At 32.6% G+C, this 130,833-nt stretch overlaps 2 protein-coding genes across 5 annotated transcripts; one reads left to right on the top strand and one right to left on the bottom strand.

Moving 5' to 3' along the window:
* Window positions 1-11,998: 11,998 nt before the first annotated feature.
* Window positions 11,999-12,430, bottom strand: LOC146995961 (protein GVQW3-like). Its single transcript, XM_085823029.1, has one exon. The coding sequence runs from the start codon at window positions 12,428-12,430 to the stop codon at window positions 11,999-12,001; it is 432 nt and encodes a 143-aa protein (XP_085679155.1).
* A 16,143-nt stretch (window positions 12,431-28,573) lies between these two features.
* Window positions 28,574-108,310, top strand: LOC118198534 (FGFR1 oncogene partner 2 homolog). Of its 4 annotated transcripts, XM_035370228.2 has the most exons (5): window positions 28,574-28,826; window positions 57,163-57,227; window positions 80,976-81,117; window positions 82,357-82,605; window positions 98,078-108,310. In XM_035370228.2, the coding sequence occupies exons 3-5, from the start codon at window positions 80,983-80,985 to the stop codon at window positions 98,303-98,305; spliced, it is 612 nt and encodes a 203-aa protein (XP_035226119.1). In that variant the 5' UTR covers window positions 28,574-28,826; window positions 57,163-57,227; window positions 80,976-80,982; the 3' UTR covers window positions 98,306-108,310. The 4 variants fall into 4 exon arrangements, with proteins under 4 accessions (XP_035226119.1, XP_085678525.1, XP_035226121.1 ...); XM_085822399.1 differs by lacking the exon at window positions 57,163-57,227 and having other exon boundaries at window positions 80,996-81,117; XM_035370230.2 differs by lacking the exon at window positions 57,163-57,227.
* Window positions 108,311-130,833: the final 22,523 nt, after the last annotated feature.

Genomic DNA, 130,833 nt, shown 5'->3' with positions numbered 1-130,833 from the left:
TCAGCTCCAGTGCACAGCACAGACTGATTTAAAGCTGAAACGCGAGTGGTTTAAATAGATGAGAACCCTCTATAGAAATAATTTGAATATATCTGGTTTTGTGAATCAAGCCGACTGGGAAAAAAAATTCTCAGAGCTCAAAAAAAAATTCTGAGATGTAAAAAAAAAAAAAAAAAAAAAAAAAATCTTTTTGTTAATTTTTATCATGTCTTCTAGACATTTTATCATGTCTTCTAGACATGATAAAAATTAACTCCCTTCTCTTTTTGTCTGGGAATGTTGTCTCACTCTTTCTAAAAATAGACTATGACTCATTCTTGTGGAATTCTGTTGGGATTTTACTTTCGATTGGCTTTTGACTTTGTTTCAATTCCCCAGTTATCTATAAAAGCATTCCGCGTTTCACTTCAGATCCGTGTGGGCTGTGGAAGAGGCAACACGTCTCTCTGTTTACCCAATCTCATGATATTCTTTAAGAATTTCTTAGCCATTTGTCAAAGAAGGGGACTATAATTGAAGAATTTATGAATTTGGGAACATGTCCCCCATGGCAAATCTAAAATCTTGGAAGTGGATACTGGAAAGCCCCGCTCTGATTATAATTCTGAGTTCTAGCATGGGACATTTTTTAAATCAATAAGCTAAACTATTCCGCGTTTCACTTCAGATCCGTGTGGGCTGTGGAAGAGGCTACACGTCTCTCTGTTTACCCAATCTCATGATATTCTTTAAGAATTTCTTAGCCATTTGTCAAAGAAGGGGACTATAATTGAAGAATTTATGAATTTGGGAACATGTCACCCATGGCAAATCTAAAATCTTGGCACTGGATACTGGGAAGCCCCGCTCTGATTATAATTCTGAGTTCTAGCATGGGACATTTTTTAAATCAATAAGCTAAACTATTTTTCTAGTCTCATATTCTCTCGTGACTAGGGTTTCAGATTTGGGTAGAGAGAGACATGTTGACTCATCAACAGCCCGCACTGTTCTGAACAGAAACGTGGAATGCTTTTATAGAAAAGTGAAGAGTTGAAAGTGAAAGTCGAAAAACGAAATGGGATCGGCTAGGAAAAATTTCTCAGAGCTCAGAAAAAAATTCTGAGATGAAAAAAAAAAAAAAAAAATCTTTTTGTTAATTTTTGTCATGTTTTCTAGACATGATAAAATTAACTCCCTTCTCTTTTTGTCTGGGAATGTTGTCTCACTCTTTCTAAAAATAGACAATGACTCATTCTTTCTAAAGAATAGAATTCCAAGAAAAGATTGGATGAGTCATGGTCTATTTTTAGAAAGTGGGAGACAACATTCCCATACAAAAGGGGGTGAGTTAATTTTTATCATGTCTAGAAGACATGATAAAAATTAACAAAAAGATTTTTTTTTTTTTTTTACATCTCAGAATTTTTTCTGAGCTCTGAAAATATTTTCCCAGCCGATCTCATTTCGTTTTTCGACTTTCACTTTCAACTCTTCTCTTTTCTATAAAAGTATTTCGAGTTTCTGTTCAGAACACTGTGTGGGCTGTTGAAAAGGCAACACGTCTCCCTCTACATTAATTGGGAATCCAAGATGTTCTAAAGAAGAATTCTTTGAAAATCTCTTAACCTTTCTGAACTTTAGACGAACTAGCTGGATATTTCTTCATTTCTTTTTCAAGTATGGGTTCAAAGGATTCTTTTAAATAGTTCCAAGTAAGACGTTGCATTATTTTCTGTTGATCATGAATCTATTAAAAAATTTCAATGCTTAATTTTAGGGCTACCTATACCCGGCATGATTCATATGTTTTACTCTACGTTTTAGATAAGACCCTCTCTTAAAAACATGATTTTCCTATTCAAAGTTGAAATGAGTTTCCAAAAGCATGATCCTTTTAAAAAAAACATGCGTGTTTGTGTAGGTGTGGTGGGACGGTTAGCTTTCTTTCTTACGAGATAGTCATCTCCACGAGATGTGTTTTGGATATCTTCTCCAGTCTCTCTCTTTACTCAATCTCATGATATTCTTTAAGAATTTCTTAGCCATTTGTCAAAGAAGGAGACTATAATTGAAGAATTTATGAATTTGGGATCATGTCACCATGGCAAATCTAAAATCTTGGAAGTGGATACTGGAAAGCCCCGCTCTGATTATAATTCTGAGTTCTAGCATGGGACATTTTTTAAATCAATAAGCTAAACTATTTTTCTAGTCTCATATTCTCTCGTGACTAGGGTTCCAGATTTGGGTAGAGAGAGACATGTTGCCTCATCAACAGCCCGCACTGTTCTGAACAGTTGAGAGAACAGTTCTGAAAAGTTGGAGAGAGGTCAAGTCGATTCGGAGGACGGTAAAGCATTTGAGGGCTATTTGCCTTAAGAAATACCTTCGTGGAGGACTTTGGAAGGGAAACTGGCTCGTATTCACGTTACACATGGGGAAAAACCACGAAAAAAAAAACACCCATGCAGCCAGGTTGAAAGTCAGTCGTTCACGTTTAACAAAATATGAAATGGATTTTATAAAAACATATTGGGATCGTATTCAAAATTGGATCATTCTGTTGTTTTATCAGAATATACCAGTATACGATTGAACAATTCTATTGAATCACATGATCTTGCCTTCTTGAAAGTCATTTGTTAATGTTTCACAAAATATATATCAGTATAAGATGGAACCATCGTGATCCGTTATCCTGACTGATGGAGTCAGCTGTGGATCACAAGACCTTGCCTTTTTTGAAAAGGATTTGTTAAAGTTTCACAAAATATACAAAATATATATCAGTATACGATTGAAAAAAATCATGATCCATTATCCTGACTGATGGAGTCAGCTGTGGATCACAGGATCTTGCCTTGTTGAAAACAATTTGTTAAAGTTCCACAAAATATATTAGTATACAATGGAACTATAGTGATCCGTTAATTCTGACGGGTCTAGTCAGCTGTGGATCACGAGATCTTGCCTTCTTGAAAGTCATTTGTTAAAGAAGTTTCACAAAATATATCAGTATACAATGGAACAATCGTGATCCGTTAATCCTGACTGATTGAGTCAGTTTTGGATCACGAGATCTTGCCTTCTTGAAAGTCATTTGTTAAAAATTTCACAAAATATATCAGTATACGAGGGAACAGTCGTGATCCGATTATACTGACTGCTCTAGCCAGCTGTGGATCACGAGATCTTGGCTTCGTGAAAGAAATTTGTTAAAGTTTCACAAAATATATCAGTATATGATGGCACAATCGTGATCCGATTACACTGACGGGTCTAGCCAGCTGTGGATCACGAGATCTTGGCTTCTTGAAAGGAATTTGTTAAAGTTTCACAAAATATATCAGTATATGATGGAACAATCGTGATCCGATTACACTGACGTATCTAGCCAGCTGTGGATCACGAGATCTTGGCTTCTTGAAAGGAATTTGTTAAAGTTTCACAAAATATATCAGTATATGATGGAACAATCGTGATCCGATTACACTGACGTATCTAGCCAGCTGTGGTCACGAGATCTTGGCTTCTTGAAAGGTATTTGTTAAAGTTTCACAAAATATATCAGTATATGATGGAACAATCGTGATCCGATTACACTGACGTATCTAGCCAGCTGTGGATCACGAGATCTTGGCTTCTTGAAAGGAATTTGTTAAAGTTTCACAAAATATATCAGTATATGAAATAATAGCATGTTTTCTATAAAAACAGATATTGAGTAAAACATTTCTAGCCTTGAAAAACAAAAACAGTAGCAGGGGGAAAAATATTACCCTACCTCAAAGTATTGAAAGGAAATAAGAATACATTTCAATAAAATGGGTGACTCAATAAATATTTGTAGTCTATGAAATACAAAAGAGTAAGAAAAAAATGTTCACATACCTTCACAGAAGCTCTTCCCAGGAGAGTGAGAAGCGTGTATCCACGTTGAGTGCACAGAACAGACTGATCTGAAACTGAAACGCGAGTGGTTTAAATACATTAACGAGTTGCTCCTAGAAACCGACTGGGAAAAATTCTCAGAGCTCTGGAAATATTTTAACACATTAAAAAAAAAAAAAAAAAAAAAAAAAAAAAAAAAAAAAAACTTCCTTTTTTCTTTCTTAATTTGATGTCTTCACTTTTTTTATTTCTACAAGGTCAAAAGAATAAAGACATCAAATTAAGAAAGAAAAAAAAAAATTTTTTTTTTAAATCTTTTTTCAGCTTTGAAAATTTTCTTCCCAGTCGTTAACATTTCGTTTTTGGACTTTGACTTTCAATTCTTGGACCCATGATGTTCTTTTCTTGATGTTCTTGTAGTATATTTCTATACAAATTCACTCCTTTTCCCCAAAAAAGATATCTTTTTTTTATTTTTTTTTACCTTCCAATTTGTATAGCTATATACTGAAAACAGGCATTAAAGTCAGTTTGTAGTATATTCCTATACAAATTCACTTAATTTCGCGAAAAAAAAAAGATGTCTTTTTTCTTATTTTTTTTTACCTTCCAATTTGTATAGCTATATGCTGAAAACAGGCTTTAAAGTCCGTTTGTAGTATATTCCTATACAAATTCACTGCCTTCCCCCCCGAAAAAAAAAGATGTCTTTTTTTTTATTTATTTTTACCTTCCAATTTGTATAGCTGTATGCTGAAAACAGGCTTTAAAGTCCGTTTGTAGTATATTCCTATACAAATTCACTGCCTTCCCCCCCGAAAAAAAAGATGTCTTTTTTTATTTTTTTTACCTTCCAATTTGTATAGCTATATGCTGAAAACAGGCTTTAAAGTCCGTTTGTAGATATTCCTATACAAATTCACTGCCTTCCCCCCGAAAAAAAAAGATGTCTTTTTTTATTTTTTTTTTACCTTCCAATTTGTATAGCTATATACTGAAAACAGGGCTTAAATTCCGTTTGTAGTATATTCCTATACAAATTTACTCCCTTTTCCCCAAAAAGATGTCTTTTTTTTAATTTTACCTTCAAATTTGTATAGCTACATACTGAGAACAGGCGTTCAAGTCCGTTTGTAGTATATTGGTATACATGGTCTATTTTTAGAAACAGTGAGACAACATTCCCACACAAAAGGGGGGTAGGGTTAATTTTTATCATGTCTAGAGGACATGATAAAAATTAACAAATTTTTTTTTTATTATTTTTATTTTACATCTCAAATTTTTTTTCTGAGCTTTGAAAAATTTTTCCCAGTCGGCAACCAAGTGAAAATTCTACAGCCAAGACGATTGGCCTTTTACTTTCACTTTCAACACTTTTCTATAAAAGTATTCTACGTTTTCTGTTCAGAACTGTGCGGACTGTCTAAGGTGCAGCATGCTTTTTCTCTCTCTACCTCATCTGGACCCAGGACCACTCTTCTAGAAAGAGCTTCTGTGAACACAAGCTTTTTTCTTATTTTTGACTTCTCAGAGAATAGAAATCATTCCTCCTTTTAGGGGAAAATGTTTCCCATTTGAAAAGCTAGGACCCCTCGTTTGGATTTCATCAGCAACCGTTTATCAGGGTCTAGCGAAATTGGATGATCCATCCATGGATCATCCAATTTCCCATCCGTGGTTTTTATGCATCAAGATTTCAACATAGTTTAAGAAAAATCTCTCAATCCTATTTGAAAGGAGATGACATTTTCCCGTGACGGACATTGAAAGACATTGAAAGACATTTTCCCATGACGAAATCTCTCTATCCCACACCTTCTTCTAAAGTGAAGTTAAAGAGATTTTTCATACCGGGTTTTCAATTTTCACCTCAAATCATACCGTTGACGACGTGTGACACACAAACCGTGACATAAATTTCAGTTTTCATGACAGCTAACAGTCTTGAGGTTTAAACAAATGTATGAAAGAATTTATTTTTGATCCGTTTCAGCGATTGAGTGGGCTGGGAAAAAAAGGCTCTTTCCATGACAGCTAACACGCTTGAGCTTTAAACATGTATGAAAGAATTTATTTTTAATCCATTTCAGCGACTGAGTGGCTGGGGAAAAAAAAGTTTTTTACATGACAGCTAACACGCTTGAGCTTTAAAAATGTATGAAACAATTTATTTTAAATCCATTTCATCCATGACAGCTAACACGGTTGAGCTTTAAACATGTATGAAAGAATTTATTTTTAATCCATTTCAGCGATTGAGTGGGCTGGGAAAAAAAAGGCCCTTTCCATGACAGCTAACACGCTTGAGCTTTAAAAATGTATGAAACAATTTATTTTAAATCCATTTCATCCATGACAGCTAACACGCTTGAGCTTTAAAAATGTATGAAACAATTTATTTTAAATCTATTTCAGCGATTGAGTGGGCTGTGGAAAGAAAAAGCTCTTTCCATGATACCTAACACTCTTGAGCTTAAAAATGTATGAAAGAATTTATTTTTAACCCATATCAGCGATTGAGGGGGCTGGGAAACATTTTCTTAGAGCTCAGGGAAAAACAAGGCTCTTTCCATGACACCTAACACTCTTGAGCTTTAAAAATGTATGAAACAATTTATTTTAAATCCATTTCAGCGATTGAGTGGGCTCGGAAAATTTTCTTAGAGCTCAGGGAATGCGTGTCCAGGTTGAATGCACAGCACACACGGATGGGTAGTCAAAACTCGAGTAGCTTAAATAAATATACGAAATTTGGGTCATCGAGTGGACTAGGAAAAATTCTCAGAGTTCTGGAAATAATTCTGAGTTCAATCATGGGACATGAGAACAGAAATGTATTACAATCATCATGTCATCATTGTTTTCGAAAGCCAAAAGAATTCCTCATGAAAGAAGATCTTTTTTTCCTGGTTGTGGGATGGAGTAGAGTTGCTGCATCTTGAACAACCCACACTGATCTGAACAGAAATATGAAATGTTTTTATAGATATAAGAAATGAACTGAAAGTGAAAGTAAAAATGAAATTGTATTGGCTGGAAATATTTCTTGGCTGTTGAATGGAAAAATATTTCCAGAGCTAAAAAAAAAAAAAAAAAAAAAAAAAACTCCTTTTTTTTTTCTATTAATTTGATGTCTTCACTTTGTTTACTTTGGAATGGAGAAACCCAAAGACTATGACTCATCTTTTCTAAAACATATAATTCCTAGAATGAGTCATGGTCTATTTTTAGAAACAGTGAGACAACATTCCCACACAAAAGGGGGGTAGGGTTAATTTTTATCATGTCTAGAAGACATGATAAAAATTAACAAAAAGTTTTTTTTTTATTTTTATTTTTTTTTATTTGTTTTTTTTTTTTTTTACATCTCAAATTTTTTTTTTCTGAGCTTTCAAAAATTTTTCCCAGTCGGCAACCAAGTGAAAATTCTACAGCCAAGACGATTTGGCTTTTACTATCACTTTCATCGCTTTTCTATAAAAGTATTCCACGTTTTCTATTCAGAACCGTGCGGGCTATCCAAGGTGCAGCATGCTTTTTCTCTTTCTCTATCTCATCTGGACCTAGGACCACTCTTCTAGAAAGAGCTTCTGTGAACACAAGTTTCTTTCCACTTTTTAATGTCTCACAGAATAGAAATCATTAATACGTTTAGGGGAAAATGTTTCCTGTTTGAAAAGCTAGGGTTTTCGTTTGGATTTCATCAGCAACCGTTTATCAGGTTCTAGCAAAAGTGGATGATCCATCCATGGATCAGAATTTCCCATCTGAAATTTGGATGGATCAAGATTTCAACATAGTTTAAGAAAAATCCTCTAATCCTATTTGAAAGGAGATGTCATGATATTGAAAGACATTTTTCCATGACGGACATTGAAAGACATTTTCCCATGACGGACATTGAAAGACATTTTTCCATAACGAAATCTCTCTATCGCACAGCTTCTTCTAAAGTGAACTTAAAGAGATTTTTCATACCGGGTTTTCAATTTTCACCTCAAACCATACCGTTGACTACGTGTGAGACACAAACCATGACATAAATTTCAGTTTCCATGACAGCTAACACTCTTGAGCTTTAAAAATGTATGAAAGAAGTTATTTTTAATCCATTTCAGCGACTGAGTGGGCTGGGGAAATAAAGGCCCTTTCCATGACAGCTAACACGCTTGAGCTTTAAAAATGTATGAAAGAATTTGTTTTTAATCCATTTCAGCGATTGAGTCTGCTGGGAAACATTTTCTTAGAGCTCAGGGAAAAAAAGGCTCTTTCCATGACAGCTAACACTCTTGAGGTTTAAAAATGTATGAAAGAATTTGTTTTTAATTCATTTCAGCTATTGAGTGGGCTGCGGAAAAAAAAGGCCCTTTTCATGAGAGCTAACATGCTTGAGCTTTGAAAATATAGGAACGGATTTATTTTTAATCCATTTCAGCGATTGAGTGGGCTGGAAAACATTTTCTTAGAGCTCAGGGAAAAAAAGGCTCTTTCCATGACAGCTAACACGCTTGAGCTTTAAAAATGTATGAAAGAATTTTTTTTAATCCATTTCAGCGATTGAGTGGGCTGGGAAACATTTTCTTAGAGCTCAGGGAATGTGTGTCTCCAGGTTGAATGCACAGCACACACGGATGGGAAGTCGAAACTCGAGTGGCTTAAAAAATAAATATACGAAATTTGGTTCATCGAGCTGACTAGGAAAAATTCTCAGAGTTCTTGAAATAATTCTGAGTTCAATCATGGGACATGAGAACAGAAATGTATTATAATCATCATGTCATCATTGTTTTCGAAAGCCAAAAGAATTCCTCATGAAAGAACATCTTTTTTTTTTCCTGGTTGTGGAATGGAGTAGAGATGCTGCATCTTGAACAACCCACACTGATCTGAACAGAAACATGAAATGTTCTTATAGATATAAGAAATGAATTGAAAGTGAAAGTAAAAGTGAAATTGTATTGGCTGGAAATATTTCTTGGCTGTTGAATGGGGAAAATATTTCCAAAGCTGGAAAAAAAAAAAAAAAAAAAACTCTTCCTTTTTTTTCTATTAATTTGATGTCTTCACTTTGTTTACTTTGGAATGGAGAAACCCAAAGACCATGACTCATCCTTTCTAAAACATGTAATTCCTAGAATGAGTCATGGTCTATTTTTAGAAACAGTGAGACAACATTCCCACACAAAAGGGGGTAGGGTTAATTTTTATCATGTCTAGAAGACATGATAAAAATTAACAAAAAGTTTTTTTTTTTTTTTTTTTTTTTTTTTAATCTCAGAATTTTTTTTCTGAGCTCTGAAAATTTTTTCCCAGTCGGCAACCAATTGAAAAATTTCCAATCGGCTTTTACTTTCACTTTCAACTCTTTTCTATAAAAGCATTCCACGTTTTCTGTTCAGAACCGTGCGGGCTCTCCATGGTGCAGCATGCTTTTTCTCTCTCTACCTCATCTGCAGCTAGGATGTTTTTCCTTCTTCAAGAAGTGGAATTCTTTGGGAATACCTTACAATTTCACGAGCTAGCTGTTTCTTATATTTCGAGGAGATTTCAATAAAATTGTTTATAGATGTCACCTATTGCAGATGGGGAAAAAGTCTATACTGGATCGCTGGAGACATCTCATCCAGATAGGTCACGTTATATGTTTTCCCACACCTAAATAAATTGGACATGAGCCATCCTTTTGTTTTCTCATCCAACAAAGATAGACACTGCAGACCGTTTTGGGTTTTCACTCTTCGCGAACCGAGACGAGCCGCAGCCACACTTTGCGTTTTCTCTGAGCGCAATAATGGATCACGTGAACAACCATTTTGTTTCCCATCTCACCCAGATAGGTCATGTTGTATTTTGTTTCATGCACCTAGCCAATTTTGGACATGAGCCATCCTTTTGTTTTTTTTTCTATCGAACCAAGATGGATTCTGGAGACAATTTTGTTTCTCAACGGAAAAGTAAATTTTCTGAATGGGTACCGGTGTTCGAATACTTTTGTGACCGACTGTACATAACTATGAATATGATATGAAAGCACACATTGCAAGAAAGAAAGTACAGGAAAATGTTTATAAATTACTTGCAATCAATGCACATAAAATAAATACTAAAAAGCTATAGAATAAGCCATGTTTGAATATCGATGAGTACAGGAAGCATAACAAAGCAAATGAAAACAGAAAATACAGCATTAAATAAATGAAAACAGAAAATAAAGCATTAAATTAATATTTACAGGTGCAAGACACTTATTTTTACATATATTATTATTTTTTTTTTATTTTATTCAATTATGTGCTATTTCTAATTTAATACTCTTTGCTTCATAAGCAGAGAGCAAATACAATATTTTTCGAATACATATCCCGATACAAGCGTCTAGCCCCTCAGATGCTAGTTTCCTCCTGATTCCTCCCTGATCATTTGCGCAGATTCACGCGCAGCGTGTTTATGTCAGGGAGCTCGGCATGCAGAAAGGAATCAGCTGGCACCGCCGCCGTGCTGTCATGTTACGAAAGTGCTGCGCATTACTCAGTGCAAATTAATTTCTTTTATTAGTTTTTCTACAGTATTTTTCTTTTTAAGTCGGATACATATTTACATGTTGATATTGATTTTTGGTTGTTTCTCATTTTCTATCAAATAATATATTATTTTGATTTGTGTATAAAAGAATTCCTGATATTTATTCATTCATTCATCTGTACATCATCGCCCAAAGCTATTACAGATGCAGATATCAAAAGCTAGGAGCTCATTTCTTGTCTACTGAAGGCGTCATTTAAGAAGAGATTTTTAAAAATTCGGCACCCAATGGGGGGAGGGCAAAAAATGTTTTTACGTTTTTTCATATAAGGAAGAAACAGATGTACCCAAGAGTCTTGCTTTAAAATGTATGGAACATGAATACTTAAAAACCAGTTTCAGAAGTTCGACCCCCCCAACGACCCCTACCCTTGAGAATTCGGCCCCCAAGGGGGTAGGGGCTGTGGTAATAAAATTTTTATTAAGGTAGTACAATAATTGAGACAGATCGTAATAATCATAACCATAGAATAGAATAAATATTATTTTGTTTTTCATTGTTATGGGTTACCAGACTGGCAGCATGTAATAGGCAAGTCGCCACAGGGGCAAAACATGTTTTCACATATTTCTTCACACTTTAGATATCCGTAAGATTCAGTAGTGGATAAAGCTGGTGCGGTTATGGGCTGATCAAGAAATTCGAACAATCGAATTGACACAGATGACTCGGCGAGACAGCCCTGCGAGGGAGGGTATGTGCGTAGAATTAATACTTTCTCTGAAAAGTATATCTTCCAATGGTATACAAAATGCACAGATACGACAAATGGCAAAATCTATTCTGGATAAAATATCAACTTTTAGAATAATTTTGTCTGCTCGTGTATATTTGAAAATATTTCAATATACTGAGCCAGTAATGAAATATTTCAAGACTAAAGGATTATATTACATGCTAGCATATAATATAGTTAGGGAGGCTGCAAGCTCTTTAAAAGCCATCTCTAGAAACTTCAATTTAACATTTAATGCATCAAAATTGTTTGCAACGGATTACAATAATAAACTAGAAAGGCTGGGTTGTGATATAAAAGAAGAGCTACCTGTTAGAACATACCAAAAGTTAAACAATTAGACGATGAAGAATCGGCCGACTATAATTTAAATTGCTCTATCAAACAAGTTATTGTCTTTACTTTTATATTGGATAACGCCATTTAATCGATGAATAGTAGGTTTAAAGGGCATAGGAAGTTGTATCAAGACATATCACTTCTCGATCCCCAAAACGTTTCGAAGCCATTTATCTTTTTCAAATGGCGCTTCACAATTTCCACAGTGTTTCACAGTAATGGTCAGCGTTTACTGTTTCACCACGTGGAAGGAACTCAATGTGCAGAATGCCCTTCTTGTCCCAGAACACTGTGCACGTCACTTTGTGTGCCGATAGCGTCTGTTTGAATTTTGTCCCGATTGGAGATCCACTATGCTGCCAATGCATTGACTGCTGCTTGGTTTCAGCGGCGAAGTGCAGAATCCAAGTCTGATTGCCTGTGACGATCCCATTGAGGAATTTGTCGCCGTCATCGTGATACCGTTACAGAAATGTCAGTGCTGCTCCTAAGCGTTCAATTTTGTGTTCAGATGTCGGGTTTTTCGGCACCCACCTGGCACACAATTTTTTGAACAGCAGGTGCTTAGTGACAATCTCTTGCAACAAGGATTTTGATATCTGCAGAAAATGGCTGCTCAGCTTCGTAATCGTGAAGCGACGGTTCTCCATCACGAGCTGCCGCACAAGCTCAACAAGATCATCATTGATGAGGGACTGTCTGCCACTGCACTCTTCATTATGAGCACTTTGATGACCTTCTGAAAACTGCCTACACCAACGATGCATATCTGCTTTACTCATGATGTTTGTCCCATAGACCTGACAATTAATTTCAATTGGCGCAGTACTTGCATTCAAGAACTTTATCACTGACCCAACCTCGCAGGCAGCAGGAGAAGGAATAAGAGCTTCCATCTCGGACCACTGCAACCACGCTACTGGCACGAGGCACAAGCGTCTAGCCCCTCAGATGCTAGTTTCCTCCTGATTCCTCCCTGATCATTTGTGCAGATTCACGCGCAGCGTGTTTACTCAAAAAAGCTTGGAGTGGTCAAAGCCGTTTTTTTAAACCGACACTCGTTTAAAACGTTGCAAACTTGGTGCGCATTACTGAGTGTAAATTAATCTCTTTTATTAGTTTATCTGAAATAGTTTTCTTTTTAATTGGTATACATATTTATTTGTTCAGATGTTTCATTATAAATCTATACATAAAGGAAGAATTCCTGATTTATTCACCTACAGATCATCGCCCAAAGCTATTAGAGATATCAAAACTTAGGAGCTTATTCCTTTTGTACCGAAGATGTTATTTAAGAAGCAATTTTTAAGATTCGGCGAGCAAAACGTGTTTCTATGTTTTTTCATATAAGGAAGAAACAGATGTACATAAAATTCTTGCTTTAACTCTTTCGCATCGAGAGAGGGCAAAATCTCAATTCCCCAAACATCAAAAACGCCCGTATCTAAGAATTTCTCCTGGAATGCTTTTCCTCCCCCCATGACAAGTTGAATACTACAGTGCTAACAATAGCCTTACTTAAGTAAAGCGAGAACTTCTTTCTTCGACGCTTAGACACTGCGTGAAGTTCCCCCTTGGGACGGGATTGCAACTTCGGGCATCAAAAGGTAAACACTGACAGTAAACAAAGGAAAGGAAGGAACAAAGGAAACAAGGAAGCTACTTTTAGTAGCTTCAAAAGAATGATTGACATGTGATTTAACAACACCTGAAAGCAATGAGTAATGCAGTAACGTGATGGGGGAAAGCACTGGGTAGGAAATTATTCAGGTGTTTCGGGCATCCAGCCGATGTCTGAATGCTCGGGCGCTTGGGGCGACTTCGACGCGAAAGAGTTAAAATGTATGGAATATGAATACCTAAAAACCAATTTCAAACGTTTTCAAAATTCGGCCCCGAAGGGGGGACGCGTTCTTTACATATTCCTTCATATCTCAGATATCCATAAGACAAACTTATGAATTATTGCTACAAAATGTAAGGAATACGAATAAAAGCTGACATCAACATGTGTGGGGAGGGGGACTGATTGGCACAAAATACAAGTTTACATAATGTACAAGTAAGCCTTATTCAAGGTACAGGAATACCAGGTATGTAAAGCTAGTTAGCATTAAAAAAATTAAGGTTTCTACTAGTTAATGTTATTAATAATTAAAACCCCAAAATAAAAATGTAGCAGCATGTGGCAATTCACAAAACTGTGATGAGATTTTTACAATGTTCAGTTAGTTTTAAACAATTCTACACATAATAAAATGGCCAGTGCACAACATGTGAATGTACATGGAGTTGAATAATTAGAAAATAAAAAAACTTGACAAATATTAAATAGTAGAAAATATTGCTTATTGTTCAAATTTGGGATTGACTTAGTTTCACCAAAATATATTTATCAACATTAAAACGTTTGGTAATAATCTATTGACTGAACAGTATAAAAGTCAATGAATGATTGATTGTATGGACAATATTTGGTACTGTTGGACTTGGGGGGGGGAGGAAGGAGGATGAACAAAAATAGACTTACGCATTAATCACAGAATACATCAGCCTATCACGAGGACCTAAGATAAAGGTTTAAAACCCTGTTCTGAACTTCTACATCTGTTCCTGATCATTTTAAGGATCAGAGTGGGAATTATCTTATTATTAAAGAGAAGTTCTGAAGAATGAGAGAGATATTATATAAATAAGAAAAAAATATCATCTAACATATAAAACACTTACAGGCAGTTGAAAGAAGATGTTTTAGATAATAAAAATGGACAAAAGGAATTGTGAATAGGTATTAATGACTATTGTTAAAATATATACAGTCAAAAGTCTTTAATCCGGACTCGTCGGGACTTCGGCGATTCCAGATTATCGATTTTTCCGGATTATAGATCATCAGTTTAAATCTGGTAAGATGGCATGCAGAAATTGCAAAATTAAAAATATGAAACCGTAATTTATGAAATAAAGAACAATTATGATCTAAAGGGTATCAAAATTTACAAAAAGAAAAAGCTTAATATTGATTTGTTTACTTTATTAAACATTTCTTTCAATTTAAGTTGCTTCATTTCATGTGACAATACTTTCTCTTTAATTCTATTAAACAGACATAATTTCTTGTTTAGTAACAAAGTTCCGCTGTTCATGTCCTATAATTGCTGTGTCGAGAATACCGACTAATTTGTCAATCGAAATGTTTTAGTTTTCAATAACCTCTCTGTCACTTTCTTCACTTTTGGAAGTGAATTATAATGCCGAGGAACTTGATTTAAATCATATCAAAGACAGAGTACATCGAGATGAAATACTACATTTAGTAAGGAATTATAAGCCAAATAAAATAAAAATATCTGCCCTGAAGATAAGGATAGTGCTGACAGATACAACTTCCAATTCATTGCGCGCCGCGGCATTTCTCTCCCCCCCCTGCCGCAGAGCAGCGTGAAATTGATAAACAGATTTCTGATTTCAAAACATACTTTAGCTTTGTAGATCCTTTACATATTAGTAAACATACATCGGAAATTCTATTTGACATAATCGAAAGTTCAAGCTTACTTTTATAAAATTGCTCTAACAGTCTGCAAAAAATAATAAGCCGGATCCAATTCGAAGATTAAGGAACAACGCAATTTGCAACATTAACTGAATTAGATAATTTTAGCTTAGCTTATACCGTCCGTTATACATTCAATGCGCATGCGTAAACGTATTATGCGCGTGCATATTCATGGCCGTAAAGGTCTTACTCGCACGCGTAAACGCCTATGCGCATGCGTCAAAACTACGCATGCGCAGAAAGTTTGTAGCTTTGAGGTCCGGATTATAGATCATTTCGGATTATGGGTGTCCGAATTAACAACTTTTGACTGTATTTTTCACTAGATATGTTAATTTTTTCTGTGCTATTATGTGTGAAATTTTTGCGATCCAAAATAATTTTTAGAATTGTATTATTATCTTCATTCTGTGATGTTACTATTTTGTCAGTTCCCTTTTCGTTTTGTATTTGAGAATCTTTTGGGTATTATATTTTTATTAGGTGGAATATCTTTATTAGCACTTGGGAAATGTATTTCTTGTGCATTGAACATATCAGCCGCTTCTAGTTGTAGTGGTGCTGATTTTAGAATCTTGTTTAACACATCACATTGTTTGTCAGATTTTAATGAATCTACTAATTCTAAACATGTTTGTTTTAGTTCATTCTTTCTGTGTTCCCAGGGGCATAGCTAGAGGGGGCCAAGGGGGGCATCTGTTCCCGGGCGCAGAATCCAAGGGGCGCCAAACTGATGTTACGACATTTTAGAATTAAATCTTTTCCATCCTTGGCGAGCAGTAGGAGGCGTGAAATCTTCAGTTGTCCCTGGCAGTGCCTCCTAGATTATAAAGCCAATAGACAGGTTGTAGAAACAAGTGTGACGTCAAAGTTAGTAGGCCTACGTGATGTTCTCGAGGTTTGGATTCTCAATTGGGAAGCCATTGCTTTGCGGTGTACATCATGGAGGTAGGAAGTAAGATGGAGTCGCCCTAAACAAGTTTCTCCGTACCCTGCTCTGAAGCACCGGCGATCCCTACGTGGTGACCAAAACAGTGGGTCATTTACCATTGAGTTCTATGGGATTTGACGCGTTCGGGTGTAAATATTTTGTAATTACGTCGCAAATATACATATAAATGTATATATTTTCTTTTTCTACAACACTTCAGAGTCCTAAGTATGTGAAAACAACATATTTTTAAACAACATTTCATTCTGAACGGAATTAAATGCTATACTTTTCACAGGACAGTTTTCTCTGAATGGTTTAATTTGAATGAAATATTTTCACAAGTTTTCGTTAATTACATTAGAAAAAAAAAAATTAAGGTAATTCGATTTTATTCGGTAAAGGTACAAAAATTAAGATAAAAGTTTATTGTATTATTAATATTAAAATTATGCATTATTTCTTTTCTATTTATAGAGCTTCTTCCTAAAATACTTTCTTAAATATGACATGATTTTTTTTTCTTCTTTTAAATCGAAAAATGTAAGTCAATTTATAATTAATGCTCTATTCGGTTCATTTTAAATTAGAGAATTATTAGGAATTAGCGAAATACTTATTTAAAGTATTTCGCTAATTCCTAATAATTAAATAGGTATTAAATAGTATTTGACTTTCTCTGAACATTTCTGAAAGGGAATAAAATAAGTTTTTTTTTTTTTTTTTTTTTTTTTTTTTTTTTTTTTTAAGTGTTATTTAAAACTTGTAACTGAGTTATTATAAAATGTAAAGGGAATAATTCTTTTAATTATACTTGTCAGAATTTTTTTTTTTTTTTTTTTTTTTTTTTTACCCTTCATTTCAACAATACATATTCCAAATCTCTTTATTACGTTCTTAAGTGCGCATCTCATAGCATTTGCTTTACAATACCTTTTAACAGATTGCTTTCCAATACGAACAATTCTTGCTTAAATAGTTTTATAACGTATTTGTCAACAGGATTTCAATTTATGTTTACAAATCAATATTAAGGTTATTATATATTTAGATAACATTTATAATTATTATAAATTAGATAAATTTAATCATTAGATTTCTTCACAGTACTTTCACAGTTGTTTATAAGTGAATAAATTCTTCATTTCAAATACATTTATAAATAATTTAATGAATATTTAAGTATTTTGTCAAAGGCAGATACATGCTTTTCGCAAGCACATGCATAAATACCCATACATATTTCCTATTTATCATTTCCGGCATGTGCAAATCTTTAATTTCTGTGCATTCACTATATTTTTTGTGTAAAGTAATTTACACTAATTTAGCATACACCCGAAAGTTTTACATAAAAAATATATATGAATATAATTTGAATGAAAATTATAAGTATTATTTTTAATACCTACTCAAAGGTCAGTTTTTCTTCAAAATTCCTCCACGATGGCATCTCTCTCTTTAGGCAGATAGCCCTTGCATGCGTTACTCTATTTAATAAAAACTTAATCTGACCTATGTGCCCAATTACAAATATTTTAACATACATAATTTTATATTTACATTTAGCCATCAAGTTTCAAACTTTTCAAATCTTCTAGAAAATAAATTTTGGCAGATCTCTTTTAGCAATTTTCTTAAAATCTATATTTTTGTAGTGCAACAGCTTAGAATTTTATAAAACAAATTCATAATCAAAATCGCTGTTGTTAGTTATCGAAAAATAACCAAGATGTGATTTTTGCGTAAATGTCAGTAAACTATACAAATTGCTATTATCCATCACACTATGAATGTTTCTTTCATGCGAGAGTGTCCCTTTTTCGATTTCTATGGAACTGTCGTGTGTCGAAATACTATCAGAATCTTGTCAAGCGAGCTTCTGAATGTAAACAAAGAACACCCCGTCTGGTGACCCAAGCTTCAAAGCAGTGCTTCACTTCTAGCGCGGAATGGCCCCTCCTCCCTTTCCTACCTCCATGGTGTACATAGACTGTAGTGCTGTAGAAGTAACGAAAAATTGTGTACCCGTATGTATTCGTTACTCGGTGAACCAGTACTCGTTACTATCGTATCGTTACTCGTTACTTTCGGTAAAATCGATCGGTATCCGTATCCTGAGCCTATTTTATCGGTCTACGGCCCTAAAAAGGGCCTTGAAACGTCGCATTGCATTGAATCACGTGATCTATTCTACCCCACGGGAACTGGGTAGTGCTGCGATAGGGAGTTTTGCGTCGCATTTTTGGGTAGAAATAATTCACTTTATTTTGGCTATTATTTTTTGGTGCACTGGATTCATTATTAATTTTTCTATTGCTGTCAGGGCTTAGTTTCTAAAGTCAGATGGGCCTACGGAAGGCCGTCAGGAAAACAGGAAAAAATAAAATAAAAAATAAAGAAAGAAAGGAAATAAATATTACAATAATAACATTAATTAGTAATTAAAATAACAAAAAAAATTACTTATTAAAAAACTTAATAATTAAAATAATAAAAAATAGTGATTAAAATAATGAATAATTAAAGTAACATAATAATTAGCAACTGAAATATAAAATACTTATAAGTAAAATTTAATAAAAATGTAAAAACAAATAAAAATTAAAATAATTTTTAAATTTATGATGACTAATTAAATAATAAAGTAAAATACCAGATCTTGTATTGGCTTAGTATCGTTTCGTCCTTTATCATTTCATCCCCAGCTCGAAAAAGTGTTATTTCGTTCGCTGCCTTCCCCCACCAATTCCCTCTTTCCCGTTTCATCCGCTGTTTGAAAAATAGGTGTTTACGATAAGGCGAACGTCTGTTTACTTCAATTAAAATGGTTTAGAACAGATAACTGCTTCTACTTCGACTTAGCTTTTGATTTTTTAATATTAGTATTTAATATTTTATGCGGACAAATTATGTTGAGCAGACTAATGAATTTCAGACGTGTTCAAAAGGTGTGTATCTGAATATAATAACATTTTTGTTGTATAGTATCCATTTTTTTAATTTCATACACTTCTAAAGCAACAGAAGTACGTTATCACTATTTTGGCACACACATAAAAAACATGTATAATTAAGATTAATGTTACATTCCTTATTAAAAGTAATGGGTCCTCATTAAATGCAACCATTCATGCTTTTAGAGGATTTTACATGTGGGGGTCTTAAAAAGATGATGTTCACTACCAATGTTTGTTTATGTTCCCAAAAATAGAGATCTCTTAAAAGGTGACCTCTTAGAGATGTTGTAAATAGATGATTTGCTATAATTATTTTCCGATAGATAATGGAATTAATGTAATTTAATGTCAATAACTCGAGGAAGTAAGTTTAAATACGGTGCAACAAAAATACAGAAGTATTTTAAATGACGAAAATATTCATATTTTGTCAATGTCAAATTTTAAAAAAGAATTAATTTTGGACAAATTATGAAATCTAACTTTTAATGTCGTCTTCTGGTTTCTATATTTATATCTGGCAAAGTTTTATACTTGTTATGAAAAAAATAAAAATACAAGAAGTTTGAGTCTCGTAGGACAAAGATTGACCAGGAAATTTAATTTCAAAATTTGCAATGTTTGATGCCATTTGTAACTTGCCTTCGGGTATCGCTTAATTGAGTTAGAATAATTCGAGGAAATAAGTTTAAATAAAGTGCAGAAAAAATAAGCATAATTTAAATAGTCGTAGAAGGAAGTCATGCGGAATCCATATCAAATTTTCATTTTTGCATAATGACCATAAAACTTTCCCAAATACAAATACAGAAACTGGGAGACCGCATTAAAGATTAGCTTTCGTTATTTGTCCGTTATTCGTTATTTCGTTTGCTGCTTCCCCCATTCCCTTCATCAAAACCGCTAATGACGAAAGGGTGAAATTTCCCCGATTCATCCCCTCTCCAAAAACTCCTTGTGGAGACTGTGTTGAGACAAGGAATGCTATATTATAAATGTCAACTTGCTTTTTACACTTAACAATAAAATTGATAAAAACATTCGCAAATGTATAGGTTGAGTAAGAATAAGAACTTAAAAGAAATTTAGAAATCTATAAAAGGTAAGGAAAGTTTTATGTTACTTTATTAGAGATAATAGTGAAGCACTAAATATTTCAATCAGTGTTATTTCATAATGCTATGAGTATACCTTTATTCATTTAAGAAATGGCCTACCAGGGGTCGAGCGGTAAAATCGCTGAACACTGGTAGTTCCGACCTGAGTTCGATCTCAGGCAAACGGGTTGGCTTCATAAGCGTTTCGTGGTTTTTTTCCCGTACCAGCTTACAAGCCAGCTTACCACGTACCATACGAGCCAGCTTTCCTAAGAAAGTGCTCTACGAAGGCATTTTTCCTTTTAGTCACATAGCCCCAGTGTGTTTTGTCATAATCAACTAAACCAAATCATTTAAGAAATATATCAGTTGATCACTGCTCAGTGTACGTCTGCTGTTTGCTTATAAAAACACTTTGTAAAGACATTTCCACTATTTTGCTAATAATTCTGGAAGGCTCATAGAATCTGAAATTATGTTACACTAGCAGAGAACTTAAGTCTGCTTGACTTGTTTTCGTGTCTTTGGGAAACGTAAATATATGCAGAAATAAATATTAAAATCTATCACGTATATTTGTAAGGATATAAAGCATACTGTTTCGGTTCACGATAATGATAAATATGCATCATGTTACGACAGTTTTAAAAGATCACAAATAACTATACATATGCTAGACTTCTAACAAAATTTCTGTTACAATATGAATATGCATTTATTATTATATGAGTCGCAAAACGGCCCACCAGCGGCCGAGCGGTAAAGTCGCTGAATACTGGTAGTTCGGTCCGAGGTTCGAATCCCGCGAACGGTCGGGCTACATGGGTGTTTTCATGGTTTTCCCCATGTGTAATGTGTATACGAACCAGCTTCCCTTAGAAAGTCCTCCACGAAGGCATCCCCCCTTAGGCAGATAGCCATAGTGTGCCTTGCCATAATTAAATACACGCATGAGTCGTAAAATTCAGTATTCATCATTTTTAGATTCTAGGTATATGACAATTTTTTTTTTTAATTTTCGTTTTGTTTTTAAAGATTAATTCTCTTTATAGCTTTTCTTCAATTTATTATAAAGGAATAGGAGTTTAAATTTTGATTTATATATAATATGATACAAATTCATCATTCATTAATAATATTTTATGTATAACAAAAAAATTATCATTACTGTTCCAAATTTTAATTTTTTTAATGATTTGTCTTCATTTGTTGTATATTTGTTGAATGCATAGCTAAATATTTCAATTATACACAATAAAGGTTATGTAGAAAACAATTCAGCTGGCATGATAGCTAATTGCGAAAGAAAAATTAGAGTCTTATTGCTCTTAACTCTTAGTACAAGCAGCCATTTTTAAATTGACGTTAAAATAAATTTATTCTATGGTCTATTAGAAAATAATTATACTGAATCATTTATTGACGACTTCTAAGAGGTCGCTTTCTGAAAGAAACCTGTATTTTTGAGAACATAAACATACGTTGATATTGAACATCACTTTTTAAGATGCCAGAGCAAATGTACAGAGCTCCAAAAATCTTCTAAAAGCATAGACGGTCACGTTTTAAAAGGCTGACTACTTTTAATAAAGCTTGTATATTAATGTTCATTATATTTTTCTCACATTTTTACTTTCTTTCAAAACAGCGATGCTGTGGTTCAATTGCTTTAGAACTATGTGAAACTAATAAAATGGGCCCTATGTTATAAAAACCTAATTATATTCAGATACACACCTTTTGAACATGTTTGAAATCTATTATTCTAATCAGAATACTTTGTCTACAGAAAACATTGAATCAATATTAGAAATCAAAAGCTAAGTGAGATTAAAGTAGGAAGAGTCACATCGTCTAACCCATTTTAATTGAAGTAAACAGGTGCTTAATTTATCGTAAAGTGGACACCCGTTTTTCAAACAGCGAATGAAAAGAGAAAAAGAGCCCACCAGAGCTCGAGCGGTAAAGTCGCTAAGCACTAATAGTTTGGTCCGGGGTTCAATTCCCGGCTAACGGCTAGCTGCACGGGCGTTTTCATTGTTATTCCCGTGTGTAACTTGCATATGAGTCCGTTCTCTTTAAAAAAATCCTACACGAAAGCCTCCATCCCGTAGGCAATAGCCCTAGTGTGCTTTGCTATAACCAAATAAACCGAAACCGAAAAAAAAAAAAAAAAAAAAAAAAAAAAAAAAAAAAAAAAAACCAATTGGTGGTGGAAGGCAGCTACGAAAAGTCGTTTTAAAAGAATGGGCTACATAACCAAATTTCTATCTATATTCTGGTAAACAGTACATTATTTGCTCATCAAAAGCCTAAATTTAGCTAATGCTCGGCTTAGTTCTTAAATTGCTACAGCCCCCAAACAAGACGATGTTTGGTATTTTATTTCATTACTTAGTTATTCATCTTTAATTTAAGAATTAATTAAATTTTCATTTGTCTTTAAATTTTTATTGAATTATAATAATAATCATTTAATATTCTAGTTGCTAATTATTTTATTATTGTAATAGTTACTTTATTTATTTTTATTTATTTATTTATTTATTCATCTTTCCTGATGGCTTTGCATAGAGCTCCAGCACTTCCAATTTTAAAAATTAAGTCCTGACTACAACCAATGATTGCGAAAATAAAAGTCAAGTAACTTATTTAGTGATAATTAAATAAAATAAAAGCCAAAGCTTTTATTTTCGCCTTACTTGGCTTTTATTATATATATATATATATATATGTGTGTGTGTGTGTGTGTGTACTTTACATTTAATTATAAGGACATATATATATGTACTTTACATTTAATTATAATTTATTTGATATATATATACATATTTACGTTCGGTAGTATTACCGATTGCAATAAAAAGGGAGGTGCACATCTAGATGTTATAACGGACCCATATACAAAATTTCAACGTTCTATAACTAACCGTTTTTGAGTTATGCAAAATGCATACATACGTAATTACACATCACGAAAAAAATCCCTTTCAAGTATCAACTATCATAATCATTAGTCATAAGTATCAGCTTAGAGTAAATGGGATTACATTTAACAATAATTTTTTTTTGAAAAAAAAAAAAAAAAGAGAGAGAGTCCTTCATTGTGTTCGTACGTACAGGCGTCAGCCCAAAAAATAATTCACATGGATTCCGTAATCGTCAAAAACGGATATTTCCGTTAAAATATGATACCCAAAAGTTTTCTCGATTACAATAATTACTACCATTTTATTTGATACAAGGAAGTAAAAAACCTATATTAACCTGCATATTCTTATATAAACAATACCTAAGTGCAGTATATAAATATTTAAAATCAATAAAATCTGACTATGGCACGCTCAAGGGAAAAAAAAAAGATGAATCATCTAAATTTTCAAATTACAAACATAAATAGCAATAGTAAAAAGCAAATACAAAATAACGCTTCACGCTATCAAAATTGCTCATTTTCTTAAATATCAACAACTAAATAGTATTTCAACTAAAACACATAATGTAAACAAGAGTTTGCCCGATGCCCAAAAAAATTCAAAATTATCTATGAAAAATATGAGCGCATTGTGACGCAACCGTATCATTCGTATTCGAACAGCAACCGCATCATTCGTATTCGCATAGAAACCGCATCATTCGTATTCGTATAGCAATCGCATCATTTGTACTCGAACAAACCGCATCGTACGACAGATGCGAGTAACGAACAGATGCGAGTAACGAAATGAATTTGTGAGTACCAAATCGGTACTTCGAGTCAACCGATGTACCCGTTACTCAGTAACGAATACATGCGGTTTGCTCCAGCTCTAGTCAGCGAAACAATCGCATTGATAGATGTTTGGGGATGTGTTAGCATCCCCCAAAAAATTAGATAGAACTGTATAAGATACGGAAATTATAGACAAATACAGACAAGGTTATCTGATGCTAGGTATTCCAGAAATATCGTTCAAATTAAAACTAAAGTTAAGACAAGTGCATATCGGTTTCAACTCGACAAGGGACTCGGTACCTTTTGAATGATTTAAAAAAAAAAAAAAAAAAAAAAAAAAAAGCATTTTTATGTACTTTTTGTGAATATTATTAAATGATTTTGTGAAACAAAATAATTTTAAGCTGAAAAAATGTTTTTGCTAGTAATTTTTTTTATTTAAATTTTTTAAGAAAAATTTTACAATTAAAATGTGTTTCTTCTCCTACAATTTTCAATGTCTCTCCTCAGTTTTTTATTGTATTTATTAGAGTGTTCTTAATAACTTCAAGGAATGATTTTGCAATTAAAGAATATGTTTCTGAAAAAAAAATAAAAATACACTTTTATCTAAAATCTTTAAAACAAATATGATGTCAGTCACATTTTCATTTCAAATAATTTTTCCTTTCAGTATTTTGCAAAACCCATCCTTGTTTCTATAAAGTATATAATTAAATAAGCAGTAAAAATAATAAATAATTTAGTCCATACCTGTATATGTTTTAGGACTTTAAGTAAAAGGATTTATTGAAAAAAATGCAAGAGGTTTCTCAGTTTGCATTTGCAGTTTAAAGAATACAAACTGTCTAAATAGACATTTAATCATTTCAAATCTTTAAAATTTTATTACTGAATTTCAATACACACGCATATATTTATGTTTGCATGTTTATGTTAACACCACTGTGAAGTCTATAACAGTATGCCCAGCTAGATGTATTTTATAAATAATATGTTTCAAAGTAATTTACAAATTCAATAGTGTCAGGATCTTCTTTAAGTAATTTTATTGCTGCTTCTGTCAGTGTATGAAAAGTATGAATGTCTTGTTCTTCTAAGAGAGATCTAATAATTTTATATGTTTTTGCCTGTTTTTCAACACCATTGATTTTCTTTTTTTTTTTAAATTGTTTGTCCAGGCTCTACCAATATGCCATGCACAAAAAAGACGTTTCTGTAGTAAACCCATTTCAGACATAAATATTTGTGGTTATATTTGCCCAACAGTTTCTTTAATACATGAAAAAAAAAAAATGATAGCACTGGCTGATCACATGGATTAGAAATTAAAAATGCACACGGGAATCCTTGGCACAAATCATCTATTGTAAGTAAAGTTACGAGTTCAAATCTGTATGCATTCACCCCATGTGTACCATCAATACATATACAAGTTAGAACTAAATTTTTTCAGTATCTCTGTGCTTCTGTCATCATTATCAAAACAAAATCATTTCCTTTTAGAAATGAATATTGTGTACAATATTCACTCATGCTATGTTGATTCCTGGGTTTTATAAAATGAAATGCATGGATGTTCAGAATTTTGCATTTCAGGTACCCACATATCTACACAAACCAAATCATTTTCATGTTTAACAGAATTAGAAGACAAATTGAAAGATTTTTTGATGTTATGTAAATCTTGTTTTGTAAGTAAATGAACCTTCTCAAGCCCAGCATCTCATAGAGAATTTCTAATTTCATCTAAAATATTATCCAGAGAAATTTTTGCTGCTATCTTTGATGCAATATTTTTTATTTCGTCTGTTGTTAAAAATAAGTGACCTAAATCATTCCGATGCCCAATATGTATTTTCTGATATGTGTGTGTGTGTGAGATTATGGCAAAGCCTTGAGGGCTATCTGCCTAAGGGGAGGGATGCTTCGTGGAGCACTTTCGGTTTAATCCCAGTATCCGGTGCACACGGGATTTGGCTACTTTTGGTGACTTTATGATAAGCAGTAAAAACGGGACATATACGATGAGTAGTTAACGGGTCATTCAAAGAAAATATACAGTTAAACATAGTATATACTATTTATATAGTATATATAGTATGTGTGTATAGTATATATATAGACGTTCTTTGGATCATTTTTGGTGTTGGCGATAATTTTCAAAGTCGCGCCAAAGCTGCACCGTATACTAGGATTTTACCGCACTTTCCAAGGGAAACTGGTTCGTATACACGTTACACATGGGGAAAACCATGAAAACGCCCATGCAGCCAGTCCGTTCGCGGGATTCGAACCTCGGACCGAACTACCAGTGTTCAGCGACTTTACCGGTCGGCCGCTGGCGGGCCCTATTTTTCTGATATGACACTACACATTTGCCATCTGTATGTTCTGTTACTTTTAATTCAGCTGGGCAATATGCATTTATTTTATTGCTATCAATGATTTTTAAGTGACGCAAACCTTTACTTTCTGATATAAAATTTCCTGAACAGTGGCATTACACCATGTATATTAAATATGCTTACTCCATAAGAAATTTTGACTTCGTATTATTTTCAATTTCTGCCTTCTATGCCAAAAAATCATCAAATGAATTAATTTCCAGCTCAGTATGATTCAAATCAACATCATGAACATTATTGAAATGAAATATTATTTCTCGCTTTTCAAAATTAGCATAACATACAGGACACACAAAATTACCTGTTAGAAGTATGAATTTTATTTTGATGATATTTCCAATTTTTTAGGTCACTAAATTTCAGATAGCAGTCCTCACATTTGTAGCTTGGGATAGACCACTTTTTAAAGAATAAATAATGTAGTATTATTAGAGTGTAATGTGTTGGTATGGCGTTTCAAACTGCATTTATTTTGGTACGTTTTTAAGCAATCAGAGCATAAAAAATTATTCTCAGCCACACTAAAATTATTTGCACAATCAACCATACTATTAGAACTTAGTTTTCAGAGACTCAATTAATGTAATATTATTGTAATGAAATTTATATGCATGGCGTTTCAAATTGTATCTATAGTTGAAAATTTTAAGCAATCACAGCAAACAAAATTACTCTCAGCTATACTAAAATCATTTGCACAATGAACCATATCACTCGCAACACAATCAGAATTATCAGACATACCACAATTGATATTATCGCACACGGTTATTCCTTCCTGATTTTGATTCGATTTAGAATCAAAAACACCTACTGAGGAAACAGAAGTATTTGGCCCTGAAATGGGCAGTTTTTCTTGATTTTGTGCAGAAGATATAATAATCGAAGCAAAATAAAAAAAAAGAGAACTGTATCAGCGATTACACGCTACCACAGCAGTCAAAGAGCAGAGTAAATAATAGTAAATACGAGGCGCCTTCAGGAAAATGACGACTTGCGCAGTAACCTGCGCAGATGTTCAGGGAGGAACCAGGAGGAAACTAGCGTCTGAGGGGCTAGACGCTTGTATATCCCGATCTGCTGCTACGGATAATCCCTTAGTAGGGAAAGAGTAACACGCTGTCTTCCTAGAAGAAGTACGTCATCGGATGACAACCATAACATGGTGTACCATAATAAGCAGTTTCTCCCCGTTTTGGCGTTAAGGCTGTCCTCCGAACCTTATCCCAAAATAATTCCTCAGTATCTTGCCTTAATTTTTATTTTGTTTACTAAGTTCCAAATATTTCTTTATAGAGATAGTTTCATAGATAGTTTATTCAGTTCAAGTGAGCAAAATAATTTAAATTCTTTAGTTTATTGAGCTTTATTTTAGCCATTGCGGACATATCAGGGTATTTACTTATTATCCCGTCGACCAGCAAAGTAGTGTCACCAATTATGGATGACCGTAGAATCCTACAGGGATATCGGAGAACAAACAGCCTTGGTTGCGCCAACTTGGCTCCTTAAAGGTAGAGCTACTAGAGACTTAAAGGTAGAGCCTTTATAGTAGCCTTTCTTAAAGGATAAGGCTCGTCTAGATATATAGGAGCCTTATTAAAGGATATTCTAGTAGCTCTACCTACTTTAAGGCCTTACTTAAAGGATATGGGCGACATTTCATTATGCCAACTGAAGTAAATATCATGTGAGGAAGAAAAGTTGGATGAGTTTGTATTTGTTTGGCAACTGATTGCTGTTATGTTGCCAAATTAGCATTAAAAGTCAAGTAATGTGCATTTATGACACAAACGCAGGGCAATTACTTTTGTATCCGATTTCTTATATGTATTGATATATCACATTCCTGCTCATATGATCTACATATATATCAGATAACTAGCTACATTAGCTAATCAACGAAAGGCTTTGCCGAAATTGCTGCCAAGGTCAACAGGATCCTATATAAGTTATGATATTATAAGAAGTATGCGATCCAAAACTTCTTTAACCATTTTCTGATAAAAACTAGTATTTTACATCATTATATTTGCTTCTGTTAAAAGTGCACTTTTATTAACAACATTTAAATTCGTTTCTAGATAACTAGATTAAACAGTTTTGTTAGTTATTTCTTTCAAATAAGTTTATAAATACAAGAGCCTTTTTTTTTTTTTTTTTTTTAACAATCTGCACACGGTCCATACTTTTTAACACAATCTCAACGTGTATTCAGAATAAATTTAAAATGTTTAATCTTCTCGTTGTTTAAAAAGGTAATTTTAGGTAAAAAGATTTCTCAGAATAAAGTATTACCTATACATAAAAATTTTTCCGTACTGTAAGTTTAGCAGAAGCTTAGCTTTGATAAACCTTGGCGGGAGCTGTGCTTGTCACTTATTCAGATAAAAAATGTTTATGCTGTATATTATTTGACCTTTATTTTATTTTATATTTCAAACAAATAAAAAAAAAAGATATATCTCAAACACTTGTGCCCTTATTAATATCGTCATCATTCATTGTACTTTAATTTTTCCCACGATACGGAAGCTCTGTTTGTTTCTAGGTCAATAAGTTTCTTCCTGGCCTCGTCACCAGCAGGGATGTACTATAATTTGACATATCTTGGGTTCTGTATGTTGTTTTACTGCTATTCTTAAAGAATTAAGTGATATATGAGATTGTTAATTTGTAAGAATTATGGTGATAAATTATATATAATTTGATTTTTTATGTTAATTTTTATTCTTAATCCGTAAGAATTCTGTTGCATTATTATATATAATTGATTGCATATTTTATATTTATTTCCTTTTCACTGCAATGCATGAATTTTATTATATCTCCTCTCTTATTCAAAATATTAATATAAGTCTGTAAACTGCCAGTAATTCATTATACTGCAGCCAAATTTTATTAATGAAAATGCTAATAGTTAAACCTGGACATTAAATGAAGTAGTCTTTAAGTGTTTGTTATCATTAGTAAAAGTTTATGGAAAGATAATGAATGCACTTTTGTTTTTTTAATAATACTGCATGAATTGCTTTAGATATAAAAATAAAGCATGTGTTTTAATAAAAATCTGAAGTTAGACATCACTGTCCTTTCTTTTCACGCTTTTAAAATTCACTGAATAATGCGCTCTTTGTTTTGTTATCTTCTTCCTTTATGCTGAAATAGCTTTGTGATGATGTTTCCTGTTAAAATTTCGTAAATTTAAAGGACTACTATTTACGAATCTTCATTGTAGAATGAGGGTGATGTCCTTGAGGCTGACAGCAGCTGTGCCTTAGATAACTTATAGTTTGTAACTTATTATATAGACTATGCATTTTATATTAAGATAAGGCATTTTGCTATTACAGACTTGTTTACAAATTTAAATTTTAAAAAAAAAGTATGGGGAGTTCTTGCATATTGAATAGAGGAAAGGTTTTTCTCTATAACCCCCCTTGGCCGAGTTCTTTCAGGCTAAGTATTTGAAATTCTGATTGTAAAAGCGTTTATATATGGTAATCTGTGCTTTTTAAAAACCTCATTTTGTAAACAAATTAAGAAAGAAATTCTATTTATTTGATATCTCAAATATAGGAATATGCTGAACTTTTGTGTTTAACTTCACCATCAAATGGGTCTCTGAACAAAATAGTGCTGTTTCAGACTATCTCATTTGTACTGATTCTCATTCATCCTTGGAGATCTTAAAATGTATTTCCTCTTCGAATAATATCATTATCAAGATTAAAAAAGAACTGAAAAACCTAAAAGATAAAAATATTTCGGTTGCATTTTCATTTGTTCGAGGTCATACAGGTATTGTTGGCAAAGAAGGAGCCGATTTCCTTGCTAAGGCAGCGACTAAGTGGGAAATTTACACTTTTGTCAATATCCCTAATTCCTTTTATAAGAAGGTCATGTATGAAAGTATCGTAGAGTCGTGAAACCACGAATTCATTAATTCAAATAAAGGAAGCTTAAAATAAGAGATTTTTCCCTTCTATCAAGATGAGATTGTCATATCATCACTTCTTCTCAAACTGTAAATTAACCCAGTTTCGTACTGGCCATGGACATTTCAAGTTATTTGAATAGATTTAAGTTGAACTCCGAGTCTGTCTGTGATTGTAGCCTCAGTGGAGAGGAGAATGTTGAACATGTGCTTCTTCTATGTCCTAAATAAAAGAATGAAAGAAAAGTCTTAAAACTGGAACTGAAAAATTTTAATATTAACTGGCCTCCAGAATTTTACCAATTTATTTCCGAGAGAAGTGCTTTTAACACTTTTTGTCAGTTCATTGTGAAACTTTGTAATCATCCTTAATTTTAATTCAGTTTTTTCCTCTGTTTATTTTGTATTGTGTTTCATACTTACTGCTGTAAGCCCCATGTGATACTATGGGGAACTTATTGTGTTTCTTTAATAAAAAAAATATACAGTCAAAAGTCGTTAATCCGGACTTGTCGGGACTTCGGCGATTCCGGATTATTGATTTTTCCGGTTTATAGATCATCAGTTTAAATCTGGTAAGATGGCAGGCAGAAATTACAAAATTAAAAATATGAAACCGTAATTTATGAAATAAAGAACAATTATGATCTAAAGGGTATCAAAATTTACAAAAAAAAAAAAAAAAAAAAAAAAGTTTAATATTTATTTGTTTACTTTCTTCGCTATCGGAAGCGAATTATAATGATGAGGAATTTGATTTAAATCATATCAAAGACGAGTACATCGAGATGAAATACATTTAGTAAGGAATTATAAGCCAAATAAGATAAAAACATCTGCCCTGAAGATTAGGATAGTGCTGACAGGTCAACTTCCAATTCATTGCGCGCCGCAGCGTCCTCCCCCCGCAGAGCAGCGTAAAATTGATAAACAGATTTCAGAATGGTTAGATAAACAAAGGATATGTCTTTATCCATTTTTTGCAGCAATTCCACTTTTTGTTTGATGGACTTTGAAACATACTTTTGCTTTGTAGACCCTTTACATATTAGTAAATATATATCAGAAATTCTATTTGACATAATCGAAAGTTCAAACTTACTTTTATGAAATTGCTCTAACAGTCTGCAAAATATAATAAGCCAGATCCAATTCGAAGATTAAGGAACAACGCAATCTGCAACATTAACTGAATTAGATAATTTTAGCTTAGCTTATACTGTCTGTTACACATTAAACGCACACGCGTAAACATATTTTGGGCATGCGCACACGCATATTCGCAGCCGTAAAGGTCTTACGCGCATGCGCAGAAAGTTTGTATCTTTGAGGTCCGGATTATAGGTCATTCCGGATTATGGGTGTCCGAATCAACGACTTTTGACTGTATATATATATGAATATTGGAGGTACGAAACTAAAATTCAATTAACCCGCGAGCACACGCAACGGGTATGTCATACCCATGTGCATTTTTCGGTTGATCTTTACAATATGGTAACTGGTAGTTTGGCGACATTTTGGAGGCAATAAAGGTTACTACCTGGGACTTTGGTAATAATGTGAGCAGTACTCAGTTCTGATTACGCATTATTTTGTGTGAGGGAAATGAGAGATCATGGGATATGTCATGTGATATTAATGAACGAATTACGGTTCATTAATCGGAAAAGGGGGGAAGTCGGGAAAAAATCTGGAAATTTTTTATTTGTCTTTATTCTGTGTTGTGTGAAACAGTGTTCGTGAATTTTTGGATCCCATGGCCGTAACTAAAGTGAATTCGAAATGGGTATTTAGTGGTATTGAAAAGGGTAGTAATAAATGTTTCTTTAAGGTTGTGCGAGATAGAAATAAAGATGTTTTATTAAGTTATTTATTTTACCTGGTACCTTGCTGTGAAATATAAGTATGATTTTAAAGATCCTGAAACAGAAATAAGAAAAGTTTATCGGACACGTAATCAAGATTCTGAAGAAGATTAGGTAAGTTAGTATTTTTAATTATTTGAGGATATTATTTTTATGCATTGTTCTAAATGTAAGGTGGAAGTAAAGGAATTTGGTATTATTGGGAAAATTGTTATTAGCAATGATTTAGTTTAAAGTAATTAGGATTGTAAGGTAATTTTTATTAATTTAATGTATGTGCTCATTTATATTTTAAGTAGTGTTTTTGAATTTGATAGTTATTTTGTGAATTTTATGTTTGTAGGAATTTGGTATATGTTTAAGTTGAAGTAAACGTGCATGGAAATAATTTAAATATTTGATACTAAGTATTTGTAATGCTTGCGGTATGAATTCGTTGGTGACATGTATAATGTAATAGATGATTTAGAGGTAAAAGTTTTTGGATATTTTATTTATTTTATATGTGGAAATGTTCATATTTGGAAAGGGTAAATACTTTTTTGCGATCAGGTAATTTCATATATGTTCTTTTTACCGCGTTTAAAGATTGAGAAAATTGTCATGTATTTTCGTGAAATTTTTCTAATTTATGAGAAAAAAGCAGTGTACATGGATATAGTGAAGAGTGTGCGCAATGCCATTTTTGTGCAATTCTGGGATGTTTTTTTAAGTAAAAATAAGTCGGCGTGTACATGGTTTATGTGTATGTGTTATTTTGAAAAACGCGTAAGGAGTATGGTATTGTGCACTTTTCCCCAATTTTACAGTGAATATTTGTCATGATTAAGCAGTTTTGTTAGATAAAATTTCTAGCATAAGTGTAATTCGGCTAGTAGATTGTTGGTAGAAGTGTTCAGTAGATAAAAAGAAAAGAAACATGTCTTTACTTCGTGAAGACAAAATGGCGGCGGGGAAAAAAAATAGAGGGCTGCTGTAGGAGAGTTGGTCACCAAATTTTCGCTAAAAAATTGCCAAGTTACCATAATGTAAAGATCAACCCATTTTTCTTTTTGTATATTTCTCACCCATTCTTTCACAAAATGACGAAACTTGGTGTAGCTGAGTTCAAGGTCACATACTTAAATGGGAGAAATTCCTGAGGTGACAGGTGCAACGGTTTTTTAGGAACAGCATTGTTCGGGCATGTCATATCCGAGCCTGTAGTCGCGTTTCTCAGCGAGTCACTTCGCACTTCTTGATTTCAAGCTTTTAGTACAGGTTTTTCTTGCGTTGTAAGCATGGCGTTGTATATTCCTTACAATGAAGAGGTGAAAAGATTGAGAAATCTTCTTGAAACAGTTTCTTCTGATGAGGATTCATTTAGTGAAGACGATGAAGATGTTGATGACGAAGAATATTAATAGTAATCATGATTCATCCATAGAGAGTAGTGATTCAGATACAGAAACAGAAAATGAAACTTTGGAATGTAGCAATGGGTTTTATGTTGGAAAAAATAGAGTAAAATGGAACAAAAATAAATTCTGGACTAATGTTAGAATTGGCGTCAGAAATATTATAACTAAACTCCATGGAAATACGAAGTATTCTAAAGACGTCTCAACACCTTTAGATTCCTGGTCACTGCTTATGAATATATGTTAAAACATGTAGTCGACAATACAAATATTTATATTGATTCAGTACGTGGAAATTTCACTCGTGAACGGGATGCGAATAAGTTGGAAATCAAAGCTTTAATTGGATTGCTGTATTTATGTGGAGTTTATAAATCATCCCATGTGAACGTAAGAGATTTGTGAGCAACAGACGGAACGGGAATGGACATATTTCGGGAAACAATGTCAGTGAACCGATTCCTCTTTCTTTTACGATGCCTCCATTTTGATGACATTAGAGATCGTCCCTGTAGAAGAGACGTTGATAAATCAGCTCCGATCAGAGAATTTTTTGGAAGTTTTGTCACAAATTGCCAAAAGGCTTATACTGTAGGAGAGTATGTGACCATTGATGAGAAGTTGGAATCATTCAGAGGTCGTTGTTCCTTCAAACAATATATGCCCAACAAGCCAGCAAAGTATGGCATAAAAATGTTTGCTCTTGTAGACGCAAGGGTATTTTATACCTGGAGTATGGAAATTTATGCTGGTAAACAACCAGATGTGCAATTTCAAGTTGAAAATTGTGCAAGCGAAGTTGTCAAACGTTTAATAAGGCCCTTATACAACTCTGGTCGAAATTTAACAGTTGATAATTGGTATATGGGATATGAATTATTTCAAGATCTCTTAAAGGAGAAAATTACGATAGTAGGTACAATGCGTAAAAATAAGAGGGAAATCCCATCTGAGTTTCTGACAAAGAAAAGAGAAGTATATTCTTGAATTTTTGGTTTTCAGAAAGAAGCAACACTTGTATCTTATGTGCCGAAAAAAATAAGAGTGTGATCCTGTTATCCACAATGCATTCCAGCGATCAAATCGATGAATCTACTGGGGAATCTAAAAAGCCTGAAATCATTAAATTCCATAACATGACAAAAGGAGCAGTTGATGTTGTAGATGAGATGCCAGCTGCATATTCTACAGCAAGAGTAGCACGTCGATGGCCTATGGTGACTTTCTTTTCAGTGTTACACGTGGCTGCCATTAATGCAAGAATAATTCTACTATCAAAGAAGGAACCACCAATGGAATAACGTACCAGGCGTACTTTTCTCAAAGCCTTAAGGATGCAGCTAATAGAAAGTGTTCAAAATGAACGACGACGAGCATCTGTAGTTCCTGATTCTAGATAAACACTGACCACCGATGAACATGTTAACAATGAACCACCACCCAAAAAACCTAAAATTACTTATAAGAGGTGTACAGAGTGCCCCAAGAAAAAAAGATAGAAAGACTAGATTCATTTGTGAAAATTGTAGCAAAAGTATATGTAGGGAACATATGACCTCATTTTGTAAACAATGTTAAAAAAATTGTACCTCTTCTTATTCTTTCATATTTTGTTTAAAATGAAGTATTAACTTGGTTTTACCTTTTAATTTCTTTTAAAAACCGATTAATTTTATTCGGCAAATTTTTAATTACAAACCTTTTATTTAGGTATGACATACCCGGCCACGTGTTCTCGTGTTCGTCGGATCGGTGCGTGTGCTCGCGGGTTAAGAATTAAAGAATATATTTATTAAAGGAATAATTAAAAAGAAGTAAAGATATATATTTAATAAAGGGACCTTGGTAATGTTTGCATAAAAAATAAAGGAAATATTTAAGGGGAAAATTTTAACACCAGTAGTTTTTAAGTGCCAAATCCAAGTAACTGTAAGAGACTGTTAGATGACTTTTTGTCCCGTTTGTGCCTTTAAGTAAAAGTATCACAACTGAAATAAAAGTTGAAAGAATACCTGTGTATTACCCCATCAACTGTGAAACTGTCACGAAACAGCGAGGTTTAGCACCAATTATGTATTTCATATAATGCTGATTTATCCTCTTTAAGCCACCTTTTCTTTTTGTGGATAAGGATATACAGTCAAAAGTAGTTAATTCGGACATCCATAATCCGGAATGATCTATAATCTGGACCTCAAAGCTACAAACTTTCTTCGCATGCGTCGCGTTCACGCATGCGCACAGGCGTTTAAGAGTGCGCGTAAGACCTTTACAGCTGCGAATATGTTTGTGTGCATGCGCGTTTAATGTGTAACGGAGGTATAAGCTAAGCTAAAATTATGTAATTCAGTTAATGTTGCAGATTGTGTTGTTCCTTAATCTTCGAATTGGATCCAGCTTATTATTTTTTGCAGACTGTTAGAGCAATTTCATAAAAGTAAGTTTGAACTTTCGATTATGTCAAATAGAATTTCCGATATATATTTACTAATATGTAATTTGTATCTACAAAGCGAAAGTATGTTTTGAAATCCGAAATCTGTTTATCAATTTCACGCTGCGGAAAAAGTTGATCTGTTAGCACTATCCTTATCTTCAGGGCAGATGTTGTTATTTTATTTGGCTTATAATTCCTTACTAAGTGTAGTATTTCATCTTGATGTACTCCGTCTTTGATATGATTTAAATCAAGTTCCTTGTCATTATAATTCGCTTCTGATAGTTGAAGAAAGTGACCCAGAGGTTATTGAAAACGAAAACATTTCGATTGACAAATTAGTCAGTATTCTCAACACAGCAATTATAGGACTTGAACAGCGGAACTTTGTAACTAAACAAGAAATTATGTCTGTTTAATAGAATTAAAGAGAAAGTATTATCACATGAAACGAAGCAACTTAAACAATTTACATTGAAAGAAATGTTTAATAAATATTAAGCTTTTTCTTTTTGTAAATTTTGATACCCTTTAAATCATAATTGTTCTTTATTTCATAAATTACGGTTTCATATTTTTAATTTTCTAATTTCTGCATGCCATCTTAGCAGATTTAAACTTATGATCTATAATCCGAAAAAATCGATAATCCGGAATCGCCGAATTCCCAACAAATCCGGATTAACGACTTATACTCAAAATTTCTAAAGAATCTTGTATTAGTGAAAATGTTTCATTCAGAATGAATTCTTTGATACTCTACTTTGGCTATAATCCCATCATTTCACGGAACTACAATTTTGGCTTAACTTAATTTGCCAGTTTTGCGTCATGATTCTTACTTGAATAAAAGTTGAAACACCTTCGCATTTATTATTTATTAATTATTGTTCATTGAACGGGAGTTGATTTGTTCCCCTTGAAAAGTCAACTTATTTCCGATCACTAGTGATAATTACTTGTTTTTTACTTTCTTTTCCAAAGTTTGAAATTTTGTTATTCAGGATTTAAATTCAAGTCCCCTTAATTTTTTTTAATGATTTAAATTCAAATTCCTTTAAAACATAATTTTCGGAATTAAACTTCCTACATGTGTGTTCCGTCTTTTTGATACATTCTACTAAATTTATATTAGGAGATAATATAATCAATTTCATTAGTAAATAAATTATATATATTATTAATAATTGGGCTATGCCTTATACAGTAGTAAGTAGTAGATTATTCTTAAAATTTTTGAATCCTACCATCAGTGGCACAGTAGAGTCAGCTGAACATGGCCAACAGAATAGTAATAAATTGGAACAGTTACTTGCAGAAATTAAGAGGGGGTCAGTTCCTTCAGAATTCTGCATGAATGATTGGTGTACTTTTGATAAGATCTTAGATTAGTTCAATGGTAGCCAGCTTCCACAGTTAGTGGGATAATATGCATTATTTAAAGCAAGACTATATATTAACACATCAACCTGGCTGTTCCACAAACTGAAAATTAACCACAATAAAACATTAATGCGTGTTGGGTACCAAAACACATTCAAAGTGAAACACATCTAACCTAACTAAATACGCCCCTAAGTAGTGTATTCGGAAACTAAGTACCGTTTCATTCTTGCGCTGTGGTAGGTGTCCCGGGTATGCGCACTAGTCTTCCTTGTTCACTGACTTTCAATTGTCGCCATTTTGGTTGCTCTATGTTGTGTTTTCAGTTTGCTGTGCACATTCAAAATGTTTAAGACAATTAGTTCTCCCACTGACTGTGAGATTCGTGCCGTGATTAAATTTTTGAACGCGAGGAATGTTAAAGCGGCCGAAATTTATCGTCAAGTGACAGAAGTTTACAGTGAATACGCGATAAGTGATGGAATGATGAGAAAGTGGGTAAGAATGTTTAATGCAGTTCGAACAAACGTCCACGCCGAGGCTCGGAGTGGTCGGCCTTCTGTTGTCACCAATGATTTGGTAAGGAAAGTTGATGAAGCAATTCATGAGAACAATGACAACTCTTTCAGAAGTATTTCCACAAATGTCACGTACTGTTTTGTTCGAAATTGTGTCTGACTACTTGAATTATCGCAAACTGTGTTCGCGATGGGTTCCAAAAATGCTCACTGATGTTCACAAAACAAAGCGACTTGGTAGTGCCCTGACATTTCTCACACGGTGCAGTGATTAGGGAGAAAACGTTTTAAACCAAATTGTGACAGGTGCTGAAACTTGGGTGTGTCATTTCACACCAGTATCGAAACAACAACCGATGGAGTGGAGACACACTCATTCTCTGAAAAAACAAAAGTTCAAAGTGACAATGTCATCACAAAAAATCATGTGCACTGTCTTCTGGGATAGGAAAGGCGTTTTTCTTACTGAATTTCTTCCCAGAGGTGAAGCCATTAATGCGGCATGATATTGTGAGACTTTAACAAAACTAAGGCGTGCCATTCAAAGCAAACGAAGAGGAATGCTCAGTAAAGGAATTGTGTTGCTCCATGACAATGCTCGGCCCCATACTGCTGGTGTCACTGAATTGTTAATTCGACAGTTTAATTGGAGCAGTTCGATCACCCGCCGTACAGCCCGGACTTGGTGCCAAAAACTGACTACCACTTGTTCCTGCACATCTACAGAGTGATGGCCAATCAGTGCAAATAACTTCTTTCTGAAAATTTACAAAATAGAAGCTTACATGTATTTTAACTAGCATTTTGGGATGAGTTAATGAAACTAGAAGTCTGAATAATAAGGTAACAGGGTTTATTGATAAATTCAGATTAACCTCTTTATGACAGCATGGTGCTGAGCTAAAAAACCCTGTGGGGGGGGGAAATGTATTTCAGGATACCCCTTGGCAAAAATTGGGGATTTTTTTGGCACCATTTTTGTTTATGGGCAACACCCTCTCAAGTAAAATAGCGTCCAAAGCATAATGCAATAAAACATAAAAAAAAATATAATCTCAATAACTGCACTTTAAATCAAAATAAAACAAAGAAATACATGCTATCTAATCTGCACAGTACAAAAAGAAAATATTGACTTACCTTATTTAGAAATTTTTGTGTCTTCGGTGTATTCCTTAACAACATCGAAAAACTGTTTAAAATTATCTGAACTAGAATCTGTATACTGCCGTCGCCATATAAATTCACAGAAGCAAAAACCAAAAGGTAAAAATATATTTACAGGTGCCCCTTGGTGGTACGTGGACACCGAGCTTGTGCAATTCTTTGACTTAATACACAAATCCAAAATAACAAGTCAAAGAATTGCACATACTCAGTATCCATGTACACATCGACCTATTTTCACTTAAAAACATCAGAGAGTTGCACAAACTAAGTATTGCACACTCCCTTAACTTTGTCCATATACACATTGATCTATATTCACTGAAAAAGTCAAAGGAGCAGCCAACAAAAAATATATAATTTCAATAAACTGCATTTTAAATCAAACAATGAAATAACATAAAAAAGGAAATTCATCTTAGTAGTACACAAAAGAAATACCCACTTACCTTATTTAAATATTTCCACTTCTTCATTCAAACAAAATTTCTTAGTAGCATTGAAGAATTTCCTAAAATTATCTGAACTAGAATATGTATTCTGGAGTCGCCACATCAATTCACAAAGATAAGAGTAAAAAATATCCTCTGTAGTGGCAGTATCGTCCGACGTTCAACCACATGCATTTCCTCCCTACAAACAGGACACTTATAATGGCTACTAAGTAAACTTTCATTTACACACCAATCAATTAATCAATGAACCCAATACGCCATAATAGGTTTTCCATAGCTTTTAATTACTCAGGTTACCATAAATGAAACAACAACTTAGCGATAATCCAAGGGGCACCTATCAATCTTATCTAACTAATCAAAAATATCCTCAAGACTTGTGAGATCATACTACTGTAACAACCCACCATCTCCAAGGTAAGTTGCGCTAAGCAGCATGCCATCATGTAAGAGGATTAAGTGCTGATGCATATATGATACACCCGTCGTGAAGGGATTAGTAGAGAAAAGCCATATAGAGTGAATAGTTGCCTACTTTGTCACCATAATTCAAATTAATCACTTTTGCAACCATATGACATTGATAAGTTTTTAATAATGTCTTTGAGCTACAGTTTTAGGAACAGAGTTTAGATTTCAGTTATGGATGTATGGGTCCTACCAAAACATGTGTGGGGGCAAGGTGATGTTACTATTTCTTACAAGGACATATTATATTGCTGAGTAATCATCATTGTCCAGACATCCATATTCCAGAGTTCATATGCAAAATATAGAGAGGTTATTGGGTTTTTCAAAATGGCAGAATGAAAAACATAGGGATATAATAAGACACCATTTGAAGTTGTGCGTAGTAGTAGAGTAGTGGAGCTCGTATGGTGGCAGAAAGTTGTAGTGCAGGATTTAAAAAGAAAAAAAAAAAAAAAAAAAACTTCAAAGCTACTCTAAAAGTGATTACCAAACATTTTCGCCTAGAATTAAAAAAAAAAAAAAAAAAAAAAGTATTGCACCAAATTACCACCAAAGTTAGCCAGTCCTTCTCCATTAACACATAACCTCTAAACCTTAATGTACTTGGCCTCATTCCTTACTCCCCCCCCCACTAGAAATAATGTAATTTGAAAATAAAGGTTTTAATGACCTGTGTAGAGAATTTTGAATTCTACTTAGTCCAGATCCAGGCCTTTTACATGAACATAATAGGTATCTCAATTTTAAGAAAAATAATTTTTACTTCCAGATTTTCTTGAAAGGAAAAATGTTTTAGAACAGGGTATAAGAATTGTTTTGTATGCAATGCATATTTTCATTCAACAGTTTCATGAAAATTTACAGAGATATTTACCCATTAGAAAGCCATTTTACTGAGATATTTTAAACTCTACAGCTTAATCTACACTCGTGAGCAAAATTAAGAGAATTTGCACATTATGTCAAATTTCTGAAAAATTAATAAAACAGACTTTAATCAAATTTGATTTGAATATATATATATAAAATAGAGAAGGAGATGTACCGTCCAAAAGTCATTTTATGTATGTGTTATTATTAGTAAAGCTAATAGTGCAGGGATGTGCAAAATTCACATTGCGATATCAAACTGAAAATGAGTTTAATATAGAGTATCATCCCCTCTCACAGCCAGAAAAGTCACATAACATCACGGTGCATTGGACAAGGGTCAGTTGAAGAGTCTCTGTGATAGTTGATATCACTTCTAAAAAAGGTAGGTTTCATCTTCGGGATGGTTTTCGAAGAGGGATGACGAGATGAAATTGCCTTCCCAAGAGTGTCCCAGACATGCTGTATAGAGTTAACCCGGCATTATTCGCACCGGGCTACCGAGGCCTGATCAGTTTGTTAAAGCTATGTAAACTCTACCCCTTAATACTGAAAATGACCACACCTAGTCTAGCTGAGTGTAAGGTGACCTTTGACACAAAGGAGGCGTTTCCGGAATTTTATTTTATTCTGTTCGGACAAAAAGCCATTTTTTGGGTCGCTTAGGCCCAGCGCGAGTAAATGTGTTTCTAATTTCGAGTTTGAAGTGCACTGAGTTCGTAGCATAATATGGCTCGCAGATTAACATATGATGAAGAAATGGAATAATGTAATTTGGTAGATGAAGTATTGACTGATAACGAATCTATCAAAGGTGATGATTTATTGTCTGATTGCGGTGGAAGGTGTAGTGAGCATAATACTTTGTCTGAAGAAGAAACCGAGTCTGATGAAGAGGACGCTACTGATTCTAATTCAGTTAGTTGTTTTATTGGAAAAGATAAAAAGACAATTTGGAAGAAAACAAAATTTCGTCACAATGTTCGAACTTTATCACGAAATATTATTTCAAAGTTGCCTGAAAATTTTGGAGTGGCAAAAAACGTAACTTCTCCTCTTGAGTCTTGGAGTTTATTACTGGATGAAAATGTCTTGAATACGGTCGTCACCTGTACAAATATATATATTGACACTATCAGTGACAACTTTCAGAGAGAACGTGATGGTAAAAAAAACAAAACTCTCCGAAATTAAAGCTTTTATTAGATTACTATATTTATGTGGTATACATAAATCATCCCATGTGCATGTGAGGAGATTTATGGCGCACTGATGAAATGGGAATAGAAATATTTCATAGGACCATGTCTCATAATCGTTTTTTGTTTCTTATGAGATGCATAAGATTTGACAATGTTAGAAACAGACAAATGAGAAAAGAAATGGACAAACTTGCTCCAATAAGGTATGTATTTGGATCATTTGTGCATAATTGTCAGGAGTTTTATACAGCTGGATCATATATTACAATTCAAACCATTTAGAGGACGCTGTTCATTTCGACAGTACATGCCAAAAAGCCAGCTAAGTATGGAATAAAGATTTTCGCTCTTGTTGATGCAAGAACTTTCTTTACGTGTAATTTAGAAGTTTATGCAGGTACTCAGCCCCAAAGCCCGTATCATGTAAATAATTCATCAGTTGAAGTCGTCAAAAGGTTAACAGAAAAGTTAAATTCAGGAAGAAATGTAACAGTCGACAACTGGTATACTAGTTATGAACTTGCAAAGTATCTCCTTCACAAAAACATTACTCTAGTGGGCACCATAAGAAAGAACAAGAGGGAACTACTGAAAGAGTTTGTGAACAGTAAAAATCATAAGGTGCATTCATCTTTGTTTGCATTCCAGAAAGACATGACTTTAGTCTCGTATGTTTCTAAAAAAATGACGAAAGGAGCAGTTGATGTGGTGGACCAAATGTCAGCAGCGTATTGAACTGCAAGAATCAACAAAAGATGGCCTATGGTTTTGTTCTTTACACTGCTAAATACTGCTGCAATCAATGCTCGAGTATTACTCCAATGCTCAAGACATCCATCCTTACAGCACAGGAAGCGAAGTCAGTTTTTGAGAGATCTTGCAACAGATTTGCTGAAAGACTACACAGCGGAGAGGTGCACTGTACCATGTCTCCCTCGACATTTGCAAGAAAAACTATCTTCCAAGAGCAAAGAACCTACTGCTAAAAAACAGAAAGTAATTGAGAGAAAAAGGTGCTATATTTGCCCAAGCTCAAAGGACCGAAAATCTAAGATAATATGTACAAAATGTGAAAGAAATGTCTGTGGAGATCATTCTCTTTTAACATGTACCAATTGTACATAATGGGTTGTTTAATGACCTGCATAAAATACAAATCCATAAACAGGCCTCACAGGCCCGGCGCGAGCACTTGCGTATGTACGATTAGCGTGAGTAATGCCGAGTTAAGGTCAGGACATCGGATTGGCTAGTTCATGTGATGAATATCCACTTTTTCCGGACAATCCTTGACCAGCTGATCCCTATATAGATGAGTTTTGTCGTCCATTAAAACGGGAATCGAGAACCAACCTTATAAAATTTACTCAGTTTTGGTGAGAAATAATTGTCAGGAGGGGAAATGTCCTGGAATAGTACAAATGCACAAATTTCTAAAAAGCCCTAGTGCACAGCTGTGCAGGCACACATGTGCATGCTTATGTATTCAATTCTGAATATTTGCATAATCAGTAATTTTGTACAAATAGATATAATTTGCAATTTTTTTTTTAAATTTTGCACATGAGTGTACATGTAAAACAGGTGTATATTACTGTTATGTAATATGCACTTCTACCTCCTATTACAACTCACAGCTGGTGAGTACACTTTGATACACTAGACTTCAAAGACATCATATTTCAAAATTTAAAGCCTAATGTCTTTTCAGTTTTAATTCATGTCATGACAAAGTGTCCATGCATTTTCAGTATAATCCTCATTTTACAATTCTTTCTGTGCATTTATAATGAAGTGTACAGTTTTCACATACAAAGTGAGTGTTGCTAGTAAGGAAAGTTAGTAATATTTGCAATTTTCATAACTTTAAGACATCTTATTATTTGCAGTCTTATTGGCACTATAGAAAACTCAGTTTTATGGCTGCAACCTTTGTGATAATATACAAATGAAACTTAACCTTTTATAAATAAACTCTACATTTAAATGACTAGATATTATTTAAAAATCTTTATTTGAGATGAAGTGTAGAGACCAATTACTTGTAGTTTTCAAATTGTAGAATTAAGCAGAAATTGGTCAAGTTTCACTTGAACAGAAGTAAATAAATTTCCACCCAACTTTAGTTTGTAGCTGCACATGTATCTTTTGTTGTAATGATACATCTTGCTTGGCCAAAAATTTGCCCTACCTTAGCTGCTGCAATTGGTTTAATTTTAACTTTTCATCTTGACTAATTCATTTGCTTGTTTTCATTATATTCTTCCAAGGCCTTTTCCATCTTGTTTCCACAGTCTCTTGTAGTGTTGTTGGCTTTCATGAGCCTTCAGTGTTCTTCGGAATTCTCTGAAATGCTGGTTGGAATTGTTGCCTTTTATATGCAGTAAACCTGTATTGTGAACTGGGCTGTTCCATCTCCAAACTAATGTAAGCACTGGACACTGAACTTTCTTCATATAAACAGCTGCATTACCTTCATTTTTTGCAGCTATGCATTCCCCATCCTTCACTGTGGCAACTGACTAGTCCTTAGTACTTGTTACCATTCGAAATGCTTTGTATTCTTCTTAATAATTGGCTATAATCTTTTCCTTTCTAAATAATTGGCTGTAATCTTTTCATTAGCACTAGATATTTGGTTTTACCTCTTTGTACGTTATCTTATACCAGACAGTCTTGACTGACTGTCTACATACCCTGTACGTAGAAATTTCTGTATAAAAAGGCATATTTGCCTGTTCACAGAAATGTTTATTTGATCGACATTTGCCACACATTTAACAACATCCTCCCCTTTATATTTGAATTTCTTGTTGCTTTACATTCTAATTTTTAGATATTTTTCATCTTAAATTTTTCTATCCTTTTTCTTAAAAAGAATAGTCTACTTAGACTATTCAACAGGGGTGTTATCAACTTCATCCCTAAAAATAATTCTACTGGTATTTTTTTCATTATCTCATGTTTGGCCAAACTTAGTGCAAAGGTTGACGCAGCAGTTCCATTGTTTGAAATAGGTTTTTACAAAAGATTATACAGTACAAAGTCCGTAATCGGACATCCATTATCCGGAATGATATATAATCCAGACCTTAAAGCCACAAACTTTTTTTTTGTTTATGCATGCACGCTGGGAGGATGTCTCCAGGTGCGTTAAAAAATGTTTGGCATAATTTAGGGCCAGCTACCATATTTCATGGTGAGGACGATGAAGATGATAGCCACGAATTTGAAGGTTTTCGGACATCGCAAACTAAAGGTGAAATTTTCCAGTTATTGGATTTTGTAAAGAAATGTAGAGAAGCGGTAATAAATAAAGATGATATAATAGCAGTTTTTCATTGCGACAACAATGCCCCAATCATCAATCAATTAACAGACGGCCAAATCTGTAGTATGTTCTAGATCCAGAAAATAACGCTTCCGATAGGTGGAACTTTGTAACTGAAAAAGAAACTATGTCTGTTTATATAATTAAAGAGAATGTATTATCACAAAGAACAAAGTAATTTAAACAACTTACATGGAAAGAAATGTTTAATAAAGTAAACAAATATTAAGTTTTTTTTTTTTTTTTTTTTTTGTAAATTTTGATACCCTTTAGATCATAATTGCTCTTTATTTCATAAATTACTGTTTCATATTTTTAATTGTATAATTTCTGCATGCCGTCTTACCAGATTTAAATTGATGATCTATAATCTGGAAAAACCACTAATCCAGAATCGCCGAAGTCACAACGAGTCCGGATTACGAACTTTGTACTGTATGATTTTGATTATATTACTGTTGACATGTTTTGCAGTATTAGAATATGGTTAAAAAAGACCATCTTTAAATGTTTAATGTTGAGACCCATGCACATATAGTAGAAAATTTGACTAAATGAATTATGGAGTCTTATCCAAAATTATTTTTAGTAAGGCCCTACATTTTAAGATAAACTTAATTAGATGGACTCTGAAACTGTTTTTGTGGAGGCTGAGTGTAGTGAGAATATTTCCAGCCACTTTGAAAAGTTACGGTAACTAATAAAAATCTGTATATATTGTATTTTAAGATATGGACTTAATAAATCAATTCTGACCTTTTTCATTAGGAAAATTTGTTTGGTACTTACTTATTATCCTGTCAGACCTTTGACAGAAATTTATGCAATGGTCGCCAATCACATGTCGTCATTACAGAATGCTAAATGAAGTGGTCATCTGTAATTAATGCCAAATTGCACTACTTGGGCGGTTGATGAGATAATACTTGAGTACCATTTGTTTTTATACTTTTTTAGGTACTCAACTAGACTATAATTAGTATCATTAATTATTTAGCATATTTCACAGAACTTGACCATTGGCCTTGGCAATTGAGGGAAATAAACTTTCACTTCTTCACTGTTTTTCTCATGCCTAATGGCCTGTCAATGTGTCATCATGTAATTCATTTAAGAATCATAATAATGCTGGGATTACTGGTCTAAATTGTGTTTTTCTTTGTGTCTTTGTCAAATTTAGTTAGTAAATTATTTAAGTGAAACAGTAATAAAATTTTATATTAGTTGAGAACATTCGTCTAAGTTGTGAATAATTTGGTAATTTGCAACAGATGGCAGCACTAGTTAAGCTAATTTTATTTTATAATTTATATTTATTTATTTTGTTATTTCATAGTCATTTGCCCTGTTTCTTGTCCGTGTAATATTAGTGTGTTTGAATTTTCTGAGATCCTCTAATGAAGCATAAATATCTTTTAATTCAAAAGTCTACTCTTAATTTGATTATCATCTGCTGTGACTATAAAATGAACTTTCCAAAGTACAGTGTTCTCCCCCCACCCCCCCAAAAAAGTATGTGAAAATTCACAGTGTTCAAACTATACTTCTTAAACAGTCAAATTTTATAAAAATGCAACATGAAAAATTGCAAGCAAGGCTGTAAAATGTGCTCGGAAACTGGTTGGAACCCTGTATCTTATTTACAACAGCTGTTTGTTTTATTGGACAGAGAATTATACGTCAATAAAATTCTCTGAAGAAATATGGAGTTCTTTCCAAATATAACTATCAACTGGTATAATTACGTCCAAGGAGTGTGTGTGCTTTCTATGGAACAAGAAGAATGTAAACAATAGGCAATGCTGGATGTACTGTTGAAAGAGATGTAAGGGAAAGAAGCGTTGTCTCTGAAAAGTAAGCAATGGGTTCAGTACTTTTTGATGTTGTTGCCAATAATCAAAAAATACCTAAATGAAAAAAATGCAATAAAACTCCACTCTTTAAGCCTAAGCTAAAATTAAAGGCATTGAACTGAGGTGTGCTGAATTACTGTTAATCACTGTGCTTCTCAGTTTAGCATAAATTGTACAGAACGCACTAAAACAGAGTTTTCTATTCGAGATATCTTTTACAGTTCTTAAAAAAATAAATAAAAGTAAATAACATTAATGTGGCTTTGATGTCTTAAGTATACGTTTGTCTAAGAAAACCGAAGGGCTAAATTTGCGTTACCTCCATCTTTGAAAATGCTGACATATCCAGCTGGGAGCATGCTAATGAGTGTATAGTTCATTACGCTGTACAAAGGAGTTCACCAGCCTTCTGTACTAAGTTTTCCAAGCAGAGTCATTGAACTTTAATTCATATTTCTTCATTCAGCTGAAGGGCAGTTAAAATCTGGATCTTGAATGTGAAACAAGGGGAGATATTATGCATTATTTTTTGTAACATGGAATTGAGCCAGTAGAAAAGCAGTGTGAAAATAACTGTAACAATTTTTTTGCATCTGAAATCTGAGTTGGGGAGCAATGAAGAAATGATATTCCCCCCCCCCCCACACACACAAAAAAAAAAAAAAAAAAAAAAAAAAAAAAGAAAAAGAAAAGGGGGAAAAAAAACTTGCTATTGGAATTACATTTATCATCAGTTTTTTGCTTTTGAAATTATTTATAACTATATAGTATTTGTACATGGCTGCTTTAAAAAATTTTTAAAAACATATTTAAGTAATATTTTTTATCATTCTTGTTTAAAAAGATAGTGAACAGTTTGTTTTATAGTATTTAAAAATTTCAAATCTTAGTAATGGATGCATTTTTTGTGATAGAATTTTAAAGCCCCTTAAAAGAATATAATATTACATACCACAATAATATTTTTAAAAAAATCAATGTCTTAGCTGAAAAACCGAAAAAAATGTATATAAACTTATGAAATAGAAAAAATTAAAAACAGTCGAGTAGATTTCATGGCACATAATTTTAAATCCTAATTAATCCTTAAACTGTATTGTTTTGAGATAATAAATTCAAAGATACCGAAGATACTGTACAGAAGTGCTAAGAATCTTGTGACGTAAGGACATCACAACCTTGTCAGTGATATATATACAAACAGTGCGATGGCCGGAAGAACCAATTTCCAATTTTTGCTTTAGACTGCAGTATAATTTTTTAATATATGTAGAAGATTGCCTAATTATTATTCCTTTATAATTCTGATTGTAAAAGATGGCAAAGAGTTTGATTTATAATCTGTGAAAATTTTAAAGCCATAAATGTCAAATAGTTTAAGAAATTGAGGAATTTTTGAAAATTCACCAAAACTTCAGAAATTAAGTTACGATTTTCATAAAAATTTTGTTAAAAAGATTTTTTGTGTCCTATTCGATGATACAAACAGTAAAATATTAATATCTTTAATTTGTTTATTAAACAAAGATATGTGTGAAAAATCATCTAAACATTGATTTAAAAAAAATCTAAATCAAATTTTGAAAAATGTCTCCACATGGCATTGTATTGATATACAGTGTGTGTACAAAATTTAAACTCGATAACTGATCAGGAAGCAGGTTAAAAATCAATGGCAAAATTCGATTGTAGTGAAACAGCTGAGTGAATTAAATAAAAGTGTGTGGAAAGTTACGCTCATAGTATATTCATCCTCTAAACCCCATGGAATTTAATATCTTTTTCTCCCCCCTTCCGAGTATTACCAGTTTGTTTTTTTTTTTAGCCCAGAAGGGCTATTGGTTTCATTTTGGCATTCTGCATCAAAAATTTTAAATGTCCGTTTCCCCCCCTTTTTTTTTGACTGCGTAATGGTCTTTCTTGCCGAATGTCTTCAATATGTTCAATTTTTATGTTGGGGGCCCTTTTATATTTGCACCAGTACAGTAATTTTGCACTAATAAAACTTTTCAATCTTAGCTCTGCAGTTGGGAAGAGTATGTTTACCATCTAAAATTGGCTAACTCTTTCATGGGCCGTGAGAAGATTACTTCCCACCTACATGATCCTGGGAAATACACCTGTGGGAAGCGCAAAACCCACTATAATATATTGGCTTTGGTATTATAACGTTGGGAACTCTAATTCCCACTTCAGTATTGTGCTGCCATCTGTGTTCAATCGATTGAAAACAGAATTACCACATTTGTTTTGAAAATTTGAACGCGTTGTGCGAGATCTGTTTCACTGAGACACCTGTTTTGATTTGACATTTGCATTGCTATATGATTCTGCTACAAATGTAAGTAAAACTCTGTTTTTATTATAATAACGTTCTCTTATTTTGTATATTTCTGCAAGAACTATCTAATATTGAATAATAAATAATGGGTGAAAATGCTATTGCATCGTGTATGAAAGCCACGTGCAATAGGTATGTTGGAAAAATTAGAATATTTTTTAAAAAAACATTTGAAAATAACATTCAATTCTACTGAGAAAGAAAAGGATTATTTTGGCATGAGTTTTACCGAGGAAATTTTACAAAATATTGTTGACGAAACTCATATACAAAGCAGCCTAAGAAAAAGAAGAGATTGGGTCATACCACAAAAGACATTATCCTGAACTGGAAAGAAATCACATCAGAAGAATTGAAAGCATGGGTAGGTATGCATATACTCATGGGTATACATCAATTGCCTGAACTGAAAACCTACTGGAGCACAGACCCTATTCTCAATGTTCAATCAGTAACAAGAATAATAATCGCAAAGAGGTTCAAAAAAGTAACTGAGATTTTACATGTAAACGATAACAGCACAAATCCATGTGGGCAACTTGGGCATGATAAACTCGATAAAGTCAGACCAATCCTCTCACAGCTCAATGATTCCCTACCTAAAGTCTACGAACCTTCGTCAACGTTATGAATAGATGAATGTATGATAGCTTTCAAAGGGAGAACTTCATTGAAGCAATATATGCGAATGAAGCCTATAAAAAGAGGTTACAAGGTGTGGTGTTTAGCAGACTCTAAGAGTGGATATACTCAAAAATTTGAAATTTTTTGTGGAAAAGAAACTTCTGATAATAAGGGTAAAATATTGAGCTTAGGAGAAACAAACTAAACTAACGGAAGATGTGAAACAGACAGGACATCTTATAGACTATGATAACTATTTGACATCTTTTAGGCTTGCAAAAAGCCTACTTATAAATGGTCTGTTTTCTGTGGGGACTGTGAGGCCGCAAAGGAAGGATCTTCCACCAACGCTGAAGGCTAATAACAAACTACAAAGAGGGGAATCAATGTTCCTAACTAAGGAAGGTGTTGCTGCAATAAAGTGGATGGACAAAAATGCTGTTACATTGTTGACTATTGCACACAATTCAGCGATTATTACATTTGTAAATCGTACTCAAAAGGATGGTACTAAAACAGAAGTACCTTGCCCTAAAGCTGTTGCCGTATATAACGATATCATGAGAGGGGTTGATTGCTTAGATCAAATAAAAGAAAGATACCAAATAGGAAGAAGATCTGTAGAATGGTGGCATCGTATTTTTGATTTTCTTATTGATCTTGGCATCGTAAATAGTTTTATACTGTGGCAAGTAAACAAGAGAAACAGAAGTTTAGACCACCTAACATTCCGTATAGCATTAGCTCGTCAACTAATAGACAAATATTCCTCGAAAAAGGAAAGGCCGTCCTGCTATCTTCCAAGCAAAAAGGCGTGCAGTTCCGGATGATATACGCTTAGCCAATGTGGGAAATCATATGCCAAAGATGGTTTCCAACTATAGACGATGTAGCAAATGTAGCACAAAGGCCCAAAAAAAGAGGACCCGCTAAATGTGTGCAGTATGTGATGTACCCTTGTGCATTGCAATATGTTTCTCATCTTTTCATGGCAAATAATCGCCTTTAAACTGAATTTTCTCTATGACCATAAAAGGTCCCGTGAGAAGTATACTTCCCTCCCCTAGAATTTAAATGTAAACAAAAAATTTGGCAAAATAAAATATATTTCCTTAAATGCTATTGTTTAGTTGATAATAAAACATAAAAAAACATGAGAAATTCAAAAGAGAAATAAATGGTCCACGAAAGGGTTAAGCTTCGTGTTTGGAGTAAATGTTTTAATTTTTGAAAATATGTATTTGGATGAGTTTTAATTGCAAGAAGTATTTTAGATCAGTGATTTTTAACTGTATTTTTCAAGAAGCATTAAAATTTAATTTTTTTTAAAATATTAGATAGGTAAAACTTTTGAAATGTTTTCACTAGTGGCCACATGGCAGTCATGGGATACATGTAGTTAATTTGAGTTTGGTGTTAAATGAGTAGAATTGCTATATGATGTTGAATATAAATATGATTTTGTTTTCCCATACTAAGCTTACTTTTCTCTAAGTTAGTAGCCCTGTATCTCTGTGTCATAATTGTTGTAAAACTGATTACACAAACTTCATAAGTCAAACTGATAGTTCAAACATATAATTCAAAATTAATATTAATTTTTCTTGATTCAGTCAGATTTATTAATTTGTGAATTTTTTCCTGGTGGCTTATTAAAATTACACTGTAGTCATCCATTCCAAGTATTGTTTTTGAGAATTAGTTTAAAGAAAAATGGTATTCCGTCATTATCTGCCCAACCTTGAGAAGAATCACCATTAATTTGCTGTGTCACCAAAATAGGCAACCAATGATTGGTTGCATGTACATTATGCAAGTACAGAATTTGGCTTTTGAAATTTGACAGTCATCTTTGTAACTGATACGTGTGATTTCTTTCTCCTTGTAATTAATCGTAATGCCACTCTGGAGTTTGCCTGCTAATGAAAAAGAAAGTATTTCATACATAAAAGAAACATTCAGTATGAAAAACTGGAAATTACAGTCAAAAGTGGTTAATCCGGACTCATCGGGACTTCGGCGATTCCGGATTATCGATTTTTCTGGATTATAGATCATCAGTTTAAATCTGGTAAGATGGCATGCAGAAATTATTAAATTAAAAATATGAAACCGTAATTTATGAAATAAGGAACAATTATGATCTAAAGGTATCAAAATTTACAAAAAAAAAAAGGGGGGGGGCTTAATATTTATTTGTTTTCTTTATTGAACATTTCTTTCAATGTAAGTTATTTAAGTTGCTTCATTTTATGTGATAATACTTTCTTTTTAATTCTATAAACAGACATAATTTCTTGTTCAGTTACAAAGTTCCGCTGTTCAAGTCCTATAATTGCTGTGTCGAGAATACCGACTAATTTGTCAATCGAAATTTTTTCGTTTTCAATAACCTCTGTGTCACTTTCTTCACTATCGGAAGCGAATTATAATGACGAGGAATTTGATTTAAATCATATCAAAGACGGAGTACATCGAGATGAAATACTGCATTTAGTAAGGAATTATAAGCTAAATAAAATAAAAACATCTACACTGAAGATAAGGATAGTGCTGACAGATCAACTTCCAATTCATTGCGTGCCGCGGCGTTCTCCCCCCCCTGGCCGCAGAGCAGCGTGAAATTGATAAACAGATTTCAGAATGGTTAGAGAAGCAAAGCATATGCCTTTATCCATTTTTTGCAGCAATTCCACTTTTTGTTTGATGGACATTGAAACATACTTTCGCTTTGTAGATCCTTTGGGAGCTCCAGGATCGGATATTCTATTTGACATAATTGAAAGTTCAAGCTTACTTTTCTAAAATTGCTCTAACACTCTACAAAAAATAATAAGCCGGTTCCAACTCGAAGATTAAGGAACAACGCAATCTGCAACATTAACTGAAATAGATAATTAGATAATTTTAGCTTATACCGTCCATTATACATTAAACACGCATGCGTAAACGTATTATGCCCATGCGCACACGCGTATGCGCAGCCGTAAAGGTCTTACGAGCATGCACAGAAAGTTTGTAGCTTTGAGGTCCGGATTATGGGTGTCCGAATTAAAGACTTTTGACTGTACATCAGCAATAAATTAAAAATAGCTGAACAGTATCAGCTGGCTGCAAAATTGTAAATATTGTCAGGATTTATTTTCATTATTATTGTTAAGGAAATAAAATACATATAAAATGATGCATTTGGCTAGCTTTTATTTACCTCCAATGGTACATTATTATAGAAATCTTCCACGTCAAAAGTAGTTCATCAGCTGTTCTTAAGTGATTGTGATTATAGCCCTTTCTGAATTTGTACAATTCGCTGATATTTTTTTAAGTTAAAACAGGTCAATGTATACATGCAATAAGAGCAGGAATAAAGTGTTTTATTTTGGATGTTTTTTTTCCCATTTTTAATTAATTTGTTTCTGTTTTATGTAATTCATAAGGATTGATATTTGTCATAAGGATGTTTCATTTGTGTAGCTTTTAGTATTTTGTTATGGAAGTTTTTTCTTTAATTTAATGTCATTTTCAGTGTTTCATAATGGATGTTTTATGCACTTTTAATTTTTTGCTTTTGTATGTATTGCTGTGTGTCTGAATTGGTATAAAATTAATCATCCACAAATGGCAACTTCATTGGATGGTTGTGCAGATAACACCGGGGAATAGCAGCTTCACTGTTTTAGATCTGTCACTTGATTTTGACTAACTTTTGGCCTCTGAATTCAAAAATAATCTCAGTTTTTTTGTCTATTTTGTTAAGACAAAAAAAAGAAACAGCTTTTAAGCTACAGGATACTCTATCATTGTCTCAAAAGTCATGCAAAATATGCATGCATATAAAAAAATAAAGGGAAAATTTATCAAATACACTGTTTACAAAGAATAGTTTTATTCATAAAAAGGCTGTATATAGTTACTGCAAGTTAAATTTTGTTCATAAAAATAGTCAAGTGTTTTTACCAAATGGTGAATATATATATGTATTAAGGTAAAAAATTTCTCTTATCTTTTTCTGGGGTGTTTAATTTGTGGGAAGTTTCGCTTGATGCTCCAGCAATAGTCAGCCATCATATATACATTCCATCTACCTTAGTAACTATACCTTCATGACCTTCAATCTTGATGGAATCACACACCCTGCTGATCACTGACTGCACCAAGATTTTTCGGGAAGTTATCAAGATGGCTGTATAAAAAATAATAGTTTGATGCTCATGTTGCAACCAAGCATGTTGAAGCTCTCTAAAATTTTCTGGACAATTTCGCTGTAATTCTCTGCTCCTGTATTTACAAGAATGTCTTTGACAGTGTTTTTGAATGCCAACCAAGCATTCTTTTGAAGCTCTGTCATTGTTCCAATGAATTGTTTAAGGAGCTTACAAATCTGTGGACCGTAAAACACACTGGCCTTTATATTTTCAAAGGAAATGTTGAAATTCAATACTTGAAACAGTATCTTTCAGTTGGCAAGACTTTAACAAATTGCTATGCTATATGCAGGGGTGGAAATAGAATGTTCTTTCTATCGATAAGTGGCTGATGTAGAATGTTTGGATCACCAGGTTTTAGGTCAGATCATGGAAGTCAGTTCAGCACCAAAGTGCACCCAAAGTTTCTCGTGAGCTCTGCTGTCCCTCATACACAAAAAACAGGGATACTTGGTATATCTACATTGCTGGCCAAGGAGAAAGCAGACCATTTTAAGGTCAACACAGATAATCCATTAGTGCCTGTGATATTGGAACAAATCCATGACTTTCTTTATGTTTTCATATTCTTCACACAAACTGACTGAATAGCCTGTTGGGGCTGTTATATCCTAACATTTTTACTATAAAAAAGTAAAAATCATTTGGGTGATCTTTGAGCTTTCACCAAATCAAAGGTGTACTAAATTGAAATTCAGAACGTGCGCCCTTCATCCACATAAACTCTTGACACACTGCTTGCACACTTTGTGAGGGGCCCATGATTTATCTTGATCAGCAATTTGCGCTTGCCTGACATACGTACTTATGTTTACCCCTTGACTGGGAATGATAAAAATATCACTTATATAACAAAACAAATGGGGCTGCTTAAACACTTACAATGCAGACTAAAAGAGGCAGTTATAAGGAAAGGTTTTAAGCTATAGACTGCTAACCTCGTATACAAGCAAGAACGCAAACTTCAACTCAGAATGCGCTTCATGATATCAGAACAACACACAACGTCTCATTACACTACCTCAGGCATAACTGAATAGTCAGATATGCAGCTGTCACTGATCTCCTACATCATCATTCACCCTCACACCAGAGGGCTTATGTCACCCAGTAGGAAAGCTTCCTATGATCCACACTTGATGCGGTGGAGAGTGGTCATATTCGCAAAAGGTGTAGAGAAAGAACTTGATGTGGTAGAAGAAAGCTAGCTAGAGTTTTGAAATTAGCTTACTTGTTTAACTCTAAAACAGCTAAAAAATTGAGCTCAACAGAAATTTTTTTACAAGTCGTGTCCTAGCGTAATCAAGGAGGACCAAAAAAAAAAAATATTGTTTCTGTGAAGATTAAACAGATTAGATAATAATTACCTTTCTTTTTTAGACTTCTCACTGGAACCAAATTATATTGACAGGTAGTTAATATGTTTACGCTCTCTTAATTTTACTAAGAGACTACTATTGTTTCATCCCATTTCCTGGTAGGTCATCAAATCTCCTGATTTTAATGTTTAACTTTAGGAAGATGTTTCCTGGTTTTGAATCAAATTTAAATTTCACTCCTCCAGACCTAATGATTTTCAGCATAATTTTGTTTATTAAATTTGATTTGATTTCAATAATGTGAATTGCTAAAGACCTTTGTTGAACTTTATATGAAAATGTAACCTGTGTTTTAATCATCTAATACTTGTATTTGATTTTATTTAGTAATGTACTGTCTGTTGATATAATTCTGTTTTACATCAACAGAGGGTACATTACTAAGTTTATCTACACAATAGTATGTATATTAATTATCAATTTTACGTAAGTACTTTGATTTATAAAAGCTTTCCTTCCGTACTCAGGATTTCAGTTTAAAGGTATGAGAAAATTACAATATGAAAATAGCCAGAGAATGTAAAATTAAAAGTATACAATTAAATATTAATATATTTTATGCCAGAATCATGTTATGAATAGTTCAGTAATTTGAATCATGTATTATAAAATTAATTGGAGTCAGTTTGAATTTCTTTTAAAATAGCTTACTACACAATGTGAAAAACCTTTTGGAAAAACTCTTTGCTTTTTGTATTGCAATGTTGGCAGCTATGATATCATAAGTAAAACTCCAAAGTCTTCTGCTGCATAATTGCAAAACAAAGGCGTTCATTTATTAGCACATGATCACCATTTTTGGTACGTAACAGAATTGTTGGTTTGGCACAAGATGCAATTCTCGCTGGTAGTTATATTCGTAAATTATGCAGTTAGAAATTTTTATTGAGCAGTTAAATATTTTTTTTTTTGGGGGGGGGTATTTTCTGATTATTCACATCCCTGCTAAAAATTAAACTTTTTGGCCAAGTTAAAAGTTAGCAACCATTTTCAAAATAATGTTGGACTAAGAATTGCATATAAAAGGAATCAATCAATAAAATTGAAAAGGCTGAAAACATCAGTAATAAAACACTTTTTTTCTAGAAATCCTTTTTTGCATATTTTCCTTATGTACACAATCTTTTTTCATGTAAAGAAACATCTGAGAATTGCACAAACTTGCCATGCTACAACTTCAGTATTGCATATTGAGCAGACAGACATACTATGCTTATATCTGGGTTTTCATGTGAATACTTTCTGTTGACATTGTGGGTTGTCACATAATTATTTTGGCAACATACTATTTTGTCTCATGAACTTTTCTTGTGACTTTTTGAGATAATCAGGATGCACCCTTTTTTTTTGTTTTATGTACAAAAACCTGTAAAATTAAAACTGCAACTAAAATTTTTAAAAAATTGAATGTATTTAAAAAAAGCAAGGTATATTTTAGTAAACGTAAAGATCTTTTGAACTTTGCTTTAATACACTATTAAGCATTAATCTTTCAAAATATCTTTTCTTTATAGGTCAATATATGCTACATCTTCATCATAATCTCAAAGGTTTAACTTCAGAATTATATAATTTTTAAGTACGTATATAGTTGAATATGTTTCATATAGCTAGTTTAAGAATGACTTCCTGTTGAATTTTGTTTCATATAACTGTTTAAGATTGACTTCCTGTTGATTTTTGTTTTCAATGTGGTATTATTATTATTAGAATCTTGAGCGGGGAAGCATGTGAATTTTGATTTATGAAACATTTTATTGTGATCATGTTTAACCGTTTGAGTCCGGCGCAGCGCGATAGTGCTTCTCTTGTTTTGTATCGAGAATGTGAAGACGCTGCTGTTGGTTAGTATACTTAAAAAAAAAAAAAAATAATAATAATTGAAAATTGAAAAAAAAAAAAAAAAAAAAAAAATTATTGAAATATTCAATGGTTTCGCATCAGGAGGAGGTACAGGTACTTCAGAAAAAGTATTCGATTCATTCGAAAAAATTGTATCCACGAGTAAAAACTCATCAATAATATCGTCATCGGAGGTACTTCATCATCATCACTGCTATCATTAATAACTTGTAATCTCTTAGAACGAATGATGATGTCACTTCCACTATCACTTTCAAGGTCATTTCTATACTCTTCATTATCACTTCTCATAACACAGTCACTTTCAAATGAATCAGAGCTTGACATGGGTTATTTCGTAATTATCAGTATAACACTTGGTAAAAAAATGAAAATAATTTCCAATTCCTATAAAACAACTGCTACTGATATCACTACAACTGCTCTCGATAATTGCGTAAAGTATACTAACCAACAGCAGCGTCTTCGCATTCTCGATACAAAACAAGAGAAGCGCTGTCGCGCTGCGCCGTATTTTTGGCATACAAGTGAAGTGCAATAGCGTTTCGCCGGACTCAAATGGTTAAGTAATTTATTATCAAAAATTATCTGAGAAAACAATTTTTTTGGAATATTATAATCCAAATTATGAATCAACAAATTAAATCTGAGATGTCATACATTTCCCAGTGGTGTAAGTGAATTCTGAGTTATGCCACAAATATATACATATAAGTTTGTGAATTTTCAGGATATAAAACATACAATTAATGAAATATTAAAGAATATTTTTAATTAAAAATAATTTATTTTATGTAATCATAATTTACTGCATTACACAGACTGACATTAACTCATATGGAATATAATGTTACAACAATATTAACAATTTCCCTGATCCAGCTTAGTTATCAAGTAGCAAGCTCGACTTCAAGCTGGATCAGGAAAATTGTTAATTCATCTACAAAGTTACAAGTTATTGATCTACAAATTCCACAACTCCCATTGTTTTATTGTAGTTAATTACTACCTTTGGTTTTGTTTTCACTTTTTTTATTTTGGGTCATTACTTCAAGAGTTTCAGAATCATGAAAAGATATAACATTTGTACAGTCAAAAGTTGTTAATCCGGACCTCAAAGCTACGAACTTGTCAACGCATTAATGCATTGACGCATGCGCGTAATACCTTTACACATGTGCATATGCATGCTCGTTTAATGTATAACGGACAGTATAAGCAAAGCTAAAATTATCTATTTCAGTTAATGTTGCAGATTGCGTTGTTCCTTAATCTTCGAATTGGATCCGGCTTATTATTTTTTGCAGACTGTTAGAGCAATTTTATAAAAGTAAGTTGGAACTTTCGACTATGTCAAACAGAATTTCCGATGCTGGAGCTGCCAAAGGATCTACAAAGGGAAAGAATGTTTCGATGTCCATTAAACAAAAAGTGGAGTTGCTGCAAAAAATGGATAAAGGCTTTTTTGTTTCTCTAACCATTCCGAAATGTTTATCAATTTCACGCTGCTTTGCATGAGAGGGGGGGGAAACGTCGCGGCGCACAATGAACTGGAAGTTGATCTGTCAGCACTATCCTTATCTTCAGGGCAGATGTTTTTATTTTATTTGGCTTATAATTCTTTACTAAATGTAGTATTTCATCTCGATGTACTCCGTCTTTGATATGATTTAAATCAAATTCCTCGTCATTATAAATATCTCAAATACAAATCAAATAGTTTTCTGGTTGCAATTTTCTAATTTCGACTATGCGTAATATATGCTTTACGCATGCGCGCGTTGAAAGAAATGTTTAACAAAGTAAACAAATAAATATTAAGCTTCTTTTTTGTCAATTTTGATACCCTTTAGATCATAATTTCTCTTTATTTCATAAATTACGGTTTCATATTTTTAATTTTATAATTTCTGCATGACATTTTACCAGATTTAAACTGATGATCTATAATCTGGAAAAATCTAAAATCCGGAATCGACGAAGTCCCGACAAGTCCGGATTAAAGACTTTTGACTGTACTTCCTTTTTGTACTTCCATTTGAAAGTGAGGATTTTGCTGTGTCTAAATGATATAACTTCAGCAGTTTTTTTACTTTTCAGCACGAAATCCTTTTTGTTTTATCTAACAGTTCCAACCACATCTGCTTGATAAGTCAAAAGGATATCGCATAATTCTGATGAAGAATAATAATTATGTAAGGTGATGCAGTACACTTGTTTCAATAATGGCATCATCAGAGTCATAACAACTTATGTAGTTACCGAGAGAGATCGGAATTTAGGATGAAACAAAGTACCTTTAACAGTGTATATAATAAATGACCATATATAACCAGAACTAGATTCGCTTGGCATGTATGTTTTGATGGCAAATTTTGATTTTTTTCAAGTGTATGTATTGGCACCACGATAAACGTCCTTTGTACAACATCACTGTTTCATCTGTGGTAATATCTCTTTCTGGAGTAATTGTTTTTTTATATATATTTTATTCAGATGCTCACAGATAGGCCAAATTTTGTAGAGTTTTGGGTTAGGATGATTTTTTTGGATCATAAGAATCATTGTTCACAAAATGCAAGTATTTTTTCATTTCACAGTATCAATTATATCACATAATCTTACAGAAAAAAGGAGTTTCTACTGAGGTTTTCTTAGTCCAATACATTCTTCAGGTTTTTTTTATAATACCTTGTAAAACTGAAGGCACAAGGAACAAATGCATTTCAAGTGCTGATACAAGTTTCCTTTCTCTTCTACCTTTCAGTTTCCTTTTTCAAACATTACCTGGTTGCTCATGATTAGTCTCTTTTACAATTATATCCACTATTTCATCATTTATAAAATGCTCATAATATTGTAAAACGCCTGCACTGGCTTGAAATGAAATATTAACTTTAGATAATAATTTGAACTGAAAACATGGAGGACAAATATCTGGGACATCCAGCATAATTTGGTTCCATTGGCACCCTGGTAAAGATTGCGCGGGATCGTCAAAACCTTCAGAATCAAAAGCATCTGAAAACTAGCTACTTTTGGAATTGCTTCTCGATTCTTCAAGACTTAAACCCTCTTATTCACTTGAACTGTTTATTTTACAAACATTAAATATGAAAAAGTGATGAGCACTGAAACTGCTTTCAAAACTTTCAAAATATGTTGTTCTAAAAGAAAAAATATTCTAAATCTACATACTACTGTTATCTAATCAAATTACAAGTACTGTGCTGCCATCTGTGAGCCATTCTGTGTAAATATAATTGATATGGTCACGCTAAAAATTGGTACTCCGTTAAATTTTTATTGCAAAAGCAGAGCCCGTGTGATATACGTGTGCGACAAAACTTATTCGTATTGGTTGCCCGTATGAGAGACGGGCCTGATGAGTAAGGGGTTAAGTTTTTTTAAAGGGAGATTGGCTAGAATTCACATTGTATATAAAGAAAACTACAAAAAGCACCTATGAAGCCAATGCATTCACTTGGGTTAATCCACCACTTTCATTGATATTAACCACTTTACCACTTTTATAATTTGTATCGTAACACTATTTAATAAGGAAAATAATAATATTGACACCAGCATTTTTTTATAAACAAATGCCATATGCTGAAGCAGCAGTGAAATTTCCAAAGATTACTGGAAACTTAGCATGTTTAGATGGAACTTGGAAACAGCAATATAGTTTTTTCCAGACATTAATGTATCGTCATCTTTTTTGCTGATTAATAAGTCATCCTAATTATCTAATAATAAGTAACACTGAGCACATCATGGCACTATTGTTAATGATGATGATTTATTAAATATCTTGTTTTATATTCTGATGCATCGTGGTGCCTACAGAATGAGATTATTACCAAGACATGCCCAGTTATTGTAAAATGGTTAAGACTTATGATCACCAGTATTTGATTTAATTTTTAGATCCTGATGATTTGAATTGCTGCATAGGTGTTTTCATGATTTTCCTCATATGTAGCATGAATACAAGGTATACTGCATGAATACAAGATCTGTATACTTTGCTGTAATTAACTAAAAAAAAAAAAAAAAAAAACTGTAGTAAAATAAAGTACTGGTAGCAGACTTACTCTAATATTGAATGCCCTGGGCTGAAATAGCTAAAAGTAAGAATAAAAGGTTTTAAACAGTTTAAGTTAATGTGATAATACAGTAACAAAGTTTGAGATCTGGAATTATGAGAAATTTGATGATTACAGAAATTTCTAGAATATTAGATCATAAGTTTGAATTTAGTAAGATGGCACATAGAAATTATAAAATTAAAAAAAAATAAATAGTTTTTTTTTAATAATAAAGCATTTAAGACCTTAAAAAAATTAGAATTTACCAAAAGAAAAGAGCTTAATATTTATTGGTTTTGTTTTATTAAATATTTCTTTCTGTTTAAGTTGTTTTAAGCTTTTTGTCCTATAACTTTCTCCTTAATTCTATAGATAGACATAATTTCTTATTTATTTACAAAATTCCTTTGTTCAAGTCCTGTAAAAGCTCTCTCAAGAATTTCTACTAGACTCTGAAATCTTTACATCTTCTGCAACCTCTTTGTCACTTTCTTCACTACTGGCAGCAATATTAATATTTTATGGATTTCAGCAATAGTATTTTCTGGATTTAAAACCATGCTACATATTTTGCCATCCATTAGTTGACTGATGATTGGGGCATTGTCATGGCATTGGAAAACTTTTGTTATATCATCTTCATTTATTATCCTTTTTTTTTTTTTTTTTTTTTTCACAAATTTCATTAGTTGGAAAATTTCACCTTTTGCTTGCCATATCTGGAAACCTTCAAATTCATAGCTATCATCATCACTGTGAAATATAATTACTGGTCATAATTTATACCAGGCATTTTTTTAAATACTTCCAGACATGTTATTAATGACATTGCAGTGCTCTGCACAGAAGGCTCTATCTTAAAATGTTTTGGCAGTTCATTATTAGTGTTGTCACTGGAAATTTAATACAGATTTTAAAAAGACTACTTTATATGTGTATTATACCATGCACGGCACTTCTGCATCCATTGGCTGGATGATGGATGTACAATTTGGTGGAAAGAATAAGACAGAGACATTATTTTTTACTAAAACTTAAGTGAAGTATGAGTTGAGCAGTTGTCTCTATTCGAGATAATTTTTGCATCAGCTGGTAAAACAACCAGTTTCAAATGTTGCCTTGCCTCAGGTATGAAATAATTTTCAAGCCAATCATTCTTTAAGTGTCATTCATGCTCTTTTATTTGAATGATAGATGACTGGGAATATCTTTAAATACTAAAAGATCATCTTTTTTTTTTTTTTTTTTTTTAAATTATGAAGAGTTTACATTTACGCATTACGACAGTATTTGCACATGCCAAAATTGTCAGTCTCACTTTGTAATCTTTAACAGTTGGGAGCCTGTTCTGCAGAGGTTATCAAATTATTTCAGGACACTTATTGCCAGAAAAGTTCAACTCTGTGAGTGTTATAAATTTGCTCTGGAGATAAATTAAAATTTTCCTTATTTAATGAGTTTGGTGAATTTATGTGTAAATTGTTCAGCTGCATCAATATCAGATGAAGCTTTATTGCTTGAAATTTTGAACTGCCATATATCATAGTGATTTTTAAATTTGATTAACTGATTATTTAATATGTGTACTGAGTTTTAAAGTCTTTTCCTTCATTAAATATTTCAGCTTGAGCCATTAACATTGGTCCCATCAATGGCATGCCCTCACTGCAACACTGTCCTGCCCATTCACTCATTTCATTGTTAGTACTGTCATTTTTAGCATAACAAGGGATTTTTCTATTATTCAAAATTTTGGTCATAGTTTGCCCATAGTTAACATCCATAGCCAGCAGGTGTTTGAAAGGGATAATTCCAGGATCTCAGTTAGTTGCATTAGTCAGTGTATTGCATTTATTTCATACCTACTTTTTTTTTAGTATTATATTTTCCATTACTTTTATAAAATTGACCTTTGTAAAGAAGAAAAAAAAATTGTTAGTAGTCTGAAGATCTGGATATTGGACACCCAGATTTCAGACTTTATATTGTACTAAAAACTTAATAAAATGAAAGTCAGTCAAACTGTCTTTAATTTGCAATAGCCCCTTACATGTTTCTAATTTGATTATTTCTCTTTTTTGTCTTACAGTAATATATTTATAATAAATCTTTCATATCTGCATCATTTCAAAATTGATTTTAGTCATGTGATTCATATATAAAGTTTGTAACACATGTATTTATATAATCCAGAAAGACCTTATTTGCAAACTGAAACCTTATCTAGTGAGTGGAAATAAAAACTAAAGCATCGCTAATGTCTTTGTTGGAGCAGTTACTAATCTGTGTTTCCTGTGTAAATAAATATACATGGCTAGATTCACACTGAATGCTGAAGAAGATAATACTATAGTTTCTTAAGAGATTTTTTCCCACAAGTTTTCTAGGCATCATATTTTTTGTCAGGTTTTGTTGTGTAACTAGTACATGTTCATTAATAAAAATTATGATAAAAATGATAAACTGCATAAAATCATGATCTCTTAAAAGCAGATATTGTGTACTAATGTCTGAAGAATATGGGAACTCACCATAAGTCTTCCACTTCACATTGAAATAGTCTTGAGGAAAAGTGTTGCCATGTTTGATTAAATTGCATGCATTTGTAGTTGCATTTTTCATGGATCATAACATTGTAACGGCAGTGGCTTAAAATAATGAAGATCAGGTATGTAAAATGGTGTATTGGTCAAAATTTGTAGAAAGGTGGCATGAAATGAATCTGTCATTGCTAGGGTAAACATCACAGTTCTTGATGCAAAAAACAAAGTTTCTTAAATTTATATATTGAGTAAGTGCAAAGGAAAAGAAGGCAATGATTGCACCCATCTTACAAAATAACTTCAGGTTTCAAGAAAAAAATACAGAAAAATATTCAGGCACATATCTAAGCTTTGAAAGAATCATTATATATATATATACAGTCAAAAGTCGTTAATTCGGACACCCATAATTCGGAATGATCTATAATCCGGACATCAAAACTAAAAACTTTCTGCGCATGCGCCGCGTTGACACATGCGCAGAGGCGTTCACGCGTGCGCGTAAGACCTTTTACGACTGCGCATATGAGTGTGTGCAAGTGCAGAATACGTTTTAGTGTGCGCATTTTATGTATAATGGACGTATAAGTTAAAATTATCTAATTATCTATTTCAGTTAATGTTGATGATTGCGTTGTTCCTTAATTTTCGAATTGCATCCGGCTTATTATTTTTTGCAGACTGTAAGAGCAATTTTATAAGGTAAGCTTAAACTTTCGATTATATCAAATAGAATTTCCGATATATATTTGTTAATATGTAAAGGATCTGAAGCGAAAGTATGTTTTGAAATCCGAAATCTGTTTATCAATTTCACGCTGCTCGGCGGCGGGCGCGTAATGAATTGGAAGTTGATTTGTCAGCACTATCCTTATCTTCAGCGCAGATGTTTTTATTTTATTTGGCTTATAATTCCTTACCAAATGTAGTATTTCATCTCGATATGCTCCGTCTTTGATATGATTTAAAACAAGTTCCTCGTCATTATAATTCTCTTCCGATAGCGAAGAAACGTGACAGAGGTTATTGAAAACAAAAAAATTTCGATTGACAAATTAGTCGGTGTTCTTGACACAGCAATTATAGGACTTGAACGGCGGAACTTTGTAATTGAACAAGAAATTATGTCTGTTTAAAGAGAAAGTATTATCACATGAAACGAAGCAAAACTTAAACAACTTACATTGAAAGAAATGTTTAATAAAGTAAACAAATAAATATTAAGCTTTTTCTTTTTGCAAATTTTGATACCCTTTAGATCATAATTGTTCTTTATTTCATAAATTACGGTTTCATATTTTTAATTTTAGAATTTCTGCATGCCATCTTACGAGATTTAAACTGATGATCTATAATCCGGAAAAATCGATAATCCGGAATCGAAGTCCCGACGAGTCCGGATTAACGACTTTTGACTGTATATATACAACCACAATATATAAATCTACAACCAACACATATATAAATTTACAACCACAAGAGTTAAATTACTACAAACACACCTACAGATATATTGATGACCTTATTACAATTAATAATTTTGGTAAAATTGAACACTCCGAGATTTATCCAAATTGTCTTACACTTAATAAAACTAATAATTCACAAAATAGCATAGACTTTCTAGATCTTCAAATCATTAACTACAAAAAAATTTTACTTTTTCACAAAACAAGAAACTTCAATTTCAATACTAACAAATTAATAAATTGGAACTCCAACATATCCAAAAAAGTAATTAACAATACAATAATTAATCAAATACAACGAATTAAAATTATATGCACAGATACAATAGATTTACAACGCAAAATTTTGCTCCTTATTAAAATTCTCAAAAATAATCTAATACCCATTCAATTTATTAATCATTGCCTTAAAAGAGCAGGCGTTAAATACTCAAATCATTTAACTGATATCATTTAACTGATAGGGATATGATAATTTGTTCCTAAACCTGAGAAGGCGGTATAAGTTGGATGACTATCAGTTGAAGGATTTGTATATAGTGTAATTACTCAGTTGTATATATTGTAAAAAGCTAATTGTCTTCAGACTTATGCTGTTACTGAAAAAATGGGCCTATTTCATGATTTTAATCTGTCTAATAGCTCTTGGACAGTGAAAATTCCTTTTTTCCTTTCTTAAATTCTTAATCATTGCGACACGACAATTAGCCAGAAATTAATTAATTTCCATTCACTAGTATTTTCAAAAAAATCTTAACAGACAGTTTCACTCAAATAAGAACTCCACATAATACATCCCTCAAGAATTCCAAGTCCCACCCACTACCATAAATTACTTCACCCAAGTCTTACCGACTGATATTATTCAAAGCCCCCACTGATGCTAAGAATTTTCAGACACCCTACACTTATGACACGAAGAGAACACTTTGCCAACTCCCCACTAGAAAGAATGTAAGTTACTTAATACCTTTTCTGGCCTTTATATCTTCATGTACATTCACTGTTCTTATTATATTTTTTATATTATTTTTGGTTTGTTTTTACAAAGTTTGCATTATTTATCTTTTGTAATCTTCTATGTTTATTTCAACTTTATTTTGAATTCTATTTCATAATGACAATTCCAATGTTTAATTTTTACAAATAATATAGAACTCAAATGCATAAACATGAGTGTGTCGGGGACGGTTACTCGAGTTTTTTCGGATTTCTCTACAGAAATTGCTTTTTACTCCAAATTGAATTGGCTAAAATGCTTCATAAGAATAAGTTCTTTGAGTATCAGCATTGGTTCGTAATCCCTTCTATTCGCGGAAATATTTGGCTTGACTAGAATTGCCGGTTTGGCTTTACCTTATAACTCGAGTAAAGACGAAACACCTTCGTATTTACGTATTTTTATTACTTATTGTTCATTGAACGGGAGTTGGTTTGTTCCCCTTGATAAGTCAACTAATTTCCGATCAATGACAATGATTACATGTTTGTATTTTTATTTTTCCTTTTTAGAATTGAAATTTTGTTCTTCATGATGATTTAATTCCAGTCCCCATTAAAACATTATTAACATTTTACTTTCAAGTTACTTCAAAACATCTTTCAAAATATAACTTACCAGTATAAATTCACTCTTTTAAAATAATTCTACTTTAATTAAACTTAGGAGATAATATAATCAATATTGTTTAGGAAATAAATTATATATATATATATATATATATATTAAAGAAACTAAAGAGAAAGTACTTGAAAGACTTGGAATGGATTGTGTTCATTGTAAACAAAAAGCTATCCACCTTAAACTCAGAGGAATATGAGGTCCTCATACATTTGATGTCTCACAGGAAACTGAAAATTACTTTTTAAAACCACAACTAGAGTTTCGGCTACATGCAAGATGAATTCAAAATCTTGTTTAAGCAAAATTAGACTACTGTCTCTCTCAACTACATATTAGTGTTAAGCATGTTTTTTCTCCTATATGAGTGGGGGGGGGAACTGCACAGAATCCACATCGGAGCACAACAAGCTATTGACTTGCAGTTATCAACAGTTGAATTAAAATTAGAAACTGTGCATAACAATGCAACCAAAGGCTCTCTTTAAATATTTTTGCTATTTATGTTGTATCTTAATTTAGGCACACAGTGCACTATAGCTGCTTAACAGAAAAATTAAATTGCCATAATCTTCTAGAAGAAGCAATAACAATTTCAAATTATGAATCAATGACTATGTAATGAATGAATTTATATTTCAAATTAATTGTATGTAGTAATTAGTTTACAGGACCCACATTTATGTAACAACCTCAGTGATACTCTCAGCAGTAATGTAAACTATCTGTTGTAGTGCAAATTTTGTTTTATTAAACGTTATGTATGACTAACTTTTGACAATGTTAGGAATAAATTGAGATATTATGGTGAATTTCAATGTTTTTAAAATAAAATTTAATATTATAGACTTTAAATAACTATTTAAATATTTCCTTATTTTGTATTCTCTTACTCTCCGTACCAGTAGTTCTCAGCAGGGGCAACACCTTTTTAAACAGAAACCCAACCACCAGATCATGATGTCACAAACTGGTGGCTGACAAATATGTGTTTTTAAAGATTTACTAAAAGAATGGTTTCTTCTAATGATATACAAGGTGTGTTCGAAAAGTTCGGTGAATTTTACCATAAAAAAAAAAAAAAAAAAAAAAAAAGGAAACAAGAGAAACAAGCAAAATAGCTTTACTGGCCTTCAAAATATTCACCATTAGCAACAATACACTTTTGACATCGGGTGTACAATTGTTAGAAACTGTCTGCAATTGCTTCTTTCGGTATGACTCGAATTGTCATGCGTTGTTGGATCTCAGTAATGTCGAAAAGTGTTGGTCTTTCAGAACTCCTTTGGGGCAGGGAAACAGGAAGAAGTCCGCGGGAGCCAGATCTGGAGAATATGGAGGGTGATCCAAAACTGGAACCTGGTGCCTGTCGAGGAATTGGGTTACATGGATAGCAGTGTGCGGCCGGCTGTTGTCATAGAGCAGATTCCACTGTGCATTCCGGTAATGTGGCCAAATCCAGCGTGTGCGTAGCAGCAGCCGTTTCAAAACCCCCTCGTAGTATTCCACATTGACAGTTGTAGCTGCAGGTACAAATTCATGATGGATCAAACCCTTACTGTTGAAAAAGACAATCAACAACATCTTGATCCTGGATTGTATCAAACGACTTTTTTTGGGAGGGGGTGATGACGTTGAACACCAAGCTGTGGATTGCTGCTTGGTTTCCGGATTGTATTAATATCACCACGACCTATCCCCTGTAATTATTTTTTCCAAGAATTGCGGATTCTGGTCACATATGTCGATAAAATCTCCAGAGGTTTCCATCCGGTATTGCTTTTGCTCGTTTGACAATGAGTGTGGTACAAACCAGGCTCATATCTTACGTTTATGCAAATGTTTGTGCACAATGGTGCTCACACTGTCTATTCTTATCTGCAATTCGCCAGCTATCATTCTTAAAGATAGTCGTCGATCTGCCGCATGCATCCGTCGAACTCGTTCTACATTGTCTGGAGTTGTGCTTGTTGTAGGGCGCCCCGACTGCGGCTCATCTTTGACATCCTCCTTTCCGTCTATAAAGCGTTTAAACCACTCATAAACATACTTTTTACTCACTGCTTCCTGACCGTGAACTTTCATTAACATGTCATGTGTCACCGTCGCCGTTTCGCCTAACTTGAAGCAAAACTTTATGCGTTGCTCCATGTCACACCGACAGTCTTTCTCACACTGACTGTGTTAAACTGCTCATAGCGTGCGCTTCCTCTTATCTGTCGTAAAATTAGATGGCTCTAGTTAGATGGCTCTAGATGACATTTCTCTCACTGCGTCTGCATGAGTGCAAGACCCTAACCGGCGCGGTTTTTTAATTATGAGACCAATCGCCGAACTTTTCAAACACACCTTGTAGATACATATAATTTTTCTTTTTACTTCATATATATATAGAGAGAGAGCTGAAGATATATATTTTCAATTCATTCACAGATATAATATTGGAAACATATTCCCCATATGTATAAAATACATTATATATTATTAATTTTTATACTCTTATATTATATGTTTACAGTTAAAATAATGCTTTAAAGTGAATTTGAAGAAAAATTGAAGAATTTTAAGAAATTTTGATTTCAAGAAAAATTGCTTTGTCAGCTTTTTCCTCTTATTCTTGATAGTTAAAACATTTTATTGACATGCCTGATATTACTTATGATAGAAATTTCTGAAAATGACGAATTTTTCATAAATTTCACTTTATTGTATGTAATTTTAAAAATAAAAAATTTGACTATGCATAAAATCTCAATTTCATGAAAAGGGTAGATTTGTATCTCTAACAGGTGTCAATCATTCGTTAATACTTTGTCAAAGGTGACCTTGAGCATGCCGCTACTATAGAGGAGAAGGGGATTAAATTAACAGAATTAAATTTCTCCTAATGTTGCAATCAGTTATTAAAGGGAATGGTGATCGTAAACATATTTTTTGATTCGATGATAAGCAGATTTTCTACAGTTGATTTTAAGTTAGGTTACTCACATTCATTCCACATTCTAAAATTCAGAAGCATTTATGGTCTTTGAAAGAGTACACAATAACAAGCCGTGATAACAAAAAAAGGAAAATTGAAGGAAAAGTGAGATTTTTTTCAAGAAAAGTGGTAGATAATTAGATAATTTTAGCTTAGCTTATACTGTCCGTTTACGCAATGTATAACGGACGGTATAAGCTAAGCTAAAATTATCTAATTATCTATTTCAGTTAATGTTGCAGATCGCATTGTTCCTTAATCTTCTAATTGGATCCGGCTTATTATTTTTTGCAGACTGTTAGAGCAATTTTATAAAAGTAAGCTTGAACTTTCGATTATGTCAGAAAGAATTTCCGATTCTGGAGCTACCAGAGGATCTATCTACAAAGCAAAAGCATGTTTCAAACAAAAAGTGGAATTGCTGCAAAAAATGGATAAAGGCATATCCTTTGTTTATCTAACCGTTCCGAAATCTGTTTATCAATTTTACGCTGCTCTGCGCGGGGGGGGGGGGACGTCGCGGCGCGCAATGAACTGGAAGTTGATCTGTCAGCACTATCGTTATCTTCAGGGCAGATGTTTTTATTTTATTCGGCTTATAATTCCTTACTAATTGTAGTATTTCATCTTGATGTACTCCGTCTTTGATATGATTTAAATCAAATTCCTCGTCATTATAAATATCACGAATACACATCAAATAGATTTCTGGTTGCAATTTTCTAATTTCGACTATGCGTAATGTATGCTTTACGCATGCGCGCATTGAAAGAAATGTTTAATAAAGTAAACAAATATTAAGCTCTTTTTTTTTTTTTTTTTTTTTTAAATTTTGATACCTTTAGATCATAATTGCTCTTTATTTCATAAATTAGGGTTTCATATTTTTAATTTTATAATTTCTGCATGCCATATTAACAGATTTAAACTGATGATCTATAATCCGGAAAAACTAATAATCCAGAATCGCCAAAGTCCCAACAAGTCCGGATTAAAGACTTTTGACTATATTCTGCATTGGAAGGTCATTTTTGAAGTGATAAGGCAAGTGAATTAAAATCAAAACTAAATTTTCAGCAAGTGAATAAAGAATTTTAAAATAGCGTTCGTGTTAGTTACATGATAACAGAAAAAATTACTAAGCACAGAAAATCCTTTGCTGAAGGAGAATTTGTAAAAGAATGTCTTCAGAATGCAGCTGATGTGCTTTGTCCATTAAGTCATATCGAATATTAACTTGTCTGGTGTGACAGTAGCGAGGCACATAGAGGATCTCGCAACAGATATATTCAGTAAATTAAAATCCAAATCCAGAACATTTGAGTTTTATTCTGCAGCAATGGATAAATCAACAGATGCTACACAAAAACCAGTTTTATTCATGGTGTTGATAGAGACTTCTCAATTATAGAGGAATTAGCCAGTGTCGTTGCACTTAAAGGTAAACATGAGGAATAGACTTGTATTCGAGTCTGACACAAACTTTGGATAAATGCGAGTTAGACTTCAGTAATATATCTGCTATAACCACGAATGGTGCCAAATCTATGACTGGAGAGAAAATAGAAGTAACAAAAATACTCAAATCTGATGTTAAGGCAAATGGAAATAATACTATGATGACTTTCCATTGCATCATTCACCAAGAAAACTTGTGCAAGAAGTCCTTCTCAAACTTTGAACATGTGATGAAAGCTGTTGTAAGTCATTAATTTCATTCGGTCTTAAAAACTTGATCACAGGCAATTTCAACAGTTCTTGAGTTATTTGGATGCTGAATATGGTGATGTTGTGTATTATGTGGAAGTTCTTTGGTTGAGCCGAGGAAAGATCCTTCAGCGCCTGTTTTCTTTGAAGAGCACAGTTCAATAATTCAGGAAATCTAAAGGGAAATCTATTCACAATTTCAGTGATGAGAAATGGTTGAGAGACTTTGCATTTCTTGTCGATGTTACAGGTCATCTCAATGAGTTAAACCACCACTTACTGAAAAAAGATCTACTCGTTTATAATTTTTATTAGTTTGTGAAAGCTTTTGAGACAACCCTGTGGAAAAGTCAGTTGCTAAATAAGAATTCCACTCACTTTCCAAAATTGATGGAGTGTGTGAAGAACTCTACAACATGGAATTCAAATAATTATGTACAATGCATTTCAAGTTTGAAAGAGGAATTCAAAAGCAGATTTTCTGATTTTCGTGAAAATGAAATTTTTATGAGAATTTTCTTCTTGCTATTTTCAGTAGATGTTGGAAGTGTTACACCTGAACTTCACTTAGAATTGAAAGATTTACAGTGTGAGACTTTGCAGTAAAATGCAAGTTTTTTGAAAATCCTACATTAATTGATTTTTATTTGAAGTACGTGACCGAAGACAAGTATCCAGGCATTTGTAAACATGCACTCTTCATGTTTTCTATCTTTGACAGTACATATACACTCAAGAGCCAAAACATTATGACCACCTGTCAATAATGAGTTGGGAAACTTTTGGCACGCAACACAGCTTCAACTCGCCTTGGCCCTGAGCCCACAAGTCCTTCATAGATGGCTGGAGACAGATTGTACCAGATGTTGTAGCAACAGTCACGTAAATCCGAGATATTGCGAATTGGTGGTCTTTGACCTCTGAGCTGCCGTCCCATGACATCCCAAATGTGTTCTATCGGATTGAGATCCGGTGAGTTAGGCCGCCAGGACATTAACTGGAAGTCAGCATCATGTTCCTGAAACTACTCCAACACAATTGTAGCCTTGTGACACGGGGCGTTGTCTTGTTGGAACATTCCATTTCCAGCTGGAAAAACAGAGGCCATGTAAGGGTGCAATTGGTTCGCAATGATGTTCATATACCCTGTAGCATTCATGATCTGCTCTACCACAACCACGGGTCCCAGAGACGCCCAAGAGAACGTCCCCCAGAGCATTATACCACCACCACCAGCCTGTATATGACCTACTGTGCATTGAGGGAGCAACTGTTCACCTGGAAGACGGCATATCCTGACACGGCCATCGGCATGATGAATGACAAACCGTGATTCATCTGACCAGGCAACTTTCTCCCACTGATCCATGGACCAGTCGCGATGTTCCCGGGCCCAGCGCAGGCGCAGTTGGCGATGACGCTTGGGTCAGCAAAGGCACACGAGTGGGACGTTTGCTGCGTAGCCCCATATCCAACAGTGTGCTTCTATACCTTTCTACTTAGCCCTGCATTGTATTCGACTGTCAGCTGAGCCACTGTCTGGCTCCGGTTTTGCTTCATCATGCGAGACAGTCTCTGATGACCTTTTTCTTTGATAGCGTGTGGATGTTCAACACCATGTTGTCTAGTGCTGGTTTCACCAACATTCATCCACTTTTCATACATACTAACAACTGTAGATCGCGAACAACCCACGAGTCGTGCAGTTTCAGAAATACTTGTTCCGAGCCTTCGAGCCATTACAATCTGCCCTCTATCAAAGTCGCTTAGATCCGCAGCCTTTCCCATCACACACAGAAGTAAGTGAAATAATGATTCTTCAAACTCTCCAGCAGCAGTTAAATACCACTTCCACCTGATCACGTGCCTCTTACGTCATCCAGGCATGTTCATCGCAAAATGTAGGGCTGGTCATAATGTTTTGGCTCTTGAGTGTATATGTGAACAGGTTTTTAGTAAAATGAAAATCCTAAAATCAAAAACAAGAACACGGCTGAGAGACAGACATTTGGAGGAAACTTTACGAATTGCAGCAACACAGATTAAACCTGATATTGAAGCTTTAATCAAGCAAAAACAATGTCAAATTTCACATTGAAACTAAAGTAACTACCATCTCCCGTCAGTAAGGGTAAAGTTTTTCCCCCCTTTTTTTTCGTAAGTGCATTTTTTTAACATTGTTCTGTGCGATCATCATACTTTTTTTTCATAATTAATTAAACATTTTAATTAGATTTCCATTTGACTTTTTGGAACCAATGTATATATATATATACAAATCTGTAACACTATCTTTTTGCTTAGAATCAATTGTAGTCTTGCAAAACAAACCTTCCTATTTTATATAAATCTCCTGATTACACTATTTTTTGACAGACATGTGGCACGCAGATCTTTCTGAATTTTTGATGTGGCCCTCGGGCACGATAGGTTGAAGACCCCTACTTTAAAGTAATGGTTGGCTTTTAATAAGTAACATTAATGAAAAGTTAGAATTTCCCTCCATACTAATAATATTCAAGTCACTTAATTGCATAAAAAGTATATTGGAAGGATATATAGAAATATTTTTAAGGATATTAGAAGCTTTTAAATTTTAGCAGGGCAGATTTATAAGCACAAAAGTTTCCATTAAAGAAACTTACTCTATATACACATATATACACAAATTGTATTACAGTTCTTTCTTGTTTTTAGTAAATAGCAAGGTATTAGCTGAGGTTTCCAATCCCCATTACCAGAGTGTACGTTGTAGAGTTTAATTAAGTCAGGAAAAGTGCTATGACATAATAGGATACCGGACATCCCTTGCATTAACACTCCATCCTTCCCTCCACCAATAATGAAATTCACGATTTTTTTTCCCTTCTGCTGTCATTTTACCAAGTATTTTAATAACATTTTCAAAATGTGCTTGTTTTTATTACATTTAAATTGTAGATTTTTCATATAAAATAACATTAAATGAAAATAGTTGCTCATTTTCCCTTCTCTCTTCAGTGCTTCTTTACAAAATAATTTTGTTGAAGACAAATATTTGGGACAAGCACTGAAAGTTGAGGGAACAGCATTTCCTTTCAAACATACTTGTTTTAATGGAACATCTATTTTCTTCCCCATTTTTTCATCGTATTTCTCAGAAACATGCTGAAAATCTTTCTCATGGAAATATAATTCACAGACCTAAATCCGGCAAATGTAAAATTGACTTAATTAAATTAATTTTTGGCGATTTCCATTGGCGCAATTGTTGGCGCGGTTTTGATAGTCATCAGCCATCTTGAAAAATGCTGTTTTTACGTATTTTATGCATATAGTAAAGTATTAGAAACTTTAAAAAAATAAATATCGTTAAAAGTAATGAATGAATTTTTTGTTGAAAACATTGTTTTTTAAGATGGCTGGCAAATGTAAATAAATACATTTACTAAGAGTATAAAATGCTAAAGTAAGGTTAAATTATTACTTTCATATAAAAGAATAAAGACACCACTATAAAAACATTGCGCCAGCATTTAATTGGATTAAAATACTGCTTAAATTGAATATTGAATTAAAAACATCATACCAACGTTTAAAAGAATTAAAATATTACTTAAATACTTTAAAATAAGTTTTAAAGGATTTAATTATTTAACATTAAAACATATGTGGAAATAAATATCTTAGGAATTTTTGAAAACGTATTAATTTTTTAATAAAAGTTGAAGTATACAATTATAAAATAAAAGAAAATTATGTACTTACATTTTTTAAAGTATTTTACCTGTTGTGTATTGATAAGTACCAGGGGAAAAAAACGATCTTCATCTGTGATCCACATCTCTCGCACTTCATTGGAGAAGCAATTAGCGAGGTTTTCTCCAAAAATTTAAAATAAATTTCCTCTGATGCTATTAACAATTTATAAATAAATCTTTGATTAGGAAAGCCAAGTTGGCAAAATAAGGTCTCAAAGGGCAATTTTTTTATTCCAATACGAATAATTCTTGGTAATTACCAATAACAACATTAATCTTCGAAACGGACATATCCATTCCATTTGAAATCTGAGGAATTCGAAGAGATGAATAATAAAATTTTAAAATGGCGCGGTAATGCACAAATATTCAGTAACCAATCAGGGAGCTGATTACATTACGCATAGAATTAAAATTATTTAAATAATCATTCATAATAAAATCATTTTTAAAACAAATGCAAAATTAAATTGTATTTTAATATTTAACAGCCATAGATAATGTTTAAAACATTAGATTAAATTTATAGATATTAATAAAACCAATTACTTTTTAAGTAAGGTGACATCAATGATTACATCATCCACAACATAAAATTATATAAAATATTATAAACAACAAAGTTTTTATTTCAAATAAAAATGCAAAATTAAATTGATTTTTAATATTTAGAAGCCATAAATAATATTTAAAACGCGAAATTAATGCATAATAAAACGCATTATTTTTTAAATAAAAGGACAACAAAGTATCGGTTACCATAAATAACTTATCCGGCAATGGGTTTACCATTGCTGGATAAGTTATTAGTTGTATAAATTATTAGTTGTTATTAGTTGCCGTTATTAGTTATAAGTCGTATTACTGGCCAAAAGAAAAATTGCCAAAATCTGTGCAGCCGTCTACCAAAGTAGCACCAAAAATTACAATGAAATAAGCTATATCACTTAATACAAATATTAATTATCCTAATAAAAAAAATTAACCAACTTTCCGTTGAAGAAAAAAAATCATGCAAAACTTTTCAGTATCTTACATACAGTGAAGTAAGCAAAAAATAACATGAAAGAAACTCAAAAAACAAAAAATTCCGCGCACTATTTTACTCTGCAGAACAACTTTATAAAAAACATCAATAAAAATGTATTATATATATAAAAAATGACAATGAAATATGCCAATCTCTTAAAAACAGTGACATAAGAAATACGATGAAAAATTGTTGCCAAACCCATATTTCTAAAAGAATGAAACTATTCAAAATGATGCGATTTCATCAAAAATCTATCAACAACAATAAGAAAGGAAAATTGTTGCCGAAATCACATTTTTAAAGATGTGAGATGTGAGAAGTGTACTCGGGAGCTTCATTTAAAAATTTTTTTTAAATACAAAATATTACCATTTTTCCTAAATTCTTTTTATAAAAGCAGTCGCAAGGATGAAAGTTTAACGTGTCCAAAAATCAAAGAAAAAGAAACTGTACACTTTTAAACATAAACTTTTTTAGAAAAAATCCCGTTGAAAATCCCGTTAAGCTCACTTTGTTAAATAAATTCGTATTTAATCGATTTATTGAAACACGAAATTTATTTTAAGCTCGAAAACTAGCTAAGTGTCTACATTTCGTGACAATGGAAAATGGAGTGCATAGAGTAAAATCTCGCTTTCCTATAGCTCATTATGTCTCAAAATGACGCGATTTCGTCACAAAACATAAAAAAAATTCGAATTCGAATTTCAAAAAAATTGCTTCGAGGTGCAGTGGCTTTTGTCTAGATTCACTTATGTACCAAATTTCGTAGCCATGAGTCTATTAGCTTACACGCAGCGTGAACAAAAGACACACACACAGACAGACTCTTTGCTTTATTATTCCGTGTAACCATAAGTAAGATTTCCTGTAATGCAATTTATTTTTTAACAAAACGGGTAATATCAAACATATGTGTCTTTATTTCCCACTCTGGGCGAGGGGGAGAAAAGGATTCTTAGTAACAGTGGCATAAGGTTTAATAATATTTCAATTTTCATGAATTGGGAATTTAATTTATTTCTTATTTTATACAAAACTATGCACTTTATATTACAATTAAAAAAAAGCATATGTATTCCTTTCACAGTCTTTACAAAACTTATAGTATAAAAATGCATTAAATATTAAATTAAATACTTTCATTTTCTGCTATATGCGTATGAAGTTAAAAGTTCCAAGTTATAAAATTAACAAAAAGTAAAAAATTGCAAATTAAAAAAATTAAGTGAATATTTAGCATTTAAGTCAATAGTGATTACTTTACACAATATTATACACAGTGGTATATTGAAATGAAATTCCTTAATATTAACTTATCCATTCTTTTAAATAAATACGGAAGCAAATGCCTTAATAAATTTAAATTTCAAGTTAGGCTTAACTTACCCTAGAATACTTCGAAATTGTAAAATTTTCTCGTGGTATACATCATGTTTAGGAAATGTATATACAGTATAGAGTCCATAATCCGGACTCATCGGGACTTTGGCGATTCCAGATTAAGGGTTTTTCCAGATTATGGATCATCAATTTAAATCTGGTAAGATGGCATGCAGAAATTATAAAATTAAAAATATGAAACTGTAATTCATGAAATAAAGAGCAATTATGATCTAAAGGGTATCAAAATTTACAAAAAAAGCTTAATATTTATTTGTTTACTTTAGTAAACATTTCTATCAATGTAAGTTGTTTAAGTTGCTTCATTTTTTGTGCTAATACTTTCTCTTTAATTTTATAAACAGACATACTTTCTTGTTCAGTTACAAAGTTTCACTGCTCAAGTCCTGTAATTGCTGTGTCGAGAATACCGACTAACTTGTCAATCGAAATTTTTTCGTTTTCAATAACGTTCTCTGTTACTTTCTTCACTATTGGAAGTGTGCGTGGGTAAATGCTTTACTGGCTTTACACGCGTGCGCAGAGGACGCGCGCATCAAACGCACATGCGTATGTTTGTGGCTTTGAAGTCCGGATAATGGACGTCCGGATTACGGATGTACTGTACTGGCTCTTTAATGCAGGGTTCTCAACTGGTGGTACGCAAGAGAAAAATAGGTGGTACGCAAAGAAGCAAAGTATTTTTAACTATTAAATTCGAAAATTAAAACCCCAACATCCTGATTGAGTTTTTTCTCTAACACTCATAGATTTCTGTTATCCGAGCTTTGTTCAAGAGAGGTGGTGGTAGTAGTACTTTGTAGTGGTGATACTAAAGGTTTCAATTTTTGCTTAGATGGTAGGCATTAGTCAAAAGGTGCTGCTTTAGGGCCATCATTATAATATCTTTGGCATAACGGCAGACAACACTTTAAAGGCATAATGCAAAACGAAAAAAATATCAAGATTAAATTAAGCAGACATTAAATCTATTGAAACAATGCTTTGGTTCATTAGTACATCCTCTCATGATTTCCCTAACTTGCTCATGCCATCTGGATGGCTGTCGGCCAAAGAGGCTATCTTTCGCACCCCATCGAGATAGCCAACAGTTTGTGACGTCACTAAACTACGAGCCTTTAGTAGGGAGGCTTGTGTTAAGAAGGTGTTGGCAGGGGTCAATTATTCCCCAGGAGGAAATTCCATAATTTCAAGAGGGGATGCAGTCAGTCTTGTGTATTTAGTTTTAAAATATTAATATAAAAAAAAACTTGTTTATTCGAATTTTGGTGTTAACATTTTCTATCCTTAATTCTGTTTAATTTATAAAAAGTTTTTAAAAAAATCTAAATGTAAACAAATGTATATGTTTTTTGAATATTGGAATGGAGGGCGGGGAGAGAGTGATCTAGCAGTGGTAAATGAGGTGTGTGAGGCAAACGAGGTTAACTGGTCTATACATTTCTAATGTCCTTTGTAAACCATTGCTATATTGAAATCAACAGATTTCTTCTCAGCTTTTCTGTCCTTCTAGAATGCTTTTTGCTTATTCTTATTTCAAATCCATAATAGAAATGTAAAAAGCATAAATGTAATTGTTTAACATTGGGTTAGGTGCATGTTTTAATTAATGCTGCATGTCTGCTTTGAAAATGATTTGTCAAGAAAAGAAGTGTTGGACTGGGTATGCACCAGCTACATCCTATCTACATTATTAATAACAATATAATCAATCAATGATGCCAAGATAATGTTTAAAGTTATCCATCCTTTCCCTGTGTGATTTACAAAATAGTGAAAATTGAAGAACGAGTAACAAATGTAGATGAAAACTGTACATAAAAAGTGATAGAAATTATGGAAAATCAAAAATCACTTCAAATTTGCTGAGTGACATATAAAATGTAAAAGCCAAGTTCTAAAACAGTGTATGTCACCATAGCATATAATATAAATTGGCAGTGTGATTAAAAAATTCTTTTTTTAAATATTTTTAAAATTTTTTTTATAGAAAAAATAAGTATATAATATATAGTGGCAGACATAACTGGTTCATGGTCCCCAAAGAAGTCAATACAGCTAAATAACAAACCCATAAACATAAAAAATCCATTACAAAAGCATAAATATGCTTATGCATCAAAAAACAAATAAGCACAGGTCTTGAAAACAGTACCAAATTATGTAAAATCTATTAATGCTCATGTCTTTTAATCTTTCAAATAAAAAAAAATTCTAAATTGAAAATCTGGGAAACTATTAAAAGTAATTGTAAATAATCTAATTTCTATTGTGCCATTTTGGTAATAGTAGTAGGATTCAAAAATAGTAAGAACTGATGATGAAGGTTTTTAAGAGCCAATAAATAAAATTGAGAATACTGGAAAAAGTTAAAAAAAAAACGTGTTGAAGTTATATTACAATATTTACCTTTTTGGCATCATTTTGTTCTAAATTAAAGTGTATTTTTTTACTGTTGCATATAATGTGTATTGTTTTCAGGGCTGGCACCAGAGCATTTGCAGCAGGTACAACCACACTGAGCGGCAAAATTTGTAAAATAATAGGCAATAACTGGGTGGCAGATTCTAGGTATTGAAGTAATTGCATCGGGCTGTGAAAATCCTTTCTCCGGCATTGATCATTTCTTCATCCTCTTCAGTCACTTAATTTTTATTTTATAAGTGTGCGTTTATATATGTATATATTAATGTTGCTTAGTTTATGAAATGAAATATAAATAAATAGTGAAACTGTGGTGATGAAAGTACCTAATAAAAGGGATACATTGTTTTGTTTGTTATAGAATAATTCATTAAAATTTCTGATTAATATGTTTAATTAATCATTTTATTTATACTGTTATGTGAAAAGTAATTCTTATTTTCCTTTCTTAGTTGCAATATGTCTGTTACAGTTCAGCAGCTCCTAAATGATGCAAAACGGCTTGTTACACGTCTACGAGAGCATGACAACTCTGCTGATTCCCTTATTTCACAAGCACAGACATTGAACAACAATGTAGAAACAATGAAACAAGTTAGTTGATATGTACTGCATACATATTTTATAATTTAAATTTATTTATGTGAAATAACATTGTGATAAATTTATTTTATGCTAGTTTCTTTCTTTTTTTTTTTTTTTTTCTTTTCTTTTCTTCTTTTTTCTTTTCTTTTCTTTTCTTTTCTTTTTTTTTTTTTTTTTAAGGATATGTACTCTGTGCATGGCTATGTAAATTTTTTATATTATGCATATTGGTTACATTTAAAGCAATATATTTTAAGTGTACATTATCTGTGTAAAATAGGAAGATCTTTAAAAAAATATGAATAAGAGGCATGGAGCCTTGGTATCTATTTCTGACATACTTTAAATTTTATCTGCTGTGTTTTATTACATGTAAATTTCCAAATCAATTCATTTTTCATACATTTTTTTTTGTATAATTTCCTTCATTTAAAGGATTAGAGGAATTTCTTTTAACAATTTTTTGTATATAATTCTGTCTTGAATGAAATTTGAAGGTTATATTGAAAGTAGCTATTTCAAAATATAGAAAAGTGTTTTTATTTTCTGATGTATCAAACACAAAAACAGAGGTGTTTAAATTAAATTTTAAAGAATATATATTGTGTAAAGAAATAATTTTTGGTACTCGCATATTATCTGTTCGACCATGAAATGGTGGCTATGTGGCATGATTTTGCATCAGTCATGGATAACCATGATGTAACAACACATACGTAACGTGCATTTTCGTTTGATTTAACCCCAATAAATTATTAACAAACCATCTTTTGTTTTTATGAACAAGGATATAAATTAACTGTTTGTCATATTTATTTTCTTGCATTTTGAAAAGATTTATTAAAATTTGGAGTCTACTTAGAACTATTGATGAACAGAACATTATTAGCTGAATGTAATCAACAATACAATAATAGATCGGAACAATCTATGGGAAGTTTGTACTCATAGTGTTCTAAACAGAGCATTCAGTAAAAATCAGAGGACCTAACAGAATAGCAGAAATTGACCAAAGCTGTTTTAATTAGTATAAAAACAAAACAACCTGAATATTAATTGTTTATTAAATCTAGAGGTGTTAATTCCTTCAGAATTCCACAGGAACATTTGCCAAAATTTTTGCAGAATCTTTGCTGAATTTCATGATTTGATTGTAGCCAACTTCCATAGTCGATGGGATAGTATGTAAGTATCAAGTTTTTTATGGTCATATATTCCTATATAATTTTTCAGTTTGGATCCTTTTAGTACCATGAAGAAGTTGAAAAATTAAATGCTTTGGCTCATCAAAGACCTCGATCAGCACTTATCCTAAATATACAGCAAGAAAATCGTCATATACGAGAACTTCAGCAAGAAAACAGGGAGTTAAAAGCAATGTTAGAAGAACATCAGTCTGCTCTAGAACTCATAATGAACAAGTACAGACAACAAATAAAGCACATTGCTGAAACTGCTATGGCAGAACAAGCTTGGGTTCAGAGGGACTCTTCCCAGGTATTGTTTCTAATATATTAATTACTTTAAATAAGTAGTTATCAATGGATGTGCTATAGCACATTAGCATGCTGTAAAATTTTGTATCTGTGTGGTCAGAAAACAAAAGTATAATAGAGAAAAAATGTGAAGTGAAATGTGCTATGAATAACAGCATGCTGTACTGCGAGCCATAAAATGTTCAGAACCAATGCTTGAATTTTTTTTATTATATCATGATGAATTGATATTAATTTCTCTGTATTAACTATTTAAAAATTAAGTATCTGGTTTTAGGAACATAGAAGCTTTTTTGAGAAGATCCTGTAAATTTATCGTCATTGATAACTAAGGAAATAAAATAATATTGAAGAAGAGAATGACCTCATTCTCTTCTTCAATATAATGGAGAGAAGGGGAAATTGTCAGAGGGCACAAAATTTTTATGTAGCAAATTAAATATTTATATGAAAATGTTACAACTTTTTAAGGAGTGCAGTTTTAAGATTTATCCTTAGGTTCTAAGTTTACTAACAAAACTCTGTGGCAAAGTAAAATACTTAGTGAAAAGTGATTTATGTGTATAATAAATGAATTCTTTTCAAATATTCACATAGAAGAAGAAGCTTAAGTTTTTATAAGGGATGGTAAAAAATGATTTTATTAATTTGAGATAATTAGTTTTATCAGATTTCGAAAATTAAGCAATATCCTTATAATTTTGTATTGCAGAATCATTAATTTATGATCACACATAATATTTTCTTATTGTGTGCAGATTAACAATTATTTATGTTCAAAAGTACGAGTATTTTAAAATTCAAAATATATCTTACTTTTTGCTGATGAATTAGCTTTTAAAATGACAATGAAATTATAGTGGAAAGCTTGAATTAATAATATTTGGCTTTTAGTTCTCTTAAATTTATAAGAACTAGAGAGGGGTATGGAAGTGATCTATTTTGTTTTAATAGAAGGGTATAATTAGCACTAATTTGCATAGTTTGTAACATTTGATTTAACCATTCTTTCTTAAATGCATCTTTTTCAACAAGCTGAAATTTTTTTATAGAAGTACTGAAAGATAAACTATGAAACATGCATTGACTTTAGTGAACCACACATCAGTCATTATCATTCTGTCGCTTCAGTATCTCACCACTGTCTAAGTATTTGAAGAAGTGCACTAGTTCACCTGGCATCTAGTTCCTAAACTGAATGATCTATTTCATTTGGTTTGTCATATGAAATATGAATACTTGTGTATTTAATTAGAAAGCCTTTCTATGCCAGATAACCTTTTAAGGCCCATTCAGACGGGTTTATCTGAGCTAACGAAGTCAGTTCTATGTGCCGACTAGCTCTGCTATGCATGCACATATGTTTCAACGCATTTACGTTATGGGGAAAAACTTGTTTTCAAGATGGGTCGGCTAAATCTGTTGTCTCTGTTAGCTCAGATAAACCCCACTCTGAACCACCTTTTAGTTTCTTGAAGGAGAGATAGCCTCTTTTGTATTTTCAAGGGACTTTTCTTTCTAAAAAAGGAAATAATTGAATTTTAATGAATTAAAATTTAACTTCTATGATACATAATTCTTATTATTCATAGTGTGCATGTAAATTCAGTTATATTTATAAATAAGTAATTTAAATTCACTGTAATTAACGAGAAAAGGAGGAAAAACTTCATACTTTAAATAAAAACACAATTTATTAGCCAGTATTACTCAGAACAGCTCTAAAACCACATTTGTGGTCATAAAAAATTTAAGACAAACACCCTGAAACAATCAGCAACACAACCATCAAGCTATAACGATGAAGGTAGCTTCACGGCAAAGCACTAGAGTACAGCTCCCAACTCAGTTCGGTCATTCTCGGAACTCAAAATATTCTCGAGACTCTCCACACTACAATTTGTGATGCCCTCAACGATACACTCGATAGCCTCAACGATGGACCAACTCGTGATACACTCAACGACCAACTCAACACTGGGCTACTATTTCGTATAAGTAGGGTTTATAGAGTTAATTAGTTCTAAGCATAGGCCCCCAGCCCACTTAGCAAGTGAAACCTGCCATATGGCTATAAGGGGACAGGCCAAGCCACAAATCATTATAAAAAAAAAGATTAACATAAAGGAAAAGAACATATCCAAACAACAAAAATCAGTGTTATTTAGATTCTAATGTTCTTTTTGCAAATTTTATAGCTTTTGTCTTTGAGAACATTATGGGCGAAACTGGTAAGAATTCATTCCAGAATTTTCTCCCTCCATCTATGGCATATCACCAATTTTTTCACCAAATCTGGCATCCCTGCCTTCTCTTGCCATTTTTTGACAAGCCTAAACCTGTTTGTGGAGATCACAGTTGGGCATTTCATAACAGTATGTAATTCCATATACAGTCAAAAGTCGTTAATTCGGACACCCATAATCCGGAATGATCTAAAATCCGGACCTCAAAGCTAAAATCTTTCTGCGCATGCGCATAGGCGTTTACGCGTGCGCGCAAGACTTTTACAACTGCGCATATGGGTGTGCGCAAGCGCAGAATACGTTTTCGCGTGCGCGTTTAATGTATAACGGACGGTATGAGCTAAAATTATCTAATTATCTATTTCAGTTAATGTTGATGATTGCGTTGTTCCTTAATCTTCGAATTGGATCCGGCTTATTATTTTTTGCAGACTGTAAGAGTAATTTTATAAAAGTAAGCTTGAACTTTCGATTATGTCAAACAGAATTTCCGATGCTGGAGCTCCCAAAGGATCTACAAAACGAAAGTATGTTTTGATGTCCATCAAACAAAAACTGGAATTGATGCAAAAAATGGATAAAGGCATATCCTTTGTTTATCTAACCGTTCCGAAATCTGTTTTTCAATTTCACGCTGCTCTGCGCGTGGGGGGGGGGAGGACGTTGCGGCGCACAATGAACTGGAAGTTGATCTGTCAGCACTATCGTTATCTTCAGGGCAGATGTTTTTATTTTATTCGGCTTATAATTCCTTACTAATTGTAGTATTTCATCTTGATGTACTCCGTCTTTGATATGATTTAAATCAAATTCCTCGTCATTATAAATATCACGAATACAAATCAAATAGTTTTCTGGTTGCAATTTTGTCGCGGCGTGCAATGAACTGGAAGTTGATCTGTCAGCACTATCGTTATCTTCAGGGCAGATGTTTTTATTTTATTCGGCTTATAATTCCTTACTAATTGTAGTATTTCATCTCGATGTACTCCGTCTTTGATATGATTTAAATCAAATTCCTCGTCATTATAAATATCACGAATGCAAATCAAATAGTTTTCTGGTTGCAATTTTCTAATTTCGGCTATGCGTAATGTATGCTTTACGCTTGCGCGCGTTGAAAGAAATGTTTAATAAAGTAAACAAATAAATATTAAGCTCTTTTTTTTTTTTTTTTTTTTTTTTTTTTTTTTTTTTTTTTTTTTTGTAAATTTTTATACCCACCCTTTAGATCATAATTGCTCATTATTTTATAAATTACGGTTTCATATTTTTAATTTTATAATTTCTGCATGCCATCTTACCAGATTTAAACTGATGATCTATAATCCCGAAAAATCGATAATCCGGAATCGCTGAAGTCCCGACGAGTCTGGATTAAAGACTTTTGACTGTATTATTTTTTTCATTGCTGCTTTTATGGTTGTGCTAAAAATGTGCGATAATATATACAAAATTTTGACTAATTTAGTTAGTTTAATTAACCAAAGATGGTAGGTATTTTGCATCGCAAGTAATCTATGGTTTTTTAGTAGCTTAACTTTATGGTTTAACTATATACTCTTTTAATTTTAACATTTAATTTTTCAAGATATGTTTTATAATGGGTCATATCAAATGAGTCTAATTTCTCCCTCTGTGTTGCAAATACTATACAGAAAGGAAGGTTAGTTATTAGTTTTTAAACTGTCTCAACATTTAAGGCCTTTTTAATATTATTTGAAAAGAAATGACCCCTTTATTTGTAGCAATATTTAAAAAAAAAATCGGTGTTCCATCTATGTCATTGATTTTTTGTTTTTCCTGACTTTTTTACATAGAAATGTTTCGATTAAATTGAAGATCTTTATCTTGTGAGATATATTGTGAAAGAAACAATACAGTCAAAAGTCGTTAATCCGGACTCGTCAGGACTTCGGTGATTCTGCATTATCGATTTTTCCGAAGTATAGATCATCAGTTTAAATCTGGTAATATGGCATGCAGAAATTACAAAATTAAAAATATGAAACCGTAATTTATGAAATAAAGAACAATTATGATCTAAAGGGTATCAAAATTTACAAAAAGAAAAAGCTTAATATTTATTTGTTTACTTTATTAATCATTTCTTTCAATGTAAGTTGCTTCGTTTCATGTAATAATACTTTCTCTTTAATTCTATTAAACAGACATAATTTCTTGTTTAGTTACAAAGTTCCACTGTTCAAGTCCTGTAATTGCTGTGTCAAGAATACCGACTAACTTTTCGATCGAAATTTTTTTGTTTTCAATAACTTCTCTGTCACTTTCAGTAGCGGTATTTTCTGGATCTAGAACCATAGTACAGATTTCGCCATTCATTAATGACTGATGACTGAGAAGCATTGTCATCACAATGAAAAACTTCTTTAATATCATCTTCATTTATTACCACTTCTCCACATTTCTTTACAAAATCCGTTAATTGGAAAAATTCACCTTTGTTTTGTGATATCCAAAAACCTTTAAAATTCGTGGCTATCATCATCAAATTTAGCTATCCTTCACTATACATATTTGGCTATGCATCATGAACTTGGCGACTAATGACAAGTTGTTCCGTTAAATTTTATCTTTGATGCTAAAGCAAAGTTTAAAGTTTAAAGAAATTAAACATTTAGCAGTAGTAGCAATAAAAGCTCCCTGAGATATCATGTTGTGCAGACATTGAAGACAATAAAAGGTTTTGAACTTAACCGATTTATTAACAATATAATAAAGAATAAAAACACAGAAAATAAATTTCAACAATATCAGAGTCTTAGGAAAAATATAATATAACCATCATTCATCAAATAATATTTTTACCTGGTCTCCAAAACACTGGCATTCAGTACAAATAAAATGTCCTAAACAGTAATTAAGCGGCCTAAAAATGAAGCTGGCTACACATTCAATAAGTCCATAATCAATGGTCAAGAAAAACACCTGAAATTTAAATCAAGTTCTTGAAATCACTTAAAACCGGCCTAACCCCGTTTGCACGAGGAATCGCCGCTCACGTATTTTAATTGCTGCCTTTATTGAAGAACATGGATGCCGTCCACGGCAGTCACTCACTTGGTAACCATCATTTATTCTGGAACAATAATCTTGTGGACATGAACCAAGGAACCCCATTCCGGAACAACCATCCTGCAGACAGGCACCAAGGAACTTTATTCAGGAACAGGCATCCCGCAAACCGGAACCAAGGCACTTCATTCACCGGACTGCATGCATTCTTCTGAAGGGGCTGGAAACCGCTTGCTCAAGTGCCAGCAAAGCAGGAACTAGAAGGGCTGAGCCAGAGCGATGCGAGATACTTATAGCAGAAGTAGGAATGACGTCATCTCACAGCAACCAATCAGCTATCGGCACGAATCGGCTTTTCAGATGACGTAACATCACGTTTCGTTTTTGCATCTCAATTAGGTTGAAACAGTCCGTTCTCAATGCAAACAGTGGCAGTAAGAAAAAAAGAAGTAGAAGTAACTACTATATTACATTAAAGTAAGAACTAAACTAAATAAACATTTCAAGGAGGAGTAATGATGCAGTAAAAGGTTTAAAATAAGCTATATTTTCCAACAATCTTGCTTCTATCGCGCACTGAGACAATTAAGCCTGAATTGTATTAGTTTAGTTATTTATTATACTTATGTCTATTTCTTGCACATGCTTAAGGCTTATCAGAGTTCTGAATAAATAAATTCCCACATATACTTAAGCCTTATTGAAGGCTGCCACTAGATATCTTACTGCCTGATGCAGTCTTTGTGGGTCCTAAATTCTGCGACACAGTGCGGCCATACGAGCCCTAGCGCTGGTTCTGAGTTTATGTGAATAACAAATCAGTTATTCTAATTCAAATAGCCCTGAATGTAATCTTTGGATCTAATGAGTATCCTCAACAAAATCTATTTTTAGTGTATGGAAAGAAATTTTTGGTAAATTTTTCCTCGTCAACATTTTTTACCGCTTTTAACTTAAATCTGTAATCATCGCCAAGCATAATGCCAGCATAAAAGGTTACCATACTCCTTTATTATTTAGTAACTAAAATAAAAATATTGTTTAGGCATCGCTACATGAGTCATTACTCAAGTTGTCATGGTTTAATATACAAGCAGTGATGAAAGGAAAGTATAATAAATAATGATTCGTCAGGTTGCTGTCAGATCAATGATTTATCTATGTGGTATGATTTGATTTGAGATGTGTGCCAAGCACATATGCAGCAGCGGAGCCAAACTACTGATGGTACAAATTTATACTTAAATGATTGTTTCTTCAAAAACAAGGTATTTTATTTAGAGTCGAAGTTAAATTAAGAAGCAGGACTCTCCAGATGTTTTATTATGTGCGGAGGGGAGGGGAATCAAATGCGCATGCATAAAGCCTAGAAAAACTTTGTTGGTGGTTTCGAGGTCTGGATTTTAGATTATTCTGGATAATGGACGTCCGGATTTCAGACTTTGTACTGTATTATACTTGAATTAAGTTAAGTAAATGTGAAAAGCATAAAGTTTTAAATGCAATGCTTGTTTATCAAAGAGAGTTACATGATTTAATCTGAACACTTACGTATTCCCTCTCTTTTTACTGATTTTACTTGTTGAAAATTGCAAGTAGTGAAGTTGTTAGTGTACATTTATGAGGGGAAGACTTAAATATGAACAAAGTGAATTAAAAAGCACATGTAATTACTAATCAGAAGTTCCTAAAATCATTTGCTGAAAAACTTACAGGGAAAATATTCAAAGTAGATAAATAGGCAACTAAATATATTATATTGCACTGTAGTTTAATAGTATCATTTGCTTTAATTCCATTTATAAATTTTTAGTGCTGCTATTATTTCAGTTACTGTAATTTTCGGAAGGAAGGCTGTATCAGCGTAAACGGCGCACCATACTCCTTTATTAAAAAATAATGGTGGGCAAAAAATCTAAAATTATGCAGAAACGGTGCACTTAAATTAAATTGCCCATGACATCGTCATATACCGTATAGATGCAACATCTTGATCTAAGTCCTGATATGTGACATATTAGTTAAGAAAAAGCATAAAATGAAACCATAACTCAAAAATAAATTATAGGTAAGAAAATTTGAAAATATACTTATGTTCATATATATACTTTTATTTACCCAGTAAAGAAGTTTATTTTTGTAATACTTATACTATATTATAAAAATATCGCAACATCGAGACATTAAATTTGGATAATGGGAAAAAAAATTTAATTTACTTACAGAAAGAATTAAATCAAACTGTACATCATATGAAGCCATCAAAATCCGATTCTTCACTATCTGAATTAAAAAGATTTAGCAAATCCTGATCTAAAATAGATAAAGTCTTCCAGATCGTTACATTCACCATCTTGGTTTACAGTCTCTTTATCCGGGGATATAATTTCAGCGTCTTTGAACTCTGCTGTTGTGGGTGATGTTATCACCGATTTCCACGCACTTCCTACCCATTTTGCAACTTCTTCATAACATCTCTATGAATTTTGCTGCTTTTGATATACATATGCAATTCTTCACTCATCCAACACTCCCACCACTTTCGGACTTCAGCTTTGAAGGATTTATTGTCTGACAAATCTAATGGTTGTAAGATTTCTGCCAAACCACCAGGAATTCTTGCTAAGGTCATAGACAGTTTTTGACATCTGGTTTTCACTGACTCAAGTAAATGAGAACACTTGGAATCCATTATGGACAACCCTTTTGGGTGGAAAAAAAGATCCCTTACAACACTGCCAAACTTTTTGCAGCTACTCATGCATGATTGTTTCGGACATCCATCCATTCTCATTTGCACAAATAATTATGTCACTAGGAAAATCTCCCATTGGAATAGTTTTCCTTTTAAACGATCATCGACTTTAGCTTGTCCCCGTTTGCGACACAAGCTAACACACATGTAAATGACATTCTTTCATGTCCTGTCATAAGCATAGATACAGTTTTTACACCAGTTTTGCCAACAGTTCTGTTTGCTTGAGAGTCAAAAGCTAATGGTGTTTCATCCATATTTATTATTTGTGATGGAAGAAGTTTTTGTATGTCAAAAATATCTGTTACATATATTAGAAAAGATTGTCCAGTCCCAGTCCATTGGTAATTGTAGCCCAACTGTTGTTCTACTACACACAGAAATATTTTTTCTTTACATAAATCTGCTGCCCCAGCAAGGCCCTCCTTTGAAATCATTTATGTTCCTTTGTTTTGCCATAAATTTTGATTGTAAGTGAATTTTTATTGTCAAAATTTCCATTCTCTTTGCTCGCTGCTCCTTTATCCAGTTTGCAAAGACATCCTCTAGATTCGGCCACCTTACAGTACCACTTTTTTTGGCTCGTTTTTGTTGTGACATATTTTTAAGTTCTCCAACATCAAATGCGCCTCTTGTCCACTTCAAACTCTCGAGCTGCTGCTCCATATCCAATCTGTTCTGCATGGGAAATTACATTAAGCTTAAAACCAGCAGTATAGCTGTGCCGTTTAGGTGCCATTTTCAAAAATTTTCCACTCCCTTCTTACTTAAGAACTATCTAACAAGTATTTGTACCAAAACTGTTGGGATCTGTATCTGAGAGAATGCCAAGAAAAGTCGATTCTTGCTGAAGGAGGAATATGTCAGAGTTCGTTATTGCAATGCAGGCGGAGTAGTGTCTGCCTTTGAAAAAAATCGCAGGAGATTTACAATAGAAAAGGCAGGGGAGGGGTCCTGGAAGATATATCCAATGGCAAAGAAGAGAGACTATTCAATTTGATGAGAATGCTGATTTGAAAGAGGAAAGAATGTTATTGTTCTGAGATCCCATTTAAGGTGAATATGGCATGTAATGCCGTTCAAGAGAAAAAATTTCAACAAAATAAAGTTAGCAGAAAGCAACTGAGTGGACTTTTGTGTGGGAACAGCACCAAACTATGTACAATGACATCATAAGAAATTTTTTTTTTTTTTTTTTTTTTTTTTTTTTTTTTTTTTTCTTTTTAAGTGCACCTAAGCAGCGCATGGGTAGAAATGCCGCTCCCACTCCCAAAAAGAAAATTTAAGTTTTAAACATTTAAATGCTGCGGCTTTCTTCCGGAAATTATGGTTGATTTAAAAAGGGAAAGTTTTATCAGTAAAAGCAGTCACCATTTGCAGAAATAGATATCTGGATCTACTATTTAAATTTTTGTAGGAAGTCTTTAATGCTGCTCTCAGTTTTTCTAGAAAGAACTCTTTTCATAGATCTTGTATAATTCTAATTTTTTTTTTTTCAACTTTATAACTTAAATAGGAATTTTAACTCAGATGATCATTTAAAGGCCCGTCTACACATAGCGATTTTCTCGGCCGACAATATCTGAGATAGCTTGCCTGTCCACACGGAACGATTTTCTCGTTAGCACAGGAATTCACTCATCCAATCACTGTGAAAGGAAGTGTTCCCGCCCTCTGTTGCATCACACTGTCTAGGATTTGTAAACAAAGCTTACGGTGTTGTCAAATAGTCAAAATAATGGATGACTATTTTCAATTGCTACTATAGATACAGCTGCAATTTTGAACTTAGCTATTGCTACAGAAGGGGGGGGGGAATGCGCTTGGACCAGAAATTGGGTCAAACAATGAGAAATTCATAGTGCTTTCGTAATACCTTCCTCCGGGAGTTGCCTATGGAAGACGGTATAGTTCGGAAAGTATTTATGGATGATGCCGCGGGATTTTGGTTTTTTGCTAAATTTAGTTTGCAGAAAAATTAGAAAAATATATGCTTTTCCTTTGTGTACTGAGTACACGGATTGCTCCTTATTTTATTTTATTTATTTATTTTTAATTTCACTTTCCAGCACTCCTATTTGTGCATTTAAATCTTGAAATAATAAAATAACCATGTTTCAGAAAAAATAACTAACTACTGTGTTTTAAATCAAAACCTTTATTAATGAATAAATAGACCAGTGGTGCGCAAACTTTTTTCGACTGCGACCCCTTTAGTAGAGAGAAATTTTTGGCGACCCCTAGAGATAAATGTTCACAAATACGATGTATATTTCACGCATTTCTTTCGTTTCGAATAAAAACATCATCACATCTGACTCATATTAATTTTATTTATAATTTTAAGAAAATACTTTTTGTATAACACAAAAATCAGTAAATTGCCCTTTAATGAGACGTATTTGACTGCAAATTTCTAATTATCTCATCGATGTTTGGATGCATGTTGCTAATTGCAATTCGCATATCATCTTCAGGGTTTAAACGTGAGCGGTATTTAGTTTTTATTGAAACTAGTTTGCTAAATCCAGTTTCACATAAATACGTTGATGCAAATTGTATTAACACTCTGATGGCATTCTTGCATGAAACGGGATATTGTTTTTCCACGGATAGCCAACATTTTTGGCAAGGCTGAGTCTTAAATTGATTTCGAAGAGTATAATCACTAATTAGATCTATCAATTGCTCTTTCTCACTAATTTGAAGAGTTGAACTGCATATGTCAAAGGAAAATGGATCACGAATCCAACCAAGATCGTTTTCAGGAAAATCCTCGAATCTTCTCGAAAAATTTTCCTTTAACTTTTCAATGTGATGTTGGAAACGATGTTTTTAAATGTAAATATATCTATATTATTTTCCTTGATAAAATCGTTAAAGCAAGGGAACATGTCGGTGTTGTTTTTATTCAGTTCAGTTTCCCAGAGACTAAGCTTATTCTTAAAAGCTTGAATTTTACTGGCTGAAGATATGATAGTTTAATTCTCACCCTGCAAGCTCAAATTTAAGTCGTTAAGTTTTTCGAAAATATCAACTAAATAGCTCAGCTTCCCTAGCCAAACTTCATTAATATAATAACTTGCCAATCTATGTTTCCTTTTAATTAAAAACATACACACTTCATTTCTCAAATATCCGTCGTAGTATTTTCTCACGTGAAAGCCATCTGACTTCGGTGTGTAACAGTAATCTCTCATACGTTGAGCTCATCTCATTGCAAAGTATTGAAAAGAGACGGCTGTTGCATTTAATGTAGTTAATTGAACTAACAGCGTCTTATTATATGTTGTGCAACTCTTCATCCATATCTTTTGCAACAAGAGCTTGCCGATGAATCATACAGTGATTAAATACCATATGAGGCGCCACCTCCTGAATTAAGCCTCTAAGCCCTTTATTCGAACTTGTTAATGCTGCAGCACCATCAGTACAAACCGCAAAACAGTTTGCCTAGGTAAGGGACTTTGTTTCAAAATATTCATTTATTACTTCGAATATTTTTTCTCCAGTTGTTTTTCCCTTCCAAACTTTTGCAACATAAAAACATTTCTGTTATATCTTCATTAAAAATAAACCTAACATAAATAATTAGTTGTGACATGACATTTTAGTAATTAAGGTAGTCTCGTCCAGTTGTAAATCAAATACAGATGAATTTTGCATGCGTTTTATGACTTCTGACTCGTTATTTCGTGACATTTTGGAAATCCGCCGAGACACGGTATCTCTTGATAATGGTATTGTTTTTAGTTCATTTCCATATTTATCGCCATGCATAATTGATGTCATATTAGTTGCTGCAGGAAGGATAAGGGATTCTCCAATTGTATGGGGTTTCATTGTTTTTCCTATTAGATAAGAAACTTCTAAAGAAGCTCGTAATGCTTTCTGAGGTATTGTTGTAAATTTCTTTAAATGAGCACTTTGAATTTTCAGATTTTCAGCTCGTCTTTGAAAAAAATTGGCATGTGTATTTTGAAGTTCTTTATGTTTAATTTCCAGGTGCCTTTTTAATTTAGCTGATTTCATGCTCTCATTTGCTAATTTTTCGTTGCAAATGACACATATAGGGCAAATGACACATAACAAATAATATATAAAATTTTATCATTTTTTTTCGAGAAATTCAATAAAATTAACAGAGATCTTTCTCTAATGATAGTACATACCTGATAACAAAAAGTAGCAAAGCCCGATAAAAATATAAAAAATCATAATTACACAACGTCACGCAATAAAACTCGAGGATAAACTAAAAAAATTGCAGGCCAACAGCTACATGCTACAACTTCACGTCTTCACTCTGACTATCAGATACACTGTGTACCTTGCCATCTGATTGGCTGATCACGGAAGCGAATTTTTCCCCTTTCCCTGCGGTTAACGTCTAGTCAAATAGGCGCTTTACAGTAAAACTGGCGAATTATCGCGAAGAGGGCGCTATCTACCGGAGTGAAAAACTTGCGTCTTCACACTTTACATACATTACGCATTACGGTCAAAGAAAGAGCGGACAGCATGAAATTGCAATTAAACAGTGAGTGACGGCGCTTCACTCTTTATATGTACACTGTATGGTATGCAGCATGCAGGCATAATGTATTTCATAAAAATTTGGCGACCCCCAAAAAACTTCTGGCGACCCCTAGTTTGCGCACCACTGAAATAGACAATAATGTCATGAATATCAAACCAATATAAGTAAAAAGTAGTAATAAAGAATAAAGATTACTACATTACCAAAGCAACAGTGTAATTTCAGTGCAAAAATTTTAAATGAGAAACATCACAAAGGCGCAAAGTCTTAAGTAGTATATTTATTGAACATTAAAAAACTAATATCAGCATAATTAAATAACTAATATAATCTGAAAACTATGATCATATGACTCTATCAGTTAATCAGCGAATGAAATTAAGCAATATTGTATTAAATTGGGCTGTAATTTGCTTTCGCAAAAACTCAATTAACACAAAACTGAGTTTGTGACTTTCTTTTGACCAGTAGATCTAAAACACGTGCCAACGGCCATTCGAAAAATAAGACGTTAAAATTCAATAAACACCCCACCCAAAAAATAAAACTTGACTTTTAAGTCATGCAGTTCGAATTTCCGAACTACCAGTGTTCAGCAATTTTACCGCTCGGCAACTGGTGGGCCTTATAGGAATTTTGATTGATAACCATTGTGCCTGATTTGCTTGTGGAATATTTAGTGGTTTATTTGAATTATTTACTTTGCTATAAAATTAACTTATATTTGTTTTGAGACTGGAGAATGTGCAAACTAGTTATAAAGTTGCTTGCATAAAAATTTTTAAACATAGTGGTAAATATTAATTTAGAAGTCAAGCAACAAAAATCATGTTATATTTGCAAATTTTTACAGTTTCGATGGTTTCAACGAACCATCAACCTCAGCTGCCAAAGCGCAAATGAAAGAGATAAGATGTAGTGATAACTATTGTTGTTTGACTTCTAAATTAATATTTGTTCGGTGTGTTATTTTATCTTAATTATAGTGGTAAATGATCAGTTGTTGCACGTAAAATGAATAAATGAAAAAAGTGAGATGCACATTTTTGATTAAAGATTAGGATATCTTTTTTCACTTGGATGGACTTCAATATATGTATTTACTGTAATGGAAGCACATTCACTTCTATTTTAGCATTAGAAAGTTTTCATTACATGGACTTCATTATGTGCGTTTACCATAATGGAAGCATATCGCTTCTATTTCAACATTAGAAAGTTTTCCCATGAAAGCAGATAGCTTTAGTTTGTTTGCTTAGTCATATGAGCCAGTCCCATCGTATTTTAATGAGTTTTTTTTTATATTATGCTCTTAAAATAATAAATTATTTATATAAAAAGCTCTTAAAATAATAAATAAGGCATTCTCAGTGGCATTGAAAATACCATTTGTACATTTAACTCTTTCTTAATTTTCTTACAGCAAAAAGTGATAATTATATTTTTTCAGTATTAGAATTACATTTAACAGCAGTATGCTAAAATGTAATTTTGTCATATATAATAATTAAACTACTGTATTTACTCGCATAATAATCACATCCCCATTTTGAAGCAGAAGAAATTCTCAAAAGTGCACAATATTATGTAGTAGATTTCTCCGCATAATATTCGCACCTAGACTTTCACAATGAAAAATTGGCAAACAGAATGCGACTATTCTGCGAGTAAACACGGTATATAGTTTGTTGTTAAGACTTCTTTTGAAATGAGAAGTCAGAATGTTTTTAACAATATCAATACCTTTTGTAGATGTAATTTTAGATCTTCAGCATATTTATTATGCTTGAAAATTTCATAATATACTGGTGAAAGATTATCTGTTGAGCCATGTTTTGCAATATATGAGCATAATCAGCCTAGGCTCCTTTTGTCAAATTTTAAATCTTTTGTGAAACTTGTTTTGAAACAAATACGGGGAAGCAGTTTTATGTTTCTGAGTATTCATATCCATTTTCTCTGAGTATTTCAGGGCCAAAATGCATTTACAAATTTTGCTCAAATATTTATTATTTCTAGCAAACCAAGCTTTGAATTCTATCCTAAATAGCTACTCTTATCTGAGCTTAGGAACATACTGGGTTTTATTCATATTCAGAGTAATGAAACTGAAATTAAAAACAATTTCAGAAAATTGCTAAATAACGAGAGAGAGCTGTATGCAAGACATGAAAATGACAAAAGAATTAAAATATCATCAATAAATTAGTTTATGAAGGTATTACAAAGATTTAATAAGTTTGCTTTTGTTTCTGTAGGCAAAGTCATTCGTAAACAAGTGTTGCTACTAATTTAAAGATAAGAAAATATAGAGATATGTGCCAGATTCGCTTTTTACTGCAAGAAATATAATATTTGAAATAATCAGGAGGAGGGGGAAAAGTTAATCATTTTTCAAATTAAAATCTGTAGAATTTAGAATGTTCATGAGGTAAAATTTTGTTTTCACATGGAAATCCAGTTTTCCTGGTATGGTGACAGAATTCAGGAAATGGTCTACTCTGTCTGGGAACACTAAACTGATTTGATTAATCATGCTTCCGTTTTGTCACAGTTGCTCTGTTTTGTTTTTCTCAGTTATTCATGCATAGTGTAATTTTTTAGTACATCTGGAATGTATAATTATGGTTGCATTTACTTTTTTAGGCTGCATTTCATGCCCCCTTTTATATTTGAACATTTAACAAAAAAGTACTAAAAAATATCATCTCATCTTCATTTAATCTTTGATAAGTATTTCTAAATGCAGCTTATAAAAGTACTGTAGTATATAGGGTAAAAAAATGCTTTATACGTCATGTGCAATTTTTTAAATATTACAATATTTAGTGTTGCCTTTATAAATTATTTCAAAGTTGAAGATTGTAATTATTTTAATTACATTTTTATTGTACAGGAACTACAGAAGCGAACTGATAAAATAATAGAAATGTCTGCTGTTATGCAAAAAGCTGTAGAAATTGATGAAAAAAACTTTTCTAAGGAGCAAGAAATTGTGACCCGCTTGGAAAAAGAAAACAGTTTAATTAGAGATTTATTAGAACTTAATATGTCACGAAGAAGTGACTTTGCACAAAAGGCTATTATGAATAGAACTGATGAATGTATACAGACTGATTTATGACCTCTGTAAAATGCTCTAATTTTGTGTTCTTCCTTATGTTTATTTTATTTTAATTTCCTTTTATTTGTAGGTCATATGATTAAAAAAAATATTTATGTATGTGAAAAAAGTGTTGGTTAGATGTTAATTAACCTTAATTAATATTAAGGTTATAGGATTATTAATATTAATTGGTTACTTTTTAATTAGTAACCATTAATGTCTTCAAATAGTTTCTTAATTTTTGTATTTATTAACGCAAGACAGTATATGAATCTTTTATTGAAATAAAAATTGACTAAAAATGATTTAAAAATATGCATGTTAGTATGAAAATTCATGTGAAATGATATTTGAAGTAAGCTATTTCATTTTCATTTCAGTATGTGTGATAAATAATTATTCAGTACTCTCTGATTATCTGCTTAATCCTGACAAGAATCACTGTGCAAAGTGTTATGTCGTTGAAGTAGACAATGCAGAATTTTGTGAAATTGCGATTTTCTGGCAACCGACCAATGGTTGTGCTTGTATTATGGACTGATGTAAAGCATGCAGTTTTAAAATTCGAAGATCATGTTTGTGTTTTCTGTTTGTAGTAATTAGTTTGCGAGTGTGTACGTGTTGCACGGATTTTTCTCCCTTGTAACAAATTATAATGCCACTGTAGAGTTTGCCAGCTAGTAAAAAAGAAAATGTTGAATTCTATCTGAAGTATGATGTTTTGCCTAGTAGTAAAAACTCTAAGAATGCACATTCCATGAAGTTAACTTGTGGTCTTCTCTGGTGTTTTTTAACTTACATTCTGATGTATACATGGAGAACAATGGCAAGTTCAGAATATCAGAATTATCTGCAATGCCGATAATTCTGATGTTTTGTAAGTTAAAACAGATTGTGTTGCACATTGTCAGAAGACCAGTGAAAAAGAAAAGTTATGTTTTGTTATGGATGTTTACTGCATGTTTAGTTAATTTTTTGTTGTTTTATGTAATTTTAAGCATTTCTTTATAGATGTTTGTTTTATGTAATTTTCAATGTTTTATTGTGGATAATTCTTGCATTTTTAATTTTGTTAATATGTTTCTGTTTTATGTAATTTTCAATATGCCACCATTTTAAAAAATAACTTTGGTTTTTCATGTGTTAGTTTAGCAAAAAATTAGTTATCAACGTTTGGCGACATTGTGAGATGATTTAACGGATAATCAAGGAGTACTAATTTTTCTTTTATAGCTCATCTACAGAGTACTTTTTTAGAGGATGCTAAGGTTATTTCCTCTTATTTAAAATAAAAATTACAACTTTCTTTGAGAGTTAATCAATTACTTTAATATTTTGACAAAAATAATTTCTTGCATATATTATCTATCTCCTATAATTAATATATGTTCATTGTGTAACTACTTAGTGTGAATGGATATAGAAATTTTAATCAGTAAAACTGAATTTGTTAGTGGCAAATGCTTGATTATTTTCAAATTTTAATTTTTGTGAAGTTTTGAAAGCACATTATATATTTTTCAATAGAAAATGTTGTGTGACATTTCTTTGAACACTAAAATATGACTGAAACGGCATATATCTTAGCGCTTTCAGTTAGACCTAATGTTGCAAATCTACCCCAAGTGGATAGTTTTGTAACCTACTTCTCATTCCCTTTTCATCAGGTTGGTTCATTAATTGCATTTGTTGCTGTTTGTTCCTAAATGATGTATTGTGATCTGTTTCTTATTCTTAAGTTGATTTACTTTTGAATTAAATCTGTATACACATAATAATCAATATCTTATATAATAGTTGATGTGATTGCTTACTTTGTGATAAGTTTCATTCTAGACATATTCAATATATAATGTTATTTATGTAAATAGAGAAAAATGTATTTATTGTATATAGGTTTTAGATTTATAGTTACACAGATCAGTAGTGTAATTTTATTGTACAAAATAGTAAACTAATTTTTTTAATAATGGTTTTTAAAAAAATTCAGTTTGCACTTTGTTCCTATTATGCAGACTTTTTGAAATTGATTTTTTGAATGTCCCAGTTTTATAAAGTGAAATTTTAGGAAATCATTTCTCATAAATTTATACCAAACTTATGATTTGTGTTTCAAATAAAAATTTTCTAAAGTTATATTCAAAAGGTTTTAATTAATAGATTCAAATATGGTGAATTTGATAATATGATAAATTTTTCACAAAAATATTTGTGCATTTACTGGTACAAATAGTAGAATGGCTAATTAAGTAAAAAATATTTTTTCAGTGCTCTTATTTTGCAGTTACTTCTATAACTTTCTTAAGTATACTTTTATTTTTATTTGAAAGTAAAGATTGATTTAGTTGACTTTTGAACTGTGCAATTATACAGCCATTGGTCCTTGTGCTTTCATTAGAACCTTTGACTCTTATTAGCATACTTTTCACTGATTGAAAGCTTGACAATCAGGGCTTAATTTAAAGTGCTGCAGCCCTATTGAATACAGTCAAAAACTGTTAACAAAACTAAGCAATTAGTAATGAATAAATAGAATTAAATAAAATGATAATAAATTGATTTAAATAAAAAATAAAGAGATGAACAATAAATTCAAAATGAAACAAATATACATCTTAAATGAAATATTGAAACAAATGTAAAGTGAATAATGTGCATTACATTCATAGGTCTAATATACAGGCAATACGATAAAATAGAAATTTTTTATAATCACGCAGTTACGAGTAAGAGGATTAACACACATTTGTCATTCAGTAATATTAAAATAATTTTTATAATAAAATAAAAAATAGCAGGTTATCCTTATATGTTGGTGCAACAATGGATAAGAAGTTGAATATACTGCTCAGCCAAAGAAATAAAATCCCCACTTCCTTACCTTGGGCTGTTGGAGTTGCTTGCTTTTGTATGACAACTGGCCATAATTATTTACAGCAACATTTACATCAGATTGCGTTCAAGGATTCAGCTTGTTGCCCTCTGTGTCATCAGGGTGATATGGATGGTGATCACCTTAAGAACTGCCCTATTATTTTAAATTTTATTACTGACAACCCTGTGGAGGCTAATTTCAATCCTTGCTCTTCTTTTTTTGCACTCTCATTGTTTCATTGGGCTGCTTGCTGATTAATGGCAGAAATGCCAAAGACAGGCATAGGATTAAAAAAAATGTCATTCAAAGTCATACAATTGACACTGTGTAAGGATCAGCAGCGGCATAGCATCAATACAGCAAAGCAACATATCGGCATGTAATAGGCACTGCATAATATAGTTAAGAATTATAATTACCATTTTTCTCCAGAAATAAGAGCTAATCAAAAAGTAAGCCCTAGCAGGATTTTTCAGGATACTTTTGATAAGCCCTACCCTTAAAATAAGCCCTAGTTAAGGTTGTCAGCAGATGCATGCCTTATTACCTGGACACCAGATTGGCATCTTATTGCCAAATGACCAAATGCAGACACAATGTGCATACACATTTGAAGCAAAGGGACATGATTACGAAAAATGAATCTTCGGTATTCAATACATCGTGTTAGCAATGGTAATTTAGCACTTGATTTAATAGATTTATAAGATAGTAAGTTTTTACGCTGAGATAAAATGAGTGCAAAAAGAAAGAGCTATTATGCTAAGTATAAGAAAGGAATTTTGAAAGACTCCAGGGATAAAAAATCTTACAGCTTTCTGCAGAGAAGAAGTTAGATCTATGAATGGTCTGAAAATGGCAATCAGAATGCAGTAACCTTAGTCAACGAGGGAAATGCCAAGAAGTGTAAATCTGAAGCAGGTCGACTACCATTATTTCCTGAATTGGAATACAGCAATCTCTAAATGAATTGCTGACAGAAGAGCAAAGTTTTCGGTTGTTGGCATGGCTGATATTCAAGCATTGTCTAGCAATTGCATAGACCTGCAATAGCTAGACAAATTCAAAGCATGACAACACTGGGTGGATGGCTTTCTTCAGCAATATGAACTGTCTCTAAGAAGATTAATAACACTGTTCAAATTTTAAGTACTGAAATGATTATACATGCATTTGCATTCAAGTGTTTTGCTGATAGCATTGACCAATCATGTTGACTCATAGGAATCATGTTGATAATTGTACTAACTCTCAAACATGATTTCTATGACTGAAACTGCAGTGTTTATGGATCAGGAGTCTGAAACTAACATTGATCAGAGTGCTACTTCTGCGATTTACATTCTCTCCACTAGTTATGAAAGTGTATGCATAACATGTATTTTGAAATTCGTCTCGATGGAAAGAAATCTCCCTTAAGGGCAAGAAAGAGGATATTGAAAGTGTTTCAAGTATTTATGTTTTTGAGACTGAAAAAGCTTACTGCACACAAGCAGCAATAAGAAAGTAGGTCAGTTTATTTCTACCAATTTCTTTTATGAGGTTGTAAGGATTATGTTAATTTTATTAACAGTTAAATTTGAAGTTAAAGTTTCTTTCCTGTCAAATTCTTAACTTCAACTTACTACTTCCGGCCAGAACGTACTTTTGGAATCTTGCTGAATATTTAATAAGGAGGAGCGGTATTTAAACCATGAAGTTACTTACAGAGTGAGAGAGAATCAGAGTTTCTGATTTACGCGCGTGTGCCTTTTTGGCCGCTCTCTCTCTCAAAGCTGTTATTACACTCGGCCGTACTCAGGCCCTTGCTAAGCTTCGTAGTAAAATAAGTTAAGGGGCCAACTCAAATTGAACCTTGATAGCTTCGGCTATACTTCTTTTTTAGTTAATCATAGTTTTAGTTTAATTCTTAGTCTTTTTTAGTTCAAGTCCAAGTGCGGGCTTTGCTTGTACACTCCCAGGTGGAGTTTTGTTAAATCTTATTAGAATAATAAAGGGTTAGTTACCCTTCTATCTTGTTGTTTCTTGTTACCGAACGCAAGCGATTATTCGCTTATCAGTTCTTAGATTCCTCACTTCTAACATTAACATAGAATTCCAAAGTGAGGTACTCTACAAGGTGTCCAGAAAGGTATGCTAGTGTGAGATTCTCCCAACACTCGCCACACTAAAACCATGAACTTCCTTGCACAAAGACAAATATATTAAATAATGATTCTCGCAGGAATGACTGCATATCTCAAACTGATATATTGCAGTACACAATCCATTTAAAGGCCATTTGCGCTTAGAAATTAATGACTACGTTGAAAATATAATGGAGAGAAATCAACGAAAATGCTTTGCTATAAGAAGCAAGCCTAAGCTATAAGAAGTCATTACTTGGATGAAGAATGCATAGAGTAAAATAATGGACAGCTGTGCTGCCAATGACCTGTTTGGAGACTATATAGACAAGAAAAGCTCATTTGAAGATATTGCTAAACATGAGAGGACATTGCTATTGCTCAACATGAGAAGCTGGAGCCAATGGTCTTAGACGAAATGAAGTCGCAAAAATGTCAGACCAAAATTTTGTGATCTGGAATTTTGTGGCAATGTTCTAGAAGAAAATGACACGGCTGTATTTAGGATAAATGATCTTATTCATTTTTAATGTTTTTTGAATGGGAGTGAATAAATGTATTTTTTAAACCTGGAGAAATGTGTTTCTTTAACATGAACAGATGTTAATTATTGTGCATGAAAAATAAGACATCCCCTTAAAATAAGCTCCAATATGTTTTTTTGCAGCAAAAATTAATATAAGACTGGGTCTTTAGGGAAAACATGGTAATAACAACACATAAGCAAGAGGAAATCAGTTTGATTATTAGATACTTACGTATAATTCTATCAACTGTGAAACTCATCAAACAGTACAATTTAGCACCATTTATGGATAACTTAACAACACACTCTTAACACATATGCCTTTGTTTGATGAAACCCCAACTGATTCTCAGTTAGCCACCTTTTATTTTTACAAGCAAGTACATAAATTTACTATTATTAGTACTGTTTTTTTTTTTTTTTTTTTTTTTTTTTTTGCATTTTTAAAAAAGAAAGATTAAACTTTGGGACTTGGCCTTCTATGAACAGCAAGCAGTTACTATGTTAAAGGCGAAGCCCCCAACTCCCCCGGCCAATGATTCAGCCATAAAGCTTTTAGAGGCCAGCCCGACAAAACAAAAACGAACTGGGAGGAAAAAAAAAAAAAAAAAAAAGAGTAAACAGTTGAACATGTAATAAAACGACATATAAATAAATAAAGAACACAAAACACATAAAGAAAAGAAAACAGATTGACGCATCCACTCCAGCCAAGTATCTGTGCATTGATAATCATTATTTCCCTGGAATAAAGCAGTGTCAAAATTTCAGATTCTACCATCCAATAAACTGCGTATTAATGGGCATGATGTGATACTTTAGTTGAAAGTAAATAAGCAATGGCAATCCAATATTTGCGACTGCTCTCTGGTTCATTTACAGCTGGTAGAATGAATTAGCATATAGTAAATAGGGAAAAGAACAGCTGGATATAGCTGACAAAACAATTATAGATTAGAACAGCTACCTGCAGGAAGTTCATATTTAAGTGTTCTGAACCGAGCTTCTGGTAAAATTAGAGGACGTAAGAAAGTAGTAGAAATCAATAAAAGCCTTTCTGCAAAATCGAAAATGAAGCGAGTCGAATACTGATTATTTATTAAATAAAGAGGTGCCAGTTCCTTGAGAATTCTGCCATAATTTTAATGGGATCTCTGACAGCTTTCACATAATAATAATAATAATATATAATATGTAAGCAATTCTTACTTTTTATGGTACCATGGATTGGATTTACACTTGCATAATATTGACCCTAAGATAGAGTTAAAACCAATTTTTGAGCTGCCTTGTCCATCCTGTATGGGTAGAGAGGCTGTTGGTTCTATGGAATATCAGCCTAGTGCCTCATTCCCAGTAATGCTAGCAAAACACAATGCTGATGACCTTTTTAATTAAGTATATATTGCAAACAATATTTTTATCATCAAGTAAAATACTCCTTTGACATCTAACGTATTTAAGGGCTTTTGAACAGATTGACTACAACTCCTAAATATTCCATATCCTGAAGCAATTGCATTTTAACATGCTGTCTTTATTTCTCTTCTCTGGCATTCTCATCAGTGAAAAAGAGGCTTACATTCAGTATTAGTATCAAATACTATGTACTATCAGTATCAGTTTTACTTACTCCTAAACGGAAATTGTGTAAATAACAGAATTATATGTTGATAATGTAATTTAGTTTTAAAACAGTCATTTTAAAAAAGCTTATAAATATATATTTTAATGGCTTTATATAAGCAGCTAAATTTTTAAATTTTGTTAAAACTAGAGAATCAGCTGGAATTATAATTTTTCTCGAAACTTGAGAAATAATGGGGTGTGTCTCTGGTGTACTCCAACTGAATTTAATTATATATTAGCTGTTTATTAATTTAAATTGTATGTAATATGTATGAATTTTGTAATATACTCTTTAAATAAAATAAACTTCAGAAAAGAAAATTATGTTAAATAAATAATTAAAAAATGCATTTATTATACTGTAGTGTAGTACTGAAAAGCAAAATCCAGAATCAAACTGAAATATGAAGTAAGAAAGGTAAGCTGTAAAAATATTATCATAATATAAATCACTAACGAATCCAGAATTAGAACTAAAAATCCAATATTCAAATTAAATCTAACTTGAACATAATGCAAAATTAAGAGCAACTTGCAGATCATTGTAACATACAATTTAGTAAGTACTTCAATAAAATTTTAATGATTTTCAATAAAAATAAAATTAAGCTCATTTCTTTAAAAAGTGTTAAAAAAATCAAGAATCATAAAAGCGTATCTAAATGGCAATTTCATTTATTAATGAAAGATCTCCATGTACAACAAAAACATGGAAATATAAGAGCAATCTATTGAAGTCTTTCTTCCTTATGGAAGTTTAAATGGTGCTGTAACAGTTGTTGGCGTAATAATGGTTTCTATTTATAATTAAAAATTTTAAAAATAGTAAATAAATTTGATTATTTTGATATTCAAGTATTAAAATTAAAATTATATATGTTCAATTTCATATTTTTAAATTAATATGTACCTCTTGTCTAAGACTGGCATGCTTTTTCACCTGCTTGAACTTCCAATATTAGCACTTTCAGACTAATAAAATGCATAGTAATCATATTTGATATAAAGTCTATAACTTTGCTAATTTAAAATTTTTATTATTTAATGCATACAAAAGTTTTCAAACACTCAAAATGCAAGATTTTGAAGTAAATAAGCATTTGAAATTCGAAAAGGAAAAATACCAAACATTTCACCCTAAATTTCCAAATTGTTTGTTTAACAAATTTGCATTATGTCGCACGAATGATACATACGTATGTGTGTCATATGACATGTGGAATATGTAGATGCCATGAAGATTACTAACATAAATTTAAAAAAATTATCAAATTTTCACAAAATGGTGCAGATGTTATGAAGATTACTGACATAAATTAAACATAAAAAAAATTGCATTCTATAGTATTTATAAAGTTGACTGATAGTTTTGTATATATGGTTATTCATAATTCTGTAAAATGTTATTTAAATTCATAACAAACTATACAAACAGTATCAATTTTATTGTACTGAAACCAGAAGCAAACTTGTATAAATCTTGTCTTCCTTCACAAATTTAACAAATGCTCCCAAGTCCACATTTGCCGTAAGATGGACATCTATGTGATTATTAACTATTTTGTTCTATATGTGTGCCAGTATATCGTTATCAAACAGAGCCAGAATCAGAAATGCAAGCAATGATCCTGGAAGTAAGGCATAAAGACAGTATCTTGACAAATCCCCATAAAAAATTTGCATGGAATTAAATATAAGGCATAGTCACCAAGTTAATTCATCATTTCCTCATCTTGTGCATCCTATTTAATTTAATGGCTGATTTTAATTAAAAAACTGCAACAAATATTCTTTGTCTTACGAATAGATTTTTACTGAGACATTCTCAATTATGACTTATGTGGTAGTGAGCTGGACATGTGTCTTTTGAAAAGCCAGTCATATGGTTTTCATTCAACTGTGATACTATTAGCCAACTTTTCAATATATCCGAGTATATCTTCTTAATGCTGCAGAGCTGTCTGTCCTCCTGGCAGAAGGGAATATGTGATGACACCACATGAAAATAATAATGGGAAATATATTTTAAAAAGTTCATAAATAAATATAAAAAATTAGTAACAGTTTGTATAGTCTTATTTATTATGATTTTTTAAAAGGATTCACAGATTTCTTAACCCTTTAACTTACAAATTTATTAGATACCTAAGTTTTTAATTTTTTCTATATTTATAAATTACATGCTTTTTCTGAATGTGTTTCGATTGTAGCAGATCTTCAGAAAAATTTTTCAATGTATGAATTAAAAAATTTCCTGTCCCTGCAATTAAAATCTGCATTGTTTAGTGATCATTTATATTTCAGATTTTAATATTGATCAGAATATTTTCTGCATATTTATCCTTAGATTTATAAAATCTTTCTATGTGAATCTCATTTGAAACTGAATTTAAATTTTGATTTTATTATTACTGTTCGATATTTTTTTCTCAAAACATATTTCAAAAGATTTTAAATTGCAAAAAGCAGTTTTATTTATTTATTTATTTATTTTTTTATTTTTCGAAGAATACTTTGTCACATGTTCCTGGTTTTTAGTTACAGATAATACTTGTAAATATGGTAAGTTTGTGTTTGCAATTAAATCATACAATGAACTTTTTATTGGAATTAATATTTATAGTAAGGTGGCTTTATGGTATTTATAATTCTGTTAATTTTATGATAACAAAATGGTTCAGCAAATGATGATGTTAAACAATTCATAAAATCAGAAGAAATGTATTGATAAAAATCATGGTAACTTTTTCTAAATTAATAATCCCTCTCCATATATGATTTTTTATAAAATAAGAAATTCCTTTCTCAATAGTATTTTTGGAAATTCGTCAGACATGTTGTGGTATAATAAAATATTTTTTAAATAATATGGTTGTTTTATATGGATTAATTTTTTCCTGTTAAAATTTAAATATAGATTTTACACTCTCACATATCTGAGAGGGAGGCTCAAAATAAAATAGCCCAATAAAAGTAATAATAGCATATTATTAATGGCAAAATGTATATTCAACTTTTCATATGGATGAGCTTGAACTGGAATACCAAACAATAGCCTTAGCACATAATTACAGGTGTCTTTTTCAGTCGTTCATCTTTTCAAAAATTGTTTCTAAAGCTTTCGATACTTTTTCTTGTTATATATTTTATTTTAAAACGAAATTGAATTCTTGGTTCTTACATATTAGTAATGCTAAAATGTTTCAACCATGCTCATCCTTCAGTTAAGCAACTTTGCCATTTTTGTATGCGTTATTTTTGTTGCATTCCAAGTTCCAACAAATCATGATATGTTTTGCCTTAAACTCAATTTTAAATTATATTGTCAATTGAAGAAATTGTAGTAAACTTTCAGCAGAAATACCGTATTTTTCAACAAGACTGCTAAAAGGAACAGTTGTTTTGTTTTTAATCTGTTGTTAATGCGATCCGCACTAAATTTCTATCAGAACATTAGAAAAATGTTTATATTAAAATTATTAAATTTCTTTTAATAATAATTTATATTATTATTAAAAGAAATTTTTAAAAAAAATGTTTGGACTGTTCTACTATCAGAACCGGATTTAGATATCGCCAAAAGCTGATTGATTTGATAAAAAATTCGAAGCGTAAAAATAATTGACAAAATATTTATAATACAAGTTAAAAAAAATAACATATATTCGTAAAATTAGAAATTTTTGAAGTAAATTAAACAGCTTCGCAATCAACAATTAAAATCAGGGTAAAAAAAAAAAAAAAAAAAAAGTTAGAGAATTAAGATTAAAATGTTTGGAGATACTTGCATTTTAAGATGGTTTTGCCGCTACATAAACTCATTTAAATAAAAATCTAATTCGTTACGGTCAGTGCCATGTTGACGTTTATTTCGTGCTGCCCCATAATATTTCAATCGTTTCTATGCGACAACCAGCAATGGAATCGATAAAAATACATTTATGGTTAACGCAAAAATGTTCGAATCTGACCTTAGGTAATTCCAATTTCCTATCAGTATGTTAAAGTGTCATTAATAATATTTTTTTCAATAACTGTTTTTGGGCAGTGTAGTTAAGCACAGCAACTAAAAAACGTTTTTTTTCTGATAGTCTAGAACAGAGTTTCTTAAACTGGGGGTTACGAGATCTGCAGCAGGGAGTCGCCAAAATGTTAGCAATTTTGATATTTCTTTAATTTGTTATAATAATTTTACAGTTACCAAATATTTTTACACAATGTATCTGAAAATAGATAAAGATACATACAAAGAAAAAACAAAGGTTTCGATGCATTCTTTTTATACAGTTAAAAGTCTTTAATCCGGACTCGTCGGGATTTCGGCGATTCCGGATTATCGGTTTTTCCGCATTATAGATCATCAGTTTACATCTGGTAAGATGGCATGCAGAAATTATAAAATTAAAAATATGAAACCCTAATTTATGAAATAAAGAGCAATTATGATCTAAAGGGTATCAAAATTTACAAAAAAAAAAAAAAAAAAAAAAGCTTAATATTTATTTGTTTACTTTATTAAACATTTCTTTTAACACACGCATGCGTAAAGCATACATTACGCGTAGTCGAAATTAGAAAATCGCAACCAGAAAACTATTTGATGTGTATTCGTGATATTTATAATGACGAGGAATTTGGTTTAAATCATATCAAAGACGGAGTACATCGAGATGAAATACTACATTTAGTAAGGAATTATAAGCCGAATAAAATAAAATCATCTGCCCTGAAGATAAGGATAGTGCTAACAGATCAACTTCCAGTTCATTGCGTGCTGCGGCATCCCCCCCCCTCACCGCAGAGCAACATGAAATTGATAAACAGATTTCGAAATGGTTAGAGAAACAAAGGATATGCCTCTATCCATTTTTTGCAGCAATTCCACTTTTTGTTTGATGGACATCAAAACATGCTTTCGCTTTGTAGATCCTTTGGCAGCTCCAGAATCGGAAACTCTTTGTGACATAATGGAAAGTTCAAGCTTACTTTTATAAAATTGCTCTAACAGTATGCAAAAAATAATAAGCAGGATCCAATTAGAAGATTAAGAAACAACGCAATCTGCAACATTAAATGAAATAGATAATTTTAGCTTAGCTTATAGCGTCCATTATACATTAAACGCGCTGTTAAACTACAATCAACCACGAAATGCCTAGCATCACCATCAACCTGACAACTATTACATAATTTATTTTCCTGCAGTTTAAATCGGTTGAAATAGAATGGAAACCTACCATGTCCAGTTAATACCTGATTAACATCAATGTTGTTCATACATTTCATTTTATTTGTGATTTTAATTAGTTCCATAAATCCTTTATTTTTAGGTGAAGAGAACCACTGTATTTTCCATTTGTTAACGTAATATTTTTTCATTCTTCGAATTGCAATTCTCTTCAAACCTGTTACTTCAATATTCATTGCACTGACATTTGAGACCGCCTGCATGGCCAGGCTGTCGGCCCTCTCATTACCAATAAAGCCTATATGGGCTTTAACCCAATGTAGCTTAATATTTAAATATGAACTCAAAAGTTTCTAAATGACTCTTAATTTCGACAATTAATGGATTGAAATTCTCTGGGCGGGAGAGCGCATGGAGAAGTGACATGCAGTCAGTGTAAATATTTACAGACGTGGGTATAAACAAGGTATTTTTAATCCATAATAAGGCTTGTTTGAACGCTTCACTTTCTTCCTGGAAAAGTAAATTATATATGTTTAACTTAAACATTCTATAATCCACCTCAGTTCCATAGTAAAAAACAACAAAAGCAGCTCCTACGCTCCCTCCGACCCCAGAACCATCTGTATAAATATCAAACACATCAACAATTGGATTACATTTATCAAAAACAAAACCAATTCTATTGGAAGGATGTATTAAATGAATATTAAATTTTCCAAAAACATTCTTTGCTATAAATAATCTTCATACATTTTCAATTCCATTCGTCCAATTCTAAATAAAAATTTCTCATAAAAAATTCATATAAGATTGAGAGAGAGGAGGCAGCCCAGCCAACACAAAGACGGCCTTGGTAGGCACCGTTCTAAAACATCGGGTTAAAGCTAAACCCCAAGCTCTCTGAATACTGTCTAACTTTATCCGTAATCTAACCAGTTCCCCCGCCCTGGATCCCCAGGCTCGAATTCCATACATGATGATTGGAAGCACTACATTTAAGTAAATCTTCTTCAGAATGGAGGATTTCAAGGCTAAAATCTCAGTTGAAAAAGGTTCTTCTATAATTTAATAAAATCAGATCAGTTCGTCTTTGTACCAACTTAAAATGTTCTATAAAATTTAATTTGTTATCAATGATAACGCCAAGATATTTCATATTATCTACAAATTTGATTCTTTTGCCTTGATATTTCAAATTTGGTGGTCTAGTCTTTTTACCTCCTTTGGGGAAAAACAATGCACATGTTTTTTCAATATTAAATTGCAATTTTTCTTTCTTTTGCCAATCATTTAGTATTAGAGCAGTTTCATCCAATAATTTTCCCATTTTTTCAAGAGAATCGTGTTTCATAAGAATCATAATATCATCAGCATATGCAATTAATTCCACATTTTGAGGAAACTTCTGCTTCAGCAAGTTATCCACAATAATGTTCCAAAGCAGGGGAGCACTGCAGGAGCCCTGAGGGCATCCTTTATAAATATTCATTACTAAGTCTTTGCTCTTATCCTTAAAACAATTTAAAACAATTTTCCTATTACTAAAATAACTTTTAAATAAATAAACAAAGCAAGTTTCTAGGTAATCAAAGCTACGTGTTGTTCACCCCTAAAACGTCTGACATATCCAACAACCCGGTAAAGTGCATCCTCCGTACTTCTTCCAAAGGTAAATCCATATTGAAACTCGCTAAGTGGACATTTATTAACCATAAAGTGTAAAATTCTATTAGTTACCAATTTGAAATTTGTCTAGCACCTTACCCAAAATATTCAAAAGTGTAATGGATCTTTGCTTTCCATTAGGCTTAGGGATCAAAATAATTCGACCAATTTTCCAACAATCTGGAAAAAGAGTAAACTTAAGACAAGCATTATGTAGGCTAACAAAAAATATGAATAATAGAAAAATAATCTTTTAATCAACACAGAATGTATGCGATTCGGACCAGCAGCAGCCATATTCCTCAAACCCAATATAATACTCTTAACTTCATCATATGTAAATGGTAAGTCATTTTCACTACATTTCAAAACATCATCTTCTAAAATATGTATGTCTTCTGGTTCACCCAAATCAAGTACCTCTTTAACATACACAGTATTAATATCTTGCTCATCGTCCATACCATCAAGTCTCTTCACATTCAGCTTTAAATTTCGCTTTCCAAATGCCGTCTTATAAAATCTGTCATAATAAACAACACTTCTTAAAAAATAATTCTCTTTACATACTCTTTTGGTCTTCCTAATCATACGTTTACAAATAGCCAATTCTCTTTTGTACTTTATCTTACGTAAAATTCTAGTATTATCATCTAATCCAATCACCTGTGAGCTTCTTCTATATCAGAGTCGTAGCTAGGGTTTTCAGCGCCCAGGGACAACTGAAGATTTCGCGCCCCCTACTGCTTGCCAAGGATGGAAAACATTTAATTCTAAAATGTCGTAACATCAGTTTGGCGCCCCTTGGATTCTGCGCCCGGGGACAGATGCCCCATGGCCCCCCTCTAGCTAGGCCCCAGTTCTATATGCACGGATACGTCTTTTAAACTTTTCCAATTCGGGCGTCCACCATGAGATTACATTTGGAGTCTTCCTCTGTATCAACAGATCGCAATCTATTTTCGCCTGAAGCAACATTTCAAAATCGTTTGCTACACCAATCAATTGTTCACTGTCATTTACAACACTAATTCTCTCACCAAGCCTCATCATATCGACTTTAATTTTCTTACACAGCCTGTTGACTCTTAGAATATTTCTCGATACCAAGGCCCCTCTTCCATATTGAAGACAAGAATCTGTCATTTCGAAGACAACATAGCGATGATCGCTCTGTGAATCATCAGTATTGATTTCAAGTTTGCATTTGTTACTATCCAGATTGCTGGATCTTATAGCTAAATCTGTCCAACCTTGTCCGACAAGAGAATTAAAGGTTGCAATAGAATTAAAGTCATTAAACAAAATTAAATTATTAGATACAATAAAATCAAACACGAATGTTCCTCTTGCATCGATCAATTTGGCCCCCCCAACTAAAATGCTTTGAATTAAAATCCTCCATAATTAAAAACCTCTTATATATAGATAAAACCTCTTCCAATTTATGAAGATTCACAGCAATGTCCTCTGCAGGAGAAAAGTATGCTGATATGAAACTCAATTCTTGGTCTCCCATTAATACAGTAATAGCTGTTATTTCATCCATTTCATAATCCACTATAAAATCAATTTTCTCTTTTAAAACAAGAATTGCAGTTCGTCCTCCAACTTCAGCTGCAACTATCCATTCTCAATAAATGCTGATTTTCCATTAACCCAATAGGGCTCCTGCAGTAAGATCAGATCAGGACTAACCCCAATAACATTTTGGAGAACAGAGAGCTGGGCAGCAGCTAAGGCGCAGTGGTTTAGGTTGATACTTAAAATAATCATATAAATTAATTTATGCAGTAAAATCATGTGAAAATAGAACAAATACACATAAATGAAAACACGACTGCTAAAATCTAATTATATAAAATACTAGAACCAATGAGTACATACATGCTAAAATTCATTTAAATCATAATGGTCATTCTTTAAAATTAAAGTCCATGTGACCTCTAATAAATTCAATTTCTCTCTTTAAAGAGGGACAGTTCTTATCAAATGCACTGTGATCATGTTTCAGCTCTATACCATACTTCTGATTAGAAACCACACAGTTTACACATTTTCTAACGTTGTCTTTATTTTTACAAATAGTCGCAAGATGATCTCCAGCACATTCAGCACAATGTACTTTATCTTTACAAAATCTCTTAGAGTGACCGTATGCCAAGCATTGTGTACACTGTCTTGGTCTCAAAAATAATCTCGCAGAGAAAGCACGCCATCCAATTGCCAGACGTTGCTCTTCCAGTATTTCCCTTTGACAAACAGAATCAACAGAAAAACACGATGGAGTGTCCTACCCAGTCCTTTCGTAGGAATATCAAACAAATGTCTAGCACATTCGGCATTACATACACAGTTACGTTTCAAGACATCTACAAGTTCTTCATTCTTAAAGGTCTCCCTCACACCATAAACAATAATTTTCGGTTTAATAAATCTACGCCTCCTTGGTTTAATATACTTCCTCAAATTTTCTTTTTCTTTAATGGCACTTTCAAGCCTAACTACTTCATCTTTACTACCTAGTTTCAACAAAAAGTCTCCATTTTCTCTTCTTATGAACCTTTTAATCCTAACCTTGATATCATCTGGCTTGATCATGCTGCTAAGTTCATCGAATACATCAACGCCATCAGAGGTAGGCTTTATCACTATCTCATCATGACCTTTTTCAAGAACCGAAGAAGCCATTCTTTTCGAGTTCGACATCTTATTTTCACTTAGGCAATCCATTCGTTCCAATAGGGAGACCCTAAGATCAGAAATTTCGTGTTTAATGCCATTGATATCATTTCTATTACCGCGTATAATATCAGCTTCTACCATAAGGACACTCTGTTTTAGAACAAGCTGAAGAATTTTATCTAATCCCTCGATTAACTTATCCGGCAATGTACTGGCAATTTTCTTTTGGCTTTTAATCTTTTCCACAATCTTAAGTGATTCTCTAGCCAAAGTAACAATTCTTCAAAGCAATAATTTCAAAGTAACTTCATTCAGAGCTAAATCAAAACCATTATCTTCACTAGTGACTTTGCTCTCAGGTGTAGACATCCTTCCAATATACCCCTACAATCAAAAGTATTACTACTTATATATATATATGTATATATGAATGTACTCAAGATCATCTCAAAATTTCAATACACCATTTAAAAATCTAAAATTTCATATTTACAATTAAAATTCAGAATAAGGTTCGGAGCCTTGGTTGAGCCAACTTGGCTCCTTTAAGGATATGGGCGACATTTCATTATGCCAACGGAAGTAAATATCATGTGAGGAATAGGTGCTAAGGAGAAAAGGAAAATACATGGAAAAAAACGGGATTAAGATGTGTTTATATTTGTTTGGTATCTGATTGCTAATTTAGTTGTGTTATGTTGCTAAATTAGCATTAAAAGTCAAGTAATGTGCGTCTATTGCGAAAACGCAGAGCAATTACTTTTCGATCCGATTTTATATATGTATTAATATATCACATTCCTGCTCATATGATCTACATATGTATCAGATAACTAGCAAAAAGTAGATCATATGATCTACATATGTATCAGATAACTAGCTATTTTTGACACTTATTTCTGGATGTGTATTATTTTATAACTTTTTCTGCTTTGAAAACCCAAGTATTGAAACATTATGTGTATGCTTGTGAAAATATTATTTCAGATATTATCGTATAACTAACTATAATCTCATATTATTCAGTTCTCATATAACTACGATAGAAATATGCTTCTATTATTTACTTTAAAAATGCAGTATTTGATAGCCTTCCACATAGTAGCCATTCTAGAATTAGGTCTGTAATGTTATATAATGTTAATTGTCTTATGCAATAGTTTGTCTAAATATTCATTTTCATAAAGAATATATAATCAATGTAGAGAATGTGAGTTCAATATATTTTAAAGACAGAGATAATAAACAAAAAATAAAAGGGAGACTACACATACAACCAGATAAAAGTGACCATATTCTAAAGAAAGTTAATAAACTCTAAATGATGTGAAAGTATGCCACAAAATTCGCTTAAGTATTATTTGTGAGTGGTAAAGCAGAACATATATATCTGAGTGCATTTTTTATATGTAAAATAAAATCTGTTATTAGTTGCTGATAAAAAAGTAAAAAAACAATGGTTGATCTTTGGATTATGGTAAATCGGCAATTTTTTGGCGAAAATTTGGCCACCAACTCTGCTACAGTAACCCTCTGTTTCTTTTTTTTTTCGCCGCCATTTTGTCTTTACGAAGTAAAGACAAGTAAAGACATGTTTCTTTTCTTTTTATTTACTCAACACTTTTTCCAACAATCTACTAGACGAATTACACTTATACTAGAAATTTTATGGAACAAAACTGCTTAATCATGACAAATATTAACTCAAAAATTGGGAAAAAGTGCAGAATCGCAAACTCCTTGCCGCGTTTTTCAAAATCGCACATACACAGTAATCATGTACACGTCGACTACTTAAAAAAACATCCCAGAATTGCACAAAAATGGCATTGCGCACACTCTTGACTTTATCCATCTAAACTGCTATTTTCTCATAAATTACAAAAATTTGCACGAAAATGCAGGAAAATTTTGTGAATCTTTAAACTCGGTAAAAAGCACATATATGAAATTACCTGATCGCTAAAAATTATATACCCTATCCAAGGATGAACATTTCCACGTATAATATAAATAAAATACACAAAAACTTTTACCTCTAAATTATCTATTATAAACGTCACCAACGAATTCATAACAAAAAATTAAAAATGGTTACAAATACTTAGTGTCAAATATTTAAATTATTTCCATGCACGTTTACTTCCACTCAAACGTATACCAAATTGCTACAAACATATAATTCACAAAATAACTATCATTTAATTAAAATATAATTAAACCATGTACACGCCGACTTATTTTTACTTAAAAAAAAATCTCAGAATTGCACAAAAATGGCATTGCGCACACTCTCCACTATATCCATGTACACTGCTTTTTTGTCATAAATTAGAAAAATTTAACGAAAATGCATGAAAATTTTGTGAATCTTTAAATTCGGTAAAAAGGACATATATGAAATTACCTGATCGCGAAAAAGTATATACCCTCTCCAAGGATGAACATTTGCACGTATAAAATAAATAAAATATCCAAAAACTTTCACTCTAAATTATCTATAAAATATAAATAAGCACATACATTAAATTAATAAAAATTAGGGTTGATCCTTAGATTATGGTAACTTGGCGATATTTTGGCGAAAATTTGGCGACCAACTCTCCTACAGCAACCCTCTATTTTTTTTCCCGCCGCCTTTTTATCTACTGAACACTTCTTCCAACAATCTCCTAGCCGAATTACACTTATGCTAGAAATTTTATCTAATAAAACTGCTTAATCATGACAAATATTCACTGCAAAATTGGGAAAAAGTGCACAATACCATACTCCTTAAGCGTTTTTCAAAATAACACATACACATAAACCATGTACACGTCGACTTATTTTTATTTAAAAAAACATCCCAGAATTACACAAAAATGGCATTGCTCACACTCTTCACTATATCCATGTACTCTGCTTTTTTCTCATAAATTAGAAAAATTTCACGAAAATACATGACAATTTTCTGAATCTTTAAACCCGGTAAAAAGAACATATAATGAAATTACCTGATCGCGAAAAAGTATATACCCTTTCCAAATATGAACATTTCCACATCTATAATAATAAAAGCAAGTGTAATGTGTCTGTCTGTCTGTCTGACCGAGCTCTCCAGCCAAATCTATCGCACGCAGGGACCTGGAATTTTTTATACGGAAGCACAAAGGGGCTGGCCACCAGACCTCGAAGCCCGATTTTCGATTTTTGAATTAGAAAAATTTTAAAAAAATTATTTATAATTAATTAATCACGGTTTTTTTGACTCACTGATATTATTATTTGCTTTCAAATAACGTTCGATTGTAACAATTGATTTCTTTATTCTAGCGTTAGTTTGCTGTTTTGACGATACATTAAATCGATTAATTACAATTCATTTCTTTTTTGTAGCTTGTGGGGGGGGAAGAGAGAGAGACAGTCTACATGTCCTACACTACTATTCCTGCATTTTCACACTTATCTGCATTTTCTAAATGCACGGGCAACGCCGGGCGGGTACAGCTTATAAAATAAATAAAATATCCAAAAACTTTTACCTCTAAATCATCTATTATATTATAAACGTCACCAACAATTCATACCGCAAGCATTACAAATACTTAGTGTCAAATATTTAAATTATATCTATGCACGTTTACTTCAACTAAAACGTGTACCAAATTCCTACAAACATAAAATTCACAAAATAACTATCATTTAATTAAAATATCACTAAACCATGTACACGTCGACTTATTTTTACTTAAAAAAAAATCCCAGAATTGCACAAAAATGGCATTGCGCACACTCTTCACCATATCCACGTACACTGCTTTTTTCTCATAAATTAGAAAAATTTCACGAAAATGCATGACAATTTTCTGAATCTTTAAACCCGTTAAAAAGAACATATATGAAATTACCTAATAACGAAAAAGTATATACCCTTTCCAAATATGAACATTTTCACGTATAATATAAATAAAATATCCAAAAACTTTTACCTCTAAATTATATATTATATTATAAACGTCACCAACGAATTCATACCGCAAACATTACAAATACTTAGTGTCAAATATTTAAATTATTTCCATGCACGTTTACTTCAACTAAAACGTATACCAAATTCCTACAAACATAAAATTCACAAAATAACTATCATTTAATTAAAATATAATTAAATTCAAAAACACTACTTAAAGTATAAATAAGCACATAAATTAAATTAATAAAAATTAGCTCACAATCCTAATTACTTTAAACTAAATCATTGCTAATAACAATTTTCCCAATAATACCAAATTACTTTACTTCCACCTTACATTTAGAACAATGCATAAAAATAATATCCTCAAATAATTAAAAATACTAACTTACCTAATCTTCTTCAGAATCTTGCTTACATGGTGGATACACTTTTATTATGTATTCAATAAAATTATTGTACGACTTTTTCTGCGAATTTTTCCTCCACACTTAATCCGCTAAATAAAAAGCAAAATTCTCTTTATCACAATGCCTAGGAATGGCGCTTTTTATAGCACTCCACGTGCCCTCTATTGTATTGGTATGTGCACCTGTTTCCGGATCTTTAAAATAATATTTGTGGTTCACAGCAAGATGTTTAAAACCTTCATCTTCCAAACATTCATACGATTTTTCACTTTAGACAGCGCCATACAATCCCAAAATTATTCAACCCTACTTCACACAACACACAATGAAGCTTAATACAAAATAATATACAGCTACAGATATTTTTCCAAATTCCCCCCTTTTTCGATTAAAGAACCGTAATTCGTCCATTAATATCACATGACATATCCCATGATCTCTCATTTCCCTCACACAAAATAATGCGTAATGGGAACTGAGTACTTCTCACATTATTTCCAAAGTCCTAGGTAGTAACATTTATCGCCTCCAAAATGTCGCCAAACTACCTGTTACCATATTCCAAAGATCAGCCAAAACGATTTTTATGGATAGAAATTTATGTAGCTGAGTATTGAAAGTCTGATACATCATTGACACTGAAATAGCAATTTATGTATTGTATGAAAGTGAAAAAAAAGTGTTGTTTTTTGAAAACTTCAAAAATCTGAATAATTTTCAGAACATATTCTTAAAACAAATTAAGAATATACTGTTTCGTAGATGTTATTTTTTTATAATTATATGCCATATACTTTATGTACAGATCAAGCATGGCCAAACTGAGACTCAGAATTCATAATTTACTCACGTTGTTTTGCTTTTGAAACATAATTGTCATTTGAAACAGAATTTGTGTGTCTTTTTAATAATTACTAATTTAATTTTTTGAAATCGCATTGTTTGTATAGTAATTTCAAACTATGCCTTATTTGCTAATCTCTGATAAGTAAGTCAAACAGTGCCCTATCTGTAACTATCATGTTGATATTACTCTTGAAATGTGTAGTGGTCATCAGCGTACTCTTGAAATGTGTAGCAGAAAAGATAAATGTTTTTTTTTATCCTGGTAGCACCTGCATTCATAATGTACCTCAAATCCAGGTATAAATAAAAGGGCTAGCTTATTTCTTTGTTCGACTCCTCGCCGACGCGAGCCTAATGGGGGGACGTAACAGGCAATAATCTGACGTCACTGTGATGCCACCTGTCCTGATTTCCCGCGTTTAGAACAGTAGTTTCATTGAGCTGCGAGACGATTTTCTAGAGGTTACATATCCCAAATTAATTTTAATAATATATATATCTGTTTTCTAATAATGTATATATTTAAAATAATTTATCAAGCAAGGTAGTAATTACAATTTTGAAAAACCAATTTGGTCTAGAAAACATTTTGCGCAATATGCTGCAAAATAAGTAAAATATGTTGAACTGCGGTGCTTAACCACCAGGGTGCCTGGGCGCCATAGCCCTACCCCTCATCGAATAACATGATAAAAGTTTCGAATTATGAGAAATATAATTGAATGTGCTAAATAATTAAATGAGCAAGAGTTTAAATTCATAATTGCTAATAGTTAAATACAAATTTTTTTCTTTAAGTACCTAATTACTAATCCATACATAATTAACTATTTTTTAACAACTATTTCACAGAAGAATACATGTACACACAAGAGAAACAAAATACGAAGTGCGACGCCTTAGTGCCACTAGTAAAAACAAAAAGCAATCAGGAGGAAAAAAGAACAATATACAATAAAGAATCTGAGCAACAATTTGCATAACACATATACAAAATTACACATTACTAACATTTAGGATCGCCCTTGGGCGTTTCCTGAAATTGGGGTCCCTAGTATCATAAGAATAGTTAACAACCACAGGATTGTCCAGAAGTTCCTGTTTATCATAAAATGCCCTAGATAGGCGGCAATAAAAATCACAAAGATCCTCTATTCTTAACTCTTTACGAATTTGGCTATTCCGAATGTACCAGGGGGCATTACATATCATACGCAATACCCCGTTTTGGGCAGCTTGTAACTGCCTTCTCAAACTTTTGCACGAGTATGCCCAGACGGGGCATGCATAACTAAGAATTGGACGCAACATGGTTTTGTAAATGAGCAACTTATTATCAATAGATAGAACACTGTTTCGAGCATTTAAGGGGAAGAGTAAAGCTTTACTAGCTCGAAACTTACTGAGAATATGTGTAACGTGTGGGTTCCATGTAAGAGATTTACTGAGGATCACCCCAAGATAAGGGACCTGCTTGACCCAGGGAATGTCCACACCATACATTTGCAGGTGAGTCGGGAAATTCTTCTTAGTAGTAAACAGTATGGCATGTGTCTTGTCGACATTCACTTTGACTTTCCATTTGGTCAGCCAAGTCTCTAGCGAATGGATGTGGTGTTGTAGCTGTTGTATTGCTGAACTAACAAATGCACTTTGCGTTAGGATCGCTGTGTCGTCTGCATACATGGCTAGTGTTGTGTTGTGTGTAGTGGGGATGTCGTTCACGTAAATATTGAATAGGGTAGGGCCCAGAAGGGATCCCTGTGGAACACCAGCCCGTATAGGCCGGTTTGTGGATAATGAACCAGAAACATGAACGACAAAGTGTCTACCGGTTAGGTAGGATTTAATTATGTTTGTGATGTAGCCTAGGAGTCCCAGGTTGTGTAATTTGTATATGAGGGCATCCAGCCATACTCTATCGAAGGCTTTGGCGACATCTAAGAAAAGTCCACCAGTGACACGATGTTGTTGCATCCCACTGCTTATTAATTCAACAACTCTGTAGAGTTGGTGCGTTGTCGAGTGCTTACGCCTGAACCCAAACTGATAGGGTATGAGGATCTTCTGCTCATCCAGGAAGATGTTTAGTCTATGTAGAATAACTGCTTCCACGATTTTGCTAATTGAGCTTAGCAAACTGATTGGTCGGTTACTCTCAGGAGCAGTCGCAGGCTTGTTGGGCTTTAGCAGAGGGACAATCTTGGCAGTTTTCCAACAAGTTGGGAAGTACTGCCATCGTAGTATGATATTCACTAACTTGGTGAAGTAGAGTATTATCTTGACAGGGAAGTGCTTGATCATCTCATTTGTGACCCCGTCTACTCCAGGGCTCTTCCTTTTCGCAATTCGCATGATATAGAGACAGACCTCCGATGGCATGGCTGATATAATGTTGTCTGTGCATGGCTGTGTGGTAAAATTGGAGTGGAAGTCAGCAATAAGCTGTTCAGTGTCTGAGTCTGAAATGTTAATGCAGAACTGAGATTCCAGATGCTGAGCTAAAAGTTCTGCTTTCTCAGTTCCGGTGTAATGGATCCGTTGAGGGCCGTGAAGGGGCGGAATGGCGTTATAGCATTTTTTGTACCTCTTCACTGCTTTCCATAAGGAGTTATCCTCTGCAGAAAGAGATCTGAGGTTGTTAGTCCAGCGATCTTGTGAGAGTTTATTTGTAAGAAACTTGACCGCTTCGCACAGGCGATTGAAGTTCCTTTTATCATCACGGTGTCTGGTACGTTGATACGCTCGTCTTGCAGCATTTCTCTCTTTAATCAATAATCTGAGCTCTTGAGGCTTGTGTTTCATACCAGGTTTAACTTCAACTTGTGCTTTCGCATAAGCATTTTGTATATTTTCAGTGAGGTCCTTGACCAAACTATCAATGTCACTCCCCTTGTGTATCGTGGGTAAAGTGTACTGGGTGTTGGAGAGGGCTTTGGCAAAGACCTGCCAGTCTGTACGAAAGGCCCTGGTGTCTGATGTAGTATATCTGCTGAGGTCCAGAATAATCCTAACAGGATTGTGATCACTTGAAAGTTCGTCCAGTACGTAAATATCCAGTGGAGAACTGGTGTTCCGCAACAGGAAAAAATCAATAATTGCGGTGGACCCAGCAGCATACCGTGTTGGGGTACTTGGAACTGCCAATTTAAACCGTGCCGACGCGGCCAAGGAATAAATCAGTCTGCCTGTTGCATTAGAAGTGTAGCAGTTCCATGCGCGGTGTCTTGCGTTCAAGTCTCCACCAATAATAACATGTGTACCAAGTGTGAGTAGAATTTCAAGGTCTGCCTGAACGACAGCCACAGGTCTCATGGGAGGAATGTAGGTGGAGACAAAAGTGTATGGAGTATTAGTGTCTGTTGTGATGCAGATAGCTGTGGCCTCTACGGCTGAGAGCTGTGGAATGTTCACGTGATAATGGGGAATGCAGCGTTTGACAAGAAGTGCAGTGCCACCTCCACGTGGGCGAGGAGCGGTAGTACTTCTGTGCGACTTGTAGGTATAGTAATTTGCCACACACAATGGTATTTTAGATGAATTCTTACGGAACAAACCATTTGCGTTCCAAGTAATAATACTTAAGTACCTAATGTTTACACTATACATAATTATTCAACATTGGAAAAAACACTGTCAAAAACATTAAATAATATAAACAACTTATCGATTGAATGCTCCGCAGCCCGCAATTCAGGCATGGCTGCCGAGATTTTTTGAAAAACATTCATAACTGTGGTGCCTTTAAAAACATCACACAATTCTTTGATTATTTTGAGAAAGTCCATAAACATACCCGAACCAACAGTAGCACTAGCAGCACCACCACTGCTGACAGTCTGTTTATGCATATCAACATTAAAATTATTAACAGTATTTACAGATCTTTGAACGTCACCCTTGGCTACACTAGCATAACTGCGCCCAAAGGCAACAGCAGAATAACTCAAATTTGCATTAGAAGTACTAAGCATTTTAACACCATTATTTACATTTTCTGAGTTTGCACTCTTATTCACAGTTTTATTTCCGACTATACGTCGGGGGAATTTCGGACATCCGCGATAATTGGCGGTGTGTCCTTCTTGCAGGCAATTACAACAAATAGGAGAGTCTAATTTTTTAACATTACATTTATCAGTACGATGTGCACCCGCAGATTTCACACATCTTGGTTGTAGTTTGCAATTTTCACTACTGTGGTGGAAGTGTTGGCAGTTGTGACACTGCACAACATTTCCACGCACTTTATAAGGATGTATTTCAACAAAGAAACGTAGTAGTTTTTTAACATCATAAATAGATTGCACCCCTGGTACATTTTCTAAATGAACCTGAAACAAAGGCATAGGAGCCTTAGATTTGGTTCTGTGCATTTGGGTAACTTTTCGAGGTTTATACTTTAAATTAATCAGCTCCTCAAAAATGTCATCTGAGGGGCAATCGATAGGTAAACCTCTTATAACTATTTTGATGGGCCTATCTATCTTTCTGGTAATTAAATAATGATCTACACTTTTTTCATCCAAATATTTTGTTATCTGACGGTGATCATTTTCCGTTTTCGGAAAAACTTTTAAAAACTCGCCAGTAACTTTAGCTGCAAAGTCTAAATTAGTTTCAGCCCTCAATTTTTTAGAGAAATCCGAAAATTTAATTGGAGGCTTCATCATTATCGGTTTCACCTTCGGTTGTTGCATTTCAATAACCTCATTCTCTTCACTAACTTCCATATCATTATTAGTGGCAGTATTATCTGCATTAGCATTTTCACCTAGCTTATCAAATTTATTGCTAACATTAATTTCTGCGTTAGCATTTATTTAGCAGGCCGAGCCGTATTACGCGGCTGTGTAAAGCCCTTTGAATCCTGAATTTCGCTAACACATCTTTTTCCTTTTTTCGAAGGCCGTTTAAGCAAAATTTTTGTTTTTTCTCCGCTAGGAGTTTGTGTAATTGCACCAGATTTATCACTAACATTTTTTACACTTGATATAGTATCATTACAGTTAACAGAAGTAACAGTAGATATAACCTGCATCTTAGGGACATGCTTAACAACATTCACATTCAACTTATCACAAGATAAATTTACAATACTAGGATTTTGGGCACTAAAAACGTCGCACTTACCCTGAAATAACAAAGCCAGTCTTTTGGCTATTCCACTCCTTTTTTGGTGTATATCCAGACGTTTTTGCTTATCCTCCTCACTGGATAATGTATTGAGATCATCTTCCGTTAACTGCTCATCTACATGAACTGCAACATTCAGAAGCAGAACTTGCTGAAGCGCGAGTTGATAATCCTCCGCATCGTAACAATCCTTGTTTAATAGCTGACTCCAACCTTTTCCTAACACCTTGTCTGCATACGCACATATCTCCTCGGGTAAACCAGAGAGATTTTCTCTACTAACGTTCACAACCTCGGGCGGAGGAAGCGGCGGGTAATCCTTCGGATCCATTGCTGACACTAGCACGTGTTAGGCTTAACACCCACAACGCACACCATAGCACAAAACACGGTCAAAAACGTATTAATCCACAGTAATTAAAACCAGAATTACAGTAGAAACACACTGAATAACACAAAACACTAATCGGATCCCGAATAATCCACTCTTCATAAGAAAAAAACAAGCTGAACACGGGAGCGCGTGAAATCGTAGTGGCTTAGACTAACCCAGTGGTCGAACCCCTCATAAGTAAAATATAAAAATTGTAGTAAGCTCGCCTAAAAGTTACCAGGAGCTGTTGCTCCAAAAAGTTCAACACGTTTATAAAATTAATACATATGAAAATCAAACCATTAAACATGTAAAACATAAAAAAAAAAAAAAAAAAAAAAAGAATCGGATAAAAAAAAAAGTAAGCGGAAATTGGCAAATTAGCCCAACTCGACTTCCTAACTAACTTCCTAACTAATTAAAAAATTTTTGTAGCGAAAAAGTTTCAATTATCTGTTTCGGCGAAACGCGTAATGGGGTTGGCTTAATTCGACGCTCAAACAAATTAAATTTCCCTTGAAAAGCCAGTTTGGAAGTCGAGTTGGGCTAATTTGCCATTTTCCGCTTACTTTTTTTTTAAAATCTGATTCTGTTTTTTTTTTTTTTTTTTTTTGTGTGTGTGTTTTACATGTTTATGGTTTGATTTTCATATGTATTAATTTTATAAACGTGTTGAACTTTCTGGAGCAACAGCTCCTGGTAACTTTTAGGCGAGCTTACTACAATTTTTATATTTAAAATAATTTATATATATGTAATTTTAGTCAGTTTTTATTTTAAATTCTTTATTGTAAAGTATCGTTTACGTAATATGGCTTTTTGCGCTGCAGTAACGTGCCGTAGCACTTACAGAAGTATGAAAGGATGAGATATTTTATTTCATGGGACCAAAGGATCCAAATGAGAGTTTGCTTTTGACGAAAGAATGGATACACAAATGTCAAAGAGAAGATTCTATTAATGTGAAGAGCGGAAAAATCTGCAGCAAACATTTTCTATGCAGTGTTTATGAAGATGATATGAAAAATCGCTTGTTTGGATAGCCACAAAAAGAAACTGTTGAAATGGAATGCTGTGCCGAAAGTAAATTATGATGACAATAATAAATCGAAATTGATGATGGCAATAATAAATCAAATTTAAATGATTTTGAAATAAAACTCACAAATGAAAATGTAGATCATCCTGAATGTTTAAGAATAAACAAGAATGCATTGATAATTTGAAGAACAAAATAATATCCTTAGAAAATTGTATTAAATTGTATCAAAGTATTGAAAAATAGAGAAAAGAAAAACTTTAGAATATTTGTTCAGCGACAAAGAAGGTCGACGACATCTAGACAGAAATTGGTATCAGAAATTAAAATCTCAAATAGCGAAATTTGGGGGGGGGGTGGAGCACAAATCGGAGAATTTGGAAAAATGTCTGAAGCCTATTTTTATAAAGACGCAGATTAATGCATTACTGAAAAAGAAGAAAAAAATCAGGTGGACTAGTGAAAATATTTCACGTTGCATTGTCATAAGAGCTCTGTCATCTTAAAGCTATGATTTTCGGAAAGAAAAAAAAATAAGAAAAAAATTGGAATATCTTTACCTAGTATTATCAAATTAAAGAAATGGTGTTTATTTTATTTTTTAGTGTTTTCTAAATTTTAGTGTAGTCCAAGAATTCAAAGTAATGTTCTTACTCTAAAGAAGGAAAAAGGCGAATATTTGTATTCTGTAGAAAAAATATGCATTCTCAGTTTCGACGAAATGCATATAGATTGAAAACTCTGCTATGACTCTAAACTGGACTAAGTTGGTTCTTTTCAAAATGTGCAGTTTGTTTTAATCAGAGGTCTCATTTCGCGCTCTGCCTCAAATTAATGAGAAACCGCGTTTTAGATAGAGGATTCGTTTTAGAAGATGTAACTGTTTTAAATTTTGATATGATTAAAGAGGTTTTAAATAAAGATTGAGAAGAAATCAAATTGTGTCACAAACTAAAACCAAATTATTTAATGGTCAAGGGAAATGAGAGACAAAAAGTCGCTCCAGAGAAAACATTATTTTCAAAAAGTACCGCAAAAGGTATACTCTACCCCACAGGAAATCAGAAAGCATCTGACTTCTATGAGTAAATCGATAATATCTTCGGTATTATGAATAGTACCAAAATAGTACCAACAAGAATAACAAGTATTTAACAAACTAATTTTGTTAAGTACTTGTTAAAGTTATTCTTATTATATCCTTTGTAACTAATTATTGATTAGATTTTGTAATAGATTAGCATTCTAGATAAAATATAATAGTATAAAACATCAAAGTAATTGGCATAAAAAACCTGCTTCCTTTACTCACACTTTTGAAAAATTAAATAACTGTTTTAGGTACTCTGAATAAAGCTATTTTGTCAAAATTAAGGTAACAATATTATATACATTTATTTAATTGTAATATAGATATAAGTATAAATTACAAAATTATTTAAAAAATATCTATTATATTGAATCGGAAGAGAATTATAACAATGTAAAATTTACAATTAGGCAAAAAATCAAACGTAGGTTAGCAGAAATGTTGCCATATATGTCATATATGTTTAAACCTATGTCGATGTAAAGTTTTTTTTTTGAGTAAATTTAAATAGCTGCTATTATAGTTATCTTAGAAGCAGTATAAAAATTCTCTCAGTTAGCATGCAAATAAAGAAATGATTAGAAATAAACGTGCATTAAATAAAAAACCTGCAAATAAAAATAAAATAAAAAAAAAAACCACGGAACTTTATGTTAAAAGAGTAGCACATTTTATCTATTATTTTAAAATTGAGTAAGCATTATTAAATTTTTTAATGGTTCAGTCTAAAATGCATAAAGCAGTAACATTGCCTCTTCCAAATTATAGCTATCTTTCACACACAGCTCATTTTAAAGGCTGGTTCAAAAACGTTAATTTCCAAGCTGTGAATTATATTGGCGCGCTCAGTGTCATCATGGCTACGTCATCACTTCTCACTTTCTGCTTCAGGGGGAAAAGCTCTATGAGCTAGCCCTTCTCTTTTAAGTCCTGCCTCAAATCGCACTGAATGCCCTATAAATATCTGTACTGTGATTTGCATTAGGAAATACAAAACATATCTAATGATCCAAATTTCCAACGAATTAGTTGTTATGTGATGCAGTAGTGAGGTTTGATCCCTATATTGATCCTGAAGTGGGCTGAAGGCCCACGCAATAGCAAAAAACTAACTATACTTTTCTATAACTCCAATAGTTTGACAGCTTACAGTCTCATTCCCCTCTTTTTTCCCATGCTTTTTAACATTGCCATGAGGAGATTGTATAGATTAAGAGTCGAGTAAAAATCCGTAGTTCTGTATTTTCAAATTACTGCTTTATTTGTACATTATTGTAAACAGCAGTATGTCGCTTCTTTTATTTTCAGTTTACTGCTATTAAAATCTGTTTTTAATTATAACTGAAAAAAATTGAAAATCTGAAGGAAAAGATTTATTTATTAACTACAAAAAGTAAAGTATAGAAAAGTTTACAATTCGTACATCCAAGGAATATGCTTTCTCGGATACTGAGCAAAAGCAGTAACAGTTATTTTGGTACTGCTCTATTATCAAGGAACTGGATTCAGAAATGTATGAACGTGTGTTGGTATGTATGTACTTATATGTGTATTTGTATGCACACATATATTTGTACTTATGCATACAATGAACACATATATGCATACATAAACGCATACATACATTTCTAAACTCGATCCCGATAACAGAACAGTACCGCTCATTCTTTATTCGTGTAAGTAAGCATTATTGTTGAAATAAGAAACCCTTGGCAATTTACTTAAAATATTTCTTTTTTATTGAAAAGCTTTGCTAATTTTGAAACATGATAAACACCTAATTGTGTTTCTTGAATATTTCTGAATTGTAACATGCAGTTCTTACTGACATGATGTCTGATGTCTTTGAAACAGAATTAGCTAATACAGGAATATAACTGCCTGTGCAAATATTCTTAAATCTTTGTGAAACTTGTTCAGTCTTTATGAACCAACATATGCAAAAGATCACTAAACACCAACAGGTGGTCTCAGGAATCGGTTGCATAGTGTGATTTTTACTCTTTTAAACTTTTCTTAATTTTTAGTATCTACTCAACATTTTGTGAACTTATAAGTTCTGTGCAATAAAACATTTGTGAATTTATTTTTCTTTTTAGTCAAACTAAAGTTGTAACCTGGAAAATGATAATGCAGTGCACAGGTTTTTGAGAATATAAATGTTACAGTAGCATGGCTAATCTGAGAATACAAAGGAAGTACAGAACTTTATGGCCTTCCCTTTCACAAAAAACACAAAAATACTTTCTACGTATACATTTTAGATGAATATTTATGATGGTAATGTGGTTTTGAATGAAGATTAAAAGGATATTACTTTGATTCATCAACTGTAAAAGTATCTGAAAGGCATGGCTTTAATTATAATAAATACTATAACATAGATGTATTAAAAATAATAAAACAACCTATTCTGCCCCATGCATCTCTTTCGCCATTGCTAGAAAATCCTTTTCCCTTCTCCAACTCTTGAAAAACGCATATACATTTATTTAGATTCAGACTATGTTTCAACTTGTTTTATAAATTAAACAACAAAAGTGTAGAAAATGTTGATAAGTGTCAAAACTTGAACAAAAGTAGATTTTGATATTCATGAACTAAAACTAAATACTTAACATATAAATAAAAGGCTGCCCATGTTCTTCCCCCTGAAGCTTCCTTGGTTGAAAATCCCTGTTGTAGAAGATATATCAAGATAGGAGAGAAAGAAAATTTTTTAAAAAGTAACATATTTTACAAATCAAATTGAATGTTTACCTCACAAAAGCATTCAAGGCATGGCTGCTATGAAATATATACCTGGCTAAAGGGTTTTTTTTCTAACGATTATTAATAATATGTATGTATGTTAATTTTTTCGCCACTGGGAAGTGAATGTTTTATCAAGTTAAGTATATTTTGAAAAAATATTTTAGCTAATGGAGATCAACTTCATAAAATATTTAGAAAGTTTCAATTAGGCATTAGCAGTTGTTACCTGTTATATACAGTGATGAA

This window comes from Stegodyphus dumicola, chromosome 8 (genome assembly GCF_044657685.1).
Source record: "Stegodyphus dumicola isolate Sdum_Otavi_A_Nest chromosome 8, ASM4465768v1".
Classification (NCBI taxonomy): domain Eukaryota; kingdom Metazoa; phylum Arthropoda; class Arachnida; order Araneae; family Eresidae; genus Stegodyphus; species Stegodyphus dumicola.
Note: the sequence above shows the minus strand (reverse complement) of the source record. Positions and strands in the feature narration are given on the sequence as shown.

Bases quoted from the DNA above. Each gene is read 5' to 3' on its own strand.
- LOC146995961 (XM_085823029.1), bottom strand. From the start codon at position 12,430: ATGGAAGCTCTTATTCCTTCTCCTGCTGCCTGCGAGGTTGGGTCAGTG.
- LOC118198534 (XM_085822399.1), top strand. From the start codon at position 28,796: ATGTACTATAATTTGACATATCTTGGGTTCT. The intron at 81,118-82,356 runs GTTAGTTGATAT...GGATCCTTTTAG, and splicing joins ATGTAGAAACAATGAAACAA to TACCATGAAGAAGTTGAAAA. The intron at 82,606-98,077 runs GTATTGTTTCTA...TTTATTGTACAG, and splicing joins TTCAGAGGGACTCTTCCCAG to GAACTACAGAAGCGAACTGA.